The sequence below is a fragment of the Rhamphochromis longiceps genome, linkage group LG1, assembly GCF_057381845.1.
Source record: "Rhamphochromis longiceps isolate RC_006_pf linkage group LG1, R_longiceps_female_GT1.1, whole genome shotgun sequence".
Lineage (NCBI taxonomy): Eukaryota > Metazoa > Chordata > Actinopteri > Cichliformes > Cichlidae > Rhamphochromis > Rhamphochromis longiceps.
In genome coordinates, this window is record NC_140557.1 from 37,779,873 (window position 1) to 37,889,883 (window position 110,011).

The following is a 110,011-nucleotide window of genomic DNA, read 5'->3' on the forward strand; positions in this document are numbered from 1 at the left end:
TCTGCAATAAAGCAGAAGTGAGGAGGAGCGGCAGTGCAGCTGAGACATCTCCTTCATCCTGAAGTCTAAGCTGTGTTTTAGTCAGTCCTACAAGTCCTCATACAGGCTGAGAGACGCTGTCTCTGTGCATGTGTAGGACATTTAGTGCTCTTCATGTCTTCATTATACTTTGGACAAAAATTTTCACATCATGTTCACTACTATTTTTATTTTTTTTTGTATTTATCATTTTCTTCCTTCACTTACTTTTGCAGCTTACCGTAAATGGTTTCGTTATGTTAAACAACTGTGGTCCAGATTTGAGCATGAGGTGGGTGTGGCTGTCATGTTGCGTGCTCCTGTGTTTGCCCACGCTGACTGGTTCTCAGTCAAACACAATGATGTGGATGAAGCTGTAGTCGAATGCTGAGTGGTTGGAGCAGACTGGACAGTGTTCACTGGAAATAAGAGAAGGGATGCTCTCTATGAAAAGCTCTCGGTTTCTCTTCATTCTCTTCAGCTCCTGACTTCGCTCTTCTCGGTGGCTGGCTGATGACCAACAAAAGCACAAGCAAGAGCAGACCACAGAGCGGTTGTATCACATATTTTTGACACTGCCACCATCTGTTAACAGATGCTCTCTGCAGGTAGACAGGCAGCCTGCAGCTGCCCACACACTAACATCACTGAGCCATTCATTTCCCCTTCACAGAGTAGAAAAGCACTCTGAATCAGAGGACTAACTAATGAAACTCAGAGATTAACTTTTACAAACACTAACCTCATTCAAACAATAAATGTATTACAGAAAATAAACAAACACATAATTCAATTAAAATCAGTTAAATTGTGTTCCATGTTATTTATACAGCTCCGAATCACCACAACAGTCACCTCAAGGCATTTCTTGTATTGTAAGGTAAAGCCCCCTGCTGTTGGTGTTCAGGGGAGAGAGACTCAGAGATTAATGAGAACTAATGATTAAATGCAGAGTGGTGTAAAAACACATAGCGTCATCATCATGGGAAGCCCCCAGCAGCCTGGGCCTATTTCAGCATAACTAACACCTGATCCAGCCCTAACCTTGAAAGTAGAGATGTTTCTGTCTCCTGAATCCAGACTGGAAGCTTAAGGCTCTGCATCCCCTTCTACTTAACAGTGCTCCATTCATTAGTATTTTGTTTTTTCAGTGAAATTATTTTTGTTATTGGTCCGCAAACAGGAAGTGTACTGGGGGGCAAAAAACTGCTCTTGTAGCTCTTTTTTCTCCCAGCAGAGGCCAGCAGATACGCTGGAGTGTTTGACCTGGACTGCTGACTCACTCCTGGTAACACACATCTTCCCTAAGAGTAAATTACTCTGTGAGGAGACAAATTAAAGCCAACAATGAGCAATCACTGGAGCAGGAGAAGTAAGAGCCTCCAGTCACAGTCATGTGCTTCAATTTAAAAATAAAAAGCTTTATAAAGTATTAAGGGTCCAATAAAAACCACAATTATAAAAGCTTTTAAGAGACAAACAGATGAGAACATCTGTTACTCTGGATCTTCTGTCAGGAATGCAAAACTTACAAAGATGTGTATGTGTAGGAATAAAAGTCACAAGAGAAATCTGGCTGGTACTGACTGTTTGCATTGATTCAGTTTTGGTTTTATGGAGGAGGTGGTGGGGTGGGGTGGGGGTGTCAAGTTGCAAATCCATGCATCCTCTGCAATATTAGAAAGACTGATTTTTTCAAACTATAGAAATGATGTCAGAAAACACCTTCAAATACCAAAAACATCAGCAATAAGAATCAGAAGGAAGGGAAAAAAGCAGACAGTGGACTGAAGGATCTGTGCATTCTTGGGCAGCCTGGCTGTGATTTGTTAGACATTAGATGACTTTGTTTTAATGTGAGCTGTGTGCATTCATCCCCTGTGTGTATGCCAACGTTACCTTTCATTAAAACTTGTTTGTGAAGCAAAGAGTTCTTCAATCACATTGTCTAACAGAAATGACAAAACAAATACAGGCTCTTGTAAACTCGCAGGTGTTAAGACATAAAACCTGCATGTCTGCCCACAGTGTACTCATATCTGCAGTGAAGGGCACACATTCATCCTGCAGCCTTCCCTTTAGGCGTTATCTGAAACAGGTTCACATCATTTTCACATCCATTCATGTGTCAATAGTTGTTGGTATATATGCAAACAAAAGGCAGCAGGAGAAAAGCTGGAGTGTCCAGAAGACTCATTCTGTGTCTTTATGTTGAAGCTTTCAATATATTTGTTGTATTCTGTTGTGTTTGTACTTTTCTGCAGTCTTCTTGTTGCCATCGATGGTCTGTATCTTGGTGACTTCCTTTACTAGTTGTTTTCTAACATGCTTGTTTTTTTTTTATTTCCTTTCCCTCCTCTCCTTATTTTCTGTCTCAGCTCAGTTGTTCCCACCCAATCACATCCTGTGTAGATCTAGTTTTGTTTTCATTGGATGTTGGGTTTTCCACCTGTTTGACCGCTTGCATTTATTCCCAATGTTCCACCTAAACTTCATAATTTTACATAAAAAAAATCTGTTATTGACATTTAATAATTCTGTTATCCATCCATCCATCTATCAGGTACGCCCACGTGTAATCACATCAGTTAACCTGACATGAAGTGTGAAAGTAAGCTTACAAGAAAGACACAAACAAAAACCTCCTTTTCTGATTTCTTAGTTTTTTGTATATTTGTCACCCTTATGTGTTTCAAATCATCAAATACATTTTTCAATACAAAAAGCAGTTTTTAAATGATGGTTTCATTTATCCAGGGAAACAGGCATCTAAACCCACAGGGGCCTGTATGTTAAAAAGCAACTGCCTCCTAAATTTAATACCTGGTTGTGGCAACAACTTGGCAGTTTTCACATTGCTATGGAGGAACTTTGGACTGCTCTTCTTCGCAGAATTGTTTTAATTCAGCCATATTTGAGGGTTTTCCAGCAGACCTCAAAAACGTATTCACCAGCCTGGTTCTGCCAGAAGTCTCTTCCTGTTTTAAGAAAGTTTTTCCTCCCCACAGTTGCCAAGAGTTTACTCTTAGTGGACAATATAATCATTTTCTGTAAACATAAAAGTTGAACTGACAACAGTGGAGTTCATATATATGATATTATAGAGGAATTGTAAAGACCCACACTATAGACAAAAATGTCTTGATGCATGCTCAATCAGGAAATCCCAAAAAGTTGATTCTGTTCATCTGGACGTTGTCACTGGGAGAAACATTTCATCACTTACTTTACGTGAAAAGGGAAAGACCATCTTTGAATGGAGGAGGGGGCCTAAGGGTGCATCTGTCACCATCTGACGATTGCAGCCATTCCCCAACTCTCTGTGGATGGGACTCATGGCCATTGATCACCAAGCACTGATCAATGGCCATGACAATTTGCATATTAATGATGAAGAAACTGATGTTCTTCCAGCCCACTGTTCCCTCAGTGGTGCTGGTTTCAGTCATGTGCAAATTTCCTATTTATAAGATTGGAAAATGCAGTCAGCTGACACTGACGAAGTCACCTGGATGATGACGAAACGTTTCTCCCACTGAAAACGTCCTGATGAACAGAATCAACCTTTGGGTATTGATGAAAATCTCACTTTACTGCAATTTATTGCATCTCTTCAATGATTTGTTAACAAGTTGTAGAATAGGAGCAAATGCACGCCTCAGCAATGCTAATACTTTTCTGCAGATTTGTTGTCATGTATAAGGACAACTTGCAACTTTAGTACTGCTTCATCATTCAAATGAAGCCTAAAATAACAGTTTTCTGTGGTGACTGTGAGCCTTTGTTGTCAGTGTTATTCTGTGCACAGATGAAGCATTGTTCTATTCACAATCTGAACACAGACACGTCAGTTCAGTAATCAGAGGCACACTGCCTGGTGCTCACAGTCACACAGATATAAATAGACGCTTTGTTTGCCACAAACTTTTTAGTCCCAGACACCTTTGTCTAAAAAGTTAATACAAAAACACTATGAGGGCTATTGTAAGTGCCATTGATTGGACTCAATACACACCAAAATCTTTGGTTTGAAAACAATTATTTTGTTTAATCAAACATCAACAGTTTTATGAATATTTTCACACATTTGAAGATGATAAATCTCTCTTTTCAAGAACTCTGTGGAAAAGCAACTGACACTTTGATACTGTAAAATCTTTTTTTAAGCTTCAGCTGCCTCATATAGGAAATATGATCAACATCAATTCTCATATCCCTCTCTTCTTTCTGTCCAATGGCATGCTGCAACATCAAATAGCAACATCACCTGGAATCCAATCAAGTGTTTAGCTTCTTCTGAGCCACGCCCGTCACTCCTCCCACCCCATCTTGCACTGTCATGGTGCTCGCTCTGGATGCAGTTGTCATGGAGATGGAAAAGGGCTCAGCGTCCATTAGTGGCACTGTTACCATGGAAATCTCTATCTCAGCCGCTGCCTCTGTGGAGCAAACAGAACCAGACGAGTCTGTTCAGCACCGCGGACAGCATCACCCTGGAGCTGCGTTCCAGCATAGAAACTATCGCATATTGATCGTGATTGGAGAGATTTCCTGCAGCCATCATCTCGAAGCTGCCAGGAGACAGATCACACAGGGTAAGGCAAACTCAAGTGGTCGGTGACAGCGGAGCGGGGCGATGAAACGGCTTGGTGTTTACATAGTATCTGTTCCCACTTAGTTTCTTTAATGAACTCATAAAAACAAGAAGTCCGATATTTATTGGTTAAAAATCCAGACGCAGTCCCGGAAAGAGCTTCAAATTTTAATTAGCTGCATAAGAGTGCATTAACTTTTAATAATTCCCCTCAATCTAAAAGCACTGCAGTGCAAACTTAGGTAAAACTTCCATAACTACAAATCCAGTTATTGCTAAAATATTCTTTGTAACAAATGCACAGAATGGCACCTTTCACTTTTTTATTAATCCAGCTATTTTATTATTGAAGAGTGCACATAAGCAGCATGTTAATGTTGTAGTTTTCAAATGTTAATGCAGCAATAAATAAAATGTACCAAATACAATATTAGAGGGAAATGTGTGCAGTAATTAATTTTACTTATTCTTTCATTAATACTGCTACTTCTTCTTCTCCTCATAAGAACAATGAATAGCTTTGTTTGTTTGTTTTTAATTGTTTGTTTATGGCAGTTTTGGTCTTCCATAAATTTAGAAAAACAAACAAACAAGCAAAACTTTTCTCACTGTCAGAGAAATGTAGTAAATTGTTGTGAGGGCATACTGAACTCTTGATTCTGAGCATTATTGCTGCTGTGTGTTCCAAAAACAGGTTTACGCTCCTGGAGCGTTGAGCTGGCTGTTTTTGACCTGGATAAAGAGCTGCAGCTGTTTGAAGCCAGGCACACTGCACAGTTTTCCTCGCACGTCAAAGGTCAGTGTGTTCATTGTTATCTTCAATAAAGTTGACAGCAAGAGGGATTTTTTGGATTTTAAAGGTGAAAGTGTGACACGGACAGAGTGTGGCATGCTTTCACCAGCACGTACCGAGTCTATACTTGCTGCTGTTTGGGATGTGCCGGGCTTCAGGTGAACTTTGCATGGACTTTCTGAACAGTGTAATCGCAATAAGAGCTTCACTCGCCTGTACCTGTCATGCAAAGAAATACTGGGATGTCAGCTAGAGCAGGTCATCTGCTATTTGGAAGGTTGGTGGTTCAGTCCCTGGCTGCTCGAGTGTCCTCGGGCAAGATGCTGAACCTCGGGTTTCTCCGATGTGCTCAATGGAGTGTGAATGTTAGATATAAGGGACCAACATGAGTGTGTGAGTCATGGGTGAAAACTGAGCGTTCGTGTAGAAAAACACTATAATAAGAACCAGTCTGTTTACAGTAAACAAGCAGTCCATCATTTTCCCCTTTACTATATCTCTAAAGTATGTGCAACTATATTTCTATACATAAAGGATATCAGCCAACATATTTAAAACCAAAACATTGTAAAAATGAGTTTTGTCTCCAGCTGAGCTCTAAGAGAGTTCATCGGGTTATCAGTTTGCATGCTTCTGTTGACTGGAACCCTGAGACCTGTCTCAGTGATACAAAACCATTAAAGCCCGTTTTTGCTGGGTGCTTATGATGAATGACTCACAGACTTTGGTTCTTTTGAATGATCTCTGTGTCGAATTAGCAGAGAAGAACCTGGCTGTTCGTGTGTTATCAGACAAAAGTGAGAACAGGACTCTTCAGACACCAAAATAATTTTTTTCTAAATAACAATGTCGTCAACCATGATATCATCTGCTCTTTTGGCCCATGAATAAACCCATATTGCACAAGGGTAAACTGCATTGAATTCAAGTTGACAGATTAAGATGTATAGATGACGTGTTCGTGAAATGAAATCTGTGGAACCTTGAAGTCTTTCCAGCTCCGCATCTTTTATGGCTACATTATAAACTCTACATAAAAACATAAGTTTGTGATGCAATGCTAAGAGCATGCTCTCATCTCTTTGATTTCTTTACTGATCCATTGGGATATATCCTAGGAGCTGATGACAACATAGCTCTTATTGATGATGGTCTCACGTGCAGACTGCATGTCACACTTGGAATCAATAAAGGCTGAATCCGAGAGGTTTTACCCCCTGCTGGGGTGATCGAAGATCAGGACGTGCCATAGGTGATGAATGTGACTCTTGCTAGGAAAGTATCTGCTTTCTGATTCGCTGCTTTGCATTCACAAAGAAATGTATCCTACCCACACTCAGCTTTCACTCAAGCCTAGCAGGGTCAGATGAGCTGTTTGGAGGAGAAGGTGTGTTGGCTAAATAAATGGAACTCAGTGTTCAGCGTGGATTTTAAACATGGATCCTCCCACACAGTGTATTGGATGGTAGTCTTATGTGAAGAGTGGAAATATGTACATTTACTACTACAGCACGCATACACAAATTTGGCTGAATTTTAGTCATATGGCCCGAGCTCTATGACACATTTCACTGGTAAATGGACATGTCTTCCAAATGCTGTGCCTCCCAGCAGGCTGCAGGTTACTTAATGCTTTTCTCTACTAACCCAGGTCTGCATGACTTCACATTATTTCACTGTGTCACTGTTATAAGTCACGCAAGATGCATAAATTCCCAACCAGGATTTTTCTGTGTTGGAAGGTTGGAACACACACCAACAGGAAGGAAGAGTGTGGCTGAGATACTTTTTCAGATTTACAACCTTTCTTTGATTTCCTTCTTCTAAACCTGTTCTCCTCTCTGTTAGTCGACACACTGCTTTGTCTCATTGCTTGTTTTTATGTATTTTCTTGTACGGACATATTTTACTGAAGTCTAGAAAGATCGCAGCAAGAGCTGCAGCGGAGCTTCATCTGCCATCCAGCCTGAGGAGGAGAATTTTTCTGCTGCTGGCAAGGAGCGATAACCTTGCCACTCCTGGGAGCAGTCTTATTTCAGCTATATTAAATTATTAAATCTGTATCTACTAAAGTGCCATATTTTCTACACATGTTTGAGCTTTATTTCTGTTAGTTTAGCCTCAAAAGTCAACAATTAGAACTAGACTGCCATGTCACTTTCACTCATGCCTCCCATAGGAGGAATCTGAACGTGTTTGATGATGCCGTCACTTGTCATGCATCAACAACCAACATGTCAGTTAACCTCAAGCAGATAAAAGAGCTCAGCTCAGTTTAGTTGTCAGCCTGACCTAAAATTTAAGACATTCAAGGTTCTGACTTTGATGATCGTTTGATTATCCTCTTGTGCCACAGTGAGAAGCAGATTCTGGTTCATTTCCAGAGTATTTTCTGTAGAGCTGTCAAAATGTAGCAGAACAAATCACATCCCCACCCCATCAGCTGCAAAGCCAACACATAAAAATGGAGAAAAGCGTAAACTGTAGACCTGCTAAACATTAGCATCAGAATCATGACCATGTTAGCATGCTAATATTAGCATCTAGCCAAAAGCAATATGTGTATTTTACTTGTTACCTGGTATAAAGTACAAAGTATGTGCTACCTCTTCAAATATGACCATAGGAGGAAACTATTCATATCCTTTTACACAGGCAAAGTGAACAATAAGGACAACATCAGCACTCACACGCAGTCAGAGGGCACACTAGCATAACACAGAGAGCTAAACAGCTGATAAAGAGGAAGTGTAACAAAGAAGTAAAGACGCACTACTAGACGCATCTTTTATGTCCCTATGTACACACACACACACACACACACACACACACACACACACACACACACACAGGATTGTGTTTCAGTATTTGCTGAATTTGTCTACAGCCTGTAAAATAATATGTGTCTGTCAGATGTTGCCCATAAGGTAACTGAATATGGTCTAAGAGCTTATCCATGCATTCAGTCCTTCAGAAAACTGCATTAAAGCACATTACAGAATCCACTCGCTTCCACTTTCAATTATTGTATCACAGGTGGTGTTCTGATAATTCCACTTCTGCTTGTGTGTTCTGTGGTTAATTCAACCTAAGGGTAGGCTTACCCTCTGTGCCCGATGCTCAGTGTCTCAGTGGAAGCAGGAAATTACGGGAACATGCTTCAGTTTAAGAGATGTCGGTTGTCTTGTGTTTTCTCAAGAACACAGAGAGATTTTTAAATCCAGAGGTTTTTGTTATTGGGCCAATGTGAGGAAAACAAAATGAGTAAAAAGACCTTTATGTGCGCTAGAGAGACATTTAGCCTGTATAGCAGCATTCACTGAACCGCTGACAGCAGTAGCACAGCCTTCAAACAGCCTAACATATTAAGACACAGTCCTTGGTATTATGTAGTTTTGATATTTATCAGTAAATCCAAATAGATTTTTATATAATTTCAGTTATAATACAAAGGCTGTCGAGCCGACTGGAAACCTTTACAAATTTGACCTGGAATGGATTTGGCATTGACCGATATCCAGAGAAACACTCTCACGTGTGGGCATTATTAGAAGCAGCCTGTACGCTTACCTGCATATCTTAGCACCCAGATTCAAATTCACAAGCCAGGGACATGAAATAACCCCTCAGGTTGGGATTGTCTTAAATTATAATATATAGCTTCTCTTAATGAGGTTACTTTGATGGATTGGGAATTGATTTGTTGATACACACGTTACGCTCTAATGAGTATTTATGTATGTTTTTTATTTATTTTTTATGTTTTCAAATTTGACATTTAAGGCAAGGTGCTTTTTTGATTTCTTCAGCTACACTGGGTACACTGACATCAGCGGTTTACTTCAAAATAAGTCAGCCCAGGCACTAATCAAGCTTTGCATCGAGAGGAGGGAGAAGGTACTGAAACTTTGTTGTAGATACTGTCTGGTTATAGTGGCCATTAAACAGATGCGTGTTGTTCCTTTTCCCTTCGAGCTCTGAGAGGAAATGTGTTGTTTTATGTTTTTGTTTCTTGTGTTGATTTTGACTGTGTAATTATTGCTGGGGATTTTAACATTCATGTGGACAACCCTCAGGACAAAGGGACTAAAGACCTGAGTAACACTCTGGGCAACTATGGGCTGACTCAGCATGTAACAGAGGCCACACATAATAGAGGACACACTCTTGACCTACTGATCTCCAAAGGCCTGAGCATTTCAAAGGTTACTGTGTCTGATGTGGGCCTGTCTGATCATTACTGTGTTTTCTTTGAAAGTAAAATCTCAGCCCACACAAATATATCAACAACAGTGATCACAAAACGGTGTATAACTGAAGACAGTAGTGCAATTTTTAACCAGGTCTTCCCATTAACACCTGACCTGCCCAGAGGGTCAGTCAATGAGCTCGTCAATAGCTTCAATGCTAACATGTTAAATGTAATGGACACTATTGCTCCCATTAAGGTGAAGGTTATCTCTGGAAGGAAAAAGTCTCCATGGAGAAACTCCACACTGGTGAAAAATGAAAAAAGAGAGTGTAGGAAAGCTGAGCGCAGATGGAGAAAAACAAACCTCCAGGTTCATTATGACATTTATAAAGAGAAACTTCACAATTATAATTTACAACTGAGGAATGCAAGGAGGTCCTACTTCTCTGACATCATCACTAAAAACAGCCATAATGCTCGGGTCTTATTTTCTACAGTTGACAGGCTAACAAACCCTCCTGTGTCAGTGGCAGCTGAACTTCATTCGACCATGGCCTGCAATGACTTTGCCAAATTCTTCACTGAAAAAATCCAAAAAATTAGACAAGCAATTGGTACATCAACAGCAGATCCAGGATATGTACTGTGTCCACCAAAAAACTGTTTAAACACCATGAAACAGTTTCAACCTATTAACAGCAAAGACCTGGAGGACATCTTAGGTCAACTGAACTCCTCCTCCTGCTGTTTAGATGTCCTGCCAACAAGTTTTTTCAAAAAGGTCTCAAAGACTTTAGAGTCAGACCTGTTACAGATCGTCAACTTTTCTTTATTATCAGGTGTGTTTCCAGAATCACTAAAAACTGCTGTAATCAAACCTATACTGAAAAAGGACAATCTTGACAAGACACAAATGAACAACTACAGGCCGATCTCAAATCTCCCGTTTTTAAGTAAGATCATTGAAAAAGCAGTTTCCCAACAGCTCAGTTACTTCTTAAAACAGAATAATTGCTACGATGCCTTCCAGTCAGGTTTTAGACAGAACCACAGCACTGAAACCGCTCTGACCAAAGTGTTTAATGACATATGTCTGAATACAGACAGTGGAAAAATGTCAGTCCTAGTTTTACTGGATCTCAGTGCAGCATTTGATACAGTTGACCACAACATATTACTCAAACGACTGGAGAACTGGACAGGTCTTTCAGGAACTGTACTAAACTGGTTCAAAACATACGTAGAAAACAGGAAATACTTTGTATCAATAGGTAACTTCACATCTGAGCAGACAAGTATCACATGTGGAGTTCCCCAAGGTTCCATCTTGGGACCCCTTCTGTTTAACATCTACATGCTCCCACTGGCACAGATTATAAACAACAACAAAATAAACTATCACAGCTATGCAGATGACACACAAATATATATCACAATGTCACCAGGAGACCGAGGCCCTGTACAGGCTCTTGGTAAATGCATTGAGGAAATCAATGACTGGTTGTGCCACAATTTTCTCCAGCTAAACAAAAACAAAACTGAGGTAATAGTCTTTGGCGCCAAAGAAAAACGATTACAGGTCACCAGAGAACTTCAATCTATACACCTAAAAACCACAAACCAGGCGAGAAATTTGGGTGTAGTGATGGATGCAGACCTAAACTTAGAAAAACACATTAAGACAATAACAAAGTCAGCTTACTATCACCTCAAGAATATATCAAGGATAAAAGATCTGATGTCTCAACAGGACCTGGAAAAACTAGTCCATGCATTCATCTTTAGTAGGCTTGGTTACTGTAACAGCATCTTTACAGGTCTACCTAAAAAATCAGTCAGACAACTACAGCTCATTCAGAACTCTGCTGCTCGAGTCCTCACTAAGACCAAAAAAGTGGACCACATCAGTCCAGCTCTGAGGTCCTTACACTGGCTGCCTGTCCGTCAGAGGATAGACTTTAAAGTTCTGATGCTGGCCTATAAAGCTCTGAATGGTTTAGGACCAAAATACATCAATGACCTCCTGACCCAGTATGAACCATCCAGATCCCTCAGGTCATCTGGATCCGGTCTTTTATCAGTTCCCAGAGTCAGAACCAGACACGGAGAAGCTGCATTCAGCTTTTATGCTCCTTATATCTGGAACAAACTCCCAGAAAGCCTCAGATCAGCTGAAACACTCAGTTTATTTAAATCCAGGTTGAAGACTCACCTGTTCTCAGCTGCATTTGAATAAAGCACCAAATCCACACTTTAAGCTTAAATTTCAAAACTTACATTTAACTACTGATTTTATCTACTGTTCTGATTTTATCTGTTTTGATTTTATATACTGTTGTTTGTTTGTTTGTTTGTTTGTTAATTAGTTAGTTAGTTTATTTGCTTGTTTTATTCAATTTTAAATCATGCTTTTTATTTGTTCTTGTTTCTAATGTCTCTGTAAAGCACTTTGAATCACCTTGTTGTTGAATTGTGCTATACAAATAAACTTGCCTTGCCTTGCCTTGCCTTGCCTTCATCTTGCCAAACCTCTGGGAAAGCTCAGCTCACAGTTCAGCTGCTTGAGGATGAACTGTGCTGCTTGCTGGTATGCAAAGGTCACATTGGGAAATCGATCAGACCCAAGAAAAAGAAAAAACAAGAAAAAGTGTGTGTTTTCAAAAGGTCGAGGCTAGAAATCGAAGGTCTGTCTTTCCGAGCTGTCCTCCAGTGGCTTTTCCCCAAATTCCCTGATTGTGTCTCTGATTTGTATTTACCTTTCAGGAAAATCGCTCACACCACCCACAAGGTGTTTGCAGGATTGGCTTTCCAACCCGTCATACTCCAGCTCCTCCTCATCTGTGCCTTGAATACTAATGTGCAGCTGGTGGAGGAGGAGTGCACAGTCATCATGGCTGAAAGGCTCACACACTGAAAACACAAAGGAAAATCTATAAGAGAAAGAGGCTGGACTTCTCTGATTGGTTTATATGAATGTTTTGAGAGATATTTTCAGATGTTCATGTCTATTATTTCTTGGATTCATATTTAGTCATACAGCAGCATGGCTTTATGGCATCATTAGCCTGTTGTCTGCAGCTTTGTCCATCCATCCATTTTCTTAAGCACTTATCCAGTTCAGGGGGGAAGCCTGTACCAGCTGTCACAGGCCGAGAGGACCTGGACAGGTTCTCAGTCTTTTGCATAGCTAACACAGAGAGGCAGACAACCATGCTCACATTCACTCTTACAGCCTAAATGTCTCATCAATCAGTTTTTTGATGGATCACCAGAAACTTCATACAAGATGAGGCCTATGATTCTCCGACATCTTTGCCACTGTGTTGACATTTGCCTGAAACCAGCATTTTTTCTAATATTGGTGCTCCTTCTTCCTGATGTTGCTGTCATTGGGAACCACTACATCGATCACTACGGCCGTCTTCTTCTGCTTGTCTACCACCACTATGTCCGGTTGGTTAGCCATCACCATTTTGTCCGTCTGTATCTGGAAGTCCCACAGGATCTTAGCTTGCTCATTCTCCACCACCCTCGGGGACGTCTCCCATGTTGACCTCGGCACTTCCAGGCACAGATGTTTCTGTAACCATCAGAGTGGCAGACAGAAAGGATCCACGAAAGGGTCTCCAGTATGAAGAGTTGGACAGCACCAGGCCCCGACATGGTTCACGCCTACTGGCTGAAGAACACAAGCGTCTGGCAGTAACAATAAACTGCAAATGCTAGTAGATAAGAGATACCCAGAGTGAAGGGACTGATATAGTAATATAAGCAATGACAGAACTGACAGCCCCAAGAAGGGACCGGTCCCCTCCAACTACCGGCCAATAACCTACCTCAGTTCCACATGAACGCTCCTGTCAGGCATCATAGCGGCTAAGATGAACAGGTACATGGGTCAGTACATGAATGGGGCACAGAAAGGGATGGGCAATAATACCAGAGGCGCAAAACACCAGTTACTGGCAGACCGAGCAGTCAGCTGAGACTGCAAGACTCGGCTGACCAACCTGTGCTCTGCCTGGATTGACTACAAGAAGGCCTATGACTCAATGCCCCACACCTGGATCTTGGAATGTCTAGAACTATATAAGATCAACAGGACCCTGAGAGCCTTCATCAGGAACTCAATGGGGATGTGGCGGACAACACTGGAGGCCAACTTCAAGCCCATAGTACAAGTCACTATCAAGTGCAGGATCTACCAAAGAGATGCTCTGTCCCCACTGCTGTTCTGCATAGGCCTGAACCCCCTCAGTGAGATCATTAACAAGACTGGCTACGGACACCGACTATGGAATGGAGCAGTTGTCAGCCACCTCCTGTACATGGATGACATCAAGCTGTATGCCAAGAGTGAACGAGACATCGATTCACTGATCCACACTACCAGGCTATAGCTGTATACAGCAATGACATTGGAATGTCGTTCGGGCTGGAGAAGTGTAGTCGGATGGTAATAAAGAGAGGGAAGGTAGTCAGAACTGAGGGGATCGAACTACCGGAAGGCAACGTTGCAGACAACATTCATTGGAAAACCATGAAGAGGCCGCTGGGAAAGCTGCAACCACCAAGTACCTGCAGAGGGTCAGGCAAGTCCTGAGGAGTCAGCTGAATGGGAAGAATACACCTACACTGGTGATCAGATTCCCCACTGGGATAATTGGCTGGAACAAATGAGGAGATCGAAGCCACTGACATCAACATGGAAGCTCCTGACCATGCATGGAGGGTCTCACCCCACATCCAGCACCACAAGACTGTACGCTGAGCAAAACAAGGAGGCCGAGAAGAATTTCACCACTGATTTATCAGTGATGTCCGATAAATGGATGACTGGAATATATAGCTTATAATTTTAACAATGTATTCTATAAAATGGAACTATATATGCCAGATGTGGTGTGATGCTTCATCAGAGCTCTGCAAAACGTTACAGTACTCGTACTTTACCAAACGTTTGGTGGCTAGGTGTGCAGTTCATGCTTTAAATGCATTCACTCTTTAGATTAAGAAATATAAGAGATCAGAGTTTGAAGAGGCACCATGGTGTTTTAAAATGAGGGAATTTACATCAGTAGTGTGATCTGTAGTCTTAGCAGAGAGCAGTAATATAAGCAGCGACAGGACTGACAGCCATTATTGTCTCAGTGTGATAACACCTGGACCGATGTGTTTACAGACATCATTTAATTGTGATTTTAAAGGCTGTAGGTTGCAGCCGTTGCTCTAACACTGTGTAAATGTAACAGCTGTTATTCCAGTGTAACATCCCTCTGTAAACTATTAACAGTGAGAACTACTACAAACTATCTAATGTATGAAATGGCTGTTACTTAAACCATTATATCATCTAATAGTGTCTAAATAACATCAAATTGAATTTAAACATACTGACAGAGTTAATTAACACTAGTCTTTACAAAAGAGCATTACCTAAAAATCGACACCTTCTTTTATTCTGAAGCTCAACAAAGATGCAGATTCCCAGTTGTCTCTGCAGTATTGACACACTGCTGAGGCTCTTCCATCATGATGTAATGGATATGACGCAGGTAATCAGAACATCCATCAGTGTGTATGCATTAGTGTCTCATTCCCCAGCGTCTGCCCTGCTCAGTGGTGATTACTGATTGACCCGTGAGGCACACGGACAGTCTGGCAACGTGAACGATCGCATTTCATCTCAAGAGAGGAGGACGATGATGAAGGAAGTGCCAGTAATGGTGTCCATGAATGCAGCTGTCGCCCACATGGTGCAATTAATAAAGACTGGGTGAAGCTGTGCTTCTGACTGATGGCGGTGACTCTCAGGGGAAATGCAGTAACATTTAGTGAACGTAATCTCTGGGTCTATACACACAAACATCAACACACACACTGTGTATCAGAGGTTTTACAACCATGAATCCATACTTATGCCAGTACGTTCCATAAATCCATGATCCAAACATCACTGGGCAGTAATTCACATTTATGGCAAAGATGATCGCACCAGTGCAGCTTTCACAAATAATCAAATTCCAACCAAAGACAAGAAGTTACAAATTACAACCAAATTTCCCCTTGTGGGACAATTAAAGGATTATTCTATTCTATTCTATTCTATTCTATTAAGTAATAATGAATTAGATTAATTACTCTTTCAGTCAGCTGAATTCCATCAGTTTATCCCAAATACAATGTAAACATTTTTAACGTCTTAGTTAATAAAGCCTGTGTTACAGTAACTCCGCTAAACACTGAGACATAAACAGAAACTTATTTTTTTCCATTTTTCTTTCTTTCACCTAAGGGTCACCTGTACCGTATTTGGGCAAAGACCACCACAAACCAAATCCACTTGTTATTATTTTTGATATTTTTGGTTGCCAATAGATGTGTTGAAAGCACTGCCCCTGAGTCTAAAGACTGGTGTTGGATGGAGCGCTGAGTGACCAGGGTGAGGCGGAGATGGGGATGAAGTGCGATACATGACTGATGGTTTGAAAGGTAGAATGACCACCGTGCACTGAGATTTAAAGCTCGCAGAGTGGAGGCTGATTGGTTCAGAGATGGCTGAGTCTGACAGCATGGGAAAGTGGAAGTGATGTAAAGAACAGACAAGCACTCCAACACTCAGGAAAGCAGGCAGATGACAGAAACAAGTATTCGATCACCTTGAATCACCTGATTTAATACTTGGTGGGGTACGAGTTAGTGGCCACATCTGTGACACATCTCAAACATCAAACACACAGGGATTGTCCTGTTTGCAGATTTTGTTTAAACCCTTAAGGGTTCTAAGTAATCACTTGGATGCACAAAGCTTAAGCTGTCTTTTGAGCTGCTGTGTGGGATTAGAGTCCAAACAGTGGCTGGGCTGCTTCTTTGTTGCCTTGGCCGTATGATTTGGGTTATTGTCCCACTGGAAGACCCACCCACAACGCATTTTCAATGCGTGAAGCGAGGTTCTCATCACAGGTTTTTCTAACCTTCCTTCCTAAAATGAAAGGCAGTTGCTCTGTAACCTTGGCAGAACAACATCTTCAAAGCGTAGGGATGGTGTTCTTGGATTTAAAACTCGAGTGGCATCTAACCGCATCTCCCAAGCCTCATTGGACTCGCTCAGGTGGTCATTGGCAAACTTGGTCACATGGTCATTCCTGAGCAGCGGTGCTCTGTGGACACTGCAGGATTTCAAACTATGATGACATAATGTGTTTCTTGGTGACTGTGCTCCCAGCTGCTTCGAGACCAGTAACAAACCTAATATTGAAATAACAGACTGCTTATTACTTTGTAAGTGGTTGAAATTAAATTCAGCAGTCCAAATACTTATAAGATAAGATAAGATAAGATAGAACTTTATTAATCCCTCGGGTGGGTTCCTCTGGGAAATTCGACTTCCAAAAAGCACAGCAACGACCGAAGTTACAGTTACAGAATTGTTATATATATATATATATATATATATATATATATATATATATATATATACACACACACACATACACACATATATAAATACAGAGACAAATATAAATAAAATATACAAAGGGGATAAATAGAATAAATAGGAATAAAAGATAAAAATACAAGTGAATTGCACATTTCAAGTATTGAGTCTATTGCACTGTTGACTATTTACAAAAAGTATTGCACAAGGTATTGTACAGTGAGGTGAAGAGGCACTACAGCTTAGTTGTTCCCCCCTCCTTTGTCCTCCTGTTTCCTGTTTCCCCTCCCTCTCCCCTCCAGAGAGGAGTTAAACAGTTTGATGGCGTGTGGGACAAAGGAGTTTTTAAGTCTGTTAGTTCTTGTCTTGGGGAGAAGCAACCTGTCACTGAACAGACTCTTCTGATTGTTTATGGCCGTGTGCAGAGGATGCCCAGCATTGTTCATAATGTCCATCAGTTTCTTTAATGTCCTTTTCTCTGCCACTGTCACCAGAGTGTCCAGCTTCATGCCAACCACAGAGCTAGCCTTCCTGATCAGTTTCTCCAGCCTGGATGAGTCCCTCTTTGCTGTGCTGCTCCCCCAGCACACCACAGCATAGAAAAGTACTCCAGCAACCACCGACTGGTAAAACATCCTCAGGAGCTTCCTGCAGATGTTAAAAGACCTCAGCCTCCTGAGGAAGTACAGTCGGCTTTGGGCTTTTTTATACAGGTGCTCTGTGTTGCATGACCAGTCCAGTTTATTGTCCACCCACAGCCCGAGGTACTTGTACTTGTTGACCACCTCCACCTCCTCCCCCTCTATCTGAACCGGCAGTGGACCTTCTCTGGACCTCCCGAAGTCCACAACCAGTTCCTTAGTCTTTGAGGTGTTGAGTTGCAGGTGGTTTGTGTGACTCCATGCGACAAAGTTCCTCACCAGACTTCTGTACTCCTCTTCCTGATCATCCCAGATACACCCCATGATGGCCGTGTCATCTGCAAATTTCTGAATATGGCATAATTCAGAGTTGTAGCAGAAGTCAGAGGTGTACAGGGTGAAGAGAAGAGGGGACAGCACAGTTCCCTGTGGTGCTCCTGTGCTGCTCACCACTGTGTCAGACGTGATGTCCTTCAGCCTGACGTACTGTGGTCTGTCGGTGACCACAGTACCGGTGACCACTTATTTGCTCATGATGGAGAAACCATCTGTATCCCAGAGAGAGAGAGTCTGCTTCCAATGCCCCTGATTAAGATTTTTATGATCCAAACTGATAAAAACCGGGATACACATAGACTCACTAGACCTCCACAAACTCCTGCTAGAGTATTGCCATCATGTTTATGTGCTGTTCATCAGAGAGTTCACAATCTAATCCAAATCCATGAAATGTAGATCTGGAAAATGAGGTCTCAACAGACGACTGGAAGCCTGTGCCGCAGCTCGTTGTAGAAGAACACCTGGGGACTTGTTGTAAACTGTGCAGTTTTTAGTTTTATTTCGTGTTTGCCTTTAAATATGAGAAATATAGATAGTTGTTGGCTTTCCTTTTGTTCCGGTGGTTAAACCTTTGTTTGTTTTGGTGCAGATTAATGTACAGATGAATATGTTAAGGAATGAAGAGGAAAAAGTTGCAAAGGTAATTCGAAAATTCACTACTTTTATGATACATTTTGTTGCCATGTTGACAAGCTGTATGTATTCTTTTCAACTTTTGGCAAACAGGTGACTCGAATCTGCTCTCTGATTGGTTTCTTTATAAAAGTGGGACAATATCAAAAGGCTCCCAGCAAAACAATGAATGTCCACACACCCACCGGTATGTGCCAGACTCTTGTTCCTGCGCAGAAAGCATGTGGAAGAAGCGAGCAGGCAGTTTTATCTCTAACTCACTAACAGTGCTGATAATATGGTGCAGTTACAGGCCTTCTCAGCTGGTAATGCAGACCTGCATGAAGGAGATTTCTCACTTAATAAAAGCTTAACACGACTCAGAAAAACTCCCTGGAAGCTAAAACGTGTTCATGTGGGAATTTATAAAGCGTGAGACTCTTTGCACTGGCCTGTGAATGAACTCAGCGTCCATGTCAAACGTGCCACCCTGCTGTACACAAACCCACACTCGGGGTCTGAGTGGGTGTTTACAGACTGTGACGGACAAAACAGCAGGTTGAAGCTGACAGGCACAGATGAGTGATGCTGCTGCACACACACACACACACACACACACACACACACACACACACACACACACACACACACACACACACACACACAGTAATGCTGTTTTAATAACCAGCTTTTTTTCTCTTCTATAATCTTTAAAACGTTTGATTGTGATAACGATGCTGGACCAACAGCAGGGCTTCTCTCTGCACAAACACTCATCTGTTTCTGTCTGAGGAGGCCCGAATACACAACAAATCACAGACGGACGTGCTTTGAAAAGCAATGCGTGTAGACTCCACCAATGAGCAGGAAGCTGATTCTGTGATGTTTAAACTGCATCACTGTGAGTTTAACATTTTTATGACACAACCTAAAAATCTCTCTGCACGATAGACAGGGTTGAGTGCAAGCAGATTAATAATTCAGCCGCCGTCATTGATCTGTTCCTCTGCTTCTCTGAAGCAGCACAGAGGGTCTCCTGGTCCCTGTCGACAGCACACACCCACATACTGACACACAAGCTTGGAGGATGTCAGTTAAGCTGTTTTTCCTTAAAAGCTTTTGCAAACAGCTTTATGTATTAGGAATATTAGAAATTAGCCGACTATGAAGCTTTGTCTTTAACTAAATGACGGCTGATGGGAGCTGCACGATGAAAGAAGAGAGTCTATTGATCTGGTGATGTTGTCGGGTTGGAGGGTGAATATACTCTGGGCTACAAGTTAATAAGGTACAAACACTCCATGTAGTGTACTGGAATCCGGTCCAGTCGCCCTGCTGTGTGCAGTCAGACTTTCAGAAGCTTTTAATGTTGCTTGTTTTGTGGAAAATCTTTTCTTTTATATGCAGCAGGGATACAGAGAAGGGCACTTAGAGAGTGCAGTTCTGGACCATGGCCAGTGCCCTGGCTCATCATTTTAACCAAAGATATCTGGAACAGAACCAAAGTTTAATGGCTTCCTCCTTTCCTCGTGTTCCACCTCTCCTCCAGGTTTCATGGATTTCAGCGTCATAGTTTTTGTGTAATTCTGCTGTCAGACAGGAGCACAGTCAGCACAGGCAATAATAAATCTGTCGAGCCTTCATATTCTTAGTATTGGAATAATATTACTGTGGTCCTAATTTTTTATGTCAAGAGTGAATAATAATATTTAATCTAGAAGATTTCTAAAAAGATAACAAAGCACCTCTGTACTTCAGTGTAGCACATTTTACCATGTGAAGACGTCTGAGAGACTTTCAAATCAAATCAAATCAAATCAAAATGTATTTATATACCACATTTTTTAAAAAACAGTGTCATTCAAAGTGCTTCACAAATTAGGAAATAAATAAAATAAGATAAATTTACCAAACAGCAACACAAGACAAGACAAACTTAGAAGCCAACCAAATGATAGTCAAACTAACTTAAGTCGGAGTAAAAAGAGTCTTTAAATGAGATTTAAAAGCCTGAATCGACTCAGAAGAGCGAATGGCAGTAGAGAGATTGTTCCACAGTTCAGGAGCTGCAATAGCAAAGGCACGATCACCTCTGGTTTTCAGCCTAGACTTAGGTTGCATTAAGAGCATCTGGTTCGAAGATCTTAGTGCTTTTTTAGGATTATACAAATGGAGAAGTTCTGTTAAATAGCTAGGCGCCATATTGTTTACGATTTTATAAGTGAGTAAAAGAATTTTAAAATCAATGCGAAATTTGACAGGAAGCCAGTGTAAGTTAGCTAAAACCGGAGTCATATGATCATGCATTCTGGCAGCTGATAAAAGGCGTGCAGCAGCGTTCTGTACTAATTGCAAACGGTAGAGAGAGGAGTGAGGGAGGCCTAAATAAAGGGAGTTACAATAGTCCAGTCTAGTGGTAATGAATTCATGAATAAGCTTTTCAAGGTCCTTGGGGAAAAGAAAAGGTTTAGCTTTAGAAATCTGACATAGCTGATAGAAGCTGGATTTAACCACAGTAGATACTCGTTTCTCTAATTTGAAGGCGCTATCCAAGAGTACCCCAAGGTCTCTTACAATGTGGGAGAGGTAGCTAGCAAGGGGGCCAAGGGTATCGATTAGTTGGTTCAGAGGGATATGGCTGTCAAAGACAATAACTTCAGTTTTACTGTCATTCAAAGTAAGACAGTTTTGAGATAGCCAGGTTCTGACATCATGAAGACAATTAAACAACGTATGCAATGGATCTGCGACATTCAAACTCAAAGGAAAATAAATTTGAGTGTCAGGTTCAGGTAGAAATACTGGGTTCTGTGGTGTGTTCCTCAAGCTTCTCTTGAATGGTTTTGGGGTTGGGGGCGATCTGCGTTATTCTGCTCAGGAGACCAGCACATGGGTGTGCTTGGACTGCAACAGTGTATACTGTAACTGGATGGTGACCCAACGTTTCACAGCAGATTTGATTAAAACTGCAATTTTCAGTTGTTAACCACACACGTAGGTTGTTTATTTACATTTTATTGAATTGTTTTTCTATTGATATGCTAGAACAACATTACAGGTAGTAAAATTTTGGATGATTAATCAGAATCAAGGAAGAAAAAACATGAAACAAAGCATGGTTCTGTTTGGTATTTAACACTATCAGCATGCTTCTCTGTTCTCCAGGACGCTCTAAAAATAATTTATTATGTAAAAGCTCAGCACAGCACATTTAAAGAAAGCCTTGTCCTTGTTTATGTCATGATCCTGGGCCATGTTGGCCCAGCATTCTTAGTTTTCATGTGTTTTTGTATTTTGTTCTTTATTTAGGCCATGGTTCCTGGGTTGCTCTGTTAAGTTGTTCCTTATTTGATTTCCCCCTTGTGACTTTTACCCCCTGTGTGCCCCTCTGTGCCTGTGAGCCCTCGTCTCCCCTCCTTGTGTTTTATTCCATGTTTCCTGTGCTCTCCTGTCTCTCTCTCTCCTCCTGTCTGCACCTCTGTGTACTTCCTGTTTTACTTTGACAGTCTCCCGTCAATGTTGTGTTACTCCTGCCGTGTCTCGTTATGATTATCTGTGTCAGCTGTGTTCCCCGTGTGCTTCCACTTCCCTCGTTAACCCTCTGTGTATTTATGTGCATGTCTCCCTCAGTTCGGTGTTGCGTCGTCAATGTCTCCTCTCCGAACCTGTGTGCTTTTCTGTGTTCACTCGGTCCTCAGTTAGCATTCCCAGTTTAGTTCTGTTTCTTTGTGAAGCCTGCAATAAAGCAGTGATTTTGAGTTCAGCTTTTTGTCTCCGTGAGTTTTGCGTTTGGGTCCTCGTCTGCCTCCACGCAGCCAGTTCATGACAGTTTTATTTTTATTCTTAGATCCCACTAGAGTAGCTTTGCATGTTTCACAATTCAAAATAATCCTTACCTTGTACCTCTCCTTATTACCTTCACTTGTATATGTGCCGATGTCGCTATCTGAAACTTGGCTGTCTTTCCTGTGGGCGTGCACCACTACAGCAGCATATATCTGACAGAGAAATCATGAACAGCGTAACAGGTTTACTTTAAAGGAAAATTAATTGAAAATGAAGTGAATTTGACATGTTTCGTCTTGTCCTGGGCTGTGACACTTCCACATGCTCATGCACACATGTTAGAAAGCTCAGGTTTAGTAACTGTGTTCTCACTCAGAATATTAAATAAACTATTTCACCCAGAATAGAGTTAAAAGCAATACTCAACTATCTCAGAAACACATAGACCCCCACACACTGAAAACCCATGTAACCTTGGCCAGCTGCCCTGTGTGTGTGTGTGTGTGTGTGTGTGTGTGTGTGTGTGTGTGTGTTTTTCCATTTGTCAGAGAACTGAGATGATGTCAGAGGGAGGGAGAAGAGAGCTGGAATAGCTAAGACATTTCAGGGCAGAGGAAGGCGGCTCGTCTGGAGAGAAGGGCGCGGCAGGCCGGGCATCCGAGCCGTGCGGCTAACAGCTGTCTGACATTTAAAGGAGCCTGCCGGTCATCTGAGAGGATGCTGCATCAGTGCTGTGGCTGTGATGCACTTGAGTTGCTTTAACAGGCTTTTTGCGCCGACATTAGAAAAACAAATGCGAGCTTAGGCAACACCCTCTTGGAAGAGCACTCAGAGTAAGCAGAGACCAGCATGCCCGACCTACATAAACATATGAAGGCGTTGCTCTTTTGAAGATGTAGCAATCAACATTTTAAACTTTATGAAATAATACGTGGCTGTATACATTCACGGGGCACCATTATATACTGAAAATGTCACAAATGAATTCATTAAGCCCACTCCTTAGATACTGTTGCTATGTCAATCAAAATTTCAGCTATCCGGTTGTTCAGTGATGACGCGACGAATCCTACTTCTGGGTCTAAAGTAGTCTGCGTTTAATATGGCTTTTGTGTTGTTAACATGTTTAATGTTATGTATTTTCTTCTATTTGATCTCAAAAAGCTCCTAAAACAGTCAGTGATCACTGTTGACCTCCCTCGGCTTTTATTACCACTAATCATTTATTTAAGCTCAGTTTTTAAAACCTTAGGATGTAACTACAGCCCAGCCCATGCAGCAGTATATGAATGACTAACCTCGTATTGTGGATGGATTATCTCAGTTGTTCTCCTGGCTGAAGTTTGGTCCTTTTACAGCATCCTGCCATGCGATTACATTTGTTCCTGACCACCGACAACACTCACGTTAACTTTTATCGAGTGGAAAAAAAGTTAGCTTGTTTATATTATGCTAACATAGCTGTCTCGCTAGCTGTCACGTAGCACATCATTATATACCAGCTAGCCAAACTTCAGTAACCCTACAAACGTCACTGCTGTTTAGTTTTCTGTCTTCATTTATGCTGGAAGTGATAACAGAGCTGTACGTTTTCATTTGTTTCCAACCCCCCGCAGTCAGGACATGCTATATTGTATTTAGATGGAAGCTAGCGAGCTAACTCCCTGCTAACTTCTAACTCCGTTAAATGTCATAAATTCCGTTATCATGGATGCCTGGATGTTAAACTCAATTGTTACACCTGGTAGAGCAGAACGCTGATCATTTTATTAAAGATGAAAGACTTTAGACAGTTTTTCAACTCTCAGTAATGCCATAGTGATCGTTTGATATATGGACCTGCAGCGGAGTTTAGGCCCAGACATGGCTAGTGACGTCAGACTGAACAACCGGATAGCATTAAACACATTTAGCTTAGAGAATGGATGCAGCTTTTTCAGTGTAACCTGTAAAACTATTATGAGCTCATCAACCATGAACTGATCTGTTACTAACGGAGCATGAGCAAAGTTTGTGCAAGCAAAAAAGGTCAAGCTAAGCCACGCCCCCACCCCAAATCTTCCTTTGTTCACTTCTTTGCTTTGGTTTGGCCCGGGAGGAAAAGCAGGTCGTCTGTTAGGCAAAAACACTTGATTGATTGTATGAATGAGTTACCCATATTTGAGGCTCATATAGGTTAGGCCATGTAGGTGCCATGGCAGTTCAGCCCTTAGAGGGCCTTCTGTGGCCAACATATAATAGGCTTGCCCATAAAAACTCATAGTTACCCCACAGTCCTACAGTTCACCCACACCTACCCACTGTGGGTCCACGGGGGCACATTCACTGGCAAATTATTAGGAAATGTGACTATTGTGGACATGATGAAACTACAGATTTATTACATTGTCAGGAAGACGACGCTTGAAGAAAATGATTGATTCAAAATCTCAGTAACATGGAAGTTAAAAGAACCCCGGTTCAGAAATCTGCCAAATCAAATCTGTGCTGCTGCTAATGTGGGAACCCTTGTGAATAAGGGAGCATTTGAAAGTAGTATTTTTTCCATATTCCATATCAGTTGGTGGTGGTAATGTACCATGGTGCACATCTGGACTCCAGTACTGGCGTGAAATGGAGGCCACATCTGGGCCCTGTAGAGTAGGGCGGCTGAGTGTGGGCACACTGTGGGTATGCTGCAAGCCTACTGCCTGCTTACACTGTGAGATTTCACTGCTTTGTGTAGGCAGCCCACAGCCAACCCACAGTGCAGGCCCAGATGTCTCCTACATTTCACATCAGCACTAGGGCCCACAGTGGGCCGCCTACTGTGGCTCTACACAACTTCCAAGCAGACATGTATTCTGGGTATTATCAATGGGTTCCTGCACAAGTTCCACAGAAAGTTCTTCTGTTTTTGTGGAAACTCTAAACTACTTTGTTCATGTGGCTTTATTTACGTTTGAGTTGCACTAAATCTTATGGCAGTACAAAGTGCTTCAAATACTTATTATAGCCCCTGCAGGGTCGAGTACTTCTTTAGTCATAGCAGTCCAAAGACGATGAACAACAGTGTCATCCTGTTCAAGTGTCATGTAGTTTTTCGTCATCAGTTTTTTTTTTAATCAAAGAAAATCATTTTATGTTTGATCTAAAAAAAAAAAAAAAAAAGCTGCAGACGTGTTTTTGTTTTGTTTTTTCGAAACAAATCATTAGTGAAATGTCTAGACTGTTCTAAGGGTCAACGAAGCACACCGCTGAATAGCATCAGTCTTAGTAAAGTGTTGTGATTCATGGTTTACAGTGGCTCAAGCTGGCACAGCTCAGAGTCTATTTTAGTTTGTCTCTGTCCCACCCAGCAGCTGCTGTTTGAGTCACAGCTGTTTGAAAGATCCCCTTCCCAGAACAGACTATCCACTTGTTTTGCATTAAATGATAATGTTTATTGAGGACTATATCTATTCTACTAAACGCCATATATAGATCGACCACCTCACCAAACTTGGCAGTTGGGAATGTAAAGCAGTGAAATTCAATGTTGTAAAAAGAGAAGCTGTCTCAAGCTAAAATTGAGTGGTGACATATAATGACTCATTATTGCTGCTAATCTTAATATTATTGTTGTTGTTCTGTCGAGTCGAAGCTTAGTGACATGTAGCAGCCAAAGTAACATTTTCCATTCAGTTCAATTCAGATTTATTTTTGTCACATTAACAGTCGCCTGAGGGATTTTATAGAGTAAGGTAAAAACAGCCAGACACGCCCTATGAGCAAGCGCTTGGCAACGGTGGGAAGGAAAAACTTGCTTTTAACAGGAAGGGGTCTCTGTAGATGCTCAACACTAAACTACTGCAACACAAACATGTTGCATTGTTTTACAAATTAGACTTGGATGATGAGTGGTGTTGGTGACACGTTTGTAAGGCACGATAACCTGAGCGCTCGGTGCCAGTGAAGAAGCCAGAGCAAAATTTATTATGAAGGTGTGCGAAGAACCCCACAGTGGGGATGCACAGGTATCACAGTTGCTATTATTTCTCCTAATCCATCCAGGCCAGCAGTATAATGACGTTTACATTATGAATCCCTGCTGGGTCCCTTGAATCGCTTGTGTACGACGGGCTCCTGAACGCAGCAGCGCGGCGGTTAGCTCGGTGTAGGTGTTGAAGTGGAGCAGGCCGATGCTGCCTCCGTCCTCATCCGCAGCAGCAGCACCAGCGCCCCTCCCTCTGCTCCATCCACCCGCTGAAAGACGGTAGGATTCTTCATCGCTTGTTCTCGCGTCAGGCTCTCTCTCTCACTCACATTCTGCTGACTTATCCGCTTCTCGTTCGCGCCCGAGAGGCTTCTTAGTTATCCGTCGTCCGCGATGCTGTAGACGGAGAGGATGCTTTTGGAGAGCGGTGGTGTTTTTAGACACGGCTGCTTGTTTGAGATCCGCAGACGGTCGGAGCCGCTGGACGAGACTCGTCTGCACTGACAGTAACTACACGCGAGGCCGTGGACTGCAGCATATCATGTGAGTAAATACTAATACTGCATAGCATATGGCTGCTGCACAGCGTTTCTACAAGCTGAAACACTATCATACGCATACGGTGGCTTTTTATTGGAAGGATAGAGGTCATGCATCCTGGATTACACCTCAGCTGAAGGTGACCAAACGACTTTAGATTTGTGTGCGTGTGTGAAAATCCTAAAACATCTGCTTACAAATGCAGTTTCCCATCTGGGTTATTCATAGTTTTAAAGGAATTTTCATGTTTTCATAGATTTTATTGGAGAACTTCAGAATTCCTTCAGAAAATATCAAATTTAAGAATAAAGACTTAAAAGTCCAGATTTAAACTCCTGCTCATTTTGCTGAACTAAAATTCACCAAACCAGCACCTAGGCCATGACCTCGGTGTCTTCAGCAGCATTCAGCATGGCATCACTTCATTTTCTTATCAGAGGACAGTGCCATTTGTTTTGATCCAGAGTACACTGTCAGTAATAAGGGTAGAAGATACAAATGTAGCCATTAGGGCTAATCATTGGACATCCCAGTAACTATGTATATGTTTTCAAGGGCCACAAAGGCAGATGTGTTTCCAGCCTCAAGCCTGCTAGCAGCCTGTCTTACTCGTGTTTACATATTAACATCCAGTTTATGCTCATTTGTTAGTGAAGTGATTGCTTTCAATTCACTCGAGTAAATTTGGATGACCTGATTTTTAAGGTGAGGAGAAAAAAAAGGCCCAGCTCATCTTCTGACCTGAAGGCAGCAGCTGAGGCTGGCTGTGAGTCTCTCCTGTGGCCAGGCTGCAGCAGCTTTGTTAGCTCATGTGAAATCTGTGGATTAGACTTCACTCTCCAAATAACACCACGCCAAAATGATGCAACAAGCTAGACAAAAATGGCCTAAAATTAGAAAGGTACATGCAGACGCACGGACAGCTGTTTTAATCCAGAAACAGGGAAGGAGAAGAAGATTAATTCCAGCCGTTAAGCTGTTTTACTTACATAATGGAAATGCTCGGCAAAGATAAACATGTTTCTTTGGTGATACAGCTAATCCATGGATATCCACTCCTGCAGTTTATTAATAATTGAAATCATTTATCGCACAAATATATCCCCTGTATTTAACCCCTTTAGGTTTCTTTACTGTTCGTCGTAGCAGAGCCAGTGGTAATAATTTAATTATTAATCATCCAGAAACTCAAGGTAACATATTCCATAGTGGATTCATATTCAACAGACAGCCACAGATTGGTTTCCAGCCCTTCAAATGTACAATCTGTTTGTTTAATGTCACACTAACCTGAATATCTTTGGGCTAAACTAAATAATCATTTTCACTTCTGATTTGAAAATTCTTCCTTTTATTTTGATATTTATCCTAGAAAATGTAACAAAATATTGACATTTCCTAGAACACTTTTCCTGACTTTCTTAAACCCTGCAGACAAACTGGACAGAGCTACTGTGACATCACCCTTTGGATTGGTAGTTATCATGTTGAAGCCTAATTGTTAGTGCTTTGACAGTTGCCAGTGTTTTATCAGCTAATATCAGCAAGCTGCTCAGACCACCAGTGGGCCGATGTTATTGGCTGACCTATTTATTGGTCTATCGGTATACACATTAATGACAAACAATGGCTCAAAATTAAAAAGTAAAGAGGAGACAGGAGGGAAACCTTTCACTCATGGTGTGAGTGTTGACATTGCACAATTTGTCACCGATGCCACAAACACAAAATCTAGCTGATCTCAGCACAGCTGGACAAGTACACAAATCATTAAATAACTACAAATAACAAATGTTAGTTTATTTTCTGTGTCTGAAAGAACGAAATAATCATTTGCTGATATATTTGAATATTGGATTTTTAAAAAGTCTTAAAAATCTTAAAATTCAGTCAGGTGCCCCCAACTATAGATGGGCTGGCTGTGAATTCATCACACAGATGTCATTGGTACTCCAAAAGGCACCAGCAGCAAACACGGAGACAGGTCTAATTTAATTACTTGAATTAGCTCTACACATGGCCACGCCCCCAACGTTAAAGGTTTACAAAGGAATTAAGGTGCATACAGTTTTTATACCAGGCTCTAAACGTGGTTACTTGTGCTGTAAGTCGGGGATTTGAACGTGGAAGTCTGTGGGGACCGGCTCGTTTTTCTGGATCAGTCTCAAGTAGGGCTGCCACGATTTGTCGACTAGTCACGATTACGTCGACTATCAAAATCGTCGACGACTGATTTAATAGCCGACGCGTCGTTTGAAGCTTTGTAAGATCCCAAAAGACGCAGGAATAAGTAGCAGGATTTAAGAGTGTAATAACGGACTGAAACAGAAGATGGCAGCACTGCATGTACAAGGATGCCAGCTGCCGTTAAACCCCGAAGAAGAAGAAGCAGCTGTGTCCCAGAATTCATAGCGCGGCCCAGCTCAGTTTCCAACAATGGCGGTAGCTAGTTAGTTTTAATATTACTCTTATTATTCTTTCTGGGTCAGAAAATAAACGTTTAACATATTTTCAGCCGAGAATGTAGCTGTGTAAACCTCAAATATCTGCTCAGTTTATCAAGACACCGCATATTTTCAAAAGCGCTCCGACGTTTTCGGAGACGTCTGTTACCCACCAGCTCGATAGCTAGCCGGGGGCTAGGTCACTAGCGCGGTGAGAACACCGGACTCCCGGCAAATTGTTTTCAAACCCACCGCCGTCTTTCGCTACTCAGGTTAAATATATATGAGTCACTTAGATAAATTAAAAATGTTGTTGTTTGGCTTTTTTTTTTTTTTTTTTTTAGTATTTTATTTGTTCCTGAGTAAATCGGTTTGGCTGAGATTAAAGTTATAGTTTTTACACAGCTGAATAAACGTCAAGCAGACAGCTGATTATCAGAAGTGTGAGATGCTGGAGAATTTACTCCGTTGTCCTGTTATATTTTAGATAGCAAGGAGTTTATTAAACTTCACCGAAACAATCTGCAAATTTCATTAAAATTGAATAAACTACCATCTTGTCTTTATTTTTAGTTAGCACCTTAAAAGCTTAAAGCTGTAAGCTAATGATAGTTATATAAGAGCAGATGCTGCTGGTGCAATAAGCTGTAGTTTTACGTCCAGTGGATGATGATCTGATTAGTCGACTAATCGCATAAATAATCGGTGACTAGTCGACTATCAAAATAATCGTTTGTGGCAGCCCTAGTCTCAAGTGGCTGTTAGAGGATCTGCATGATATTCTCTGCTATTTAACTCACTGATTGCACAAACACATTGAAGTTATGAGAAATTGTAAACATCATTTGTGTCAACTAAACAAGTTTGTTGTATAGCTGAAAGCTACACTGCCCTGTTAAAACCCTGGCCTTTACTGCGCTCTGTGTCTTTGAAACGTCCTTGAGCTGCTTTTGTCCTGCAGACTGCAGGATGTCCACACGCACACTGAGCACAGCAGCTCAGGTCACTGGGGACCAAATGCCGCCGGATTCTTGTTTCATAATGTCCAAATCCAGCGGATCAGGTTTTATTCTTTGGGTTATTAGAGGTTTGCACAGACTCACCGTCCAACAAAGCATCCCTTCCCCAAGTAACCCCCACACTGCCCTGCACTGTGCTCTGTGAACTCCTGTAATGCCTTAGCGTGCGTGCTGAGATCAGCAGGATGGGACGGGGTGCGGTCACACTGGATGTCCAGCAGTGGGGATAGCACCACACTGATAAAGCTTTGGCTCAGACTGACTGAGACTCAGCTTCTTTTACAAACAGACAGTTGTCAGTGTCATACATTAAAACAGCAGAGGTGCAAGGGTGCTGCTACTTTGCCTTCACATTCAAAGATCACAGGCAAAGGAATGGGCTAAAAATGAGAGCCCAGATTCCACACCCACATACTAAAGACCACAATGCATTGCAGCCAGGGGCATACTAAACTCCTCAGGTAGCAAATTGTAATTACCTACCGACATTTTAGCATCAGCACAAGAGCCTGGTGCTGATTAGGCAAATAGTTCATTACCTGCATATACAGGAAAAAGTTAATAAGATGCAAAACGTAGAGACGAGCATCAGGGGTGATTTGCAGCAAGACTGAGAGGGAAGGTTTGTAATAAGGGACTGAGACCAGCTATGATGATGTGCTGGAGGCACACAAAAAACAGATGAAGGACGGCAGTGCTGAAGACCAGGAATGAGGAATGATTACTTTTTGGCAAAAAACAAAATATTCTGTGACTAAAGCTGAACCTTTATTGGAGACACACGTGTAGACAGCAAAGACACTAAGACACGGAACATGGAGGGCAACTAAATACGTGACATCCTGCCCAGGGCTCGCAAAATCTCTAGCCGACGTCCCGGGGTTATTGTGTCTTCCAGTCGGGCTACCAAAATCTATCTCAGCCCTGCCTGTCGGGTTTTCATAGGAAAGGAAAATATATGTCAATGCTTTTGCTTTCTTTCACAAATTTAACTGGGAGTTTCCCCCTGACTCGACACACGCCTTTGTTGCTGGGACCAGTAATTTTAGGAAAGACCCCATAAGAACCCATGAGAAATACAAGAAATGCATTATTGCACAGTCTGCAGCATCTTTCCCAGAACAAACACCAATAAAAAAAAAATACTAAAAATAACCCAAGCACAACAAGAAGTCCTGAAAAATCTGTTTAGAACAGCGTGCTATGTTGCAAAGAGTGAAGTACCACCGGCAAAATGTAGCAGTCTTTGCAAACATCACAAAGCAAATGGCCTGGATGTTGGTTCCTCGTACCCGTGACGTCAGATTCAGGATCCGACACAGACTGATTCATGTTCTTCACAGTTCTTACAGGTTCATAGAAATTTCTGTTCAATTAGAACCAAATATTTGAGTTGATGATTGTAATTTTTATACAGTAATTTGTGTTTAACGATTTTTTGACTGATGTTTTGTTTCTTTTACAATATTGTACATTAAAAATAAGCTCGTTTTTATTCAGGCTACTTAAATTTATTTTGTTTGCCAAAATCTAAAGAGTGCCTGAAGGGCTACCAGGAATTTCAAAGTTTTGCGAGCCCTGCTGCCACAAGTACGCACTCACTGTGGGTAGATTGATGCTTTCTCCTGCTCAGTGATATGGTTGTTGGGTGTAACTGGGTACAAGAAGAAAGTTTTAGTTTTTTACACAGATTATAAAGGGAGGGGGAAAGTATAGCAGTGAGAATAGACATAGTGTTTCTGGCAATCAAAAATAAAGCAGTGGTGTCAGTCGGTAACTGCACATGTGTACCTAACGTGCTGTACAGTAATCAGAGGAGCTATTTTTAACTGCTGTTGCTGTTGAACTAGAGCTGGGCGATATGAGATTTTTTCATATCACGATATGTTTTTTTCATTTCAGGCGATAACGATATCTATCACGATATAAGCCAAATAACTGTATTTGTAAGATTTAAATGTGCCGTTGCTCACAAGTAAAATGTGAAATAATCAGCAGCTTGTTTTTAAATATTTATTTCCCATAATAAGTTCAACAGGGTAGATGTACTTAAGGAACATGAGACTTTTTCAGATAAATAAAGGCAAATATTGCAAACTACACAAAAGGCAGCCGCTAAAGCGTTTAAGTTTCAAAATAGAACAAACGAAACAGACTAAATTGTCAATTCCACTTAGAAACAAAATATTAATTCTAAAAATAAATCTTAGTTTGTTTTACAGAAGAACAGACAAAACTGACTAACTTTTGTCAATATCTAATAAACTGAGAACTAAAAGGAAATTCTCAATCTCTCCTTGTTGTATAGCTGAGCTTTTCAAACAGTTGTAACAGTTACTTTAGTCTGACAAAAGCCGAATGACGAATTAGCGCTTCCAGTCAGAGACTGAGGCTACGTCCACACGTACACGGGTATTTTTGAAAACGGAGATTTTCCGTTTTCGTTTAAAAAAATAATCCCGTCCACACGTAAAGGCAGAAATGAAGGAAAACGCTGCTATGAACATGCCAAAGCAGCAGGTGGCGCTAGATTCCTAACCGTGCAGAAATGTTGGCCAATCAGAAGTCTAGAAGCCTCGGTGGGAAAAAGTAAACAAAGCTGGGGCATAGAAGCAGAACCGAGTCGTATGTGTGGAGGGACAGTAACTGTGTGTATATGTAAGCATTTAAACACTGCAGAGAGTAGAATTAACAGTAACAGTATTGTAGAAATTCATTTCACCGAAACAATAACGTGGCGCACAGTGTGACGCATGCACCAGTTTATTGTATTTCCAGACTTGCTTTCGGCACAATTTACAGTGCACGCTACTCTATTTTTTGTCAGACTTGAAATAGCCGAAATACCTTCACACTACGGAACTTCTATGGCTCTTCCGTTCGACAATCTCTCCGGCATTGGAACCATCATCTGTTTTCTCTTCGGTCACGCTCGGTTGATTTTTCTAGTCGGCACACTCATTTCCTCCATTACCCGCTGGCTGCTTCCCAAACAAACACACGTGCGGCTTGGCACTTGTGCTGTACGTAACAAGTCACGCGACGTGACGCTGCGGCTGTGATTGGTTCGGCTCTACGCTACTTAATTTGGATTGGCTGACCTTTTTTTTTTTTTTTTTTTAAGAGGACAAGAGCGGTGAGGTCTATCGCGATAGCTTAATTTCTCTATCGAGTAAAAGTTATATCGCGATACATATCGTTATCGTTCTATCGCCCAGCTCTATGTTGAACATAGTTTCTATAAGTGAGAAGAGTCTTTGTTGGCAGTGTAAATGAATTTCTGCTAACGAGCTCTGTCTCTCGGTTTCCTGAGGCAAGATGTATTTTCAGCAGAGGTGAAATGTGATGATGTCAAGAAGAGGCGATGTGCAGGTATAAGATCAGGTTCAACAGGTACTGGCTTTTGTCTCTCCCAGGCTGGATACTGTAAACGCAAATGTGGTTTGAGAGCAGCTTTGACAGAGAGCTCAGGTTGGTGCCTGATGAGCGAGCGCATCCTTCTAACAAAGCATGACAAATCACACATTCAATCAGCACCATGTTGTTTGGGCTCATACTGCTCTGTTTCAAAGCTTTCAAAGGTCTTTTGTTTTAAGTTAATGATCAACATAATTAACAAATTATGATTTTTGCAATCAAGGATAAGGCGGTGAGATAAATGAATTCAGCAGCAGCAACAGTGTTAAGAGAGCATTCTCATCCCAACACATCGACGACTGGTCACATAGCGTCGGTACGTGATGAGCTGCGATAAGAACGTGTTGGTATTAACGGTGTTAACAAAGCTATCATGTCCAAGATTTGAAAATCAATTCACTGACTTGGATTCAGAGCTCACAGCTGTTGCTAACCCCAGACTCTCAGACTATGTCTGTTTTTAAATTGTTCTCCCAAGTCTTGGCAGTCAGGGAACAATTACAGTTACTGTATACTAACACACATCAAAAAGGTATTCAGATTCTCCAGAATAAAAGGTTCACCTCTGACCTCTAAGGGTTAATGAAAGTTTGAGACCGTTAACATGAAGGTCCATCTTTTCTTGCTTAGATAAGTTTAAAGTGTTTGCTCCTTTCCATCAACATGCTCTGTGACACCGTTTGGTTGGACATAACTGCCCTCAGGAATATTTCCACTTCCAAGTACTCGTTCACACATTTTCGAGTCTGTACGGCGGGTCGAGTAGACTCAGACTCACTTTTTACATCTGGATGTCCCTTTTTGATACTGTGCATTCTGCAAATTCATCATGGACCTTTGCACAGAGACCAAACATTTGCCCAGCGTCAGGTGAGGAGATCTTCAGCACAGTTTCATGCTTGTGTGACTCACGAGTCTCGGGCCTGTAACTGTGCTTCCCCAAAAAATAAATATCACTCTGAAGGGTTGCATTTTGACACCCCAGAGGAGATCCATGGTGGAGGCACATGTGCAAGGGGACATTAGGGGACTTTGGCTAAGAAGTCTAAATGTAGCACGTTAGCAGTTTTAGGATTTTAGCCTTTTTCCAAAACTCATGAATCTCACCTAATGCTGTATTCTGATGCTTTACAAATACTCTTGAATGGAGCAAAATATATTCTATCACACATCTACAGTTATAACCACATTAATATCGATAGAGTCAAAATTAAAAAGTAGCTTTTAATATCAGAAGGACTGCTGCCGTGCCACAGGCTCAGCAACAACTGCGCTTTGATTATTTCCCCCCAGACTTGCCTGGAAACTGCATCAGTGTTAATACAACTGACAGGAGACGCAGCAGCTACAAATCAGCTACACTTCACACTTATGTCCCTCTGAGGAAATGAAGACTGGAGTGATTTCTTACATAACTCTTGGCCCCTAGAGCTTGGAGTCATGATTCACTTAGAATTGAATTGTCTGTAGTTACAGCAGTGCACTCCTCTCTTAGTTTATGTGAGAGTACAGCATCTGTACAGTGTGATGGATGGTCGCACAGTCACTCGTGATCCCCCGAAAGAAGAAATATCACTTATGTTTCGCTTAGTTGGAGCGAGACTGTAAAACGCAGTTTGAGAGAAACATGAAGGGCCTCAAACTCTGAAGTGATCATTCTCATTCAAGCCAAACTACCCCAGTGCCAGCTGGAGGTCACAGCTTAGCACAAACAGCAAAAATGTCACCAAATATAATTAATAGTAATTAGTAAGCTGCATTAATACTTGACATATGTCTTCAGTTAGCAAAGTATGTGAAAAACAGCCCATCGAGCACTCGCAGAAACAATTGTGCTGTATAAATGAGCACCTTTGTTTCTAACTGAGAGTCGAGCGCTGGCTGATGGTCGAGCATCTCACAACTGTAGTTCCTGAAGCTTTTCACTGCTAGCTCGCTGTAGGCATCTCAGAACGTGGTCACAGGTTGTTGAGCTTCAGTATTACATTCGGAGCAGCGGATACTTTTATTTTGTAGAACAGTCTTTACTCTGTTTGAACCTTTGTCCAGTAAATCAGAAACAACTGTCACTCCTCAAAATTTGTACATTGCTCTTATATTTGGCGCTTCCAAGTCCAATACTGGGTTTTAGTACTGTGTTACAGATAAATGTAATGCCATTACAGTAATCCATTACATCCTCAGTAAAACAGTACTCTATGTTGGTCTGTTGCTTTCCTATATTACACAGACTCTGTGAGCTTTCCTGTGTAAATATTCTGAGATGACACAGTGCTTTCATCGGAAGCAGTTTGTATGAGATAATAATTGCAACATGATGAAACCAGTAACTGAACTCATTATGTTCTTATTTAGTTCTCACTACTCTGACCAGTCATAACAAGTGCACCTTATTGCTTTTGTTACAGAGGGACAGCATCATTTATCATGCTGCTACTGAAAAGAATAAGCTTGTATGGTAGCCTATAAACATAAGCTGCTGACAGCTGAAAACCTGCCAGATACTATAAGCAGCTTTTAATTGGTTTGTTTATAAGAGCTTCAGAGCAAAAATCAGAAAGCTGCACTTTAATGGAGAATTTAAAGTCTTACTGGAAGTCCAGCAGAACAAGGTTCTATGTGTCATCACGTCTGTGTGCTTTCTTTGCAACGGAAAAACTGAACTGCCACTGGCAATGTTATCCTGTTTTATTTTTAACCACCGTGGTTAGGGTGTAGGATCATGCTATGTGGAGGCACACAGAGTGACATATATGGGACGTGGTCTACTTTTACAAGTAAACACACAGCCGAGATCACTTAGGTGGCATTTTATGAAAGCGTGGCCCTCGGCTTGGAGATGATTTGGCAGTAAATGTGCCGCTGCCTGCATGGACGATAGCAGATGCAAAGCACTTCCTATCATGGAGACGGGAGCGTGTAGGCTGGTGCTGCTTTGGATGTATTCCTCAGTGCTGTGAGCACCCACTCACTATCGGACATCTCACTCAAATTTTCAAGTGTAGGGGGAAGCTTTACTTGTGCACTCTCTTGCAAAAACAACTTGCTACAAGATTTTGCAATATAGAGGTTGCACACTAATATAAAACGCTTCATAGCAGTTCTTAAATATGGATCGTTTTAGAAAGCAGGACGCTTCAAGATGTTCTGATGGATTATCAAAAAGAAAATTTCCCATGAAAAAGAAACAAGTTAAAAGAAAAAAATCAACATAAATGCTGTTTTCTAGAAATACCCACAAAAACTTATTTGGAAAGGACATGAGAAAAAAATATCAAAGCCAAACCAAGCAAGTTGTTACCAAGCAGCAACCTTGGGGAGTAAAAAACACTCAATTACATTTATACAGCGCCAAATCACAGCAACAGTCGCCTCAAGGCACTTTATATTGTAAGGTAGACCCAACAATAATACAAATAGAGAAAAACCCAACAATCATATGACCCCCTATGAGCAAGCACTTTGGCAACAGTTGGAAGGAAAAACTCCCTTTTAACAGGACTGACTGACAGGTGTCCTGAGTAGGAATGGGAATCAATAAGAATTTAGCTTTTCTGATTCCATTATCAATATCACTTTTCATTTCCATTCCATTTTGATTCTGTTATCAGTTCTCATTGGTTTTGCTTTGAAAGTCACTGCCATCTCTAAGCTGCATATCAAAGACATTACATTCATGCAAATTAATTGCATGGTGTGTGGCCAAATGTTTGTGCATGTTGGTGGTATTTCCAATCTTTCTTAAAATTAATGCGTTACTTTACTTAATTACTCCCAGGAGAAAGTAATTCATTACACTACTCATTACATTACTTTCATGTTTCTTCATAAAATAACCTAAAATTCATTGTCGCATAATTACTGTTAACCAATATAAACACAAGCACAAAAGCCTATCCCAATGAGGAAACACATACAGTTGTTCTCTTAGTATTTAGTTATGAGCACAAAGCTAAGAACACAAAGGAACGATGAAAACCAGAACAAAGAGATGTTAAAAGAAATCACCATGGTGGCTTTACTTCAGAAACATGTAGACAGGTAGAAATGGAACCTGACTGCTCATTAGTTTGTTACCTGTTGAAGTTCAGGGTCTGGCTGCTGGGCTGGGGTCGGCATTCACTCTGGGTTCTTGGCTAGCTTAGCGTTAGCATGCTATCTGTGAAGGTGCTTGCAGAGAGCCACTGTCGTGTTAGCAGCATAAGCATGCAAGAAGCAAAGCAACATACAGGAGGTGTATGCACAGAGGTCTGATTAGCAAGTGAGGTACAATTGGAAACAATTATAGTGAGTTGACAATCAGGAAAGGATGGAAAACCATCAGACAGGAAATATAAACTCCAGACGCATGGCTAAATTTACCTTTAAGATAAAAAGACTAAAGAAAGAAGCTTGAGAAGAAAAGGAAACACTGAAACCTGTAACAGAGCACAAGAACACAACAAGACTAAATATAAAATATAAAAAGGCCTTCACAACACCATGGTGAGGTCCATTTGATATAGAGTATTAAATTATTCTATACAGCCAACATCCTGAAGCTATATTGTTCTTCTCCATCCCATTAGAGGCCACAGTGAACAGTCATCATGCAGTTGTTATTAGAAACAGCCAGAGCCAACGAGGCTGATAGACTGTCACATTTCTACTGCAGCACCTACTCTGCTTCAGTTAATCTTTCTTTATTAGTGCATGCTGCTCAGCCAGATCACAAGCATGAGCCACAGAGGCCCACACTACATTTGGGCTGCATTTGTTTCCATGATAACAGTGTGAGTGATGTGTGGGCACAGAAGTGGCCTTACAGGAGATTGTCCTCAGACACGTTATTAAGTACAAATAAGGGTGAGGAGTGTGAAGCGGTTAATAGGCTTCTCAGACATGCAGAACATTTATATTAGTGGGCTGGAGTGGAAGTGTTTCGTCACACACAGAGGCAGCAGGGAAGAATGATGGGTAATGGCTACAGGATGTTTGTTTCACACACACACATATAGAGAGAGCGAGAGAACAGGCACACAGGCTTAAACACAGACGACTGGTAGAGTCATATATCACAGATGGTTACTAGATTTTTAAAGGAATTTTTCGAGGCAGGTTACTGGTGTTGGTTGAGGATGGGGCTCTGAATGCTTTTCTAGTTTGTTGTTTGGACTAACCAAGATATCTGAAACTAGCATACAGTGGTGTTAAAAGGTGTTTGCCCCCTTCATGAGTTACTGAGTTTTTTGTAACTGTTTCAGATTATCAAAGAAATTGAAATATTAGAGTAAGATAACACATGTAAAGCCATATAATGACCCATCAAGGACTCATTTTAACCCTCGTCTCACATCTTCCCCGTGCTAACTTAGCCTGTGCTAAGGCTAACCAAAGATCTGTAGGTAGCCATGAAGTGATTATTGAAGGTCAGCAAGCTGGACTTTTGTCTCTGTTTTATCTTATGTCCAAAGCTATGCTGTAAATTTTTGTTTAATTTAAAAATACAGTAGAAACATTTTTATACATCAACTAGCTAGCTAGCTTACTGCTAACTTCTAACTCCATTTGACATCATAAACCTTTTTCATAAACTCCCGGACATTTGACTTTATTGTAAAACCTGGATTATACCCTGTTGCAGACACAGACAATGATAGCTGGAGATCCGACAGCCGAATCATTCCTGATATACATCTTTGAGGCATCCGAGCAGATTCTAGCGGAGTCACGGACGTGGAAAGTATAAAACCCACTCGACACATGGCAGAACAGCCATACTGATAATTCTTTGGAACTAAAATCTAGAATATTGTTTATTCTGATGGTATCTTGGTGCTTGTTTTCCTATTAGGAATGAGAACTCAGAATCAGATATGGCTAGTGATATCAAAATTAACAGAAGCATTAACATTATTTGCAGATAAGGAAAGGTTCAACTCAGAGCAGCCGGGGTGTGTTTTTCTGTTGAAAACACTTTTAAAATGTTGAGTCATTCAAATTAAAACATGGCCAAAGTTAAAAAATGAGGATTTTTGTGATGATTATAATGTGATAATAGTTAGATAAACAGAAGAGATAACGATAGCTGGGGTTAATGTTAGGCTCGACTGTACCATCAGTGGTCCTGATGTGTTTGCTGATGAACCCATTGTGACTGTTGTGACATATACAGAAACCTAAGTTTGAGCACAATTTCCCTTTGAGCTCCACATGAGGGAACCTGTGACCACGAGGAGCATTAGGAGGTGGTCAGAGGAGGCCTTAGCGGAACTACAGGGCTGTTTCGAGGTGACCGACTGGGAAACACTCTGTGAGCCTCACACCGAGGACATCAATAGGCTTACTGAGTGTATCACAGACTACATAACTTTCTGCACCGACTCCATTGTTCCAGCTCAGACTGTTCATTGTTACCCAAATAACAAGCCGTGGGTGACTAAGGACATCAAAGCCCTCCTCAACGACAAGAAGAGGGCTTTCAGAGGGGGCAATAAAGAAGAGGTGAGGAAGGTCCAGGTGTTACTAAAGGACAAGATCAGAGAGGCTAAGGATAATTACAGCAGGAAGCTGGAGTGGAAACTCCAGTAGAACAGCATGAGAGAGGTGTGGAGGGGCATGAAGACCATCACTGGATTCAGGCCAACCAACAGCAGGGCAGCTGAGGGAGGTGAGAACAGAGCCGACGAGTTGAATCTGTTTTTCAATAGATTCGACACCACAGTGTCTGCTCACACCCCCACAACCTCACCTGTGGTCAGCCTGGAATCCAGAGCCACACCACTGTGCCAGCCTCTTCTTCACATGGCGCTGTTGCCTCCTGTGAGATTTCTGAAACCCCCCCATCACTTTTGGTCAAGACTAGGTTCAGATGCAAATGAGGAGACTTCACTCAGGCAAGTCTGCTGGACCAGACGGAGTGAGTCCCCTCGTCCCCAAGGCCTGTGCCCCCCAGCTGTGTGGAGTCTTTCATAAACTGTTTATGCTGAGTCTGAGTCTGCAGAGGGTCCCGGTGATGTGGAAGACATCATGCCTCGTCCCTGTACCAAAGACGCCACGTTCCAGTGGCCCCCAGGATTACAGGCCCGTGGCACTGACCTCCCACATCATGAAGACCCTGGAAAGGCTCATCCTGGACCAGCTGCGACCCATAGTAAGACCACATCTGGATCCCCTTCAGTTCGCTTATCAGCCTCGTCTCGGAACTGAGGACGCCATCATCTACCTGCTCAATCGTGTCTACACCCATCTGGACCAGCCGACGAGCACTGTGAGGGTCATGTTTTTTGACTTTTCTAGTGCTTTCAATACCATCAGGCCGACCCTCCTGGGTGATAAGTTAGCAGCGATGCAGGTGGATGCTTCTCTGGTGTCCTGGATTGTTGATTACCTGACAGGAAGACCACAATATGTACGTCTCCCACAGTGTGTTTCTGACAAGGTAATCAGCAACACAGGGGCACCACAGGGGACTGTCCTCTCCCCCTTCCTCTTCACCCTCTACACCACAGACTTCAGCCACTGCACAGAGACCTGCCATCTTCAGAAGTTTTCTGATGACTCTGCGGTGGTTGGATGCATCAGCAGGGATGATGAGACAGAGTACCGGGCTGTGGTCGACTCCTTTGTCACGTGGTGTGAACAGAATCATCTGCAGCTCAACGTGGCAAAGACCAAGGAACTGATCGTGGACTTCAGGAAGACCAGGAAACACTTGACCCCTGTTTCAATCCAGGGGGTCAGTGTTGACATTGTGGAGGACTATAAATACCTTGGAGTACACATGGACAATAAACTGGACCGGGCTACAAACACCACAGCACTTTACAGAAAGGGCCAGAGTCGTCTCTATTTTTTGAGGCGACTGAGGTCCTTCAACATCTACCAGAAAATTCTCGGGATTTTCTACGAGTCTGTAGTGGCCAGTGCAATCCTCTATGCTGTTGCATGCTGGGGGAGCAGGCTGAGGGTCGCAGATGCCAACAGACTCGATAAACTGATCCGTAAGGCCAGTAATGTTGTGGGGACGGAGCTGGACTCCCTCAAGGTGGTGTCGGAGAGGCGGATGTTGTCCAAGATAAAGACAATGTTGGATAACACCTCCCACCCACTCCATGACATGCTGGTCAGTCACAGGAGCGCGCTCAGTGAGAGACTGAGATTACCGAAAAGCACCACTGAACGACACAGGAAATCATTCCTGCCTGTGGCTCCCTGTACAACGCATCCACTTAACACACTGTTTACTGCAACAGCTACACCCTTTTTGCACGTTCTTCCTTTTTCAGACATTTATTAATAAGTGACTTTATGTATATATATGCCTGTATATAATAATAATAATAATAATGGATTGGATTTATATAGCGCTTTTCTAGGCACCCAAAGCGCTTTACAATATATATTGTGCTATTCTTAGTTAGTGTATTGTCTGTCTTTGTTAATGCTTGTTTAGCACTGTAACAAAAGAGAATTTCTCCTAGGGATCAATAAAGTATTCTGATTCTGATGTTAGAGATGTGAAATAGAAAAACACATAAGAAGCGAAGTGGCACTGTTAGCTCACATCAGAAAGGTCGTGGGTTTGAATCCGCCATCTGGCCGGGACGTATATGTTTGCTTGTTTTGTCCGTACACTCTGGCTTCCTCCACAGAACAAAGACATATACTCACCTCCATCCCAGCTGGGATCATTTCCAGCCCCCCCACAACCCTCAGTTAGATAATAGCACTTAATCCATTCAGATTTATTTAGCAAGCTCCTTGAGGGCACCGACCCACCGCAGGATTCTGTGCAGGACCCAGGTCGAGAGCAGAGTATAAGATGAAGGTTGATATTGGCCTGTCCCACCTGTACCTTGATGCATTGCAGCCATTACACTGAAAGAAAAAAAGGAAATGCATAACAAGTTTGCCTTGGCACAGTGTGGAGGTACACCAGGCTACCAATTCACTGCGAGGTTCCAACTGTTCCCCCAAATTTGGGATAAACAGGTGACAGACTTCTCAGCTGTGTAATTCAGTCAGTTAGAGATGTTCAGCAGTCTCAGGAGCTTGGAAAGAAACAGATGACCTGGATGACTGAGAACATACACAGATGTTCAGCAGTGTTAATTAAATAAAAGACTGAAAAACAGTTTCCTTCACAGCTGCATGCTGAATGTGAGCAAACAAAGCTCTAAGAGGCTCACAGTGATTCAGCCAGGATTATTAAACTGTTCGAATGCCTGTGGTGAGTTCAATTAAAGACTTGAAATTCAGAAAGTGTTGCAGTTCAAATGTTTATAGATCTATTTTGGTAGATTTCATGTCAATAAAATACGTGCACGGTTGTGGATCTCTTGGAAATCAAAGAGCCTACATTCTCCCTTATTCATACTGAAAATGATATAAAACAAGAATAGAAATATGATCTTTCATTGTTCTTTCAGCACCAGTTGGCGAAAATGCGATGCTCATGATGCTCCTGCTTTGGTGCTTTTACACTCTGCTTGCTTGATCAGCAGCTGAGCAAATGCAGATTGTTCACAGGTTTGACATTATGTGAAAAGCTGGAGCACATGTGTTTACTGAGCAGACATGACACTAGCTGTTAGTTTGCTCCTGACTACGACTTGAACATGTCGATGGATTATCTCTGACCCTCCGTGCATCCTTATAACATTAAGGCATGTCATTTTCTCCTTGAGTGCTGCCCCCCACCCTCACTAACCTTCCCTTTCCAGCAGGGAAAGGACCCATTAATAGCCAGTGTCAGCTCCTTCACGTTTTCAAGGTTGAGGAGCATCTTTTGTGCTAAATATAGATTCTCGTGGCCGAACCGCCTACATGGTTATTATACTGCTGATGCTCTGTCACTGGCTTTTACCTCCTATACTGTGTAATGCTGCTTGCATGCTAGCGTGCAATGCGAGCCTCCCCTCCCTCTCACAGAAATGCTGCAATGCGTCTCCCTCAGCCAAGACTGGGTCAGTGTAACTCAGCAGCAGGAGCCAGTGAAGCGTGCCCATAGCAACAGTAAGACTTGTGGCTGTGGATTTTTTTTTTGGCAATATTGTTGTGATTGTACATGAGAAAGATGTAGGATTGAACCCCCACCCCTCTGTCATCAGGGCTTTAGTTAGTGGCAGTGAAGAAAAAACCCAGTGTGGAAAACAGAGGGCGGAGCTGAGGATGTTAAGGATTGTTGCTGCAAATGTTGAAAGCAGGACATTATATTATCACCAGCACTTTGCTCCATTCTGACACATTTCACTCAGTTTTGTCGCAGTGTTTGATGCAGATGTAATGTAATAATAAGTGTTTCAGTTCGGTCGTCACCCCGACCATAGTTCAGGGAGCGACTGTGGTTCAGGGGGTTGGGAAGCTTATCTTGTAACCGGAAGGTTGCCGGTTCGATCGAGCTCTGTCTGTCCTGGTCGTTGTGTCCTTGGGCAAGACACTTCACCTACTGGTGTTGGCCAGAGGGGCCGATGGCGCGATATGGCAGCCTCGCTTCTGTCAGTCTGCCCCAGGGCAGCTGTGGCTACAACTGTAGCTGCCTCCACCAGTGTGTGAATGTGAGAGTGAATGAATAGTGGAATTGTAAAGCGCTTTGAGGGTCTCGAAAAGCGCTATATAAATGCAATCCATTATTATTATTTCATCTCTTCATCTTCAAACCTTTAGCCTGTTGATGGGACACAACAGATAAACAGTACCCACTCATATCACCGAATGCCATTTTATTTGCAGATATTAGTAAAGAAGGTTGATATTGACTCTATATTCATGCAGTGCTTTGATGTATGAGCCTGTATGTTCCCAACCAATTACATTTCCAGCAGTCTCAGCTGATATACATGTAGCTGTGTTAGAAAATGCTAACTTGCTAACACGATAACATGTCCTAGCATGACAGCATGTTAGCATATCTGGGTTTTGGAACAAACTCTGAAAAAAGCCTTCTGCTACTCTCAGCTGTACACTGACTTCATTTACAGAACTACAAACTGTTCTCTAACTTTCACTCTTTTTACTTGTTTTGTGTTTAAATATTCTTTTTGATATGTGTGTAAATGCTCTGATGTCGATAGTGAGATTTCAGAAGTAAAAATCCCACCCATATTCTCCACAGAGACTTTGATTATGAGCTACAGTATAATGATGTAACTGTCCAGCGTTTCTTTGGGCTATGACTTTCTACCGTCATGTCCTTGGTTTAACAAAAAAAAAAAAATTATTAGCAGTTTCATGGAAAAGAACTAGTCTACTGACAAAAACTGAAACAGCAATATCTGTGACTGCATGGTGGAGGCTGCTGTAACCACAGATGTGTTTAAACCCATGACTGTGAGGTTACATGCAGAGCGTGAAGCTTCAGAAACCACAAGTCTACGTGGGCCGGGTCCTCAGAAGGTCGGGTAGGCCGGACGTAAACGGCTGTGAAATTGGATGGTCTAGCCTTCAGATTAGAATCACCGCTGTCTCGGTGGAGTTTAATAAACTCAGCCGTCTGCTCCTTGCTATCTAAAATATAACAGGACACTGGCGTAAATTCTCGACCATCTCACACTTCTGTTTAATCAGTTTTCTGTTTAACGTTTATTCAGCTGTATGAAAACCACCCAGGGGATTAGATAAAATAAAACTTTATTAATCTAATCTAATAACTTTAATCTGAGCCAAACCGAACAAATAAAACACTGAAAAAAGCTGAAAACAGCTGAAACAATAACATTTTTAGGTTATCTAAGTGACTTATTACATTTAACCTGAGTAGTGAAAGTCCGCAGTGATCTGAAAATGATGTGCTGGGAGTTTGCTGTTCTCGGCAGCTCGAATGACCCTCGAGCTCCCGGCTAGCTATCGAGCTGGTGGGTAACGGACGTTGGAGCACTTTTGCAAATATGTGATATCTTGATAAACCAAACAGATATTTGAAGTTTACACAGCTACATTCTCGCCTGAAAAGTTTATTTTGTGACCCAGAAAGAGTAATAAGAGTAATATTAAAACTGAGTAGCGGCCGCCATTGTTGGAAACTGGAAATCGGCTGGGCCGCGCTATGAATTCTTGGATAAGATAAGATAAGATAACCTTTATTAGTCCCACACAAATTTGTTTTGTCACAGCAGGAAGTGGACAGTGCAAAAGTTATGAGGCAAAAATTAGAATACAATAAGAATAAATACAGTACACAACTGTACAGAATAGAATAAAATAAAATACTATATACAGTAGAATAAAATAAAATAAATATACAATAAGATAAAAATAGAATACAAATACAAATACTATATACAACTGAGTAAAAATACAACGATGATATGATAGGATATGAACAGCCTTCGTCATGTCGCTGTGACGCAATTGGTCAGGAGGATGCAGCCCGTGAATTTGGACACCCCCTATAACTCGGCTCTTCTTTACACAACAAATCTGTTCATGGTGACGATTCACCTCATAGCTGGTTATCCTTGTTGGAGGATTGTCTGGAATGTCAGTGGAGAAAATGAATCTGAGCTCTGGAAGCAGAACGCTTAAAAAAGCTCTGATGTGACTTGTATAGTTTATGTAAAGCACTTTGAACCTCATTGTCATTGAAATGCTCTTAAATTCCTTGAAGATGGCGGCTTGAAGTAAAGTTGTACCAGAGAGTGCTAGCACGCCAGTTCGCTGATTTTACACTGATAACCCACAATTAAAGCTACAACACGGATATTAACTATTTGTAAGTCTGGGATGTGCATCAGCAACTACCTTTTGAAACAGTCCGACAACATGCCGCAAAGGAAAGCTGTAGTGTCTGACACCACGGAGGGCCCCAACCTACAGAGCAGAGAAGCTAATGAGAGGACTAGCATGGGAGCCGACGCGCTGTTGGATATTAGATCCGAACCAGCGGTCCGCGAGGTGATCCGGGAAGTAACTGTGAACCTCACTAAAGTTATTGAAGATAAACTTGGACGGTCTCTGCTTTTACAAGCACAAGGAAAGCAGCTGGAGGACCACGAGACACGGATAAAGGAAGCGGAGGCCCGGATCTCAGTTTTGGAGGATGCCACCAACCCGGCGCTGGATAAGCTCCAGTCACTGGAGAAACGGGTAAAGGAGCTAGCGGAGCACGCTGATGATTTGGAAAATAGAGGGAGGAGGAAAAATATTCGTATTATTGGTCTCCCGGAGGGCGCAGAAGTTAGCGACCCTATCAGTTTTTTTTTTTGAGTGCTGGCTGCCTGAGCTTCTCAATATCAAAACAAAAGCAGGTCGAGTTAAAGTGGAAAGAGCGCAGCGCACAGCAGCGCAGCACGCAGCAGCGCAAGCCCCGTCCTCTGGACAGAGAGCATGTCCTGCACTGGTGAGACTGCACAACTATCAAGACAAACAGCGGATTATGAACGCAGCATGGGCGATGAGCAGGGACAACCAGCCCTTGAAGCACGGGAATGCCACAGTGATGATTTTCCAGGATTACTCAAAAAATAAATGGCTGGGCCAGCGTTGCACATCGCAAATTAGCTCGCATAGACACATTAGTTGTGCCTCTTCTTAATGACGGTATCTTAGCTAACAACCCCAACTGCCAGATTCAACTTGTAATTGGCTAAAAAAAACTTAGCTTACTGGTGAGAGGGACGTTGCTTGCTGGCAGTTTTTTCAAGCAATGCTGAAATTTCCACATTCCAACACTTCAAATGCTTCAGCAGCTGTCGGCTCAGCGCAGCATCAGCACCGTGGAAATACACGGATACATCTGTAGACTAGAGACAGAATTCACAATGTGTTTTCGGGACTTTCAGGTGTATGGACCAATGTTTTCTTTTCTCATTGAACCAGAAAGCTTTAATGAGCAGCTGGATTTGTCTTGCATTAACTGGCTGAGTTAATGCCAGTTAATGCAACATCAAAATGCAGCTGATTGAACTGAAAAGCTCGACTCTGTGGGGGTCAAAGTTTGCGAAAGCAGCTGGAATCCACAGCTGTGCGTGTTCATGGAGCTGCATGTTCACCTGCTGGACATCACTACCTGACAAGTTTAACTGTCTTCAGAACATTGCAGAGGCCTTATTGACAGTTTTTGGCTCTACATATCTGTGTGAGCAGATTTTCTCTCACACGAGTCCTCAGGTAGCCGTCTGAATGCTGGACACTCGGAGACCTGTGTCTCTGAGTGGGAGACCAGAGATCACATTAACATGTGTATCTCTGTATTAACAAACATGCCATATTGGCTCAGTTTATTTTTCTTATCATTGTTTTGAGGAGACCATAGATAGCATTTGTCTTTTTATTTTTTTGTTTCAAAATAGCTGATAACTATTCGCTGATAGCTGCCAACATCTGCAAACAAATATAATCTATAAAGTTGTTCTATATAGTGTGTAACTGTTAATATAGTGTGTTATTAAATTTATTGCTACTGCAGTCATATGGCACATTGACTTCTGAGGAAATTTTAGATGGCACTCATCATCAGAAAAGTTGCCGACCCCTGGTATAAGGGATACCGATAGTGAAATGTGTTTTATACGGAGAAGAAATTGCCATTATGAATATTTACTGTCCCCCTGGTCACCCAGGAGACTTTTTGATTACAGCCTTCACAAAATTTGTGGACTTAAATGTTAGAGACTCATTCATTGGAGGGGACTTTAACTGTCATTTAAACCCAATTTTGGATAAATCTCCTCAGGGTAAACTGTCTCTCTCACCTCAAGCCAAGACCCTCGTTACCTTATGTAGGGAACTGGATTATGTTGAGGTGTGGAGAGCACAGCATTCAGCAAATAAGGAATTTACCCTTTTCTCTAAAGTACATACTTGTTATACAAGAATTACTACTTCTTCGTCCCAAACCTTATTTTACCATCAGATCTAGCTTGATTGGTAACATAGTCATAGACCATGCGGCAGTTTTCATTCATCCGGTCGTTAAGTGATGACGTGACGAATCCTACTTCCGAGCCTAAAGTAGTCTGCATTTCATATGGCTTTTGTGTTGTTAACATGTTTAATGTTATGTATTTTCTTCTATTTAATCTCAAAAAGCTCCTAAAACAGTCAGTGATCACTGTTGACCTCCCTCGGCTTTTATTACCGCTAATCATTTATTTAAGCTCAGTTTTTAAAACCTTAGGATGTAACTACAGCCCAGCCCATGCAGCAGTATATGAATGACTAACCTCGTATTATGGATGGATTATCTCAGTTGTTCTCCTGGCTGAAGTTTGGTCCTTTTACAGCATCCTGCCATGCGATTACATTTGTTCCTGACCACCGAGAACACTCACGTTAACTTTTATCGAGTGGGAAAAAAGTTAGCTTGTTTATATTATGCTAACATAGCTGTGTCGCTAGCGGTCACGTAGCACATCATTATATACCAGCTAGCCAAAGTTCAGTAACCCTACAAACGTCACTGCTGTTTAGTTTTCTGTCTTCATTTATGTTGGAAGTGATAACAGAGCTGTACGTTTAAATTTTTTTCCAAAACCCCGCAGTCAGGACATGCTATATTGTATTTAGATAGAAGCTAGCGATAACATGCAAATTTTGCAGAAAAAAAGTAACGCAGCCTCAGCTGCAAAAGAAAGGGAGCATGCATGGCAAAACATAGCCGACAGAGTCAATGCGTGAGTGTTAATTTAAACACTGATCTAGGGATTTCCACCCATTTAACACGTTATTTTATTATATTTTATTTCATTTTTTATTTCATACATTTTATTTTGTGATGTGATGTGAGCGCAGGTGCAACCCAACAGGCCCCAAACGTTCCTGGCAGCAAGTAAAAATGAAATATAAAAATGTAGTCCAAACAGGTATGGTGTAATTGTATTATGAGCCATAGTGCTTGGTCTGTTTGTCCGATGTAAATCAATTGCAGTTAGAGGCTACATTAATTTCCCCTCTGTAAGCACTTATTGAAATTATCTGAGCACATTACAAGTACATATTTGCTTACTCTGTATGCTCAAATGCGACCCGTTATAGCCAACAGAAAAAAAGCGGAGGCCCGAAAAACAGGTGGGGGTCCTCCACCACCACCACTCACAGAGGCTGAGCAGTTGGCTTCCACATTTGTGATAATGTTGGCAGCATCACATATGATCTTCACAGTGCAGAGAACACAAATTAGCATCCATTACTATAATGAAATAATTTGTTAGTTTGAAATGCTACAGGGAGCTATGTACCTGTACATTAATGCTGTGGAAAGACTTCCTGTTCACATAGTCTCCTTCATTTACTGAAGGAGCAATGATTGGAATGTGAGTGCCATCTATACAGCCAATCACGCCTGGGAACCGTGGGAATAAATGTAAAATTTAAGTAGTAGTTCAAATATCACCACATCATGAATTAAGTTTCGTTCATCCTGATACCTGCAATTTTGTGGAATCCCTCTTTGATAAATCGTGTGGGTCTATGACCGGGGAACACCACAAACGAGTACAGGAGACGTTTCAGTGCAACTGTAACATTCCTGACTGCCCGACAGACGGTAGCCTTGGAAACGTGCTCAGCGTCACCAATATTATACAGAAAGCTCCCGTTTGCAAAAAACCGAAGTGCAATACAAATAATATGTACAGAACTGAGAGGATGTCCGCGATGTGTCACATGAGCAATATTAGGCCTGAGGATGTTATTCAAATAAATTATAGATTGTGCTGAAAAACGGTAACGTTCACACAGGAAATCATCAGGAAATGATAAAATGCGCTCTAATCACTCTCTCCCGGCGGAGAGCTCTGTGGAGAATTTGGGCTTCAACATCTACTGGCTCTTCAAGGAAGGAGCACGCCATGTCTGACACTTCCTACAGTCAGGTTTCCGACAAAGAGGCGGAGAAAGTCAGGGTTAGTTGAAGTAAACCTGCTAGGGGGCAGGTTAGCTTCACGGAGTGTGTCGTCATAGTAACTCACTCGGAATTAATCTAAACTTGCTTTGTGAAACCGAAAACCCAGAGTTTTCGTTAACTCAGGGTATACTTACTCAGAGTTTGCACTAAACTGGCTTCCTGAAATAGGGCCCTGGTGTGGTGATTTCCCTTGATGCCGAGAAAGCATTTGACTGTGTCGAATGGTCTTACCTGACTTTTTACACTACACCAATTCGGTTTCAGTGGAAACTTTATAAAACTGGATTAAGTTACTTTATAACAATTCCTGCTCTGCAGTTCTCACAAACAGGTTTCGGTCCTCCAACTTCCAGATACTGAAGGGAACCAGACAAGGCTGTCCCCGCTCCCCTTTGCTCTTTGCCTTAGAGCCACTGGCAGAGGCAGTACGAGCTCAGGCAGACATACATGGTCTATCCATAGGACAAAGACAGCACAAGATACGCTGATGATGTACTTGTTGTGTTGACTCGGCTGGAATCATCAATCCCCTCTCTGGTTGAAACTATTAATAAGTTTAGTGAAATCTCAGGCTATAAAATTAATTATAAAATTAATATAAAACGATAAAATTAAGCAATGCCATTGGGCAGTCTGAAACAAAAACCGGGCCCCGTCTTCATTTCCCTTCACTTGGTCCCCACAGGACTTTACGTATCTGGGAATTAGGGTCACACCCGCCTTCGACCAGATGTATAAAAGTAACTTTACAATAGGGGGGTAAAGTCCTGGCTCGGTCGTATCGCTCTTCTGAAAATGAACATTATACCCAGGCTACTTTACCCAATACAGATGGTGCCGACCCTCTTCCCACACAAAACTATCCAAACTCTAAATGGCTGGTTTAGCTCCTTTGTTTGGGCAGGGAGGAAACCTCGTCTTAAAATATCCACGTTATGTCTTCCATCCTCAAAGGGGGGCTTTGATTTCCCAGATATAAGGAAGTATCAGCTGAGCACCCATATGCGTATAGCTGCCGATTGGGTACAACAGCCTTCTCCTGTCTGGTTGGATATTGAGAGCTCTATGTCCAGCTTCCCTTTGAAAAATTTGCTTTTTGTGGGAAAACTCAAGACCTTAAGGATGTTCTGTAGCAACCTACTTACATTATCTACTGTTAGAGCTTGGCGAATGGTTCAAAAACTAGAAGGAAGGTCTCACCTAACATCTCTTTTCACTCCGTTATCCGATTATCCTCTCTTTTTGCCTGGAACCACCGACCCCGGCTTTTGGAACTGGGCTGCGAATGGTATTTCTACCTTTTCTGACTGAATGGACGGGTCTAACTTTTATGTCCTTTGACCAGCTAATCGATAAATACAACATTCATAGGACTTATTTACAAGTGAGGGACCACATCCAAAGGGCTACAACAATACTTACTAATCAAACCGTCTCTAACTGTGAAAAGCAGATATTTCAGCCAAATCTTAGAACCTCTATAAAAATTTGTTATGGCCTGTTAACAGAATTTGGGGTCATGGACACAACTTATTTGGGAAAAGGAATTACATATAGAGATTAGTGACGAGGTATGGGACGAAGTCTGGGAGAATGCTAAATCTCTGAGGGTCTGTAATAAAGTAAAGGCAATCCAAATTAAAATTTTACACAGCGCTCGCATTTCACCTTCTCAACGCCATAAATACAATTCAGACCTTTCTCCGCTGTGCCCTAAATAGGGATGGGTATCGTTTAGGTTTTATCCGATACCGGTGCCAAACCGGTACTTTTGAAACGGTGCCAGTGCTTAAACCGGTGCTTAAAGAATGGAGAACACAAAATTGGTCCAAAAACCTCTCATGTTCAGCTGGGTTTTTTTGTAAAAAGATAACAATGTTAGCCTTTTCTGCAGCTATAGGGGATTTATGGCATCACTCTTGGCTGGAAGCAGTGCTTAAACAATGGAAAAAACAAACTTTGTCCAAAAACCTCTCATGTTTAACTGTTTTCCACTTTTTCTTTGGTCATTTTAGCCTTTTTGGCCAGGGTGAAGGGAGTATCTGCCATCAAACAAGAAGACAGCCGCATGTAGCTATGATGATGTTTGCTAGTTCACCTTACATGCATTAATGTAATAACGTGGTTAGCCTACTCAACGTAAATTACACGAACAACATTAAGCTACTCACGCAGAGAAGAACGGCTGCTGCTGCATCATCATCCGTCATCATTTCTGCTACACTGGCAGGGCTAGGGGCCAGGACTCTCCTCTTCGTGTTTTTGGGGGATGTTGCTAACTCCGGGTCCGATAACAGGCAACCCACCCACAGTAGATGCGCTCGGTGTGAGGTCTCGCAGCAAGCTATCAAATACGGCGCATTTCTCGGCTTTTAAAAAAACGCTATGCGTCGCCAGGTGTTTCATCGGATTTGAGGTGTTACCTCCTTTGACAGCATCACAGTATCAGCTTAAAGCACTTGTTGCAGGCTGCTGAGTTTGCATATTTTGCTGTGAAGTACAGCCAGACTTTTGACCGCTTTGCCTTGGTCATTTTTAATCTGTAGCTCTGCTCTAAAAGAACGTACGTACCTGGCCCCGCCTACTATCCTCGGAAACGTAAAATGATTGGCTAGAATCTAAAGTGTATCACAGCTCAGGAAAAAAAAGCACCGAAATAAAGCACTGAAATGTGCGCTGCTTTTCGGTCTGGTTACTACCGTTTATGTCAGAACCGGTGCCATCATGGCACCGGATACCGGTACCCATCCCTAGCCCTAAATGTAAAATAGAGGTGGGCAACCTCACGCACTGTCTATGGTCCTGCCGGAAAATACAACAATTTTGGTTTGTCATAAAGTGTGAACTGGATAAGATCTTCACCACTGACACTGAATGCAACCCATTGTGTATGCTACTTTGAGTGGCAAACGACACAATCAGGGGGAAGTTTGGAAAGCAGCTCTACGCACTGTTTACATTCTGTGCAAGGAAATGTGTCCTTTTGAACTGGATCACGGATACGGCCCCATCTAAGAGTCAGTGGCACCGGACGGTACTGGAATATATGTCACTAGATTTCTTAATATGCAAGTTACATAGTAGGGACAAAAAGTTTAATAAAATATGGGACCCATTTATGGCGTATGCCGGTTTGGATATTTCTGCTATTTTCTCACAGGCCCTGGTATAATGCAAGCATGTCACTGCTATTTTACATATGTGTATTGTTAATTGTATCTCATAATCAAAGTGTCTGGATTTTCCATTTATTTATTTGTATTCTTGAGCCGGGTTGTTTGTTTTATTTTGTTTTGTCTATTTTGTTTTGTCCTGTTATGTTGGTTTTGTTTTGTTTAATGATGGTGTCAGTATAAAGTTTAAAACTCAATAAATACATGGAAATGCTCTTAAATATTAACTTGCATTGCCATGCTTATCATCCAGAGTTACGGATGCTCTACAGTCCTAATATTTACTTGACAGAGGTACATGTGAGACTCTGCATTTGTACTGTACCAGAAATTCTAATCTGTTTGGCTTTAATCAGCTGATGGTTTGCTTCTTGTTCCCGCCTGGTCATCAGAAGACCTTTTAAGTTTTTATGTATCTGTTCCTGCAGGCCAGAGAATTCTCCAGTATCAGAGTGATGTCCTCCAGACAGTTGTGTTGGTGAACCCATCAGAGGAAACTGCTGTTTCAGAGGTGAGTCACATTCAGAGAGCATACAGGAAACGAGTGCGTGGCGATGATCAAAGTGTTTGGTTCCTATTTGGAAAAGTTTTTTCATTTAAGTCACACTGAGGAGTTCTGGGCCAAAGTGTTCAATGTGATCTGAACTCAGTTTGTCTTATGAAGACCGTAGCAATACCTGCTGTTCACCAGGGATCCCAGAGTTGGAGGTCCATGCCTGTCCCAGGCTTCTCTGATTAGCATCAGTACACTTTGTCAGCTGAAGGACCACAGTGTGAGTCACAGACAGTGTGTTCATGTTATCTGTCTTTGACTGCAGATAACAACTTTCATACTAGTTTTGTTTACACAGGTCGACCTCATAGCTTTAATTAGTCACTATAAACATTTAATTAGTCCTTCACGAGTAACTTGCATCTGTAGATCAATGTGGAACTACTGCCAAGTCTACATCTACAGGACTGAAACAGCTGGTCCCTCAAGCTGCCCAAGAAACTCACAGTTTTGTGTGTTTATTCTCCTTTTAATCATTTTCCTTAGGCCTCCGGAATCTCAGCTTCTCAGCTACTTATGACTAAATCGAGACTTTAAATGTGCCTAAAATGGGTCCTGTTTGTCGCAGAAATAGAAAATACTTTTTCAAACATTCTATTTTGGGTGTTAAGTGACAGGCGCTCATTTTTAAACTGCTATATTTAGATTTGTAAAAAGGAGCAGGAGTTTTTGCAGCCTGACTGACCTTTTTTTCTTAAACTCATTTTGTTAGAGCAGCTATTTTGATTGGACATATTTAGCGTTCCATTCATCACACAGAGGACAAACTGCAGCTATTTTACTCATTTCCAGCTCCATGTAGGCTACTCTGTTCTACATTTAAGCAGCTTTGTATGATGACTTGTTAGCTCCATAGACAAAAAGGAATAATATTGAATATATTTTATATCAATTATTCACAAAAAGAAAAATATCCATTTATTAAGAAAATAAAGAACATTTAATTACTTTGTAATCGTCCTGCCTGAATTGCTTAACAAACATCTGTAAAGCATTTTTCTTTCCTTTGCTTATCAGCAGCAGTTGGCCCTGGTAGTCCAGGAGCACAGCAGTCATCTGGCTATCCGTTACTTATGAAAGAAAAAGAAAACAAGGAGCCTTTTGTGCACAAGTAGATTGTGTTTCTGGTACAGGCTAGGCCGTGACACACCCTTTCAGTTCATCCTAAAGGTGCCGTTTTAGGTCCTGTCCCTTTAAGGCTAGCTTTCCTTTCCCCCCCCCCCCCCCCCCGTGTCTGATTAGCTGCTTTTCACACACAGAAAGTTGGAATTGCAGGTACATGTGGGATAAAATGATCCTATAAGTGTTTGGATGTCTGCAGCTTTGAATCAGTCCATCACATGTTTGGGTACTGAAAGATTTTTCATCATCCTTATGTGCTGCCATTTGACTATTTTGTTTGTATTTCTGGTAGATTATTGATGATATAGTATTCTAAATATATCAGTTGTTGTTACAGTCGTATTACTATCCTCTGCCTAGACTCGCTCACTGATCACCGACTCTGCTGCAAATAAGTTGCTGATCCTGAGCGGCCAGAGCTCTGAGCAAGGTGGTGACATCCAACTGCAAAGTGGAGCCTTCACCTGGCAACATTTCTCCGACATCATCTCCAACCCTGAAGTAAGCTGCACGTGCGTTCACTCTAAATACTTTGTTTCAGTGTATGCGTGTATAGATCAACGTGGAACTATAAAAATGATTTTGGGTCATGTTTCCCTCTTCCTGTGTTTGATTGAAGGTGATTGAAGTCCTGTCCAGGGCCTCTTCTGAGCAACCGTCGAAGCTTACCGTTTCCTGTCAGGGAGAAGGGGGCTGGACCTCCCTGGGCCAAAGCCAGGAGCAGCAGTCACTCCTAAATCTTCTGGAATACCGCCTGAACCCCGAACCCCACCTCCCCAACATGGACGGAGTCACAGAGTTTACAGAGTATGTTGCAGAGACAGTGGATGTGCCATCACCCTTTGACCTTCTGGAGCCCCCAACCTCCGGTGGGTTTCTGAAGCTGTCCAAACCCTGCTGCTACATCTTCCCTGGAGGCAGGGGAGACTCTGCTCTGTTTGCTGTCAATGGATTCAACATCCTGGTGGACGGTGGGTCTGAGCGGAAGTCCTGCTTCTGGAAGCTGGTTCGGCACCTGGACAGGATCGACTCTGTCCTGCTTACCCATATTGGCGCAGATAACCTCCCTGGCATCAATGGGCTGTTCCAGCGAAAGATTGCTGAGCAGGAGGAAGAGAGGAACCAAGACTCTGGCTCCAGCAGCAGCGGTGACTGGATGAAGAACCTTATTTCCCCCGAGCTCGGGATTGTGTTTTTCAATGTCCCGGAGAAGCTGCGGATGCCCGAGTCCACCCTTAAGGTAAAGCGAAGCATTGAGGAAGCATCTCTGACACTGCAGTACCTCAACAAGCTTGGCATCACACCAGAGCCTCTTCATAGGGTAGTAAGCAACACGATTGAACCTATCACACTGTTCCACAAGCTAGGTGTGGGAAAGTTAGACATGTATGTTCTAAACCCCGTAAAAGAAAGCAAAGAGATGCAGTTTCTAATGCAGAAATGGGCCGGAAACAGCAAGGCCAAGACAGGGATCATGATGCCGAACGGAAAAGAAGGAGAAATATCGGTCCCCTATTTAACGTCAGTCACAGCTCTCATCGTGTGGATTCCTCATCGTCCAACAGAAAAGATAGTCCGTGTGCTTTTCCCAGGAAATGCACCACAGAATAAAATATTTGAAGGCCTAGAGAAACTAAAGCACCTGGACTTTCTGCGATACCCAGTGGCTACCCAAAAAGACATATCATCTGGCGCACCACCTCCCATCATAAAACAGACCAAAATAAGATCAAGAACTGATAGCAAAGAGAGTCTGAAATCTTCGCCCAAACCACATTCGAAAACAACTAAGAAAGAAGCCAGTGGACCGGAGGAAGAGTCAAAGAGCGATACCGGCAAAGAAAATAAGGCTGAAAAGAAAGAAGAGAAGAAACCCAAAAGTGAAAGTCTAAAAGCCACCAAGCAACAGAAAAACAGTGAAGTAGCCCCTGGAGTTAACAAGATGGAAAAAAAGAAAATATCAAAGGAAAAAGCTGCCAAGCAAGAGAAAGCATCAAAGATGGATGAGAAAAAAGACAAAGAGAAAAAAGAAATGAAGAAAGAGAAACGCGAGGTAAAGAAAGACGAGAACATACGAAAGGAGGAGAAGAAAGAAAGCAAAGCCAAGGAGGACAAAAAGAAAGATCCAAGTAAACCTGAACTGAGAAAAATCACAAAACCAGACCTGAAACCATTAACCCCTGAGGTGAGGAAAACTTTGCACAAGGCCAAGACTCAGGCTAAACCTAAAAGCGACAAAAATAAAGCAGTGAAGGAGGAAGTGAATGAGAAAAAACCAGTTTTAAAGAATGTGCCTGAAGAGGTTGAGGCAGCAGCTCTGGCTGACAGATCCATTGTGTCCTCACCCGAAGACCTCACTGAGGACTTTGAGGCATTGAAACAAGAGGAGCTGTCCAAACACAAGACAGAACCGATCCAGAACGATGTCATGCCTGAGCTAACAGTGCACTCTGACGCTAAAGTTTCTTCCTTAGTTTTCCCTGAGGAAAAAGTCACAGCCTCAACCACTGAGACAAAGTCTGCTTTGCCCAAATCTCCAGTCAAACAGGAAGAACAGGTGGTGGCGGCTACTCAAAAGAAGAACTACGGCGATGATGGTTCCAATAAAAAGTACGAAGAGGAGAAAATGGAAGAATATGATAAATACTCCATAAAGGATGATGTAAAAGATAGATCGAAGAAGAGCGAGAGCTCAGAGGAAGAGGGCGATGTAATCGAGAAAGCTGACCTTGAAGGGACAGAAGACGATGAGGTCCTGAAGTATAAAACTGAGGAGGTGAAAAAGGAAAAAGCAAAGGAGTGGGACACCAAGCCATCGCAAAAACCGTTACCAACTGCACAGGCAATAGCAGCCTCTGCCTCAGAGCAGTTCTCTTTTATCCAAGATGAAACCATACCCGGATACTCTGAGACTGAACAGACCATCTCTGATGAGGAGATCCATGAGGATACCGAGGACAGGATTCCACAGCTGCACTATGATGTGGGCTCTTATGACATCTCTGTTCCCGACGTTCCCGGCACCTTTGATTCGATGCACGGTATAAAGGAGATGAAGAGTTCCGCTATATCTGACGTTGCCGATGTCAAACCCAAAGCCTTTATGGGAGGTCCCGAACCTGAGCTTGCACCTTACCCCACCATCATTGCTGCTCCTCTTGCTGAAGAGGAGCACATCTCCTCAGCCACATCCATCACAGAATATGACAAACTGTCATCCTTTGCCACATCTGTAGCTGAAGACCAGTCCGTTGCCTCCGTGACAGCGCCCCAGACCGAGGAGGCTGGGCGGAACTCTCTCCTGCTGGATACCATCAACAGCATCCCCTCACGTGCAGAGGCTGCCCAAGGGAAGGACTATCTCCACTCAGCAGGAACCATCTCACCCACCTCCTCTCTAGAGGATGACAAGTGTTTTAAGTCTCCTTCCTCTGATGAGTATCAGCCCCACATCCCTGAGATCGAGGGTGAAGTGAATGTCCCATCAGTCCAGGATGAAGAAGATGATGACGAGGATGAGGATGAGGACCAGACCCCAAACGTTGACATCCCTCTGGGTAAACTTCAAGAGGGCTACGAACATGCAGCCTCCATGATGCTCCAGGAGAAGGAGAAATCGCCCTCGTCCACTTTTTCTCCTCCTCCCTTCTCCACTACACAGTACTCACCCTCACAGTCTGTCAAAGAAAACCTCTTCATTGCAGAGGGATTTAAGACTGGTGTTGAAATAAAGCCTGTATCACCCCCTCCTTCATCATTCTCCCCAGGGCTAGAGTCCCACTCCAGGCAGGAGAGTGAGGAAAGATGCCTAAGTCCGGACGATAGCACCATGAAACTTGCATCACCCACACAGTCTGTGCCTACCAGCAGCGGCTACTCTCCAACGGAGGAGAAGCCCTTTAGGACAGAAGACAGAGACGAGGCAGTGACCAGCACGAAAGCTGACATCCAGAAAACAGAGAAATCAGTCACCATCTCAGACAATACCTCCTTCATTGGTGTGTCAGGTGACAAGACCATGTTTGAAGCATCTGAAGAATCTGAGGAGGAGGAGGATGACGATTATTATGCCAAAAAGGATCTACAGCCTACCGTCAAGGCAAAGCTTATGGAGGCCAAAGAGGGTTGCTTCTTAGATGATGACTTTAGTTTTGATGCAAAATCTGCAGGAACTCAAAAGGAAGTTGTGAGCTCAGGCAAAACAAATGTGGCCTTTGCCACAGAGGAGAAACCCAAACCTCACGTGACGTATTCGAACAAAGATGAAAAAGATGACGACTTTCCAGTTAGGGTAGGGTCTCAGCCTGTTTTGAGTGATCGCGCCGAAGCTGACATTACAAAAGACAGCGCAGAAAAAGCAGATATCACTATTAAAGAGCCTGAAAAAAGTGTTCAGTTCAACCTGTACGAGTTTCCCGAGAAGGAGGGTAAAGTAAAGGCCTCATATGTAAGACAGGACACTCCCTATGTGCACGGCAAAACGTTCTCTTATAGTGACATTTACGACAGCAAGACAAGCTCAATTGACTCTGACTCATTTCGTCAGGAGTCCTTAGAGGTCCTTAAGGTGGAGAAAGACGTAGCAAAGGACAGCGCAGATCTGCTAAAACATGAGCCTCCCTTCACAGTCAGGGATAAGATGTCAGAAAACGAGGGATTTGCTGTTTCTTATGGAAAGGAGTCCTTATCGTGGCTAGACTCCAAGAGCACTCCAGCTACAGCTCAATTCGAAAAAGAGGTGAAAGAAAAGGAGACATCTAAACACAGTGAAAGTAGTCGATTCCCTTCAATGGCTGACAGACCTGAGGCATGGACCACTTCTTTGTCATCAGAAAAGGACGTCAGAGTCCCGACTGACAGCACAGAGGCCTCAGCGTCGGGTGTAGACAAGCTAGCTGCCTCGGCCTACAACGAGAAAGGTGCGTGCTTGGAGATTGATATGCGAAAGCTAACGGCGAGAGACGAGGAGGACTATGATGATGATATTGTTGATGACGACGAAGAAGAGGAAGATGACGAAGAGGAGGAGGAAGAGGATGAAGGTGCTGTTGATTCTGATATTGAGAAAGGTGCCAAAGAGAAATCTGAAAAGGAAGTGAAAAGTCCGGTCAGTGAAATGCTTGGCCAAGACAAGCCTGAGTTCATGGTTTCCATGGCTGGATATGGTAACAGCGGTCAGGGGAAGCCAGTTATTACAGGAAGCAGTTCGAGCTCCCTCACAACTGTCGAAGATAAAACCAAGGCCGACTCGTCATCGCTAACCGGAAAACCACTGGATTTAGGGGCTGCAGGTTTCTCTAGCTACTCATCAGGATTTGAATACAGCAGCGGAAGTGACGAGAAGGAGACGTTTGTGCCCAGTCAAAGCTCAGACAAAGCAAGAGAGAACTTCACCTTGAAATCAACAGACGGCAACTATTACCAGAACGACAGAGCTGATTCTGATTTTGAGAAACAAAAGACACCAGATCTTCTGAGTAAGAGATCATTGGACACAAGCTTCCAGTACACCACAACCACCGCTGCCCCTGGGTTCTCCTCCTCTTCGGCCTACAGCTACTCCTCCTCCACCTCGGGGTCTCTGTCCACCAGCCGTCAGTTCGGAGAGGAGCTGGAGACACCTGCCTCAGCCGAGCCTCTCTTTGAGTACTCCTCCTTCAAAGATGAACACTCGCCCATTACGGATTCTCCATTCTCCAGCTCCGCTGTCGCAAAAGATGACTATTTAGAAGTGACTGAGAAACAAATTACGGCTACGAGTGCAGCTGAGACTACCTCCAGTTTGGCCCGCTTCTCACCTCTCAGTCCTTTTGAAGAGGTTAAATCATTCCCCTCCCTCTCGTCCAGTACCTTTACTGATGACAAGAAGGAGCACATGACTTCATTAGGTGGACTAACAGATAAAGTCTCTCAACCTGAGTGTTTTTCTAAGCCTGAGTGGTCTGAAGGGTCCCAGCTGGACACAGCTGTTGGATTTGGGGCCACAGCAGCGTCACCATTCTCTCAACTTTCAGAGCTCTCCAAGGACAAGGAGGCAGCTAGTGCTGCTCTGTTTGGCGTCACGTCCTCGCCTCGGCCAGACATAGAAGGCAAACATTACTTTGAGGAGACCGAAAGCAGCGAAGAAGAGGACGAGGAAGCGTATATGCGTGAGATGACTCGGAGGTCTCCTTCTAGTGGCCTGGCTAGTAGCCTTTTATTTTCTGACAAGCCTGTTGCTCCACCCATCGCTGAAAAGCCAGGAGATGCGCTTCCAGATGTTCTTGGCTCCTACACTCCCTCAACGCTTCAGACCAGCAAGCCTGACACAGTGAACGGGCCCACGGAGGTCAGCACGAGTTCCATGCTCCCACCTGCAGCAGCAGTAACTGGTGCAGCTTTAGGCTCAGCCAAGCTGGTGTCACACGAGGGAGCAGCAGGTTATGTAAGGAGCTCCTATGAGTGGGAAATGCCAAAATCCCAGATGGGAATGGTGCCAGGAGACTCTCCCCCTCATTACCGTCACGATGATGAGTTTGAAGAAGAGTGCGAGATGGAGCCAGAGCATCCTGCCCGCCCGCTCTCACTCTCCTCAACTGATCAGCCGTTCCGTTCACCGTTCTACGGGGAGGAGTGCAGCCGGGGAGGGCAGGATGACGAGGACGACGATGACGACAGCGATCGGGATGCACCCATAGGAGCCACCTCCTCCTATACGAGCCGCTCCTCTCCCGGATATTCGTCTTCTGAGTACAGGCAACGCAAAGAAGACCTCTCACCTTCCTTCATCAACCCTTGCATGCGGCAACTCTCCAGTGACGAGGACGATGAGGAGCAAGGCCGCAGAAGTGATCAGTCGCAAGAGGGTGACGAGCACGACCTCTCAGTCAAGAGAAGGGCTCACAAACACGCCCATCAACACCAATCCCACAGCAGGGACAGCAGTTCTCTGCACCAAACTGGTGGGATGTCAGCAGGATTAGGCTTGGCCACGGAGGACACTCCACCCACCTCGGTCAGCGAGTCTCTGGCCTCCCAGTCAGATTCGGATGCACCCCCGGGCAGTGAAGAATACCCTTCAGCTACTGTTGAAGGCAACATGGACTCAGATGAGGATGCTGACTACATGCCAGTTGATAAAGCTGCCCTAGGAGGAGGCAGCCACCACTTTAACTCCAGGAGGAGCCACGATCCTTCTCCTGCTCCCCTCATGGATCCTTCCCCACACCCCCCACGGCCAGACGTTTGCATGGTGGATCCCGACTCTTTAGACAACGGCTCCCTGAAGAAAGAGCCAAAAACTAAGAGCTTAAAGAAGACTGCAGGCAAAACCAAATCAGGATCACCAGCTAGGCGCAAGCGGTCTCCTATGCCTGTCAAACAGACGCAGTCTCCTCGTAGTGCTTCGCTGAAAAAGAAGGAGGCCGACAAGAGTTCGCGGATGTCTCGTCTTTCAGATGGACAGGGCTCCAAAGATGACGACCTGTCCAGGTCAAGCTACAACCCTGGCAAAGGGCTGACTAATGGTGTCAAAAGCAGTTCAGGTGAGCAAATGTCATTGAAAACATAACATCCTAACTCTTTACACAACACAAAAGGGAACAATGGTTTGGCCTTCTTTACCCACACAGGTTCTCAGAAGTCAGGCTCTGTGGCTGCTCCCGGCCAACCCATTTATGTGGATCTGACTTACATTCCCAACCACTGCAGTGCCAAGAATGTGGACCAAGAGTTTTTCAAACGCATTCGTTCTGCATACTATGTGGTGAGTGGCAACGATGCAGCGAGCGGCGAACCGAGCCGAGGAGTCCTTGATGCACTGTTGGACGGCAAAGCTCAGTGGGGATCAAACCTACAGGTATTATTTACGTGTGTTTTAACCCATCGATTTAAGTCATCACTGATGACCCTAACCCTGACTCTAACCTAGGGTTAGTTTTTAATACATTGTTCTCTATTAAGTTCTGGCAATTAGGGAACAAAGAATATAATCTTTCTAATTGACACACAGAAGAAACTATTCTTTTTTTCCTGACCTCCAACATGTAGAGCTAGGTTAAGGTTAATACTGGGGTTATCGACTTGATAAAAAAATATAAACACAATAATTTTCACTTTTAAATCTCAAAGGTTTGTGGTGGCATTTATTGACCACCTCAATCTCTTACTCGACCTACGTACTGAGGTGTGCAGCTGGTGATGCTTTTGTTTTCCACTAAGCCCAAATTTCCTTAAGTTGGACATCAGCCAGTGTTCTTTTGTGCCAGAAACCTGTTTGATGTCTACAGACATTTAACAATCTCTGATTGCTGTCAGAGCCAAAGAGGTGACAACAACAATCTGCGCTAGGCCGAAAACTAGATAGCCAGCATATTCTCCGTGATCCTGCTGTTCAGCGGTTGCATTCACTTCCTGTCGGGTAACATGAACAATCAGACATCAGAGTCATTTACCTCTTTGTCCTTCCAAACCAAAACGCTCAACTCCGGTGGCTTTGGCCATGTTTTATATGCGGTCTGTTAGGACAGCTAAATACTACTACAGCTGCTAGCTTCATAAATAGGTTAAAACAATTACATTTGCCAGCTTAAGTGACATCACTGAGCTATATGAGTGTAAACATACGTCATGAATTTGTACAATTGTGGTCAAAACTTGGCATGAACGTCATGGTAATTACAAGCTTTTATTGATTTGTTTGCACTGTTGTCTTTCCAGGTTTGAAGAATGGTGCAGCAGTACATCTTTAATAATCTCTAATACATTTAAAGAAGAATAATTGGGTTAGCTGAGGGTAAAAAGTACATATACACTCACACTAATATTTGGTTACTTCTCAGCAAGTTGCTTCCTGACTCAGTGGTTTTGGTAGACACCAGCAAGCTCAGGGCATAATCCTGACTGAATATTCGATCAGTTGTCCTGGCAGAATTGGTAGAGCTTATTTAGGCTACGTTGACACTAATCCGGATAAATTGGAAAACTGCAGTTTCGTCTAAAAACACTCCGCGTCCACACTATCGTTTTCAATCGTGTTCATCCACACTGAAAACGCTACGTTGCTGTGCTGCGTATGCGTGAAAAGTACGATGATTGACCTGTGTCTTTTCCGTCTGACGTTTGTTTATTTTCCGGCTCTTTGAGACGTCGCGGCAAAATGTCGAGGAAAAGTGCCGAGTTTTATCTGGAACATGTACAAACTGATATTAATCTTTAATAGGGCTTGAGAGCAAACAAAACAAATGCTGTACGATGCCGTCCGCCATCACAGTGTGGACGGAACGCCAAAACCGGAGAGAAAAAGATGCGTTTTCAAACCAAAATGTATTAGTGTGGACGTGGCCTTAAACAAGTTAGTTTGTTGGCACAGACCCAATCCTCTAACGATGGTACCCAGGCCTGTGCCATGAGGACCGTTCAAACATCCACCCAACTCCTGTTTGTTAAAGTCATTGCAGATGCGTGCTGCACAATCACTCCACACTTGAAAAAGAACAGTTCAAAGAAGCCCCAAATTACCAAGACATTATTAATGTCTACGATAAGTGTTTACAAACTTTTGACCGCAACTTCACATTATAGCAAGTACTGCTAAAACTAGACCGCACTCACCGCATCAAAGCAAAAACACAATCCTTCAAAGTGTAACAAGTTTAAAAATCTTCTAGGTACTCTCAGTTCTGATGACTACACCTCCGCACTTTCCTTTGTGTTTCCCTCTCAGGTGACGCTCATCCCCACCCACGACACTGAGGTGACCCGTGAATGGTACCAGCAGACGCACGAGAGGCAGCAGGAGCTCAACATCATGGTTCTGGCCTCCAGCAGCACCGTTGTCATGCAGGATGAGTCTTTCCCAGCTTGCAAGATCGAGTTTTAAGATCCAGCGTTTGTCTCCTCTCTCCTCTCCTACTGGCCTCCCCAGTGTACATCGGTTTTTATTTACTCTTCTCTATAGCCCGATATGCAAACATGTATCTGCCCCAGTTATTTGTATTTGAGTCCATTTGTGTGAAACAGATCTGGGTAACTGTCTCTGTTTTCTAGATTTTTATTTATTTCTAGGGTTGTTGTGGCTATCACCATTTGTATAACAGAGTCGTTTTTTTTAATTGTTCACTGCAATCTTAATACTTTGTCGTGTGAAGGGAAGAGTTTTATTTTCTGTCCCTTAACCAGATTTTTTCCTTATTTTATATAACGCAGTGATTTTTGCCCCTTTGTATTGTCAAAACAATACTTAGAATAGGTTCTAATTGAAGCACAATTAAAGCCAACAACAAGCAAGTCAAACAAATCACGTTTGTGGTATCGGAGAAGATCTACGATATTTTCAGCTGCTCCGTTATTCACGGGCGGGTCGCCACAGACGCTAGCTCCACATTTGTTCATTTGGCATTTTCATTTCCGTTTGATTCCCTTCCTTACTGTTAGGCAGTGTGTAAATCACCACACAACAGAGTTTGTGATGAATTTCCTCTGTGTTTCCATTTCCGTCTCTTCGGGGCTCCCGCTGACGTAGAGAAACAGAAACCCAGAGGTCCACTCGGGCTTTTCAGTATATTTGCTGTAGCTATAGGGACGCTCATACTCAAAGATAATCTGTCTTGTAGTGACTTGTGCTCTTTCTAAAGTCCTTTCAAAGTGAAAACCACTTGTTCCAGTTTCTCAGTGACTGTTTTTCCTACAGTGAATTTGAGAAATCAGTTGTCTGCGTTTGTTTCTGTAGTCTTTGGTGTATTTCCAGTCAACATATCGTCACAGAGGTCATATAGAGAGCTGTAGGTGGAGGTCATGATGTAGTTTAAAAAGAATCATCTGATCTTTGGTATTTACATATTTATATCTTTACATACAGAAAATAGCACTCATTAGAGTAGAGTAACCTCATACCTGTTGCTGTGTCGATACAAAGGTTGTGTTAAAGAATGTATTCCATTACAACGATAGGAACATGTGGTTGTAAGGAGAGATTGCGCGTTCGCCTGGTTGACGGTCGCCCACATGTGCCTTTCTGTCCTGCTGTGCTGGAAGGGAAGAGAAAGTGATGGTAGAAATGTTAGGCACGCCTGTGTGCGATACATCGCTGGCTCCTCTGATGTTTTCTTGTCAGCGCACAAAAGGTCAGAGTTGTACATAGTGAGGGTAAAACGGCACCTTTCAAAGCACCCAATCAGTATTTCAGCTGCCACTCAAAGAAACACAAAGGAGTGTGCTAGACTTCAACTGGACTTGTTTTATTAATTCGCCATCATAAATTGTGCAATTTCTTTATTTTTTGTTGAATTTAGCCACAATCAACTTGTTGCATTTGATTTTGTATTAAATTTTTTCCGGCCATAGCTTGGTGGTCATTTTTGGATAGCACTTCATTACCTTAATATTAGACGTAGATGTGATTTGGTCGAGTATTATCGATGATGATTTCTATATTTTGATACTTTTTGGGGCAATTTAATAGATTTTAACCAGGAACTAAACCAACAATCAAACAGATGTAAGGACCAACAGGCCTCACCAGGGTTGCTACTTTATGATCCGCAACGAAAACGCAGATTTTCCCCTCTATGTCTCCTCGGCTCAGCTAGTGACGCGTGTTGGCTCATATTTACTTTGAATGTGAAGATGCAGATTACCTTTACGTTCTCCGTGGAGGACTTCGATATCCGGGTTGCCTTGGTTTTTGCTGCGCATCGTACCGTACACCCGAGTCACACTCGCCAGATCGGCCTCACCGTAGCCTGAAATACATCACATCAGCTGTGTGCAGGCTAAAGTCAGCGGTTTCTTTCTTTGAATGACAGGACACAGTCTGACTGCCATTCTGTCAACAAACAACTTACAGAAGTGACAAAGATATGGAGTCGAGGGTTATATATAATTTTATGTATAATTACATTTAGCCTACAGCTGACTAGGGTAAACTTTCCTGTTAACTCTTTGCGCTGCCGGGTCATTCAGTGACGCTGACATTCCTGCGGTAAAGGAATATTATAATCACGCACTACTCACATATAAGCAAACCACTCAGACTGCCAGACACGAGGGACTCAGTTCGCTCACGTCACTACATTTTTATCTATAGTGGACTTCCTGTTACTCACATTTCTCTCAGTCAAAGCTTAACACACACACAGCTAACTGCTCTATTTTCATGTGCAAAAAAACAAAAGTTAAAAAAGTCAGTATCTGTGGCATTCATACTTATCTGCAGTGGAACGACTCATAAATCATAAAGACTGTTGGTTTCCAGTGAGCCCTGCTTGTGCGTGCATGTGTACCTTCCTTCTGAGTTCTCCTGTATCGTAATAGCTGAAAACAAACCTGACTTAACATAGAGATGCTATTTTAAATTATGCTAGTTAAGAAGCTAAGCTGCCTGGTACTGAGGAGGCACTGTGCTGTAAGGAAAGCCTCGTGATTGTTTCCTCCCTCCTTTTCTGCTTCATGGTTTTACTTCCATCTCTTGTTTTAAGTGCAATATTCTCTTTATCTCTCTTTAAACGCGTAAACAGGTCAAATAGAAAAGTGATTTATTGTTGAAAGGGAAAAGTGTTGTGAAGATCAATAAAAATATCATTTACCGAAAGAAAATGTGTCGGCTTGTCATTTTGTGTCTGCTGGGTGTTTTTTCTTCATACACTCACATGTGTTCGTACACCACTCTGCATCTAATCATGAGTAATTATTGATCACTGGCTCTCTTCCACAGTGGGTCTTTAGCCCCGCCCCTCCCTGAGCCTGGATCTGCTGCAAGTTTCTTCCTGTTAAAAGAGAGTTTATCCTTCCCACTGTCACCAAAGGTCTTGCTCATAAGTGGTGATATGATTGTTGGGGTTTTCTTTATCATTTGGAGCTATATAATTAAAACTGAATTGAAGACTTTTAGAAAACTTGACCTCTCACCTTGAGGTCACAGATTTGAACTCGTTCAAGAGTTTCAGGAGTTACATGGATGGGGTGAAACTCCAACCTCACTTCATTCTTCAGCCTCTTACTGCAGAGGGGTAAAAATTCTATTAAGTATATTTTGGATTCTCTGAACTTCGGCAGTGTTGGTATTTAAAGGTTGAACGAGCCTGATGTTGAAACAAAAAAACTACAATGTTGATAGAAACGTTACCATGGTTTATCCTCTGGGGATCATGACAGTCCAGCTTGTTTATGGGGAGATGTTTTTCAATAATTGGGAGTCGTCCTCTATGAAGACATTAATGTATTGACAATTAGTTATCTTGGCACAATAAGAAAAGGTCAGAGGATCAGTAGAGTTCATCACCAGAGAACAAAGCTTTCAGACTGCCCTGTCAAAACCTTTTATTTCGGTCTGAATCATGCTTGCGGACCAGCTCTGGCTGCCCTCTCAGTAAAAATGGGTGGAAACCACCAGATAACACCACTAATGTCAGACACAGCTTCTGAAACAACCACATCGTAATCAAACCATTAAAACCTTGGTTCATCCAGTGATGCCCCACATGATACACCCCACGTGCTGTTAAAGGGTTTCTAACTCTCAGGTGCAAAGCAGTGAGAACCGCGAGCCATGGAAACTGGTTACTGTAAAAGCTAAAAGAAATCCTAATATATTCTAATTAAATAGAGTCAGTTTGTTTAAGGCTTTACACTTTTATATGCCTTTATAAGTGATGAATGGTTAAGTTTATGAACCACTCATAGACTACTTTTCCTTCCTCGTGGCCTTAGTGTGGATTTAGCTATGTTGATTCATCTTGACACTCTGCGGTCCAGACACTGGAACAATCTGGGCTTCGTTCTGCTTGATGAACCCTTTAAAAAAAAAAAAAAAAAAAGTTTAAGAGCCACAAAGTATGCTGGATTGGAGTGCCGAGGCCCTCCACTGGTGATAGGAGCCATTTATCAACCAAAACAAAGCAAACAGATACGGCAGTGATTCCCAGACACCGTGGAGTCTGAAGATGGTACCATCCTAGGGGAAGGAGCAGCCGGAAGCTGGAGGACAATCCTCGCTGTGAGAAGCTGATGAATGGATGCAGCAATGACATCACTCGCTGGGTCACAGGATCAGGCTGGAGAATAGAGGGAACAATAGATGTGGATGTTTCCCTTTGCTTTGGAGCTGGAAAGAACCACGTACTCCTCTGAAGCAGATTTGTGCCTAGCTGGTTACTCTAAGCCTGTTAACTGTAAACCGTCATATCTGACCTGTCAAAGGTCAGTGAATCCACAGACAGCATGATGTTCCCATTTGTTTTGGAAACTTCAGGATTTTGTCCAAATCTTGTTTTTGGAGGCAGAAGTTACCTTACAAATGAAAGTGTGGAGTTAGCATGCTAGTTAGCAAAGCTGCATTACTAAACTGCACAGGTGCAGCAGACACATATAGGCTAATTAATACCAAGTAACAGACAAATTATACTCACACAAAAGTCTGTAGCACACAGCAGGTCATAGTATTAGTCAGATAATCCAAAACCCGAAAAAGGTCCAGTTTAACGACTTGAAGTAGTGGATGAAGCCCAGCAGACTCCAACGGGGACACCAGTAATTATCATTAAAGCCTGAACTGCTCCTGTACTGGGCTGTAAGACTTTAACTACCATTGTAACATAGACTGACGTTTGGAGCCAACCTCGAGCAGCACAGAGTAAACTACAGTTTTAAATAAATCACTAATGTTTCAGGCCTTGCATGGTGATGAATGTCAGAAGATAAGTTGACGTATATAAAACAGCTGATACAGAAGCACTCCTTCAAGTTTACACTGGGTGATTTTCCTTTTTAATGCTTTGGTTTGACTGAACGGGGTGCCGAGCTAATAACTTCATCCAAATATAGTCACTTAGCTCTGGTCCTGGCTCTGCTAGAGGATAGATAGACACAACAGTTACAGGCAGGCAGGCGGATACATGAGGAACTATATTCTAGGTCCTAGAATATAGGACTTCAGGAAAATCTAATGTTCAAAAAATATCGGGTCCTTTCCAGGACGGAGGTGCAACAACTTGCCAAAGACCGATGGGCTGAACCAATGAGAGCAGAAAACATCTTTCTACAGTCAGTGAAGGTTCTCAGTCATCCAGGTCATCGTAGTCTAAGGAGCTTGGACTTCTTTAAGTTGCTTGAAGCTTTTTCTCGGATGAGAGGTGAAACATCTTCAAGCAACTTAAAGAAGTTCATACGCTTTTCTATCCAAACTCATTGGGCTGAAAATACTCTCAACAGAAATCCAAAGGAAAAATCTAAAGACAATGGCAGCAACGCAACAATGACTTTAAATACACCTCACTTCATGGACTTTCTAACACATCACCTGAACATCGCAACCCTGGACATTAACAGAACTTGGTGACTGAGAGGTCTTTGTATTCCTGAAAAGAGAAGAAGTTTTTGAAAACATTTAAGAGAGAATCGTGCTACTCTTTACCTGAGTGTGTTCATCAAACACCTGGAAATGGTGCAGATGAAATTTTTCCATTCATAAAATATCCCCATCGCCTACGTTCCTCTGCACTTCTGTTCTCCGGCTCATCACTCACAGCGCTGACCTCCACGGTGACAACATACACTGTGAGAACGGTAACTCCAGGTGTCAGGACACATCTACCTTTGACACATTTACTTAGCGAACACTTCAGAGCTCATTTATTCTCAGGAAGAGACTCAGAGTCCTGGAGAGCGCTGGAGCCTCTGAACCTTCCCCCACTTTTTTTTTTTTTTAATTTACAACGTGCTCCATGCATAGAGAAAAAAATAATAAAGAAACAACATTGTGTTTAGAGTGGAACAACCTGCAAGTCCTGACATCAACTTGAACACCTTGAATAACGGCTTGGCAGTAGATTGAAAGCATCTTCTTAGGTATCCAGTTTACAGTCGCTGGGGGGCCGAAGCCACCCCGGTTGTCTCAAGTCAATTTAAATTAACAGGCATTTACTAACACTAACACTATTACACCTTTTTACCACAACCAGCATCGGTCTTTTTTTTTGATTGATTGATCATACTTCATTCATCCCGAGGGAAATTGGGTTAAGGCTGCCAGCCGTGCCAGCGCCATCTTTGATGGTGCAGCAGCTCCTCTGTTGGATTGGAGCATTCGGCCTTCGTTCCCCATTTGCATGAATGATCCACACAACCACATTCTGTTCTGCAATACGCCGACAGCTTCATGTTGCTTCAATTATTGTTCTGGGAACGCATCAGTGACCATGGAGAATAAACTTCTGGGGGCACTCGCCCCACTGCCAAGCTGGGACAGCTCGTTCCTGAGTGGTCGTTAGTTTGGAGATTTAATTCTCTTTTGCTCCCAACAGTTTGGCTACATGCAACTTCAGCTTCAATGTGACTGTGTGGAGTGAAATGGAAGCTGCAGAAAGCAAAGATGACGTCCTTATATCTGAGGGATAGAACCTGCACGCTATAAGTAAGTCAGAAGGACATAAATGAACCCATTGTGCACAAAGAACATGAGCTCAAGAAGACAGCAGGGCCACACTGGTGTCACGTTTTTTATTCTGCACACACAGACAGGTCAGAGTTTCCCAAACTCACAGTCATGGATTTCACAGTACTCACAGTACTTTGTGATGTAACATGAAACCGGACTGATTGAACACGCAATTGCACATCAGCATCCTCGACTACCTGAATCAAGCGTGTGCGCCTGCCTCCACGCACACGGCTGCTACATAACTGGTCGCCACATTAAAAAGCACACAGAATGTAAAATGCCCCTCCCGTTTGTTCAGTGATGACATAAAAGATTAGCTTTCGGATCCTTCCTGCATCACGTCGTGACTTTACAAAAACACAAATATACACAGTAGCTGTGGTACAATTCCATATCCGATGTGTGGGTATTAAAAATACAGACTTTTGTTTTTAGATGCCGTTTCAAAATAAATATTTCCTCTATCATTTCCTACTGATTATATTAACTTTGTAATGAGGCTTGAGGACTTTGGCAGTAAGCAGTGCACACACGGTTTGACCCGGAGACTGAACACTTCCACTCAGCTTCAGCCTCTTTAAAAATCAAACATGCAGTGCCACGGACGCCCGGCACCGGAGGGACGCTGCAGATTGACGAAAAGCAGAAGATTTGCTGATTGTATTTTTCAGAGTCTGCGTTTGATCTTTTAGTTCCTGTACTGAGGAACAAACAGAAAGCTCGCTGATCGCTAACGATCATTAGCCACACCAACATGCCCTGAAAGCTGGTACTGTGAGAGTAGATATACATCCAGCACACGTAACACAATTTAAAGCTCCGTTAATCAGTAACTTTATGGTCACAATAAATCAAGAAAAAAAAGAAAATCATCTTGGACAATTTTCTGCAGCTTTTCAGCCTCATTTAGCTCAAGCTTTTAGCCTAATAGCACATTTAAGACCCCGTGTCTACAATCATTCAAACAAAGGCATTTATAACAGCGAACAAGTGACAGTAACAAAAAGCTTTTCTATTTAGCTTGACCTTCTCCAAGCTGTCCCATCTTCACCTGTGGATGGACTGAACCAGAGGGCCGAGCAGGCGATGAACAGCATGTACAGCACTGTCATCTGATTCTCCAACACAGAGCTGCCCGAGATCACTCATCAGAGTCACAAGAGAGAAAAGGGAAGGCCTGGATAGTTGTAGCTCAGTTCAATACTACGCTGTTCATATTAATGATGAATGCTGGAACCACAGCAGTTGCCCCAGTGTTGCTCTACGGCTCGCCCATGTTAGTGCGTCCAGCCTCCAGGGGCGTCTCTTGATGTGGGAGGCTTTCTGGACTGTCCATCCACAACTCCATGGACTCATGGGTGTCAAAGAATTCGTCAGGCCCCTCTGGGGACTGGGGTGTCTGGGAGCTGGAGCCTGCCTCGCTGCTGCTCTCTCTGAGCTCCAGCAGCACAGGCAGGGAGCCCGGGAGGCAGTAACCCTCCATCCGACCCAGAGAGAGTTCAGCTAAAGCCGAGCATGGAGGTCTGAGGCTGGGATCCGAGGGATCGGCAGCTAACGAAGGCCCCTCTTCCACCTCCAGCGGTGGCGCAGGGTTGTCGGGCTTCTGGTCGGTGACTGCACACGGCTCCGGATCATCTTCTGGTGAGTTATTTGGAGTCAAAGGGACTTCGGCGAGGTTTGGAACAGCAGAGTCGGTTGATTCGTGGGCTGGTGACGCAACCGCAGGTGCCAGCTGAGCAGAAAGGTTTTGAGATGAGTGGGTTTCCTCGCTGCTCTGAGGAGTGAGGGAGATCTTATCGCTGAAGCTGAACCTCGGGGAGGTGTCAGCCGTGGTGGGAGAGGAGGGCCCAGCGCTGGATACGGTACTGGATGGACCGCTGCTGTCTGCAGGGACAGAAAAGAAGGTCTGATCTGCAGAGGAAGCCTGTGCACACTGGTTCTAGGGATCACTTCTCATCAGCCTGGGTGACTGCTGTGGTTTGTATTTAGCAGTTTTCAGATTACAGTTGCTAAGGCTATGCTAACATCTCTGTCTCTCCTCCACAGCATGTCTTTATCCTGTCTTCCTTCTCTCACCCCAACCAATCACAGCAGATGGCCCCGCCCCTCCCTGAGCCTGGTTCTGCCGGAGGTTTCTTCCTGTTAAAAGGGAGTTTTTCCTTCCCACTGTCGCCAAACTGCTTGCTCATAGGGGGTCATATGATTGTTGGGTTTTTCTCTGTATGTATTATTGTAGGCTCGACCTTACAGTATAAAGCACCTTGAGGCGACTGTTGTTGTGAGTTGGTGTTGTGTAAATAAAATTAAACAGCAAAAGGGTAAAATTACGCTAATGGCTAAGTTAGCCAGTAGCCAAAACAACTGCAGGTAAACCACAATTGTCATAACAATCGTTTAATATATGTTTTTTTAATAAAGCCATGAAAGTGGTAAAAAAACAAAGAAACAGTTAAATATTATGAAGACCAAGAAAATTAGACGCAACATGAACACTTAGGTTCATCGTGTAAAAGGGGCAGACTTAGAAGGATGCTAATTTTTATCTGTTGTTCCTGTCACACTCATTGCTCAATATATAAATATCATTACTACTGATACTACCAATTTCTATAGTTTTAAATAGTCTATTTCCTCCTTGCTGTTCACATGCATCACAAATGATTAAAGTTTTATTTGAATCCAAGTATATCGACCCTGAAAAACCCACATGGGTGGGTCACTGGTCGGTTCACTGGGTTCTGCAGTCTTTATTTATCACAAAAATAGATAAATACAAAGACAGACATAAACTGTGAGCTTAGTTTAAAACAGGCTGTAACTTGGCTTCCATAAATAATCCCCAAACGTCTGGAAGTGACACAGCAGAGAAACCTAGAAATGTCAGATCCTGAGAGATGGAGGATGTGCTGCGATACTCACACCAAGGAGGCCTGTCAGAACGAGATCTGAGCGAGATGGAGGAAGAGAGGACCCTTTGAGGGATGTACGAGTCTACTGACGGCTGGCTGTGTGCACCAAACATGGCTGACAAAGCTACAAAGAGACGGAGGGATCGCAGGTCAGGCTGAGCGTAGTCAGGTGTGGCTACAATGTCTATAAATACAAACAGGAGTGTGTCGGTTTGTGTGTCTTACCTCTGGTGGTCCTAGTGTGTGGATCCCCCGCGTTCTGGCACACGCTGGTGAGGAACTCGCTAACCTGTTTCAGAGACAGTGAGTTGTGCAGCGTCTCCAGAGGATAGATGGAGGGCACCATGGAGCATCCTTCAAAGCCTGCGGCAGAAGAGAGATAGGAAGCCAGCAGGCCCATCAGCCCTGAGTCTGCCCAGGGAGTCAGAAGAAGAGCAGGCAGAACCACTTCAGCTGACACCCAACACCACTGCCCCCAACGCCACCCATCACTACACCTAAAAAAAAAAAAAGTGCTCTGAAATCCTGCTCCTGCTTCAGTACAGGCTCTAACCCCGTGTGGACTCCCGCCAGCCTCCGTGGTATTTCGACCCAGGCAAGTTGCAAAAAACCATGCTGGACGCCAAGACAACATGACACCATATCAAAAACAGAAAGAGTCTACGTATCTCAGACGTCTCGCGGGATTTGCAAAAGCAAGCAGGTCGCAAAAAATACAGAACGTCAGCCCTTCTGCTCAGTCCTGTTACACAGCTGCGACAGCAGCACGTTAGCAGTCAAAGCCGTCCAGACCGCAGCTCAGCCCCGACTCGTCATCCAAGGCGCTTCATCCGCTGTTAGTTCACAACCAAGCCGCAATTCACCAGAGCCGTTCACAATCACAAAGCATCAAACTGCAGCCTGCCTCGGCCTTCCACAACCTCCACAGAGGGTGTTCGTACTGCGCTCAGCTGCACGGGCTGGGGGGAGGGGGTGGTGAGTGTACGCCACATGTACAGCAAACAAGCAGGAATCACATGCTGGTTAAGGTCAGGTGGAAGGGCGTCTGGCATTCCCACGAACCCGAACAGCTGACCCCAAACGCACACGTGTGGCGGTGGTCGTGTGTTGTGATGGCACATGGAAACCTGAACAGACAGTGCAGTACAAAGAGGGTGCTGCACAGGCCTGCGCCGTCAACTCACCTGTGGGAAAGTCTAACAGTGTTGCTGCTTATTGGAGTAAATCTGGTGACTGACCAATGAGAGGACAGTGACCAGAGGCCCACGAGCTGACACTGAGACTACACAACTTACTGAGAGGAGGGCAGGCTGGCATATGGCAATCGCAGTGCTAACTGTTATTAACATACACGAGAGATTATTTAGGGCTGTTAGGTGAAACCTTACTTTTAACTTGTAGTTTCAGCTAAATTGGAAAAAATGTGATATTATTCTAAAGAAAAAGGCAATCAAAACCTGAGAGGCAGCAACCACCTCAGAGAGGAAGGACAGTAGCTGCAAAACAATGATGCCCCCCACAAAACCCCCGACAGCTCACACGACTCCAGCTTGCAATCTGCATAACCACAGAAACAGGCAAGCATGCAGAAACATCAAGAGGCAAAGCATGAGAGTCAACCACAGAACAAGCACAGTCCCAACTAAACCGCGAGCTGTGGCTGTAACAGAGCATGAGGCTGGGGTATGGAGGGCGGGGCCAGGGGCTGACCGTGGAGGTACTCTAGGGGATCGTGGCCGGAGATGAGCCAGTTTCGGAAGAGGCGGAGGTGGTAGGAGCACTGGTGGAGGTGGTGGGCCAGTGCCTGGTCCAGAGAGAGGTGGCGGCCCAGGCTGAGGTCGGTGGAGAAACGCCTCAACAACTGGGCCACGTGGTGCTCCTCCAGGGGCTCTAAAGAAGAAGAGGGAGAGCGAGAAAGGACAGAGCAGTGGTCGGAGAGGGGAGGGGGGTGGGAGCAGTACAAAAGACATGAAACGAGAGGTTTTAAGCAAGGAAGGGGGGAGAGAGAAGCACTGAAGTACGACACAGATGAGAGGAGAAATAAGAGCTCGGCGGGAGGCGGGTGGAACAGAGGAAAGATGTGTGCATGAGGGGAAACTCTAAAATGACAAGCAGCAGCCAGCAGCGTCTCCTGGCTGCCACACAGCCAAAGGTCGGGAAAAAGAAAAAGCGGCAGATCGTCAAGCGTTTTAGTAAAGCTTAAAGCAAGAGAAAAAAGGAAAAAAAGGAAAAACAAAGCAATAACACACAAACACACATGTTGCTCCTTTGCGGCGTCTCAACATTAAAACAGCTGTGGTAACAGGAACCATGAGAACCCGCGAAGGAGCAAGAGTGACGCAGGACGTTAACAGGAAGCGCAGAGCCCAAATCTGACACCACCTCTCCAAAGAAAGACGCCAGGAGCTGTTAAATGCTACGTCTACTGTCTGCAGCAGGGCCACCCGGCCACGCCGCTCGGTTACTCTGCAACACAAAAACGCCAACGCGGGGCGGGGGGAGTGCGGGGTGCTCGTACCTGCCGCAGTGCACCAGCGTGATGGGGCCACTGCAACGGTGGAGGTGTCATCTTGTGTTCCTGTGGTGAATGACATACTGTATGTGAACAACACCAGGAGAAACTCATTCAGTGTCTGCAAGAAAGTGGGCGATTTTAAACGTTTAAATAGAGTCTTCGTGTGTGATGTTCACAGAAACCTGCCACCAAAGCAACAACTCCTTCAGCCATCGCACTAGTTACACAAGCAAGACGAAAGAAACCGCTCAACCCAGATGAGAAATCCATATAAATCCCAACTACAGGTCTATTAAACCCATTTAAACCAGTTCCTTGGAGGACAGAAAAGCCAGCCGAGCACACCAGCATGTGGCCCAGAGCATGAGGTGCTAGGGTGACTACAGCTCCCCTGACTCAACACCCGTCACAAAGCAGTGGAAAAGAAAGTTTCAGGTTTTGTGAGCAATGGTATCATCTGTGTGCTAATGAATTTAAAAGGGAAAACCCAACAGACAAAGGAGATGGGATGAGCCAAGCCTTAAGCCTTTCCCAGTTTGCCAGTAGGAGCTTATCCTGGTTTGATCGGCTGTGACTGGACGAGCAAACCAGGAGGAAAAGTCGCAGGTTTAAAATCACCGAGGCAGAGCTCAGAGGAAAGAAGGGACGGGTTAAACACTGATTATTGTTTGAACAATGAGCTCAGCTGACAACCTCTATGATAAGGACCACAGGTGTATATGTTACGTGTACGCATGCACACACACACACACACACGCACGCACACACACCTATTGACTGGGGGGGGGGGGGGATAAAAAAAAAAAAAGGCAATAACTGAATTATTGGGGTAATGGTGATCAATCTGCAGACTGTATGTGGGATGTTAAACAGGGTTCCCACCCTGAGCTCTTTACAATCTTCTGCTGCTTTCTAACTGAGGAAACTGAGAAGGTGGGAAGATCATTTAGTGAACTGCAGCTTTTTCTTTTTAACAGCTGATTAATGCTAGAGAATGTAATGTACCTCAGCACCATGTTACAGTGTTAACACAGATTTGACAGATGTTTACCAGTCAGAAGTTGCTTTCATGTTCTCTTTAGGAATGATCCTATAGAGGCGCTGAACTTTAACCAAAAGCTCCCTCTAATAATGCCTTCTTGATGTCTGATTGCACTGATGCTAGATTATAGGGTCTGGTGTATTCACAGCTAGCAAGTGCTCTTCATTATGCAGATACATTGGCTAGATGTCAGCAGACTGCAGTCAACTGAATTGTGTCTTCTTGGCCCCTTTAATTCAAGCTGAGCGTCTGTTTACTCTGAGACATGGAGTCCAAAATGAGAAGACGAGTCAGCAAAGCTCATTTCTGTCCAATGACAGTGACGCTGAGGCGTTTTGTTGAGAACATCCTGAGCTTGTCGCTGAGTAAGCGGTAAGGCTTTTTGCCAGTGTGTGAGTCTGTTAGCCTCTGTTAGCTGCTGTTAGCTGTTATTACAGGCATTAGATCCTTTTCAAAGACAGTTTCACTAACATTGTTGGACTTTTACACTTAGTAAATAAACTCTGTGTATCAAAGTGTGATGTTTAGGACACTCTAGCCCAACGTTAGCTGGCACCATGTTAGCTTACTACCAGCTTTTGCAGCTTTCTCCCTCCCACATGTCCAATTTGCTGACTTTAAGTAGCAATATTGGCAATAACTAAGCTGGCATACTACGTATGTGGACTTGTCCATATCTGCTACTGTGTTCAAGATGGCGAGGAAATGTGACGGCTTTGGCAAACTGGTGCCCACTCCTAAGTGTTTTGGATGAATGGATAAATTCCAAGTTAACGAGAATGCATTCATTTGTTGGAAGATGTATTCATAATATACAAACACATTTCCATTCAATAACCTTAAAACATAAATAAAAGACTATATGGTGTATTCCTCACTGTGAGGACGAGACTGGGAACTGTTCTTTTCTGTGTAAAGGCCATGAAACACCAAGCGTGCTGCAAATAAGCAACAGGAAATTCTCTAAATATGCACAATTCTGGGTTCATCCAGTTCTCAAGAGAAAGCAGCAGCAAGGAGAATTTAATGGTTTGATCCAGGAGTTGAAACTGCCTTCATGCATATTTCCTGATGTCAGTGGGGCAGTTTATTTGGGACCAAATCTGAGGAGGCAGAGAGATTGTTTCAGAGAGTCAATGAAGCCGGAGCAGCCTCTCACGGAAAATGGTATTATTTTACTATTCAGGTAAATTCAATGTTTTGAGCCACGCAACCGAAATGAAGAAGAAGAAGAAGAAGAAGAAGAAGGTGGTGCACAACGATGTTGGAGGACTGAACAGCAGCATGTTTGCTTAAGTTGAAAATCGTAGGCTCTGCATGAGCAAATAAACGGTGGAACGCACGCCGACTTCAGCTCGACTTCTACATCGTTCTTCCAACTTTGTAAAAAAATAAGATGAAACATGAAAAATGAATAAATCCAAGAACTTAAACACTGAACTGGGTTAATTTAGTAAGATATTAAATGACAACAGGCCCAAAATAAAAGACGTGAGAAGTTTAAAACATGATTTGTGTTCTTACTGTTTTAACAGTATCACTGCTACACGCTGTCTTCTAATTTAACAAACCTGTTCCACGTGAAGTTGAGCTGACAGACGGATGAAATGACATAATCCAGAGTTGGCAACATGTGTGACCAATCAAAATCTTCCTAACGAGTGCTACACTGAACATGACGACAGAGAGAAAGAGCATGCGATCGAGATGAGGAATGAGGAAAAGAATCTTGGAGCTTTGTCAGATGGATCCTATTTCCTGACTCCCGCAGCTCCGGCACCTGAAGGTGACGCGGATCTATCTTCTGTCGTCTGCTACAGACAGACCCTCACAGGGAGTCGTGAGACTTTGGCTGGTAAACATCTGACTGGTTCTTAATTAGCTGAACAGAAATTGCAATTGTGGCTTTTTGACCTACAGTAAAAGATTCTGCTTCATTTCTGAGCCTTCTTTGTCTGTTGCAAGTCCTCAAAACTTTTTGTAATCCAACAATAAATAAAACAGCCCTCTGATAAGGCAGGGTTGATGAAAAAATAAAAAAAAATTATTTGTGACTGTTGTCATTCAGACGTTTTTGTTTCACCTGGCCCAGCGATCTCAAACCTGTGAGTCTCCTGGTCAGGACCAAACTACATCAGCACTGCTGGGGACCTATATAAACTGATATGTGCTGTTCAAACAGAAGGCAAACTGTGCTGCACAGTCTATTCCCCTTCTCCTGGACATCCCTCCTCTACTTGGTAGTTTGAAAAGCAGACCAGCAGCAATAACAAGATGTTTTATTTTTCAGTCCCTATTTGGTTTTTCCCACATGTGTGTGAGGTCTTTGTATGATTCTCTGACATTCCCTGTCTCTGGATTTACTTTACTATATTTTACAAACTAGTGGGAACCCTGGTTAGAGAGAGAATGTCAGGTAGTGTTAGAAAAGTCCAAAGTGTATGGGTAAACAAAAATATAATTAAAATAATTAGAAATAAAAAGATAATGGAAACCTGGAATGTTGGAGGGCCATGTGGAAAAAACAAAATAAATTTAAAAAATCCAAGGTAAAAAAAAAAAAATTATAAAAGTTTGAAGACATGCAAGACAAAGGTAGGTGAAGTGGAAAAATACTTGAAAGAAGCAGACGTACCATTAGTCGGATGCTTTGCAAACGACACAGAAAATCGTTTTACTGCCGGCATAGACAACAACTCTGAGGAAATAAAAAAAAAAAAAAAAATCACTAGTGTTACTATGAGCCACAGTAAAGTGTAGATTAGGTTTGATCATTTCTTGTTCTTGTCTAAGGCGGACGCAGTGCAGAAGAAGAGTCATCAACTACAAATGTGTGGTTTAGGAATCAGTCTGTGAAGCGGCCCTGACTGAAGGTGCTGTTCAAACAGGATGGTTAAAGATGGCTGAAGATGGCTGTGGGTCGAAACACTGGCACAGCATCTTCTAATAAAGTGAAATGACATGAATTTAACTTAAAAACATGAGGATTCACGAGCCCGATACTCACGACTAAATGCTGCTTTCATTGCCTCCAAGTTTAACTGTGACAGGTGCAGTCTGACTGGGTTGTGTGCAACAATTTAAAAATGACCCGCATTACGATGCTTCAGCATAGAAAATAAATATAAATATGACCCCGACTACTCTGACACGCGAGCGTCCACTGGCTGAAAACAGAAGGGAACCTGCAGTCTTGAATATGAGGTGGAACAAGATGGATGACAAAAGAGCAAACTGTGAGACAGCCAGGAGGGTGGATGCTTTATGATACCGCACTGCCACCTGGTGGACAACATGACAACCCTTGACATACAGCACTGAGATTCTTACTTTGGAAGAGGGGCAGTTAGCTGCTCGGTGATGATGTTTCTGTTGCTTCAGCAGCTAAACAGAAACATAATGATAGACTAGGAAACTAAAAAACACGTTGGGATGTAAAAACGTGAAACAGGTCGTCTGCCATGACCAGTCAGGCACTGGGAGAGTGATGGGGACGCGTATTACTTTATTCCATTTATATCGTGCTAAGGCGCTATATAAGTGCTACCTTACAGAACAAAGGACCAAGGTGCTTTATATTGCAAGGTAGAGAGCCAAAATAAAAAGGGTCCTGCAGGTTGGTCAGTACTGCTACCTGGTGGCTGGATGAAATCCTGGTACCAAACCTGGCTTCGGACCTTAGGCACTGTCCTGTGTCCCTACTGGTGCAGGACAAAGCCCTGCCACACGTGACCAGAGTGGGCAGGCAGCTCTTAGCTGAAGGCATCGATGCCACTGACTGGGATCTTATGCATCGGTGCATCCAAATCCACCAAAGACTGTCCAGGAGCTCACTGACGCCCTGATCCAGGTAATATGAACATCTGTCAGCTCATTGGGAGCTGCCCAGATGTCAGTGGGAGTGTATACAGGGACACGAGGACAATACACACCATTTAACCACATTATGACACAATTTGGATTGTGATTTCAAAGTTTAACTCAGATTTTTGGCGAGATTTTGAATCGATCGTCCACTAAAAGCTGAATTCCACAATGTAAAGAAGTTTTTTGAGCAGTGTAAATGGTTATCTACCTACTAATTAACTAAATTAGCTCTCATGTTGCAGTGATATTGGTTTTAACTGACATTCTACAAAGACGTGTGAGACTCCACAAACTCAGAGTACATCTACTGCCACGCTTCTCTCAAGTGTATCCTGAAAAACTCATTTCAAAGCAGCCGTGCTATTCTGGCTAAACCTTTCTGCATTTCCTGTTTGGCAAATATTAAATAGTTTTGGTTTGGCCTGAGGCAGGAATCCTAAAAAGGAGCACATCAAGTTTACTCAAAGCAGTAAAGGAGGAAAGAAAAGAGTCAGTGGATATGGTGACTAGAATGAATATGGAGTTAACAGAAATATGACTAAAATGTAAAAAAAATATTCTATACATGTATGGGCATGTGTCCCAGTCCACTGATTATCTAACTACTGTAATGACTCCAGCTTAAACATGTTTCATGTTCACGTGTGCAGCTTTCAGGCGTCATCGCAGGTCAGACAGATATAATTTACACATTACGACACAGAGGAGGTGTGTGCTGATTTGCTGTTGTCCTGTGCAGGTTTGTGAAGGCGCGCGGTCTCAAACACGTACCGTCTTTGTAGGACAGACTGCTGGTGGAGAATTTTTTGCGGTGCGCGCGTGCGTAGTCCTGCAGGTTGGGGGCGCTAGAGGACCCACCCAGGACAGTGGTGCTGAAGAGCCCAGCGCACTGAGAGCCTGTGAGGGGGGCGGGCCGGGTTAGTCACTACTACATCACATGCTGTTACTCAAACAACTGACCAGAAAGAGACAGATTCAGAGACACAAAGAGGAAAAAGAAAGAGACAAGCAGAAAGAAGGACTCGTGGGAGACCGTGCACTCACGAGGGGTCGCAGAACTAAGCCACATTAAAGGTCCCATTTAATGTATTAAGTGCAACTTTGTAGCTAAGGCTAGAATTCTTCGTCCCCTTCACATGTTTAATTCATACAGAAAGCTTTAAACATCAATAAGAACATCAAAGAGTACAGAAAGAGGAGAGGCGTTTAAGCTGCGTCCACACTGGAAACAATTCGCTTTGAAGCTGACGCTTGGCTGGCTGCAGACACTAAGCCCCGATTGCCTAGGTAACCCTCTAATGCATGGGGTGTCAAACACAAGGCCCGGGGGCCAGAACTGGCTTGCGAAAGACTCCAATGTGGGCAATGTGAAGGAGGACAGAATGCTTAAACTTTTACCTGTATTTTCATGCGTTTACAGCTTGTCCTAATGATAAGCACCTCCCCCATGGCCATTCACACATTAAAATAACCGTCTAAGAAGTATATGATTTTCACAGGAAAAAAACCCAAAATGTCCATTTTATAGCTTGAGGACAGGCTGCACAACGAGCTAACAGAACGTTTCTGTAAGTTTACACATTTATTTCTTATAATTTAAGCATGAAGCAGCATGTCTTTATCATGTAGAAAAACTGTGCTGATGAAACTGCACTTGTTTTTCTTACATTAAAATAACTCGGGGAATAAATGTTTAGTTTAAATGTAGTCAAGTTCTATACGAAATGACAGAAATGTAGGAGGAGTCTGAAATCCCCGCTCGAATGTATTTACTACCAGATCTGTCAGTTGACAGTATCCTCACGCTAGCGGCCACTTCAATCGCTCTGCTGGAAGAGAGAAAATGTTCTGCGGTCCTGCTCGATTCATGTTGCCAGCAGTTATTCTGTTGAAGTCACTGAGTGTCTTTCACCTTCGGTGGCCTCTGGTCACCACAACGCTCCAAACTGCTTCCAGTGCAGACGCAGCGTAGAAGTTAACTGAGAAGGATTAACAGCATCATCCATGATGTTTTAGACTTTAGCTCAGACTGTGCCTGATGTCATTCACACATCATTGAAAGACAGAGTGACAGAGAGGAAACATTTCAGGTGGATTTTACAACAGCTCAATCACAGTCAACCCCTGGAGTTGCTCAGAGGCAGAGAAAGCCCCGGAGGCTTCATGGGCCTGCATAAAGGTTCACTCTTTAACTCGGAATACAAGATTCACACAGACACTGGTGACCAATCATTTTCATCATGTTTAGTTTGCATGAATGGAGCAGAAACAACCTCAAAATGACTTCCTTTCTGATTTCTTGAAATCATGTCAGCAGCAATTAGCAACAGTGTCAGACACGTTTATCTGTGCAGAATTGATTTTATGTCAGGAAACTAGGCTGCCCTGCTACAGAGGGATGTTTTACCTCTGAATGCTGACGAAGTCACAAACCTGCAAAATGCTCAGCTCGAAAAAAGCTTGTGTGCATGTCTCAGAGCAATGAGCACCGCCCTCATTCTGTGTCATTTCCATTAATAAAAATGTCTTCCCGAGATAAAAACTCTCGTAGCTGCACCCGAGCCTCCCACTCAGTCGTGTCATACGGTTGCCGCAGCAACAGAGCATTACAATACCTACCTAATCCACTTTGTTTCATCTCCGGGGACTGACGAGAGCAGAACGAGAAAAGGCGGTAACTGCCGACTTTGGAGGACGATGTTTCCGACAGGACCTGGTGGAAAGAACACGCCACACATACCACAAGCATGTTTTACATCACGTATCAGCCACCACTACTTTATTTAGTGAAATACAGCCGTAGATAAGACCAGAGGCTAAAACCACAGGAACCAAGTCTTCTGTGGATAAAACACAGGAAAACGTGAACGATTCTTCTCTGCAGAAGCTAACAGACAGAGTTCAGTTACACTGTTTATAGTGTCTACAGTGAAGAGCTGTTGAAACAATTTTAAAACTCCTATTCTGGGTCTGCTTCTTTCTGCATTCAGTGCCAGTCTCACCTCCATGGATCCGGTCTTATGGTTGCGAATAAGTGGGGACTTCCTCTGAATGGTGATTGGCTCAGACAGCGGCACAGCACGGTCGGTTTCATCCCGTGACAGGTCCTCCAGGCTGCTGGGGTCGGGTTGTTTTTGCCCGTTCTGGATTGAGCAGACATACGGTATAAACCTGACGGCAAACACTGCCACCTGCAGAAGAGCAACGAGGAAGACTCTTTGCAATCCCACCTGCCGTGCTACCTCTGCAGAGGCGGGCCTGAAGCCAAAGCCGGTGGGAGCGTTCTCCTCCTCTTCAACACCTTTCACCCCGGGGCTGAAGTGAAGCTCCACATGGAAGCGCTCCTCAGAGGAGATGTCCTGTAGCAAGATAAAATCGGTTATTAGAAATTTCTAATTGGTGAGCCTTTAATATAAAAAATTATCGATTTTTGGGGGGTGTTATGACTTTGGCTTACAATTGAAACCTGGGATCTCAAATTCAGTATAAACTGTATAAATACCATGGATCTCTATGTAGGTCAGTACACAGAGATCCATGGTATGTTTAACCACATTTATGGCAAAGGCTGCTGACCTGACGGTTTTACAGATGATCATCATCATGAAACACCCAAACCACAAACAGGTCGCTGTCAAAGCAGCCTGAGCTTCACCTCAAGCCGACTGCAGGGACACACCTTCAGCTGCTTGTTGTTTTTAGACCGATCATAAAAATATTCTAACATTTTGAGGTTTCTGATTTGCCCTGCACACCGCTCTGCTAGCTACCAGGTATCAGCTGAAGCATGGCTGGGGGGTCTGACTAATCGCTGGTGTTCAATTAGGAGAAGATAAAGATGGCTGCACTCCTGAAACAGCTGTGTATCGAATTTATTCAAATAAAAAGAAGAAACGCTATAAAGCTAGCATGTCACAAATGGAACCATGTGACTGCACGTCTACCACAAACAGAACATCAGAAGGAAAGAAAAACACCTTATTGTTGTCCTCGTACAGCATGATGACAATCTGAGTCATGTAGTTGAGCTCGGAGACAGCACTGAGGTAATCCATGGCACGCTTCCACTGCTGGTCCTTCTCCTCCTGTTGCACACACACACACAAACGTATACAGACTTTGTGCCTCCTCTGAAAACATTCAAAGCTCAGCCAGATCGACATTTGCTTACATCAAGCAAGCCCCCGTAGCGGAAAATGCTGAGCAGGGAGTGGACGTGACTCTCACTGGTGAAATACAGACGGGTCCTGACGTGGCGTCCAGGAGACATCACTCCTCGAGAGTACCTGCAAACGTACAACCGAGGTCAAGTTCAAAATATTCTCCGGTCGGTCGGAACGCTATTTAAGTCACGCAACTCCTAATCTTAGACCCACAGAGGGTGCAGCTTGTTGACAGACTCGTCCTCGTGAGTCCTCTGCAGGTCCAGCTGGATCTTTCTGACCAGTGGGAGGCAGTAGGCGTATGCTATGTCCAGTTTCTCCACTCTGTTTATGCCATATTCCTGCAAAAAAACAACAGACAAATGAGCTTAAAATACTACACGACTTTAATATATACTCAGAGTATATCAGAGTAATTAAACTGTGTGATTTTCAGGTGCCTAAGAAAGTTTTACACTTTGTTACAGTGAAAATATCAGCTGTGCACAGACAAAACTTTCCTTTAGCTTCACTGGTTTTAGCAGCTATACAGCACATCACAGCACTACCATCATCAATCATATTTGACATATGTGGGCCTGTATATAGGTGTACAATAGCACTCAATATACACTGAGTGTTTTTAAATAAAGTCAACATCCGGTGTGGAGTCCACAGCTGTAAAGTGCAGCACAAAGGATTCTGCTGTCACATAAAACCTTTAGCCTCAGCAGCATGTCATCTTTTCCTTGCACCTGGAGGAGCTGCTTGTTTCATGTGTTTATTGGCACATCAGTCATATAAAGACTCATGCATGGATCTGTCACTCTGAACCATCCTTATTGTACCCCCCCGCCCCCTCACCTGTGGGATGACGATGTCAGCCAGAGCTCGAGACAGTCTGAACAGTTCCAGGGTGTCCTCGAGGCCGAGGGTGGCGTTGTGGATGACGTCGTACTTGACGCAGTCGTAAATGTCGGGGATTTTACTGATGTCGTAGCGGCCGTTCTTCATGCGGAAGTCTCTCTCTAGCTTGGACCAGCGCTGCAACATCAGCTCCAGCGTCTCGCTGTGGTACAGCTGCAGGTCTGGTGAGCAACAGATGTTTTCAGCTTTTCGCTGCACCTTTCAGGGACTCTGAGCTCCAAAAGCAAAATGTTGGGTTTTTATTTGAGCTTCAGAAAACGCGCTGAGGCCTGAGCTCACCTGCAGACTTGGGGTCTTCCATCCTTTTGCGGATCTGGGAGGTGAGGCTCTGAATGAGGGCGTAAACCTGGTCACATGTGGCCACTGGGTTCTTAACAATCTTCATTGAATTCACCAAAGAGGCGCTACAGGTTGGTGCTAGCTGTAAGAGCCACATGGAGAAAAGCAAAAGCTTTTATTAAAAAGATGCTCACTCAACCGAACGACTACTTTCACTTTACAAAAGGCTTAAAAGAGCCAAACTTCCAACCACACAAAAAGAAGTGACATGAAAAATGAACGATTAATACTGAAATATTTAGTTCAAGGAACACGATGCATGTAGTGACACACAGGGAGGTACACCCTGTGTCACTGCCACAAACACTGAGGAAACAAGTCAGAAATGTTGTTTACCCAGTAAAAATATGTTGTATTGACTGATTATCACTGTTAGTTTGATCAATACTGAGATCGTACGAATTCATTGGTATTAGTGACACAAATACTTGTATTGGACTCGCACACACATGCTGTGTGACATCCCTGCTAATGTATAAACGTCATTAATCACCTAAACTCAGAGAATTGCTTAAAAAACATTATCTTAAAAAACATCCTGAAACCTTTGTTCTCACACTGGTTACTGCACGTCTTTGGCCAAATGCAGTGTGGCTTTGTGACGTTTACAGATATGCTGACGTGCTGTACGGGCTCGCAGTTATGGAGATCTGACTCGGACGATTCACATTATCACCACTGCACCTCCCAGCCTGCACGCACGTTCATCACGCTGTAGTCTCCGCTGTGCTGTCAGGCTGCTGAATAAGGTCGATGTGCTGCTTTGTGGTGCAGGCACACCTCTGCAGAGCTCTTTGCATATGATTTGTTCCTACTTAACATCACCTGCCCTAAATCCAGACATTTCCAGACAGCAGCTGATGATCCGCTTGTAGAACCAAGCTCTTCACCTCCTGTTTGTCCCAGACGTCAGACTCTTGTTTCTCCCATCATCACTGCAGCGCAGAGACTCACCCACTCAGCCACACCATCAGGCTTACAGAATACTCGACTTGCTTTCACTTTGCCATTAAGATTCGGATTATTTGTGCAGCCCTACTACCACACATGCTCTCCAATATAACCACACAAACTGCTCTGGCACGTCAGCGCTAAACACAGCTGGTTAGTCACCCTGTCGTAGTCCTCGTCGGTGAAGTCTCGGTCCTTCTGCAGGATTTCATGGAGCCGAGCTTTGACACGGTGTTGGCAGCTGCTCAGCGAGTCGCTGTCGTTGTCCAGCAACCCGTTCATGTTGGCGCTCTTCACCATCTGAACCAGGATGGGAGTCAGCTCGCCCTCCAGGGCCAGCAAACCCTGCCCACACAGACACATTTCACTAGTTACTGCACGTCCAGTATTTGGAGGGTGTGTGCCGTGGCTTGTACCAAAGCTCAAAGACCTCAGCCTTCCTGTTTCTGTTATTACACTTCTGTGCTGACTGAAGCTCTTAGAACAGCAGGATGCTGCGTACCTTTGCAAAAGCAGCAGCTGTCATCTGCACCCTGCCTTCATCAGACGCATAAATCTTCAGGTCGTGTCTGTAGGTGCTGTGTAGGCGCAGTAACCCGCAGCCTGGAAATCCAGCATAGTCTCCTACAAAACACAGTATGCATGCACGCACGCGCACACGGACACACACACACACGTGCACACACACGCACACAGGCTTGTTTTAAATCATTTCTCTGTTTAAGACCTTTCATAACATGTAACTGGTGAGTGAACAACACGGACCTGAGGTCTCAGCATGTTCATTTTTCCATCACCAGCTTATTGCTCAGAGTTACAATGCCAGCAGCACTGCGTGTGGTAAACATGCTGTGTGCGTCTCACCTTGTCCTCCGGGGTACATACAGCGGAAGGCTCTCCCCAGTTCTTCAGCCTGCACTCTGCCAGCGGGGGTCAGCTCCCCCCCCCACTTCAGCACCAGCAGCAGCGATGGCCCTTCCTTACGAGTGTCTGGAAATGACCACAGAGGCGGGCAGTCAGCACTCAGCTTTAGCTTGTTCCTTTGGGAAGAAGCTATTAAACAGTCTTTGTCTTCCTACCTTCCTCTTCACTCGAGGTCTTGGGCTGCCCATGGGGCAGGTAAGTAAGCTGCACTTTTCTGTTGATCCCCGAGAAGTGACCGTACCTTTGTTACGGGAAAAAAGCCAAAGATACTTATAGTTAGCAATGCATGACAACTCACTTCTGATAAGGAAAGACGGGCTTGCTTTTATGACGACTACCAAAATACAGCCTTGGCTGTGACTGTAAATATTTTCAGCAGTGTTATAACAGAAACACTGACTTTGAAAACTTATGAAAATGTAGAAAAGAAGTGAACTGGTAACTTCTGAGAAACCCATCTGTCATAAACACGGAGAAAGATCGACACCTTCAACAAAACAAGAAGCTTTATAAAAATCTTTGGGAACGATCCCCATCCTTTAGAAAGATTCGTTTTTAAGTTCACTCATTATTGTTCAGAGGGTGTCAGACTGGTTTTATATCGAGGTCCAGACTGAAACGCTCCTTCCTGTCAGCATAAAGAAGTTTATTTAATCCCAGAGACATCTGAATATAAGAAAAAGAAGTGTGCTTATACCTCAGTGTGTCTCAGTGTTTCCACGTGATAAAGAAATGCTGCTGGACTCACTGACACAAATGTGTCGACACGACTGTTTTAGTTTAAACTGTAACAAACACATGTCAAAGTACAGGAAAGAAACCAGTTCACTGACCACACTGCCCAGTCATTATAAAACTGAACTTGTAGAAAATGTAAAAACTGAAATTTGTAATATCAAATCTTGGGTTCTGTTGTTACTTACTGTGAATGTTAGCAGAAAAAGTCGTAAAAAGTCAAAAATTTGAAGGCCTCCTTCACATTTTCTAAAGTCACCTGGTGGGGCAGCAGGCCCCGGGCCTTATGTTTGACACCCCTGCTTTAGTCAAACAGTTTGCCGAGCTGAGCCAGAAACAGATTAAATGAATATGAGATCAGGAGTCAATAAAATGCTTCTCACTTACATCTCCAGAACCGTCTTCAGCTGCTCCAGTTTGGACTTCTTCTCTTCTATCTCACAGTCGTTCTGCTGCCCGATCTCTGCTAACAGCTGCCGGGTGATGTCCAGCACCTCCTGTCGGGGTTCAAAGTCACACACACATGTTCACACACACTTTGTCCTCACAGAGGCCGCAATGACAAATGAAACCTTGGCTATTGTTTTCTTCTTTTACCTGCAGTTGTTTTGGTTTTTTGAGTTTTAATTTCCCAGTTTTGTATCCTCCATATTTCTCAAACAGATCAAAGAACCTGAAAGCATCCGAGACGTTAATCAAAGATCTTTAACCTGCAGGAAACAGGAGCATATTAACAGAGAGGCAGGCCTACATTGGGTTGCGAACTTCCATCTTCATTTTCTGCTTGGGCGTTCTGTCTCCGTGTCGGATAACGGCGATGACACAGCGAAGTTCCATCCTGCAGAGCGTGAGTAGAGATTTGAGTTGCATCAGTATAAATCTGTGTACATGACACGTTTCTTCAATGAAGCTGTGTAACTAATTAAGGCAGCACCTTTGCTATGCAGCTGAGCTTTGGGGAGTGTGATGGGCTCAATCAGGACGAACTGTGTGAAAATGTGCTGAATGCAGCGCACGCTTCAACCAACACTGATGATTTTAGAAATCTGTTTGGCTTTAGTTGGTGTGCTCAGCTCAGGGGCATGCTTACTGTCATCTACTGTAGCTAACACACAGTTATTATGTTAAACTGAAGAAGCAACTCTGCTTTTTAAAAAGTGACAGAATTTCTTATTTTTTTGCATTTATCAAACTACTTTTACTATATTAGGCAAAAATGGAATAAAATGTAGTTTATTTATTTATTTAATTTTTAAATGATTGAATTGATTAAGTGGGAGAAAAAAAGTGACCCACACCTTTGTGGCTGTATGTGAAAAAATAATTGGCCCTAAATCTAATGACTGGTTTTGGCAGCCTTGGCAGCGCGAGCTGCAATCAGGCGTCTGTGATAAGTCTAGTCCTCTATGTCTGCTCCTGTTATGACTCACATGGTCCCTGAAGTGGTGGGAACAATGGGGATGTCTTCAGCCTCAGTAGGGATAGACCAAGGAATCTGAAACTGCGGAGCCAGTTCACGCATCACAATATTCCTGCAGAGAAACGCAGACTCCATCACCAGATCAGAACGAGACGGTGAACACCAGAAAAGAGAAAAGAACTAAAGGTGGTACCCGAGGATCTTGGCACAGTCATCGTAGTACTTCATCGAGTTCTTCACAAAACTGAAACCGTTGACATCGCACACGTAGGAGTGTCCATTGGCCCGCAGAAGGTCAAAGCCGCACACTGTTTGCTGCAGCGACAGCAGATGAGGACGAGGTTCATACTCCACGACAAGAAACCAGAAAACTGTAACACACCTAAGGTATCAACTGCACATACCTTGAATGCCAGGCAGACCTTACGAGCCACCAGTTTTTCCATGGCTGACAGCATGACGGGGTAACGAACCTCCTTGCCCTCGCTGTCTCTCTCCACCTTCCCGTCCAAAGCAGGAGACTTTCGGGCCTCGGCATGAGCGTAGTCCGGTCCCACCGTGTACACCTGACATGAAATGAAAACACCCACAAAAATCTGAGGGATGACCCAAGCGGGTACTCCCCTCCTCGTGTGACTTGATAAAGTTTTACACTGGAGGCCTTTATTGACACAACGCCTAAAGACGATCTGTGCCTCCAGCTGCCCGACAGCCACGATAGAGAGAAACCCTTGAGGTCCTCCAAATCATATCAGCGGTTTTACTGAACACACCAGCACAGTTCAGGTTAATGTGGATTAACGTGACAGTTGATGAAATCCTTTCTACAGGTGCTTTATTAGCATTAACAAAGTGTTCTTTGCACATATTTTATCTACCATGTACTCTGTGACAAATACTCTACCTTAACATCTGTGCCATCTGTTGGCATGAACTCTTCATAGATGTAAGAGCCCGTCTTCCTCACGCTGCTCTCTGGCGAGTAGACGCTGCTCCGGCTCCCAATCTACAAAATCCAGAGAGTCGCTGAGTGGCCGCTCTCTGTTAATGAGGTTCACCTCTGCATGGTTTCCATAAAACCCATCAAACTCTAAATTAAAGGCCACACTGTGTTTGACAATGCTGCCATGGATCAAAGACAATGCAATTACTGATGAGCAGCAGTAGTCCCATATCCAAGGTTCATACGCATTTTTCAGGGTCAAATTCAAGCACTTTTTAAGCACTTTCAATGTCCATTTTCAAGCTTTTCCAGCACATTACCCAAAAAAAAAGAATGCATGTTTCACTTAGCATCACCCCAGTAAGGCCATGTCAAAATTAAATCATTTTACGTCGACTTAAATGTCCTTTGTTCCAATTTTGTTAAAACTGAAAAATGCACCACAGACAAAAACTGAAAAAGGAAATGGTGCAATATGCACTCGCTAGTGTACAAACTCAAACACATTTCTCTTAAAAATTAAGATTTGAAAATGTGAACAAATCTGCACCAAGCACCACAATAATACACAGCAAGGCCAAATTAAGAAGTCTTCTCATCAGATATCGAGGCTTCTTTCCTGTGTGACACAAAAAAACAAAAAAACAAACATCTGTCTCCTAACTAGTTAAGCACCCACGCCCCCAAAAATGGGGGCAAAAGGGAGGAGATCATGTTCAATCTGTTATAACACAGGGTCAGAAAGTGCTGACACGATAAGTGTCACAGAAACCTCTGAATCTCAGATAAAATCTCATATAAACCATGTCTACAAACACCAAACAAAGCAAAGACAGCAAACAGTTAAAGGAGCAGCTACATCACCATGAATCTGTGGACAGGCTGTGCGGGGAGGGGTGGGGTCACACATTGAAACAGACTGATCTGCAGAGGCGCTCGGCAGCCCAGGCGGAGAAATTTTGCTTTTAGACTTTGCGACTCATCTTATTTCTCTGTCTGATATGAAAACTATTCGGTCAGATAGTTATTTGTGGTGAAAGAAATACAGTTTCAAGCACTTTTAAGCACCACATCTGAAATTCAAGCACTTTTCAAACCTTGAAAAGACAATATTACAATTCAAGGATTTCAAGCACCCGTATGAACCCTGTATAGCAGGGGTGTCCAACTCCAGGCCTCGAGGGCTGGTGTCCCGCAGGTTTTAGATCTCACCCTGGGTCAACACACCTGAATCAAATGAGTAGTTCATTACCAGGCCTCTGGAGAACTGCAAGACATGTTGAGGAGGTCATTTAGCCATTTGAATCAGCTGTGTTGGATCAAGGACACATCTAAAACCTGCAGGACACCGGCCCTCGAGGCCTGGAGTTGGGGACCCCTGCTATATATCATTAAGAGAAGAACCTTAGCCTTTCAGCAAGAGGTACTTCACTCCCACCATGAGCTACAGCTCCCCTAAGACGTCGCTCACTGGCCAGTCCAGCTCCTTGAGGGTTGAAAATCTTAGGGAAACATCTCCATCCCTTCTGCTTCTTCTGGATGGGTGTCAAACATACTCAGGCGGGGCTGACCTCACCTCCTGCAAGCAGGAAATGGCAGAAGCCGTTTGCGAGTGTCGAAGCCGATCCCCGCCTTTCTCACGCCCCGCGGAGCCCAGCTGGGCTAAGGCCGTTTGCATATTTAAACAGTTTTCTAACATGCACCTCCAGCAGAGGGGAAGCAGAGAAAACAGCCTGTGTAGGCTGGGCTTCACTTATACCAAGAGTGTGTCATGAGTTGGGGTGCTGTTTAGGGGAAGGGCTGTGAATGGAACCAACCCAGGCTGCTACGTGCACATAAATAACTGTGCAGTGATGGTGGTGGTTCTGGCTCAGACTCAGGCAACGGTTGATCTGCCAACAAGACACCGACCCTGAACACATGGCCAAAATAACAAAGGAGTGGCTCCAGGACCACTTATGAATGCCCGACTGAACATCTATGAAGGTGCACCAGTGCTCCACATCCAACCTGATGGAGTCTGAGAAGTTCTGCAAAGAAGAATGGGAGAAACTGCCCGAAAACGCGCTGAGCTTGTAACAGCAGACTAAAAGAGATCTGAGGCTGTACTTGAACAGACTGTGAATATTTGTCATTACAGGTTATTGTTTCTAACATTTTGAGGTGAAAAACAAATTGAATACTTTGCTGCTGCACTGTAAACTGCACAATACATCAGCCAATAAAATGCACTCTCTGTTTCGTGTTCTCTGATTGGTCCATTTCTGACACTGGGTTTTTTTAAAATTCTTCTGGCAACAACAAAACGTTTTTGTTCTTTCTTTCCATACTTTAACCACATTGCATGGAACGCTTATTTCTAAGGAAAAAAAGCCACAAGGGCCAAATCAGAGACCTTTCTGAAGAGCCGCTGGCTTCCACCACCAGCCGATGTGGGGTAATAGATGTAGACGTTGTGGTCCTCGGCACACACGGGCTTCTCAACAAAAGGCTTCTGGAAGATTTCGCCGTTCACCTCCACATGATCCTCTCCTTCTACGAGGTTGCACTCTGAGACAGACACACACAGATCAAATGCATCTGTTTAGCACGCAGCCTCTTTTCATTACCACCCAATATTACACACATGACGTTCCACCTCGCCGTGTTTACTCTAGCGCCCTGTGAAGCAGCTCTACCCTTTCGACCACGTGATACTCATCACTCATTTAAAAAAAACAGTCATTAGTGTCAAGGATAAGGACACTTAAGACATCTGACCGTTCATCAGTCAGGAGAGTTTGTGTCACTGTGTTTAAACGGGAATTGGATGACAGAGCCAACATACCACAGCACTTAAGTATGGGACACTTGTGACTGCTTCAAATTTGATGCTATATTTATCCTTCAGCTAAGAAAAACACAAGTACAGCCTTACAAAGCAGACTCAAGGATGCTGCATGGACAACGGGAGCTTGGGCTGTTTTTCTGAGCTTTTTAAAGTTTTAGAATTAATGGTGGCAACATTTTTATCATGCATGAAACGCTGTTATTGGCAACCATGAAACAGACTGTAACTTTGTAACAACAAGTGAGACCTGCCCCGACTCCCTTGGTGAACTCCCACAGCCTGTGGAGTTACTTTTTAGGAGCAAATGATGCTTAAGCTTGCTTCTAAAACGCCTTTCCTTAATACTTGCCCAGAAAGAACAACAACAAAACAAATAGCCATATGACCTTAACTCATTCACTTCTTGACCTCTAAACAAGTAGAGGTCAAGAAACTATATACAGTAGATATGCAGCATCTAAAATTCTGTAACAAATGGGGGGAATAAGGTCCAGCAGAGACCTGACAGGACCTGAAAGAGGCCCTTTAACTGAAACATGTACTCTTTGCATCGTCACAAATGTTCTCAGTGCATATATGTAGTGACTTGTTATCAGCAGGAGACTGACCATCTGGTTTATCGGGGTCACGGTTCAGCACAGCATAGCGTGGTAGATCAATCCCTTCCTCCTGCAGGATGCGATACACCTCTCTCCTGTCAAAATCAAATGAAGAAACAAAAAGAGGAACAAGCACTGGCTGTTTATTTTCACATATCCTGATTCTCTTCACGTGTATTTAGCTCAAATGATGGAAGTAGATAGTTTCAGTAAAAGAGCGCACCTGTCCTGTATGTAATACTGCATATTCAGGTCATTGATGAGCAGAGGATTTCTTAGTTTGGCATAGCTCACGGCCTTATCCAGCGGAAATCCTGTTTTACACAAACATGCAGAGAAACCTGAAACAGACTCTTAAACCATAATCTTCACTATAAGACAGCCACTCAGCTCAGTGTGCGAATGCTTGGGAACTTTATAAGATGATAAACACAGCAGAATGTGTGCTACGTCACACAAACATCATCAATATGTGACGAAGCAGGGAAGCAAGAAGCACAATGAGTCTGTTGTGTTTTTGCATGTGTGTTTCAGTTGGGGAGGGCACTGTACCCTTGGAGTGGAAGGAGATGAGGCAGTCACAAAGAGGCCATTTGTCCACGGGCTCGTTGAGGATTACGTCCTCTGGGAAGATGACCACAGTGATGTACTCGAACCTGCAAAGCCTCTCCAAGATCTGGGTCATCGGCTTGGACTTTGACTTCTTCATCATGCAACAGATCCCCACGACAATCTGTCGCTCTGGGGGCTGAACGAGGAAGAGGAGAGCACGCCGCTTAAACTTTCGGCTCTACGTACATTAACTGAAATCAACAGCAAATAAATTCTCTAAAAGTGCATCTGTAAAAAGACTAAATTATATATTTTTTTAATATCACCAACTCTGTGACCTTCATTAAGTTCTAAAATTTACTTTACTTTCTATCCTCTGTCAGCATCTGGCCACCTCACTAATTCATGCATAGCTACATGTATTTAATCGAAGCTAAATACAAACTATGGTGGCTTTTAGAAACTTCTCATCTCTTTACATGTATGCATCTGCTAAAGAAATTAGCTAATTATACTAAACTGTAAAACCTAACATAAAGGAGAGCTCTATTTTATATTTGCATCAAGTATCACTACGTCCAAAGTCATGCTAAGTCCTAATGAATCAATGACTTGATTATTTTGAAGTAATCGACTGGTCAAAAGCCATGGATATACGGCTGCCATGGTGACAACATGATAGCTTAGAGCTTCCTGCTGCTGACTAATCAGTGACAATCAACTGTGACGGGAGAGTCACCCACCGAGTCTGTGTCTTCGCCGTCCTCATACAGCTCCATATCTGTCCTTATGCTATCTTCCAGGACCTCGCTCTCATCGTCCTCGCAGCCCACGAAGAATCTGGGAGCGCCACACCGGCTCTCGCCCGGGCTGTTGGGCTCTGACATCACAGTCCCCCACGGCAGCCCTCAGCATCCCGCCGCGCCATCGTACACCAACACGCCGCCGGAGCCAGGCCTGGGGAGAGGGATGGGACTTCTCTGCCGGGGCGACGCAGCAGAGACGGTGGACGAAGGCGGGCAAGGCTGAGCGGCAAGGCGAGACTGAACAAAGGGCACTCCAGCATAAAAGGTTCTGTAGGAAATTATGGTCCAGGCCGGTCCTCCGTGGTGACAACTTCACTCGAGCATTTCATTCTTCATTCAGCAAACTCACGTGTTAAACAGCTCGCTCGTATTTCACAAGAGTCTCCAGCAACGAGCTACGGCTCCACTTGTGTAATGACGGTCCCGTCGTCCATTTGTACGCAGACTTGACAGTCCTGCAACAAATGAGAGCACAACATGAAAGCTACACTTATGAGATTGTGCTTCACAGTGCAGACCAATGCTCATCTGCACTGCCTGTAGTCTGTTTGTTACAAGGTTACAAATATTAGCTGTTATAAATGTCACACTATGTTTAGCTCATGATTTCATTTCACTTTCGTGGTGGTCAGCATGTCCTGGAAGCGTTGTCCTAATAAGCCAATTTGCTGAGTGCGCAAAAACACATAGAAACTCTCTTTTTTTTTTTTTTTAAACCAACATGAAACAAGATTATTAAATGAATCCAGACATGTTAAACTGGCTAAATCCTTTGTTCATTCCCCCACAGGCCCAATATTCAAACAGTGGTTTGATTTAAATGTTTTCATTTTAGTCTTTCAGCTCCATAACAACTTTGTGTTTATTAGAAAAATTAACATCAAGCCTAATGCTCCAAATCTCACCCGATATTAAGCAGAATTAGCCTCGTCATTACTGGATTACACATTAAAGTGACGCTGCAGCCTGGTGCTGGCCGTCAGCTCTGTTCTGCCCAACATAAGCCGGTCACGGGCACAGGAACGTCAGCAGACCACAACTCCTCATTACTCCCTGGCGCACTAGATGACACAGCTGAACAACAAACCACTTCAGCAGCAGGCACAGTCACTCAGGCAAAAGCTGCAAAGGCTCCCAATGAGAGTACGAACCAGTACTCGATTACACAAATGCCTGAGGATTTCAAAGTCAGGGAACACACACAAAAAGGCCAAGCTCTCTCTGCAGAGTGTGGTTGTTTATTTTAAGCCTCCAGTGACCTGAAAACTCACTGCTCTTACGTAACGGCTTTCATTAATTAACACGACAGCAAGCAGAACGCCACAGAGATTTTGTTGTTGTTCAATCGTTTTAGGGACAGCTCGTTTGCAGCTCGGACTCCCCTGGAGTTGTTCTGCATGCTAAAAAATAATCCATACTAATGGATTCCATGGAATACTATATTATAGTATACCATACTATGGAATCCATACTAATGGATACTGATCTTCACTGGAACATAATGTGATGGTAATAATGCCCTTCAGTTTGCCACCATCTTAAACACGCTGTTTAATCTGCCTGCACCATCCTTTTAAAACAGCTTTTTCTTTTTTAAATTGGAAACTTTAAAACAGCAGGGTGAACCCAGATGACCATATAAGGAATATCAGCTCTTACTGACATCACATAGAACCCATTCAAGAAAAAAGAAGCATTTGAACTGAGTATTCAGAGCATTTCTTATATTGAAAAATATACTGGGTACTGGTTTTAAATATATATTTGTGGACATGCGGTAAAAAACAAAATCACAATTTTCTGGGTGTCCTTGTAATGTTTTATTATAATAATAATAATAATAATAATAATAATAATAATAATAATAATAATAATAATAATAATAAACTGAGCTGTGTACTGTTACAAAAATTAAGCTAATTGAAAAATAGGGACAATCTTTGAACATTTTACACATGAAATATTAAGATAATAATCCACAAACAGATACCCACAGAGGTACTCACAGATACACATTTCAAAGACAGCTTTGCATGACTGCAGCACCTGTCGAGCCTGTTTCTGCTGAAATTCACTCTCACGCTTTCATTATTTAAATTAAACTGTTTTCATACCAAAGCGGATGAGTGTGTGAGAGCCTGAGCATTAATCTGCTCCTTTCACCTGCTTACTCCAGCTACCAGCAGGGCTGCAGTTCCCACTGAGAACACCAAGGTCATCAAGTCCTTTGTTTTTTTCATAAGACTATTGAGGTGATTTAGTCTTAGTTTAAATTCCACAGTTTAACAACGAGCTGCTGTGAGCTGAACCCTGCTGCCCCTCATTTTACACAGGTTTTTAAATGTGACAGAGCTTTAGTTTTCATTACTGATTTATTTGACAATTTTCCTTAACTAGTCCATTTCTACGGCCTGAAACAGGACTGTCTATAACGGTCCTGTATAAAAAGAACGCTCCAAATCAACCAGTGATATGTAAAGACCCCGAATATTTAAAAAAAACATGTAGGAAAGCTTTAAGCCTGGGAATACGTTTCGTTTTTAAATCTACAAAGATAAAAAAAAATACTGTTGTTGCTTTTTGTTTTGGGGGCAATGAACTGAAGTCATTAATAGATTATTCAGAGCAATTCTAATACTGCACCACCAACTCCGGATGGGAGGAGGAAGCTGGCTCAAATTCAACAAAGCAACCAACAAAAGAATTCAATTCAGCATTATTATGTTTCTTCATAGTTGCCATTTTCCTCATTTTTGGGATTTGCCAAAATTAGAGACTCCCCAATCTGTTTAGATAAAACTCTTTTCATATCAGTGAGTTTCCAGCTTCCTTTAAATGTTTAATGGGGAGCAAAGGCACTCGACAGTGGAGGTTCACACCACTTAAACGACATTGTAAGCCTAAGACTGTGTGTAGATACTTTTTACTGCCAAATGCTGATGTTGCTGATAGCGGCACAGCTGAAGAGAATATAAACCTTCGTTTCTTCTCTATAAAGGGAGCAAATGTTCTCCTCTTGACTTGGTTTTATTTATTTTTTGAACGGGCGTGATAAATTGAAAAATTTCCTGACAAATCTTCACCCCCTGCGGTCAGCAGATGGTTATGTATGGAAGCTTTGAGATAAACTGCTGCTTAGTAACACTGATTGTATTACCAATAAGTTAGCCTATAAAAAAAGAATAAACCAATATGTCTTAAACAGGTGACACTTGAAGTACAGCAAACAATACTGATGTTCAATTTCTGAACAGAAGAAAAAAAGGGCAAAAATATTTCTTGGTCCCTTCTAGTGAAATATGAGAAGTTGATGCTTTTCTTTGTAATAACTGATAATAAACACGATGTCGTTCGTGCCAGTCTGTTGTCAGGGGAAACTAGACCTTTGTCAGGTCATGTTTTCAGTTTATAGACAAGCTATTAGATCATTTACCCACCATCAGCTGCTGCTCTGACCTAAACAAATGAATTTCAGTATCACATTAGACATATTTAATGAGACAAGTACATTTAGTCGGGTATTGTACTAAAGTACACCTTAGATACACTTACAGTTCTACTCTACTGTATTTTGTGAGTATATGTTGTACTTTGTGCTCCACTTGAATAATTTTCAAGTTATTATTTTGCTGACCTGTGATCCAAGATTATACTGGCAAATAGCTCGCTCTGCATTTACTTTACACTGTACTTGTATTAATGCAGTTCTGCTTGACGCTGTAATTTTCCACTGCAGTGTTGCTACTTTGTTCCTCAATGATTTAAATACCAGTTTTGCACAATAGTGGAGAAAGTATGTATACAAAACTATTTCCAGCGCCCCTTTTCCTGTAATATCATCGTTACAAGGGCACAGCACAGGATATCGAAAATCAATTTGAATGAAAGTAATATGTTTGAATATAGTTTTCTTATTTACAGTGGGCTCCACCAAACCGGTTCTTGGTTCTGTGTGTCAGTAAAAACAACCTGCTCGCCCCTGCTTTACCGACACAGCTAAACACAGTGATACTAACTACGTGAAGAGATTGCATTATTAGCATGGAGAAAGACGTTTTAGTGGCTCGGGTTCGAGTTGGAAGAAGGCCTGATGGGTTTAACTACATGAATATAACACCCAAGGTGGGAGAGAGCCAACTGACGGACAGCTCGCATGAACGACCCCTGACATGTAAGGGTCCGACTTTAAATACCATTGTATGCCAAAAGGACTTGTTGTCCCGAAATGTAGGCTACATAAACGTGACTCGTTATTAATATCCACATTTAAACCCCAAACCGCGAAAGCTGGTTGAATACAAAAGCCTCACTCGGCGAAGAAATTATCGTTAGGTGCCGTTACTTTTCTCATTTTTCATTTTGACATTTAGCTAATGTTAGCATTCAGCTAGCTGGCTCGCCAATGTAAACAAGTCTCCCCAAGGCCATTCTGTCTGCATCTGAAGCACAGTCCAACCAGCCCGGCAACTATCGGTGGTAACGCCTAACACCAGCTACATGCCAAGCACGTTCCCGTTCTCAGGGCTTCAGGACAAAAGTGTGAACTCACGGTGTTACTGGAAGATTTACCACTGCCATCGGCTCTCTTCCGTCCCTTGACAGTATGCATGTGAAACCAATCTTTTTATTTTTCTCAGGTTGACATAGGCCGATGAGCGTGTGAATCAGCCAATCAGAAAAGCGAACTTCCTGGGAGGCGTAACGTAAAAACAAATCACGTGTGCCAATGAGGGACACTCAGCCCAACGAAAAAAAAAGGATCGTTAGCGTCCTCTAGCGTTGATACCAATAAATCATATTACACCCCATGAATTAAGAAGGGGATGTCGCTCAGGTCGATATGTGTGTGAAGGCAGACCAGCAAATACTTTTGTCAATTATCTTAAAGTTTTTTTTACCTTAATGAACTCTTTTTATGTTTTTTTTTCCAGAGCTTAAGAGGAGGAGACAAATGTTTTGTCTGTCTGATAAGATTGAAATATTATGTGATATTTACTATAGTATTTAATTTTTGAAGCAGTGGTTATTTTTACTGGACCAGCGAGGATTCTGGGTAAAACTCCATGGATGAGGACTTAAAAGGACTCAAAAACATCTCTGATGGTCAGCATCTCCCACCCCATGCATATAAACCAGGAGTTGCCTCTTATCTGTATTTAACTTTAGTTAATTTAATAACAGTACAGTACTCTGTTTTTGGTAACCATTGTCCTTGATGTAAATATGTAAAAATTGTGCGTGTTTCTGTTCTGTGTCCTGTTTCTTCGTATATGTGTCTTTCTTGCTGCTGTCACACCCAAAGTTCCCCTTGTGGGACAATTAAAGGATTATTCTATTCTATAAAGGTCAGCCTCTTTCTCTTGTCACAGAAGAAGACTTCCAGCAGGAGAGTAGCCTTACGTGCTCCTGTCACTACTCTTGTTGGCAGTCTTTTCCCCACTCCACTGGTACCTTTTGTGGACAGAGATTAGAGGAGGCTGCTCCCTCAACCCCAGACCTCTGCTTTTCAAAAAGCAGGAATGGGAAAGAGGACTGCTGGGAATCCAAACCCTTTACTCCTCCATAATGAGAAGCATGAAAGAGAGCTGCACAGAGCTGGTAGAGGCAAAGAGGAAGAAGGTGAGTTTTGGCTAAAGGTCCCACCCTAAACTTCAGGTCAACAGGCAGGAACACAGAGGAGAACTACTGGGAGCAGTAAGCCTCGACCTCAGGCCTCAACTTCACAAACGGGAATGGGAAAAAGAATGATCTTCTTCAGTTCCTGTCCTAATGGAGGGTTCTAGGAGAGGCCCTTTGGGTGCCTGTTGTGGGCTGATAATACAAAGTGACAAACATGTTTGATCTACGAGTGGAAAACTGGAAAACCCTTTGTGATTGGCAAGGTTTACAAGGTTTTAGTATCTAGCAAATACCTGTTCCTCTGTAATCTTGGAAGCTGGTTTCTGAATCCAGCAGGACCACTGAAGCCACAGGCTGCTTTCTCATGAGTCTGGCTGGGTTGGCAAGCTACATGCACTGGGGCTTTTTTAACATTTGTCTCTTTTTTAATTGATTTTGTTGTAAATAAAAGTACTAATATTTAATATAATTTTCATATTCTGTGGTTCTTATAGCTTGTGGAGGTCAGTGTCTTGTTCTACAGCACTTACTGCTGATGGGATCTAGCGTCAGCTGAGCATTGGACTGCTCAGACTGTCCAGGCTCATGGAGAACATGGAAATTCCACATAAGGCTGCTGAATGAAGGCATCAAGCATGAAACCCAACAGGAGTCAGGACAGGAGGACATACAGAAGATGATCTAAAACCATATATGTTTTTTTTTAAAGTATGAACTTTTTGCAATTTTGCTTCTATGCACCACCGCAGTGAATTTTAAATCAATCAAGGTGTGATTGAAGTGCAGACTTTCAGCTTGAATTCAAGGCTTTTAAAAACACCTTCCAGGAATTAGAGATGTTTAATCCCTTCATTTCAGAGGTTCAGCCTTTTTAAAAGGTGACCCTCACATCTTGCAGGAGCTTTCCTCTCCTCAGGAGCTCCCTCTGCAGGAGGGGGAGATACAGGAGAGGTGGAGGAAGATCTCAGCCTGAGTGTTTATTGTCTTATGTAGTCTGGAAGATGAGTGGATGGTGGGGTTGGTGCAGTTTTCTCTGTGGTGGTGGTGTTGGGTGGCCTGTCCCGGGCTCTGTGGGGCCGGGAGGCGCTGCTGCACTGGGCCCCGGTCTGGATGGGCCTGGGCCCCCTCTCCCTGGCGGGTCGCGGAGTATGGGGGTGCCTACTGGGGTCAGCGGGGGAGCTGGCCCCAGGGAGGGGTCACTTGCCCCTCCCTTCCTTCCCTCCCCATCTCCAGCTGCCTCCCTCTTCCCGCTCCACCACAACCACCCACACATGCAGGACCTTGGAGTAGGGGTATGTCACCAGGGTGCAGAGGAGGCTACCCCCCCCCCTCCCCCCTCTGTCCCCTTCTGGCTGCCTCTGCCTCAATTTTATCCCACAACTTAGACATTCACATTACTCACACTCTCATTACACATACATATAGGATCTTGGGGGTGGGCACGCTACACGGAATCAAAAGTACCATCAGGGTGTACACCCCACCCCTGGCGTCGTTGCCCACCTCTCAATTTTAAATACACGTAGACATTGAGGGCTAGCAGGAGGGACCATGCGCTTACTTGCTGCTCTCTGGCAGGTAGCTCCATGCCCTCCTGGGTTTTAAATGCACCTTAGAACACACATGCATCAACACTACAATGAGCGGGTGGAGGGAGGTTTGGACTCTTCTCTCACCCCCATTCTCTGCGACCTGCTGGAGCGGGGGGGCTAGGAGGAGGAGTTGGCCGTCCGACTGCGGTCTGGAGTGTGGGGCCTTCCTGCTGCTGCGGAGTCGGGGCGGTCTGCCTCCCCCCACCGCAGGGAAAAGGGTAACACCACCTGGGTCTGGGTGCAGTTCCCCCTCCAGGGGCAAGGGTACCTAGACCCGGTTTGTAGAGTACGCTTGGGGAGTGTGATCGTGTGTACAGCGTCTCTTTATGTCTGTCTCCACGTTGGTTGAGTGTGGAGTAAGTGCATATGAGAGCATGAGGGTGGGAATGGATGTTTGTGTCTGTGTGTGCCTGTATTTCTGTGTCTATATGTCAGGTTGGGTGTCAGACGCCACCTCTCTGGGGACATCTCAGGCCCTCCAAGGTTTGGAGGCCTATCTCCCCCTACCACCACTTCCCCTGCCAGTGGCGGACTCCCTCAGACATCGGTGCGTTGGTGGTTCTTTGTGTCCGGGGATGGGCGTCCAGGTACACACCGGCTCACTCCTTGGCGGCCGCTTATCGGGGCCTGGAGCCTGGGGCTCGCTCGGGCCACTTCGAAGGTGGGGTGCCCCCGGCCTCTCGGCCTGGGGCTCGGTCACTCAGGCACGGCTGGCTGCCGGCGGAGCTCACGGGCGCGTCACTGCAACTCCCCCTGGCTTCTGCTCCGCGGCTGCTGAGTGAGCCCTCATCTGGGACTCTCCTCAGCTCTTTCTGGGACAGTGGCGCGGCTGCCCCTCTGTTGGTCTTCCTTGGTCTCTTGTGTTCTGGGGGCCTCTGGATGTCTGGAGTTTTGATCTCCTCCATACCTGCTTCATGCCCTGGAGGACGGGGCTGTGGCCCCCCCACACCCTCTAGCAGATCATTACATGAAGGAACCTTTTAAAAAAACAAGCGCGTCCATGCTCACAGGTGTACACACGGGTGATCACACACACAAACTACACCCTTTTTGGCTTCTACCTCAAAGCACACTGTGTTCTGTTGATCTTATGTGCTGCACAATAATGTTTAATATTTAGTATTTACTGTCATATTCCCATATATCATTGTGATGTTGTTTATTCTATTACTCTTGTTCTCTTCTGCTTGTTTTCTTTTTTCTTTCTCAGCAGGTGACCCAGGTGATTGATATATGCATTTTTTTTCTCTGCCCGTTCTGTTGGTTTTTGTCTTTTGCCCTTCTCCCCCGTCCCTCTTCTCAGCTGTTTCTCTTTCCCTCTTTCTTTCTCCCCTTCTTTCCCCCAGTCAAGTCTGTCCCGTATTCAGTAAGTGAAAATAAAATAAACAATAAAAGGTGAATCAAATGGACCATTACGGCAAGGCTGGGATGGTCAATTTGATAAAGTAAATCCGTTGGGCATCTTTGTTTGCCTTTAGACAACAATTCTGATGGCAAAAGAGCCAAACGGGACAGGCAAAAAAAATAAATAAATAAAAAAATAAAAAAATAAAAAATAAAAGGTGACCCTGCACTCTTGGAACAAAACCTCCGTCCTGCCGCTGCTGTTGATGTGAGGGCCAGCTTTGACGTCAGTGTTTCTCTGAGCCACTGTGTGCAGACAGGACCCTGTAACCACGGGATACTCGGTTACATACTTGTGTCCAGGCCAATGGGCGGTTGCAGAGGACTGCTATGAAAAGAGCATTTTATTAACAGCAGGCTCAACAGGGTGGTAACAAGGCTCTTCTGTAAGCGAACGTGCAGAGGAGTGGGGGCGCCCACATCCACAAATATTGCTGGTAAAAAATAAAACTACCTTTTAGTTGTCAGTGTATAGAGTAAAACGGGCTGTCAGGTGAAGAGACATCTTTTGTCACACATTCACTCAAATAAATCTAAATGATCGTATTCTCTTTCACTACTACGAGCGTCTGCCACAAAGACCCTCTGTGAGGAGGCCTCTGCTGCCCTCCACCCTCATATGGCTTCCATTTGCCGAAGTCAGGGGCGTTACACTCTCTGTGACTTACAGCAGTAGGTCAGCACACGTCAAGAGGTTTCATTATGAATGCAGATCCAGTCTTTGTGCCGCTGGACACCAGCCTGCTGCTGCTGTGCTTCCTGTCTCCAAGTCGCTGAACGAGATGATGGATTTCCTCTTTTTATTAGAAAAACACAATCAATGTATCCTACCGTGGATTTGGAGATCATAGCACAAGTTGATTGCAACGATAAGCTTCAGTTCATCACTGATAGAGATGATATCTTGAAATGAGCATTAAAAAATCCCCCAATAATGATTTAAATATCTGACACCTCAGAAGTTTAATTCCACTAACTGACTGTTGTTCAGAAACACCAATTAACCATCTGTTCTATTATAATTTCATTATAATATTCTCATAAGGATTCTGGCCATCGCAGTAAACCAATGGAAAGTGAACCAGTTCACATAGACTCTAGTATTAAAATGTCAAACACTCCTCAGTAGGTAGTTTTCCTCTTAAACTGTTCAACGGGTGAATTTTTTTTTTTACGAGATAACACAAGGTAAGATATTTGATTTGTCCCAAAAGTTCACAAGTCTACCATTTGGATACTGGTTAAGCTTATTGGTTTAGCTGTGGCCACTTTGATGGGTGTAGACTAGCTAACAGCTGTTTTCTAGTCCTTTTTCCATGAAATTGCGGCTCTGGGCCTGCTGTTGGTTGATTTTTTAAAATGAATTATAGAACAAATGTTTGACATATTGTGGAAGAAGATTTCTGCTTTTTGGTGAGTGAAAGTTAAGCATTATATTTGTATCTTACTTAGCTACTCTGTTTATGTGTGTCTGTGCATGCACCCTACATGGACGCACCACTTGCTAACCATTGTTAGCATCAGCTAATAGCTTAGCACTCCACCCTTTCTTCCAAACATGCAGCCATTTATGGCCGAAACAAAATACCAGGTCAGAAACGTATTTGTGAATAATCAGGTCTGCGGTAGCCATTAGTGATATCGTTATAAAATTACCTGAAATCATTTATGTTTATTCATTACTGTGCCTGTGTCTAAACAGGTAGAGTGACTTCCTCATTTATATTTTTTGCATATACTAGAAAAAAAGAAATAAAATAAAAATAAATACAGGTGAAAATTGTGCTAGTTATCCAAAGGGTTCCCTTTATGAAGAAGCTAGAGTAGCTTTAAGCTATTTTGCCACTACCTGTAAACACATCCTGTTTGGCCCACTTCAATGAGTTTGGGGTCAGAAAGTCATACAAAACACTTATAAGACTTCTTGTAAAGGGTGGGGACACATGTCTCAACAGTAGTGCCTTGATAGAGTAATCAGTGACTCTGGGAGTGGACCCAGCAGTGGCCTGGCTGAGGGAACTTGTGTTTTATTAGCTGTGATTTTGGCCCAGCAGAAGAAGGTCTGCTCTGTCCTCCACAGGACACGCAGCTCTGTGACAAACACCATAAACAGATTAACTACCCAATCTCATTTAAACGGGAAGGTAGCTGGATGTTTAAAATGATATATTGGCTGACAAAACTGTGACTACACTGTCATGATGACACATTAAAAAGTATTTTTAGATTTAGGAAACAGTCTCCATCTATCCCTCAAGCTGGGGTCCTCTACCAGAGGCCTGGGAGCTTGAGGGTCCTGCAGTATCTTAGCTGTTCCCAGGACTGCGCTATTCTGGACAGAGATCTCTGATGTTGTTCCCGGGATCTGCTGGAGCCACTCGCCTAGCTTGGGAGTCACCGCACCAAGTGCTCCGATTACCACTGGGACCACCGTTACCTTCACCCTCCACATCCTCTCCAGCTCTTCTCTGAGCCCTTGGTACTCCTCCAGCTTCTCGTGTTCCTTCTTCCTGATGTTGCTGTCATTGGGATCGATCACTACGGCCGTCTTCTTCTGTTTGTCTACCACCACTATGTCCAGTTGGTTAGCCACCACCATTTTGTCCGTCTGTATCTGGAAGTCCCACAGGATCTTAGCTCGGTCATCCTCCACCACCCTTGGAGGCGTCTCCCATGTTGACCTCGTGACTTTGCGGCCATACCTGGCACAGATGTTTCTGTACACTATGCTGGCCACTTGGTTATGGCGTTCCATGTATGCCCTGCCTGCTGGCATCTTGCACCCTGTTGTTATGTGCTGGATTGTCTCTGGGGCATCTTTACACAGCCTGCACCTGGGGTCTTGTCTGGTGTGATAGACCCCAGCCTCTATGGATCTTGTACTCAGAGCTTGTTCTTGTGCTGCCATGATTAGTGCCTCTGTGCTGTCTTTCAGTCCAGCTTTGTCCAGCCACTGGTAGGATTTCTGGATATCAGCCACCTCCTCTATCTGCCGGTGGTACATACCGTGCAGGGGCCTGTCCTTCCATGATGGTTCCTCGTCTACCTCCTCTTTCTTGGGTTTCTGCTGCCTGAGGTATTCACTGAGCACTCGGTCAGTTGGGGCCATCTTCCCTTGAAACCTGGATCCCCCGTAGCCGGTTACCAAGATTACGTGAAGTACCCTCAGAAGGTCTGCTAGATGATGTTAATGCAGCACTACGGGCAATATATATATATATGTGTGTGTGTATTTTTATTTTTTGCACTGCATTTAAAAAACCCCCACATGAGTTCAATCATCATCAAATGTGCCTGACCCAGATTTGGTAGCGTCCCTCTAAGAAGATGATCAAGAAGATGCCTAATGCTACTTTGGGCTGCCTGTTTTGGACTCCTCCCGGGATCAAACTGGGGATCCATTGATCACACAAATGTGAAATAAAACGTTTCCTTTTATTTTGATGTGGTGTGCACATAGTTTTCTTTTAGTAAATGTTCTCCCACTGACTAAACACTTTGTGTTCCTGTGGACTACAGAGTCCTTGGCCAAAGTCACTTCATGCCGGTGTTTGTTTTTCCTTTTAAGCTTGATGCTGTAAACTCTGCAACACCTCAGTTCCTAAAAAAATCCAAAAATAAACACAAAACATCAAATTTAACTTGTTCTGTTTGACCGGATTAAATTTTAGACTCCAACAAGAGATTTGTTGTAGTTCCACTCTTCCACATAGCAAGCAAAAATAAACAGGCTCTGCTTCCAGGAGAAGTTCTCCAGGGGGGGTTTCTAACAAAAGCACTGGAGGACAGACTTCCTGACTACAGCTTCTCAGGTCTCAAAAGATCAAATGGAAGTAGCTCGAAACTCATCAAACATATATAACAGCTGTGTCTGTGTTAAAGTAAAACATTCATTTAGGACAGGTGAAGCTTTATCAGCTTTTTCTTTGCTCTTTGTTTGAAATGCAATATCAGCTCACATAGTGAATAAAACAAATACAACTAAAAAAATGAACAAACGCTAAACAAAGCTTCATAAAG

At 43.4% G+C, this 110,011-nt stretch overlaps 2 protein-coding genes across 13 annotated transcripts; one reads left to right on the forward strand and one right to left on the reverse strand.

The window, feature by feature from the left end:
- The first annotated feature begins 4,285 nt into the window (after positions 1-4,285).
- On the forward strand, positions 4,286-65,557 carry map1aa (microtubule-associated protein 1Aa). Of its 3 annotated transcripts, XM_085408395.1 has the most exons (7): positions 4,286-4,613; positions 5,307-5,408; positions 54,215-54,297; positions 55,822-55,962; positions 56,081-62,984; positions 63,072-63,298; positions 65,165-65,557. In XM_085408395.1, exons 1-7 carry the CDS (start codon positions 4,358-4,360, stop codon positions 65,318-65,320), a joined length of 7,869 nt encoding a protein of 2,622 aa, XP_085264521.1. In that variant the 5' UTR covers positions 4,286-4,357; the 3' UTR covers positions 65,321-65,557. The 3 variants fall into 3 exon arrangements, with proteins under 3 accessions (XP_085264521.1, XP_085264532.1, XP_085264524.1); XM_085408406.1 differs by lacking the exons at positions 4,286-4,613; positions 5,307-5,408 and adding an exon at positions 26,863-26,911; XM_085408398.1 differs by lacking the exons at positions 4,286-4,613; positions 5,307-5,408; positions 54,215-54,297 and having other exon boundaries at positions 55,836-55,973.
- Positions 65,558-71,921: 6,364 nt separating this feature from the next.
- Positions 71,922-102,044, reverse strand: ppip5k1a (diphosphoinositol pentakisphosphate kinase 1a). Of its 10 annotated transcripts, XM_085408415.1 has the most exons (32): positions 101,926-102,044; positions 97,314-97,831; positions 96,571-96,766; positions 96,242-96,332; positions 96,028-96,113; positions 94,985-95,139; positions 92,551-92,652; positions 92,051-92,212; positions 91,840-91,961; positions 91,657-91,758; positions 90,978-91,064; positions 90,824-90,899; positions 90,614-90,723; positions 89,647-89,732; positions 89,432-89,557; positions 89,070-89,191; positions 88,730-88,912; positions 87,557-87,698; positions 87,215-87,438; positions 86,585-86,712; positions 86,380-86,494; positions 86,186-86,293; positions 85,439-85,567; positions 85,211-85,351; positions 84,828-84,921; positions 82,980-83,105; positions 80,977-81,039; positions 77,303-77,362; positions 76,495-76,674; positions 75,010-75,147; positions 74,795-74,908; positions 71,922-73,759 (listed from the first exon to the last, which is right to left on the reverse strand). In XM_085408415.1, the coding sequence occupies exons 2-32, from the start codon at positions 97,455-97,457 to the stop codon at positions 73,137-73,139; spliced, it is 4,335 nt and encodes a 1,444-aa protein (XP_085264541.1). In that variant the 5' UTR covers positions 97,458-97,831; positions 101,926-102,044; the 3' UTR covers positions 71,922-73,136. The 10 variants fall into 10 exon arrangements, with proteins under 10 accessions (XP_085264541.1, XP_085264548.1, XP_085264554.1 ...); XM_085408422.1 differs by lacking the exon at positions 80,977-81,039; XM_085408428.1 differs by lacking the exon at positions 76,495-76,674.
- Positions 102,045-110,011: the final 7,967 nt, after the last annotated feature.

Coding starts and splice junctions, on each gene's coding strand:
- ppip5k1a (XM_085408415.1), bottom strand. CDS start 97,457: ATGTCAGAGCCCAACAGCCCGGGCGAGAGCCGGTGTGGCGCTCCCAGA. Junction 96,114..96,241: donor CAGTATTACATACAGGACAG/GTGCGCTCTTTT, acceptor TGATTTTGACAG/GAGAGAGGTGTATCGCATCC. Junction 81,040..82,979: donor CAGTCTGTCCTACAAAGACG/GTACGTGTTTGA, acceptor TTATTTCCTCAG/AGTTGTTGTCTATGCCGGCA.
- map1aa (XM_085408395.1), top strand. CDS start 4,358: ATGGTGCTCGCTCTGGATGCAGTTGTCATGGAGATGGAAAAGGGCTCA. Junction 4,614..5,306: donor CAGGAGACAGATCACACAGG/GTAAGGCAAACT, acceptor TTCCAAAAACAG/GTTTACGCTCCTGGAGCGTT. Junction 55,963..56,080: donor ACATCATCTCCAACCCTGAA/GTAAGCTGCACG, acceptor GTTTGATTGAAG/GTGATTGAAGTCCTGTCCAG.